Genomic DNA, 143,981 nt, shown 5'->3' on the forward strand with positions numbered 1-143,981 from the left:
CACTGGGCAAATAATCAGGCTTCCCTTTACTGTTTATTTATTGGAAACAATTGCATCATTGTTTGCCAAACTATTGGCTATGCTGCATTATATCCTTGTTACTCGATGCTATTTACCTAGAGGATACAGAATTCTTATGTTAGAATGTTCTAATTTTCCTTTTAGTGATGGAACTTACTGTAAATGATAGCTTTTGATCAACCTCAATTTTTTATTACTAGAAGTGTGTTCCAAGGATATATGATCCAGTAGAAACTTGTCTAGCAAACAGATGAAGGGACTGTGAAGAACATGAACAGTAGGAACACAAAACTTTACATGAACAATCATAATTCAGCTACATTTAATAATGTTCCATTTGTATCACACAAAATAATAATTCAGCAGCAGCTTTCAGAGGGCTATTAGGGTTGCATACATAGTTTAAGGAGGGCACATATGGCACTGGAGTTTTTATTTCTATGTCCCAGTATACATGATAGGCCTTTGCTTTGATCCAACAGGGTCAGGATATTATTAACATCAAAAACAGTGAACAAAAGAAGATTGTTCTATCCATCTATCTCATATCAAAAGGCCAAGCTCCCCCTTAAAAATGAAAACAATAATAAAGAAAAATTACAGTGATAAAAATAAAATGTATACAACATGACCAAAGGTAGTTAAACATTCTGCAGTGCATTTTGATGCCCCATGCACATTAAAAAAACTAATCAGATCATTTTTATTGTTAATATTACACAAATCAAGGGGGATAAAGGAAAGAAATTCTATTTGTTTATTTTATTATACTAAATTAATTAACGAATACAAAAGAATAGATACATAGTGCAGAATTAACAATGTAGTGCAAATCACTGAAGGTACACACCTTAAATGAACTTTAAGGGGAAGAATAAAAAGGAAATGCAAGGGAGGGGGAGCAAGAGAAAAAACAAAAACAAAATGCAGCTGTGAAAGAAAATTCAATTCATAATCTTTCTCTTTAGCCAAGGACATACAGATATAACAAGCACATGCATAATCAAGAGCTAGAGATAAAAAGTTTAACAGCCTGGATACAAGTAAGCCTAATAGCAGAACATCATTTAAAAAAAAAAAATCCTTTGCAAAAGGATGTCAGTAAGAGCTTAAAGAGGTAAAACAGTTTTCAGCATTCTCATCATTATGAAATGATTTCTGAGTGCTGCTGATAGAACAAAAACAAAACAAAGACAGCTGGAAGGAGACCTAATGAATACTGTTTTTTTTCTTTCTTTCAAGCAATCTTTCTCATAACATTGAACATCTTTCTGTGTTACTGAACTTTTGGGGTGCAAGCTGGGGAAAGCATAATACAAGACTTTTTATCACCCCATTCGATTTCATTCAGTGAGAAGGAACTAACCAGTTCATTCCCTTGCTCAGTGCAAGATCCACTAGAGCATCCCTGATACATGACCATGTAGCCTCTGTGTGAACCAGGCCAGTATCTTGCCTTGCTGAAGAATCTCCTGCTATACACCCACCTTAATGTTGTTGGATGCTACAGAATATGTGGAAGCTGTGTATGGAAGACCACTCTAGTCTCAAAGTTCTGTGTTGTCCTTGGTAATCTGGGGGGGAAAAGCCCTTTAAGAAAGCACAGAACTAGCAATCTGGTTTGCTTCATCAACTCTGAACCCAAAGCAGATAATACAATATTGTTATAAAGTAAACATTATTTATTAATCGTAGAATCATAGAATTGAAGTTTAGTCTTCTGCTCAGTGCAGGATCCACTAGAGCATTTCTGACAAATGGCCATCTAGCCTACTGTTTCTCAACCTTAGCAACTTTAAGCTGTCTGGACTTCATGCTGGCTGGGGAATTCTGGGAGATGAAGTCCAGACAGCTTAAAGTTGTTTGAACATTTTAGCCTGTTTGAACATTTCCTGTGAAGGAGAACTCTTCACTTGGCAGCTTGTTCTACTGGCTGATAATTCATAGTCAGGAAATTCCACCTGATGTCTAGCCTGAAAATGATTCCTCGTAATGTATTGGTCTTGCCCTCTGGAGCCGTAGAGAATAAGTCCACTCTACAAATGTTGCTTGATAATCTTTTCAAACACCTAGCCCAGGACAGACTTCAAGCTGATAGGTCTGTAGTTTCCTGGGTCCTCCTCCTTCCCCTTTTTGAAGATGGGGATGACATTTGCTCACCTTTTGAGACCTCAGCAGTCCTCCAGGACTTCTCAAAGATTACTGAGAAAGGTTCCTTCAGTACTGTGAAATGTAATCCACCTGGTCCTGGAGATTTGAATTCATTTAAATTAGCTAACTACTGTCTTACCCCAGCCTGTCTTCTACCTTCTCCTTACCCCTACTGCAGTTTTCTGCTTCCCCCAATGGCATAACCATGATCAGCTACGGCTCAATTTCTGTTCTGAGAGAAGACAGATGCAAAATAGATGTTAAAAAATCCTGCCTTCTCACCTTCACCTACTATTGCTTCTTCACTGTTTCCTCACAATAGACCTATACTCTCTTTGGCTTTCCTTTTACTTCTAATGTACCCAAATATACTTAGGTTATTATGATTTATGTACACAAGAGTATGTATAAACGGGTTGGCTACTACAATAATTTCTGGTAACATGCCTACAGGTAAAGTAACAGAGATCACAAATAGCTAAAACAGACTTCATTAATCCATTTTAATTGGCTTTCCGAATTAGCTACTTGTAGACAGATGGACAGATCAGGCTTACAGAGTTATCAGACTATTAACACAAATTCCTAGACTGGTACTGGTATCACTGATTCAGTTAATGTGGCACAGAACTCCATATACATATATAGTTTCCTTGTTTTCAGTGATACCATGGAAGGTTCTGCATTTTATACACATGACAAAGTGTATTTCCAGTCTAGGAAAATAAAACTCTTTTTTTTTTAATTAACTAGCTTACTTGTGAAGGCTACTATTATATTTGTGCCCCTTCTACTGCCTAATAAATATATACGTATAAGGGCTGTTCAATGCCTTTGAGTCAATTCCCAAAAAAATGTTTTAGAACGCACAGGAGAGCAAATGTAGCACCTGCTTGCAACTCTTTAAAGCAGCCACATTTTCCCTTCTGTTATACAAGGTATCCATCTAATATTGGGAAAAGACATGAAGATTTTAAAGAGTTGCAGGCAGGTGCTATGTTCACACACCTGTGCATGCCAAAATGCTTTGTTGAAATTGAATCAAAAGGGCTGCACAGTCCTAATGGATATATTCAGGAGGTTGACTTATAAAACATGAATTTTTGGAGAGGGGTGCTCAATCTAGGATTTAAATAAAGAACAAAGGAGGAGGATTCGGGAAAAGTATTTTTGTGTCTAGTGTTGTCACTCAGAACTTGTACTAATTCACAAAGCGCTTTCAAAATGCCATCTGGATATGTGATCCAGCAATGCATTCAGTCAATAGGCACTAAAATGTAGAGAGGTAAAGTTGAGGGCCCATGAGTAATGGCAACATTCTCTAGTACATACCTGATTTCATTTGAGAGAGAGAGAGAGAGAGAGAGAGATATGAAAAAGAATTTTACACAGAATTAACAACTACAGAAACTTAAGGAAAAAAGTAGAAAAAAGATAGAAAAAGATAGAAAAGTGAGAAACAAAGAAAAAAAAGATATCTAAGGAAGCGACTTCCAATCTTCTTTGCAACAGTTACTAGCATGAGTATTCACCATTTCTACCCTCCCAAATTACATATCTTGGTTCCCTTCTTCCCATAAACAACCCTTTTTAATCAGTAAATCCTGAAATCACCAATTCATTTTGTCCATTTTCAGCAAAAAAACTATGACAGGTTTCCAGTCTTTTATAAAAGTAATTATTGTTCCTTCCTTAATCAGGCAAGTCAATTTAGCCATTTCAGTTAATTCTACCATCTTCAGAGTCCACTCCTCCATTGTGGGTATTTTTTTTTAATTAACTCACTGGAATGTACAGTAAATAAATCCAAAAAAATACCACTGGTCCCTTTATCCATTTAAAACTTTTTTTCCCTCTTCTATTGGTAAAACTTTTGTAGTCCAAGCTCTTAATGTGCTTTTTGCTGCAAGTTAATTCCTGTAGCTTTTTCTGTTCTTTTTCTGTTAAACATGTCACAGGCCATAGGAACACTCACCAGATGGTCCAGTTAAACTGCTGCTCTGAAGATTTCTTTAGCTTTTAAACCATTATAATCCAAAGTGGTTAAGAAAGTGGGGTTGGATGGACCCAGTGTCCATTAAAGGCTCCATTAAGGCTGCAAGCCTGGTCTTCCTTCCTCAGCTCCCGGCACTCTTACTCACAAGATGCCTGCAGAATCCCTTTGGGTATCGCAGGCTTCCTCAAAAAGGACTGCCATCTGGAGCACACGTGGGTCATTTCTTCAGCTTCTCCTTGTCCAGAGAAGTTCTGCAGGACTGGGCTTGCTGCCTGGTCACATTTCCAACCTCAGCATCTTCTCTGCGCTTTGAGAGATGCATCAATCCACCATTTTCCCCACTCAGAAGTCTCCATACCTGATTGCATTTGTGTTGATGAAACATTATAGACCAGTTAGAAATCTCCAATACTGAGAATAATGCTCCAATACATTTTCTTCCATAAAAACTGTACAGGTATTGCTCACTTAATGACCACAATTGGGGCCAGCAACTCCATTGCTAAGTTGTTAAGCAAGACCTCATGTGACCATGACTTGTAATTTTACTGTTGGCTTCTCCATTGACTCTGCTTGTCAGAAGCCAGCTGTGAAGAGCACAAATGGTGATCACATGACCGCAGGACGCTGTGACAGTCTTAAGTACGAGGACTGGTCATAAAGTTACTTTTACAGCACCATTGTAACTTTGAAGGGTCACTAAACAGGGCAGTCATTAAGCAAGGATTACCTGTAGTAATCATGTGTTTGATATCAATAAATAGGTAAAGCACATATTGCTTCATTTCATCACACCTAAATATTTTCATGCTTTGCCCCCTCAAACAAAAGCAAAAAATATCCCCCCCCCTTCTTTTAAATACGAACCCAGCAAAATGACTATAATGTCAAAATATAATATGGATAATCTTGCCAAAGCTAGACATGACTGAATTGCTTTGACATTAATGACACTGAATTAAGTGCATTTATTAACCAAGAACCAACCCCAGAGTGAACTTTAAATTGTGCTGATGGTTCTACAGTGATATGTCTAGGCTTGGTAAACAGCAAAATGCTAAGGAGTGTCCAGCTCCACATCCAACTAAAAGCAGCTCTGCAGAACTAAGAGCCCCAACATGCTGAGGAAGACAAACATTTTCTTCTGTTTCATTGCCACACATGCCATGTTCATTCCATCCCCAGGAAAAACACTGATTACCTAAGTGAAAAGAAGAAAAATTAATCAGGATATTAAAGCAGCCAGTGAAAAACCACGACATCCAAAATCCTAGTGAATCATACTTAGCAAGGCTCACTAACTTTGCTGAGTGCTGTTCTAAAAAAAATTGAAGAAAAAGAAGCTATACTAATTCACTGGCCTGTGAATTAGCTATACTAATTCACCAGACCAGGGATTAAAAATTATGATGCAAAGACTGCAATTGAATTGATTGTTATATTGTGAATCATTCATAATAGTACAGTTAAAAAAGAATAACATGTATGGTGAGAACTTTTTAGTTGCAATCCAATTTTGTTCACACAGCATTCCAGTATTTTCCATGGTATCTTCTCTATCCATTGTCAGATCAAAAACCAAGAACCAATTGTTTATTAGTGGTATTTAGAGTTATAAATTCAGTATGAAATTCTCAGACACTTAAAATAATCTGATGCCAAAGGAAACTCTGTCTGAAGTGAAGCAGTTTGCTTGTGGGAGAATTATTTCAGCTATTCTAATGCTCTTTTTGGCATTTACAATCCAAGAAAAATGCTTATAAATGAAATTATTCTTTAAAAAAAAACTTTCATTAAAGTATCTACATGACATTTAGTATTGAGTAGATTTCTCCAGGAAAGAAAATTCATCTCAACAACAAAAAACAAACAAGCGTCTAGCAGCATTTTGGGGAACACTTCAATCATTGGAGAGGCAACATGTTTTATTATTGTAAGCAGCAGCTTTGTTTATTTCAGCTATCTTTATGAAAAAGGAGGAGATTCTTTATAGCAGTGTTTCTTAACTCGTCAACTTTAAGAAACGAGGACTTCAACTCCCAGAATTCCCTAGGCAACATGCTGTCTGAGGAATTCTGGGAGTTGAAGTCCACACATCTTAAAGTTGATGAGGTTGAGAAACACTGCTTTATAAAATTCATGAAGATCCCCATTCTGGAAAAAATATAGAGCAAATTGTGATTTCCCAGTATCTTATAAGAGATTTGTTGAATTTTGCTCTTGAAAATCTCTTCTCAAGTCACATGGGGCAAGGAAAAAAAAAAACTCTAATGAGGCTTAGGGACAGATACTTTTGGCCAGGAATGACCAGAGAGAGGGAAATTCATTGTCAATCCTGCCAAAAATGTCACTATATAAAACCTAAGGGGAAAAAAAGATAAGGCACTTGTGGAAAGAATTCCCTTGGTTCTTACTCCATTTTCTAGAATGGAGGAAATCAGGATATGCTTGTGATTTCTGATTGTAATACTAAATACCCAGAGGCAAACTCCTTGTGCATAATCAGAACAGTTACTGTTGATGAACTGCTTAAATGTACAATAGTGAGGAGATCCCTGATGAGATTCTCATGGATCAAACCCCAAACTTTGAATCCACTTTGTTAAAGCATTTGTACACTGACTTGGGTTTATCCAGGGTATGAATTTTCTTTTCTTCCTCAAACAAATGGATTATGTGAAAGATTAAATCCGATTTTGAAAAACATGTTAATGGAATATACCCAGGATGACCCAAAGTATTGGAACATGTGGATTTCCTCTGTGCTCTTTGTATATAGTGAGGTGCCACCACTTTCACAGGATTCAGCTCTTTGAAGTTGCTGCATGGGACAAAACCAAAAGCATTCTTGGTTGTGGTGAAGGATGGACCAGTGAAATTCCAGATCCAAAAACCTAGGTGCATACTGTATATTGTGACACAAAGGAGAAAATTGCAAAATCTCAGTGACATGGCATAGGAACATTTAAAACTTGTGCAAGACACTAAAGAATGCTATTGTATGAAAGCTGCAGATAAATCTCTAGAAATGTTGCTTTTGTTGCTATTCAGAAATGTAAACTACAAGCTAAGTGGTAAGGGCCATTTACTCTGATGCAGAGAATGGGACCTTTTAATTACAAAACAGGGATGAAAGAATCAAGTCTATCTTACAAACTACCTGAGCAAATGGGTTGAGAGAAAAGAACTAAGTGTTTCACAAGTAGCTCACAAATCAGAAGATTTAGCAGAGCAGCTATATAACTCCTTGTCAGAGACATACAGAATTCATAGAAATGAACTTATCTTTAGAGAAGAAGGTCTAGAAATATTTTTAGAAGAATTCAAAGAAGAATTTACAAGTAAACCAGGCACTACAAAATTAGTACATGCTTGACACCATAGGCACAAAACCAGTAAAGCAAAAGCCTTATCGCATTCCAGAAAGAGCCAGAGACACACTGCAGAAAGAAATACAAAACATGCTACAGCAAGTAGACTTCACGTATATTATTAGTTCCAAAGCCAAATGATGAAGTTAGATTCTGTGCAGAGCTAAATGAGCTCAACCAAGTTTGATAGTTATCCTATGCCAAGAGTAGATAGCCTACTAGGTCAGCTACATGGGGCAAATTACTTATTTACTATAAACTTATGAAAGGACTAGTAGCAAGTTCCTCTCAAGGAAATCTCCAAAGAGAAAATATCCTGTGTTGTGCCTGAAGGACTATAACAGTTTATAAAAATTCCTTTTAGCTATAATGGAGCTCCTGCAACCTTCCAGAGACTTATGGACAACATACTTCCAGGCCAGGGAAAATACTGAGAAGCACACCTGGATGATATTTATTTACAGCTCTATCTGGGAAGGACATGTGCAATAGTTAAAGGAAGTTATTTCCAGTTTTAATGCAGCAGGCGTAACCACCAATTCAGCCAAATGTCACCTAGAGTTTTCTAAACTGCATTGCTTAACTTACATAGTTGACCAGCAAGACTTTAAGCCACAAGAAAATAATTTGCAAGCTATTCAGCAGTTGCATTCTCCAAAAACAAAGCAAGTTCATTCCTGGGAACTTTGGGATATTATGGATATCTCATTTTTCCACCAAGACAAAAGCCTCACAGACTTAACCAAGAAAGAAGGAACCTAATAAAGTTTGCTGATCTCCTGAGTGTGAGCAAACTTTTCAAGAGTTAAAAACTGCTTGATATAGTCATCCTGTCTTCCATTTGTTTTACATGCTGATACTTCTGATATGGTGAGAGGAGCAGTGTTAATGCAAAAGGCTGATGATGGTAGGCATCCAATCTTATATGTTTCAAAAAAGTTCTTACCAAGGGAAAGGGTATTGTCAGCCCTATAGGGTAGATCAGACTAAGAAACCAATCCCATATAGGTCTAAAGCTACTTTTATTAGAACAACAATAGTGACAGAATCCTGCAAGTCTCCTCCCTCACTTCATCTTCATGTGAATTCAGGAGGGGCCTGTCTGAGGCATTTTCTCAAATTACAGAGAAAGCAGCCTGTGCTCTGAAGTGAGCAGTGGAAGCTCTGTAGTATCTGTGGGGTTGTGAATTCAATACAGTCACAGACCACCAACCACTAGTTTGGTTAGAAAAAATGAAACTTCCTAACAGAAGATTTGCACTTTGGTATTTGATCCTTCAACCACACAAATTTGTTGGGCAGCAACAGGCAGAAAAGCAGCACCAAGCTGCTCACTTTCTGTCTTCATATGAAACTGATCCAGAGATGGGTATCCGTAAACTGGGTATAATTGACACCTCTGAAAGTCCCAGGCATTTTCATAAAGGGGAAGGGTAGGTGATGGCCCTGTGTGCCACCATAGCATCTTTTTGGCTCTTCACCTATCCTTATCCAAACAAAACAGTGTGTTTTCACTTTGCTGATAAGAAGCTGAGCGTAGGAGTTAGTTTTGACTCTCATGGAAAAGCTCTCATAGGAGATGAAGAGACAGCAGGTGGGCTCATACTAGTATCAGATGCCATGCTGGCATTAGAGGTGGAATGAAATCCAATCAAGGAAGAAAAGCTTGGAGAGAAGAAGGTTGGAATTGGAGATAACGGCTGGTAGCTCAAATCACTGAAATGAAATTAGCAAGTTCACTGAAATAAACTTAGACAGCAAGTTGATGTTGGGTTGTTGATTTTAGTAAAACCCAATATGGCCTGGTAAACCTGAGCTGGACTAGTTCATGGGCAACTGGAAAGAATGCCGAAAAGAATTGTTTGGGCATGACCCAAAGAAGCATGCTGCACAGGTGGAGATGCTGTGGGACCTTTCTACTCCATGCAGGAAGTTCCTGGTGGAGCTAAAGATGGCAGAAGAGATGATCAAAGGTTTACCTGCCAGAAAAGAAAAGAAAAAAAAGCCAGGAGACAAGAAGTTGTTAGTCTGATTGATGGAGGATGCTGCCAATATAACTTTAAGCCCTTTTCTAACTCTAGTTAGAAACTCTTTAGTATTTAGATATATAGAAGGCTGTTTATGTGTTAGGTGCATACATATCTTAAGTTCATATTATAACTTTATACGTGATTCATGTTTAAAATGGCTTTGAGCTAGAAGTTAGAATTCAGAGGAAAAAATGTTCATTTAATACATCTGCAACAGATTGTCAGTTGAGAGGGGAAAACTATTCACAAAGTATGCAAAGCAATTAGTGAAACTGCTTGACTGTTCTAATAAAGTTTGGCTGAAATTGCTTTCTACTGTCTTTTAAGTGAATAATAAAGGGGGGGAAACTGGAAATCTGTGTGGCTCTACCTCTTTCAATCAGATCACTTGAACCCATGTACACAGCCCATGACATATTGCCTGCAGAAAGAGCAGTCACACAAATGTGACCCAGTGTCAATTAAACCACTGTGTCCCATGTTCTTCAACTCTGTGTCCCCCAATTTCCTGTCTTGATCAGTTATATAATTATGTTTGGTGAATTTTGTTAGCTGAGCAAACTGATCTGTTGATTTATTGATTTATTATTACTATTATTAGAATATTTTATTAAAGACTAAAAACACCACTTCCTTATACTTTATCCTCAGCCCTCAACGATTAACTTCAACACATTCAGGAAGGAGAATCTTCATTCCTTAGGAACACCTGTTTTCTTAGCACAACTCCCATCCTGCATGCAACTGCCTGAAATTTAAACAGCCTATTTCTTGCTATTCCCTCTGAAAATGTTATCGCATTCTGTCCTGAAGCAAATTATACACTAATGCACTTATATGGCAAGCATTAAAGGGAATGTAGCTTGAGAACTCTGCATTGACTTCTATGCTATATGATGGGAGAAATAAGTTCTGCTTTTCTGCATCTCATTCTGGAAGTGGCCATCTGAGTCAGATAAAAGCAGAGTGAACTGTTTGTAGAGCTCCAGCTTGTGGTGTGCCTGTATTCCTCTTCTAGCAGACCCTCTCTGGAGCAGACCCTCAATTGTGAAATATCCAGTCCACAATGGTATGCTTCCAATCATATCCCAATCTTTTCAGTGTGAAGTCTAAACCTTTTTCTTTGCCTATGCATTTCAAATGGGGAAACAGTCATCCTTTATTTGCATGTTTTAATATTAAGCCAAAGGAAAGTTGGAATGAGATTCTATAAGCTTTCATAGGAGAAGGATAGATAAGTAGGAACCCAGGACTGGACATTCTTCAAAGACAGCAGATGTCCTGTCTGGTAGAGCAATACTTCAAAGTGAGCTAGTCCCACATACGGTCATTTTGTGATTGATCTGGAAGCCCCCTGTAACCATTTTGTGAGAATGCCCACAACGTGCTTCCAAAATACCCAATATACTCTCCAGCCTCTGTGGCAAGATGAAGAGGTTTTGGAAAAATATTGTGAATCATAAATAAAAATATCATCCATCAAGTTTTGTGGTTGAGTACAGATTTGGATCCTCATTTCTTTGGAGCAGAAAACAATCTATTACATATCCCCAAAAAATGAATGTTGGGGAAATTTCCTCTAACTAAGGTGTGGCTTAATATCACAATTGGTAGAAAGTCTGTTAGAAGAGACATAAGACTTTAATGTCTTACAGGGCACTAAATTTCAAAGTACCTTTTTGAACTTGTTTACTATTTAGCTGGTATTTGGCAAATAAGAGTAGCCACATGAAAGCTGACTTCAGATATAAAAAGGACCACCTGTGATGTAATTTAGTGTATCCTGTACTTGGTATGAGACACTTTTTCTTTTCTTCCTCCTTTCTGTGTGTGTCTCTCCTTCTCATATCAAATGATTCAGCAGTTTATTTTCTTTCAGCTGTACATCTGAAACCATAAGTGGGAATATCAATATAAAAAAATAAGAGCTATTCTTATATTCTATTCTACCAGGGCTTGTGCTTGTGCATGTCAGAAATCCAATGAGAAAACATGTTCTCTTTTCCTAAGCTTATTCTGCTGATTTGAACAAGCAGAAGATATGCATTAGGATCTCAGAACTTGGCTGCTTAAATAATTGTTAAACCAACCAGGCTGAAGTTTCCCCAGTTATAAACTGGGACAATAATACAACTCTACCTTTAGACAGATTGATTTCCTAAAAGCTTCTCAATTTTAATCCAAGTAATTATAGCTGCAACCCCTTCCTGCCTGCCTAAATTGGCTTATATTTTTCCCAGTGTTTAAAGAACATAACATTTAAGTATAACATAAAAATCTATCAGTTTTTCATTACCACCAGTACCCTGATTCAGTTGGAACGTGAGCCATTTGAAGGGTTGAAAAAAACTTTCTTTTCAAAATAAAAATCAAGGGAAAGGATTAATTCACACAATTCAGATTTCCCTGTCATATGATATGATAATGAAACAAGGATCCTAACCAAGATTGGCAGAAGGAGGAGCAGTGATGAGTTGCATGATCAGCATTCCTTACAGAGCTGCACTTTGGCTAACCTGAAGATCAGAATAATTTGAACACAGCAGAAGATCATAGAGATAAAAAGACAGAAGGTTTTGTCTCTTAAAATAATTATGTTTGTGAATGTAGGTACATGTAAGATGCAAGAAATTTGCTCTGCCACTGTATCCTGTAACTGAGGTTCTGAACATAATGTTAATGACACTTTTTAATACAGAGCAATTCAGTGAAGATAACAATGGACAGCAAGCATTGATTCTGTCAGTTTGTTGGAAAACCACAGCTATTCTCATGTTTTTTAAGAGCACATCTGAAAAGGCAAATTACTTCCCCTTACAAAAAATCCAAGTCTAAAAAATAAACAGCCTTTTTGTCTAAAAAATTAGAGTTTTCCAGGAGGAAAGACATTTCTCCCTCTCTTTTCTTTCTTAAATGCCAGTGCAGCCCATTTTCATGCACAAACACTTAGGAAATGGAAAGACGCTCAATTGTTAACATAATTCTGCTGAATCTAATACCCCTGCAGCATACTTGCTATTTTGAAAGGACAGAGATGCTGGGTTGCTATAGAAACAAGGCGGCAAGTCTTTAGATTGCTCATCCCTGAAGAGCTACCCTGTCAATATATTTAAAGACTGCAAATAAAAATTTAAGCAGCAATGAAAAATAAAAGAAACTTTCAACAATTGTTTAATATTAGTCCGCCAGTTTAGACACTGTCATGCTCTTTTTTATGGGCCACCCAAAACAATGTATTTCAACAATCTAAAGTATGAATGAAAATCATCAACCTGCAGTAATATCCAGCTTAGCTACTTAAAGAGATGCATGCTCACAGCATAAGATACCCATTCTTACACACATACACACCTACAAGCTATTCCTTTTCATGATAACCAACATTATGCTGAGTGGAAAAAGTGAGTAAGAAACAGTAAGCCAAAGAAATTAAATAAATAAGAAACACAGCAAAAACTAGTTTACACCAACACCATTTGCTATACTTCTGTATACTTTTCTATCCTTGCAAACTGTATTTCTCCCACATGTATACAACACTTTGTACATTGCCTTTTGTGCCTTTAAAGTTTTCACACATCTTTTTTTTCAGAATGTCATCAACTCAGTTCAATGACAACTGTATTCGTCTTCCCTTTCCTCTTGATCCATTCATTCTTCTTTCATATATTTGCTTTGCAGTTTGTACCTCATCCATTATCTTTAGATAATCAAACTTCAAATACTTCTTTCATACTAGTCATTCACTTTTGTATTCAGTTCACATGTATTCAGCATCCATTCATTCTTGGTCCTACCTCTACTTATCGCACTTTTTAAAGTACCCCATTCCCACTGCATTCAATTTATTATGTTCATCTTTATATACCCAACTGTCATTTTCATATAACAAAGCTGGCAGACACACGCTCTTATACTGTACTTTTGCTTCTTTTGGCAAACACGCAATCCTCACAATAGACTGGATACTACCTGTTACCCTTCTACCTGCATTTGCTTTTCTCAATTTTTTTCCATCCATTTTCCTATATTTAATTCACATTCTACCAAGGTATACAAATTCACCTATTTGCTCTATTTTTTTGACATTTACAATTTGCAATCATTCGCTTTTGTCAAATGCAGCTATCTTGGCTCTCAATACATTAATTCTCAGATCCATATTTGCCAAAATTCACTTGGGTTCTCAGCCAACAATATGTTGTCATCTGCATACAAAAGTGCATGTAATTCCACATCTTCAACTAACGCACCTGTACTGTCATCACCAGAATTCCATGTACATTTATCCAGAAATGCATTAAGCAACCGAAGTGGCATCACACATCCTTGATATTCAGTATTGAACCATTCACAAAGCATTCCTTTTATTCTCATGCCCACTTTATTATTTAACTTATTATCAGGAAAGCCGGCTGGGTGACTTTGGGCCAGTCACTCTCTCTCAGCCCAACCCACCTCATAGGATTGTTGTTGTGGGGAAAATAGGAGGCGGAGTATTAGATATGTTCACTGCCTTGAGTTATATATATGAAAAAAGCAGAATAAAAATCTAAATGTTGTAATAATAATAATAATAATAATAATACCACCACCACCACCACCACCACCTGGAGACAGCAGAATAGAAAAGAAAGAATTGGAGAAAATCACAAAATATAAAGACCTGCAAATAGAAGTAGAACGACTATGGCAAAAGAAAGCAAAGATAGTACCAATAGTAATAGGCACCTTGGGTGCAATCCCAAAACTTCTAGTGCACCACTTGAAGACCATCGGCATTGACAAAATCACCATCAGTCAATTGCAAAAGGCAGTTTTACTTGGATCAGCTTATATCCTGCGACAATACCTTTAACACCATCAAACAACATCTGCCTATTCCAGGTCCTTGGGAAGGACTCGATAGGTGGATAAAAATGCCAAATCCAGTCTAAACATCTGGTTGACTGTGCAGCCAACCACCACCACCACCATCATCATCATCATCTTATTTTACAATGCTCATAACCCACCCCAAAACCAAAGGGTAGCATACGGCAAAAACAAAATGAAAATACATAGTCATATATAATCATAAATACAGAAATTAAATATCAAAGATGAATGCCCCAGTAAAGGGTACTAGGGACCAATAGATCACTGAAACAATGTAGCCTTCCATATTTATGGAATATTAACAAGTTAGGGGCTATATGTATTTCCAGGGAAAGAAAATTACATCAAGTACAAGGCTGACACAGAGAAAGCCTGTTATCTAGTTCATACCCCACAAACCTCACAAACTGCAGGGATTTTCAAGAGGCCATCTCTAGATGGCTGGACTGCATAAGCAGATTCTGTGCTGGCAAGGCATTGCCTGACATATCCTGCTCCTGTACCATATAGAATTTTAAAGATGTCAACCAGCACTTTCAATTGGCCCCTACTGACAACCAATGCAGCAACTTTAAAATCAGGATTATACCTGCCAACAGCTTCACCACCATAGAACATAACTAACATTCAGTGTTCTAATCTACAGTACCTCATTAGATAAACCTATTTTTTGCTCTTACCATACATTATTTTTAAATACTCATTTCTTATTTTTTTCTAAGAGGAGAGCAGCCACAAGACATCAGAGAAATACATGGTTTTATATGAACTACAGTTTTAAACAGATCTTGAAAACTGGATCAGGCTTGAACAATCCGAAAATGTTATGAGTCTTAAAGTCAAACTTAGCCAAAGCAAGTGAAAATTTTTGGGAAATTCTTAATTAAGGTTCCAGAACATGAAAGTATTGAACAGTAGTTCAAACGACTCAGTTCCACATTCCACATCAAATCTGTGCAATAGCCACAAGGGAAGATGGTGGTATCAACTCTAAAGTTACAAATATATAAGTAGCAGCTTATGGATCTTCTGTATCTGTCATGGCCAGCTCAGACTCAGAAGATGAAGAGGAGTTACAGGAGGATCATCAGTCTGAGGGGATTCAGCTGGAAGAGTTGCAGGCAGGGAAAGCAGCGTTGCCTAGCAACCAGGAGACGCAACTATCGCTGGCCTCTGAGAAGGAAGAGGCGGAGCTAACACTTCCCCCCAATGCAAGGACCCACTGCAGAGAAAAGAGGGCTGAACAAAGGCACTCAGCAAGACTATTGGCCAGAAAGAACCCCACCTTGAAAAAGGAACAAGTCACGCTGCCCCTATATAAGGAGAGCTGAGCACCTCACAGATCTATTGGCAACAATTTTCTATTTATCTCACCATTGTGTTCCTCCACTCCCTCGCTTGCCTTCCCAAGTAATGACCCTAAAATGTCATATCATGTTTGTTTGACCCATTAGTAGCTTATTAACAATTTGAATTCTCTCTTGCCTCTAATTTAAGCTGGTTGAGTTTTCTTTTTGTGGTCTGGGTATTTTGGGCGTGAGGGACTACAATTGAATGTTCAAACCATTTTCCCATTAGAGTTCTGTTAGAAAACCTTTTTAGTAAAGATATAAGACTTATCTGTGTGTCTGTGAATTCTGTGGGCAGGACAGGAGAGTATCTGAGAAAAAAAATTCACACTGAAAGGGCTTCCTGAAAAGTGCTACTAGATCCCTACGTTCCAAAGTATAATAAAACCACTCTATAAACTGAAGATACATGATTGTCAACATGCAGTTGCTACCAGAATACAGGTAGTCCTCAACTTACAACCATTTGTTTGGCAACCGTTCAAAGTTATGACAGTGCTAAACAAAGGGACTTACAACACGTGCTCAAAGTTGCAGCACCCCCACAGTCACCTGATCAAAATTCAGGCACTTGGCAGCCTGCCCACACTTATGATCACAGGGGCACTTCAACTCTACCCACCTGCCTATCTCTCCCCCATCTATACCCTTTTGGCCACCCTGCACCCTGCCTTACAGGGTGGCAAGCAGCCCCAGAACTGTGCAGTTCTGGGGCTGCAAGAAGTTCCTGAGCCACAGCACAGCATGAAGCTGCAGCTGCCCCAGCCCAGCCATGCAAAGCCTCCCTAAGCCACGCAAAGCCACCCTAGGAAGCATTTGTTTGCCCTGCTGCCTTCTCTCCCAGTTCCCTGCACTGACCTTTCACCTTTTGTGCCCAGCCCCTGCAGCCAAAGCAGAAGCCCTCACTGTCTTTGCTGTCTCCTTTTCAGACCCAGCTTCTCTGGCAAATGTACCCTCCATGTGGCTCCCTGAGCTTTCAGAATGCTGTCTTCAGAAACTTGCGCTGTGTTCGCAGAGCTTTCAGAAAGACAGGGCAGGTTTCCAAAGTCAGCGCAGCTTTCCAAAGGTTCAGGGAGCCGTGTGTAGGAAAAGTTCACCAGGGAAGCTGGGTCTGAAAAGGAGACAGCAAAGGAAGCAAGGTGCTTCTGCTTCTGCTTCAGCTGCGGGAGCTGGGCGCAAAAGCCAAAAGGTCAGTGTGGGGACCTGGGAGAGAAGGCAGCTGGGTGAATGAATGCTTCCTGGGGCGGCTTCGCCAGCTGGGCTGGGGCAGCTGCAGCTTCATGCTGTGCTGCAGCTCAGAGGCTTCTTGCAGCCCCAGAGCCATGTGGTGCAAAGCAGCTAATATGCAAAGCAGGGTGCAGTGCAGCCAAAAGGGCAGAGATTGGGGGGGGGAGAGGCGGGGGGGGGAGTTGGAGGCAGTCCCTTACCTTACTGAGGCTCAAGGCTGGGAGGGACCAAGCCTGAAATGGCTTGGATTGGAGTGGGTCCTCAACTAATGATCAGTGAAATTTGCTTAACGATGGCAAGGGGAATTGCTGGGATTGTGGTTGCTAAGCAATGCGGTCACATAATGTCTTGTTTTACAACTACATTGCTTCTGGTCCCAGTTCTGGTCATAAGTTGAGGACTACCTGTAATATCCATTCATCTACACTCTTCCCATCTTATCATGCAGTCTTATGGAACTTCCTATTGAGATATCACAGTTTTCCTACCATTTTCACGTTGTTGCCTGCCACCAATGCAGAGGAGAGAAAACACAGAATGTTATGAAGTCCCAACAGGAAGACTTCAGGTGGGAACAATGGCGGCTTAGTCATCTCCATGAGATGGGAGATGGCACTGTAGCTGGATTGGTGGCTGGCCACCCAACTTGCTCCAAATTAAGGAGGAAGCGAGAAATCAACCCATTTGATCTCCGGACAGCTGTTCCTTGTAAGCTAATCGCAGAAACAGAAGTTTCTATGAATGGCTTGCAAGCGAGCGGCTGGAAGGTGGGGGATCCATCTTCATTGACAGCTGTGGTGCAACCTAGAGCTGGCCAAACCCCATTTCTAAATCACTTTGGAATATAACTATTTTTCAGTGTAAGAGAGACCTTCCTTTGCAACAGATAAGTAATTCTCTTGGTATTTTTTTCATTATTACTGGGACTATAACTTTAAAAGAAGAATTAGAGTTTTAATAAAGCTGGAAGATGAGAATACAAAAAAGATATAAAAGTTACTTATGATGAAAGGGGAAGATTTATTTGTTAAAAGTTTAATTTTACAAAACTCCATCTGTATTAATTGGAACTGATTTTTCTATGGGAATTTTTTTTGTTTTTCTGTGATGTATTTGTTGATTGGCTGGATTTTCAAAATAATAGAAGATAGTAATTTGAGCCCTCTGTGTATTTTTTGCTGGTGTGTGTCTGAAATTACAGTGTGAAAGGCAACAGAAGGTGTGAACTATCTCCTTACTTTCACTTATATAATACCTATGGTTGCTTGCTTTGCGGGAAAGAAAAAACATGGCTAGAAGAGGCCCTTTGGAGCAGCCTTCAGAAGATAAAATGACTTCTTTAAGTTTACCCCAATCAATGTTTGATGAATTAGGAGCTAAATTCAAGTCCCTTAAAAAAAAAGATAGAGGAAAGATTGGATAAGATGATTAATTTTGAAATGGAGGTGGAGACTGATTTGAATGTGGATTTGGAGTTTTAAAAAATGCTGGATTATGATGGTGATATGAACAAAGATGCTGTGGATTTGAAAATGGATTTAAAAATGCCAAAGGATAAGAGTGATATGGAAAAGAATGCCAGAATGGATTTACAAAAGAAACCAACTGATGTCACAGTGATCAAAGGGGACATACAAATAATGGAAAAGAAGAGTGACTTGCAAAGACCTTTTATCTTGAATTGGCTGTTTCTGGGAAGAGACAGAGAGAAATTACTGGGCCCGTTTCTGGGAGAAGGCAAGGAGAGAATGCTGGGGAATCAACTTGTGGGACATTATTTGAAAGGAATAAAATATCTGTTTGCTTCTTAAAAGTAAACAGGTTTACAAAGTGAACTTATTTGATTATTGTTAATATATATGGTGAGGTTTTTGGTAGTTACTAATGGGATTTTTTTTGTGACCAGGACTGAATGACGAGGTTTTAAGGATCTGTGTATAAAGGGAGAGAGATTTCATTTGCTTTTTTTTTTTTTTTTTTTTTGAGAAAATGATACATTGGATTATAAAATAGATGTATTTTTGATTAAGGTTAAAATACATTTGTTATGAAATTTATGGAATTTTATTCGTATATATGATAACAGCAGTAAGGTTTTTGTATGTACAAAGATGGAAGGATATGATATTACCTACAATGGAAGAATGGATGGCGAAGCTGATGGAGTTGGCCTGAGATGGTGAAATTGATGTTTGATTTGAGAAAAGATACTGTGTAATTTTAATGTTAATTGGAAACTTTTTTTGGACTTTCTGCGGGAAATAGAAAAAATGAAATTATGTATGGATTTGATTATTAGAAATAATATGGGTTTGTAGTAAAAATTAAACTTATGGTGTAAATTTAGAGCAAGAGATTGATGTATACTGTTACTTATATCTGTTGTGAGGAGGATCGGAAGTCAATTCTTTTTCTTTGTTTATCTTTCTTTTTCTTTGTTTTTTTGCACTTTTGACCTTGGTCATTCTTTTTTTCTAATTTTTTTTCTTTTTCTTATTTTCTTCCTTTAATATTGGTTTTTGTTAGTTTTTACTGTTTCTATTTTAAAATTTAATAAATTTATGAAGTCCCAACAGATGTTATTTTAATAGGTGTTATAGAAAGTATGGGTGCAGTTAATTATGCAATTGGTGCACATGTCCCACACATCTATATTTAGCCATTGGCTAATATCTTAAATGATTTATAAAAGGGCTTACATAAATTCAGGACTGGGATTCATGGTTACTAGCCTCAATAACTAAATAGTAACTACATGTCCAGAGTCAATTAGCCTCAATAAATATCAACTAATGAGAATAAATAGGAAAAGGATAATGACTATAGCCTTCAAAAAGACTACAGTCGTACCTCTACTTACGAACTTAATCCGTTCCGTGACTGGTCGCAAGTCGAAGTAAATTTTCCCATAAGGTTCAATGTAATTACTGTTAATCCATTCCGACATCCGGAGACCACGCATCAGGGGCGGAAAAACGGGCGCTGACCACGTGTCAGGGGAAGAAAAATGGCCGCGGACCACGTGGAACGGGGGGGAAAATGGCCGTGGACCACGTGGAACGGGTGGAAAATGGCCGCGGACCATGTGGAACGGGCGGAAAAATGGCCACGGACCATGTGGAACGGGCAGAAAATGGCCGCGGACCACGTGGAACGGGCGGAAAATGGCCGCGGACCACATGGAACGGGCGGAAAATGGCTGCGGATCTGGTTCGTAAGTCGAGGCAAGTTCATAAGTAGAGGTAATTTTTTGGGGCCAGAGCTGGTCGTATCTCAAAAAATTCGTAAGTAGGGGCGTTCGTAAGTAGAGGTACCACTGTATTTGGAATTTGGTATTGGAAACAGGACCTGGCCCAGTACAATTGGTTTTTCCCAAAGGAAGACAAAATAACTCAAGTGAAATGAGTTAAGATCATATTGCCTACGAACAATAATTAACTGAGCAGGTCTTGCTTTCTAAATGCATTACTTCACACACTCTACCACAAGAATAATGGTCCCTGTAGATGCCATCCATTTCTGCTCTTAAGCCACATTCATACAACTGCATTACCGTGCTCCTCACCCATCCTGGAGCTGGCATAAAATCATGCGCCTTAACTCTTGCTGCCCTCACAGCATGCCTGTAACTGTACACCTGGAACAGGTCTGTGCTCCACTGCTGCCATACTGTGATGGAATGGACTTATGAAGGCCAGGCTCCGGGAGATAAGCGTGTTCTTAGCCCCCAACAGGAGCGTGGGAAGTTCAAGAAGATGAGGCTGGCACCTCCCTAAGGAATTCACAGTGTTGTGGCTGGCTGGCTTGGGAACTAGGATTCAGTCTGGGGAGATTTTCTGTCTGGAGGTTGTAGCTAATAAACGCAACAGAACTGTATTTGCATTGTCTCTTGGAGTTCTTTGGGCTGAACCTGACATCAATCTCCCCAGACATACAGCTTTAACTCACAATATTAGAAGGGCTGTGATAGTGGTTCCCTTAGCTAAAATTCTAGTTGTGCCCAATATCATCCAGCATGTAAAAAGCCCCCTCCAATCTGCATGAGCAACACACTAGTTCTTCATGCACTGCATTTTTTTTCTTTCCTGTTGTACCAATTATCCCATTATTAAACAATTGAATGCATTGTTCCTTGAAAGTAAGGGTCAGCTATTTGACTTAGGTACTATTAGCTGATAGCAATGAGGTAGGATTTTTGGTATCTCTAAGGTGCCATCTAGTGGTTGTCCAGATTTATCAAGCTGAGATGCAGCCAGTAGATAAGTGCTGCTGAAGAGTTGGAGTTTGAGGATGATGCAGGGAACAGTGTGGGAACTGTAAAGTACCCTAAGAACATAATGTGAGAAGAGAAAGTTAGGAACCAGGGCTTCCCTGGGAGCAGCAGCCTTTGGGAAGGGAATAGTCCCACCTTAGGCCTGAAGCCAGCTGGGTGTCTTTGGGCCAGTCACTTCCTCTCAGCCCTAGGAAGCAGGCAGTGGGAAACCCCTTCTGAAATCTTGCCAAGAAAACCGCAAGGACTAACCCAACAATGATTTGAAGGCACACACACACAAAAACCCTCTCTAGACAGAGGAGATGATCAACCATTCAAAAAAAAATGTGGCTCTGGAAGCTGGAGTTCCAGTCTTCTTTGTGGCCAAAAAAGAACTACCTGGTGGGCAAAGAGGTCAGAGACCAAAGTAAAGCAGTTGGCTCCATAGGAAATTGGTGAACTAATCTAAACTGGAGCCACAAGATTGCCAGCACACAGCATTTCAGGCTGCTTCCCCAAGCACATCAACATGCCTGGACTTCCAGATGAGGCAATGGTGAGCTAATTTCATACCCGCCTTAGGCATGAAAGCCAGCTGGGTGACTTTGGGCCAGTCACTCTCTCTCAGCCCAACTCACCTTTAGTTTGCTTGCATCTAGAGAAACATGATATATGAAGGGATAGCTACAAAACTAGGGCTTCATTTCACAACTCCGTATGTCATTTTAATAGTTACAAACACCTACTGTGCAAGAATCAAGACAGGGGACAGCTGTACAGGGGAGATGTTGGTAACAGGATAGTAACTCATAACACTGTTATGTATTTGGCATACCTCCACTCCACAGAAAAAGCAAAATTGTTCACTGGAGAGGAGGAATACAAGAAACCTGATAAGATCTTCAATTCTACCCATGTGGACATTTTCTGCAGTGGAAATGTGGATATGCCAATGGTTAAAACTTTCCCCAATTATAGCAAGAACTCTCTGGAGGGTGGTACCTTAATTGCTTCATATTATCTCCCAATTTTTTAAAAGAAATCATTAATGATATGTATTATTAGGCTTAATCTTCATTTTCTAAAAAGGAAATAGAGTAGCAGTTTAATGCATTAATACTTCTTAGCAGTCTGCTGTTCTATGCAGGCTACAGAGATTAAAAGACAGTTTGCCACAGATGAGAAACTTCCTTATAAAAAATATCATAAAAAATAGAAGGTGTCATTGGAGAAAGCAAAGAAAGTAATGAAGTGAAACAAAATATAACATACAATCACAGGAAGAACTTGCTTATAAATAAAAATAAATATGTAAAAAAAAAAATGACAGAAAACAGGCTGACAAAGCCAAAAGTTAGAGTGGCAAAAGAAGCAATTAAGAGACATTCCTTTACGTATCTACAGGATAAATCTGAAGGTATACCTTCTCCATGGCAACGTAATTGTCTCAAGAATAAGACACTACTTCTAAAAAAAAAAAAGTTAAATAAGCTTCAGCTCTGGTGTTATTATATTAATAACAGCATTTTAAAATAGAAAATAGTAGCTGAAGAGAAGTTAGATATCCTTCTTTTTAAAAGATGCATATTCCTTATTCTTACCTAAGGTGAAACATTTGAAATGTTATCAGCAAACATGTCTTTTAGCAGCATAAGCAGACTTCAGCAGAATCCAAGGAATGTCAATTGTTTTATTATTTATTTACTTCAATGTGGATGCCACCTGACTCCAACTCAACAATAAAATAATATTAAAAACCACAAAATACAGAAAATGAACAAAAACAAGAACAAAAACAGCTACAAAATAATCGCAAGATGGCAATCCAACAACAAAGCAAACATAAAACATCACAAACAGGGGAGTCCTATCCACCAGACCCCAAGGTCTGCATAAATAGCCAGATCTTTAAGGATTTTGGGAACATCATTAGGGTAGGAGCCAGATGGATCTCAGGGAGGACCTCATTGCAGAGGGTAGTTTATAGGATTCAGTTTATAGAATGTAGCTCTTTCCAGATCTCTCAACCAGGTTGCCCCCAATTCATTCCCCCCTGCCCTCAAATCACTCCCACTTCAGAATGATTTCCTGGATGTGTAAGAAAACAAGACCAGGGCAGTCCCTTTCTGAAGTTACCATCACAACTCAAGACAGTGTACATAGTGCTCCTTCTTCCTCTTCTTTCCCACAACAACCCTGTGAGATAAGCTGGGTTCAGAGAAAGTGACTGGCCCAAAGTCACCCAGTGTGCTTCCATGATTTAGGGTGGTCTACAACTTGGGTCTCCTCGCTCCTAGTCCAACACCTTAACCAGTACCCCACACCGGCTCTCAGTCATAGCCTCCTTTTCCATCCTGATGCTTTCCAGCTATAGGAGACTTCAGCTCTCCCAGCCTTGATCCAGTGCAGCCAATTGAAAGCAACAACAATACAGAGCAAGAGCCTGACATCACAAAAGCGACATCAGAAGGTGGCCTTTTGTTAAAGAGGACAGTAACATAAGATCTGATTTTTCAGTGTTAATTAGCAAAAAATCAAGAATGAAAGAACATTACAAGGGAGCTTGATCTTTGCCAAACAACTGAATGGAAATAAGCCAAGTGCTTATTTTTGCAGATTGCCTTTTTCAGTATTGAGAATAAAAGGGGGAACAAACAGTGACTTCATTGACAGAGTTTCACTTTTCTGGAGAACACTAGTCTTATTAAACAGTCCTAACAAGAGCAGTTCTAATTACAGTACCTTTCTCCCAGCCCCACAACAGTGCACTTTTACCTTGGAGCATTCTGACATTTCCAGTGCCCTGCTTAGACACAGGCAGTCTGACTAAAATATAGGAAAGAACAACAATTGTTTCTCTCCTCTTGCTGTTTCTATTTATTCCCACTGTATGGAAAGGAATAGATTGACACTAGGCCTACAGCATATTGAATATTTAACCCACGCACAGCCGGTGGGGGAAGATTGGGAGGACTTTGGATGCTGCCAGACCTACCTCCCCGCATGTCTCCATTAGGGTCTTTATCTGGTCAAGATTTCCTAATTTCCAAAACAGCCTGCTTCAAAGACTAAGAGAGGTAAAAGGTGGATCTGATATCACACATCTATTGGTGGTGGTGGTGTTACTGTTATTTCTAGTACAAGATTACAAGTCCTGACTCTAATCCTGGATGGGAGGAATCAGATGAATTATACAGCCTGAGGTTCAACCAAAAGATATTTTATTTGAAATTCCTATTTTGTTTTCTCTTCACTGCAATCACAAGAGAGGGAAAAAAAGAAAGCCTTCTTTTTAGAAGAGATACTATAAGAAATACCTAGCAAACAAAACTACATTACACAAATGTATGCTATTATGGCCCTGTAACTCAGACAATTCTATATTTAGACTTGCCAAGATGAGTCAGTCTCATTCCCAAGGGGAAATACTGCCTGCAATGGAAGTAAAATGGAACATGAGAAATAAAAATGACAGAAAGAATCTGGCAAGTGAGATGCTAGTAGAAGTTCCCTAAAGCCTTACCTTGCAAATAAATATACCAATCTGAGTTAAGGGAAACCAGGGCTGTGTTTGCCAAGAGCAGCTAAAACAACCGATTGCTATTAGCCCTTTATTTCAGAGAGTACACTAACTAGCTCCGAACATTCAAATTATTAAAAAAAAAAATCTCCCAAATTAGATCACCAAAATATTCATCTGAGACAAAATATACAGTGCATTCAGAAAGTATTCAGACCCCCTTCACTTTTTTTCAATTTTGTTATACTGCAGCCTGATACTACAATTGTTCAAATTCATTTTTTTCCTCATTAATCTACACTCAGTACCCCATAATGACAAAGTCTCATCTCATGTCAGAAATGCAGGAACTGGAAGGGAGATAATTATTCATCTAAATTTTTAAAAATTAAAGACTTTAATAAAAATATAGATTTATATAATTCTTGCCCAATGCCGGGCCATGTTGATAGCAAAGGTATTTCTGACCAACAAGTCATTCTGTGTGCATGTCGGTCCCAAGGGGCACTGCAAAAGATGGATAATTGTTTGAATAGCACCACATTCACAATAAATATCCTTGTCCTCAGAAAGAAACCCCCATTTTTCCATTTGATCTTTAGTTCTACCCAAACCAGTGCAGAGTCTATTTAAACATCTCCAAACCATCCACTCCTCCTCTGAATTTCCAGGCAACTCCCCAAGCAGTTCTATCCAATCGTAAAGATGTTTTGAATGCAGGAAACGACAAAGTGAAAACAGAATTTTAGAAATGTCTGTAAATGTATGAAAAAGGAAAAACTGAAATATCATATTGGCATAAGTATTCAGACCCTTTGCAACTACACTTGAAATTTAGCTCAGGTGCCTCTCATTTCTCTTGATCGTTGCTGAGTTGTTTCTACACCTTGATTGGAGTCCACCTGTGGTAAATTAAATTGATTGGACATGATTAGGAAAGGTACATACCTCTCTATAGAAGGCCTCACAGCTGACAATGCATACTGTATCAGAGTGAAAGCCATGAGGTCAAAGGAACTGCCTGCAGAGCTCAGAGACAGGATTATTGCAAGGCACAGATCTGGGGAAGGCTACAAAAAATTTTCTGCTGCACTGAAGGTTCCCAAGAGTACAGTGGCTTCCATAATTCTCAAATGGAAGAAGTTTGGCACAACCAGGACTCTTCCAAGAGCTGGTCACCTGGCCAAACTGAGCAATTGGGGGAGAAGAGCCATAGTAAGAGAGGTGACCAAGAACCCAATGGTCACTCTGACTGAGCTCCAGAGATCCTGTGTGGAGATGGGACAAAGTTCCAGAAGGGCAACCATCACTGCAGCCCTCCACCGATCTGGGCTTTATGGCAGAGTGGCTAGACAGAAGCCTCTCCTCAGTGCAAAACACATGAAAGCCTGCTTGGAGTTTGCAAAAAAGCACCTGAAGGACTCTCAGACTATGAGGAACAAAATTCTCTGGTCTGATGAAACCAATATTGAACCGTTTGGCCTCAATTCTAAATGCTATGTCTGGAGGAAAACAGGCACCGCTCATCATCTGCCCAATACCATCCCAACAGTGAAGCATGGTGGTGCAGCATCATGCTGTGGGGGTGTTTTTCAGCAGCAGGGACTGGGAGACTGGTCAGGGTTGAGGGAAAACTGAATGGAGCAAAGTACAGAGATATCCTCAATGAAAACCTGTCCCACAGCACTCAGGACCTCAGACTGGGCTGAAGGTTCACCTTCCAACATGACAACGATCCTAAGCACACAGCCAAGACAACACAGGATTGGCTTAGGGACAACTCTGTGAATGTCCTAAAGTGGCCCAGCCAGAGCCCTGACTTGAACCCTATTGAACATCTCTGGAGAGACCTGAAAATGGCTATCCACCGACAGTCCCCATCCAACCTGACTGAGCTTGAGAGGATTTGCAAAGAAGAATGGCAGAAAATCCCAAATCCAGGTGTGCAAAGCTTGTCGCATCATACCGAAAAAGACTCGAGGCTGTAATTGCTGCCAAAGGTGCTTCAACAAAGTACTGAGTAAAGGGTCTGAATACTTAAGTACATGTGATATTTCAGCTTTTTCTTTTTAATAAATTTACAGACATTACTAAAATTCTGTTTTCACTTCGTCATTATGGGGTACTGAGTGTAGATTAATGAGAAAAAAATGAATTTGAACAATTGTAGTATTAGGCTGCAACGTAACAAAATTGAAAAAAGTGAAGGGGGTCTGAATACTTTCCAAATGCACTGTACAATTGTTTGTGCAATGGCCTTTTAATTTAGCCAATGAAGTCATAGCTCAGAGATAAATTTGTCTGTCTGGAACACAGATACATGCTTTGGATCCCTTTTATTGAGCTACTCGCTTTTTTTTTTAATTACAATATGAAGCAAAACTCTTCTTGCATTGCCATTTGTATATAAAAGGGGGTTTTCTCTCCCTCCCTCCTTCTCTCTGTACCTGTACAAACATGACATTTTCTGGATATAGAGAAGCCCACTGACCAAAATCCAGCCTGAGCAAAAAAAATTGTAAAAAATGTAGTCCTGATCACAAAATTATATTAATAAAAATCTAGGTACTTCATAGAATTGCCTTATAAAATATGAAAACAGGTACAATTCTTATGAAATTATTTTAAGAAGTGTTGGGAAAGAAAAGAAGTGTGGTCAAGGGTAGGCAAGTTAAAACTTACAAGCTTTGAGACAATGTTAAAACATATAGAACAGAAGATAAAAAATCTCTTGGATGCAGGGATTAATCATGTTTTCTTGCTTAGGAAATAAAATACTTGTCAGCATTATTTCTGGATGGCAGCCAGTTTAATCAGTTCCAGAAAAAAAAACAATGAAGCCCATATTGTATCTTAACAACTAACAAATAAATTCCTTTCTGTATCTTACATAATTTAAGAAAGCTTATCTTGTAATTTATATTTATTTTTGTCCTAACAAAGGACAATAAAAAATTATCACCTCCCCTCACTAGGAAAATTGTATTTCTATTATTATAAATCAAAAGAATGGAAATCTTATTCAGGGATCATTTAAAATATGAGCAGCTGAAACTTGGGATCAAGTAACTATCTGAAATTCTTCCAGTTGCAGCTTTGTAACAACCAAAGAGCAGTTTTGGGTGCCAATAGCCACCCTGTATTTAAGCTATGCAATGATCAGTCACAAGAAAATGTAGCTCTGAGCCTGAAACAAGATGCTTTGGCACCTTGGAATCTTGTACTAACATGCTCCTGAACAGATGCATGCTTTGGAAGAGATTGCCCCCTATGGTCAAGCAGATGTTGGCTTGTTGCAAGCAAAATAATTAGTTGTTTTGCAGATATACAGAAAGATATAGAGGTATAGCCTTCAAATCAGTGCTGACTCCTGGAGACTGCCTGGACTAGTTCTTGCAGTTTTCTTGGCATGATTTCAGAACTGCTTTGCCATTGCCTCCTCCCTAGGGCTGAAAGAGAGTGACTGGCCCAAGGTCACCCAGCTGGCTTCATGCCTAAGGTGGGACTAGAACTCATAGTCTCCCGGTTTCTAACCTGATGCCTTAGCCATTACACCAAGCTGGCTCTTTGCAGAATGCAGAATGGAGTGTATTCTTCTTGACAATAATATCTACTGGTTACTGTCCAGAAATAAAATATATTATGCACATCCACAGTCACAGACCAATCAGAACACTAGTGGCTGTAAATGTTGCAGGAGCACCATATCCCAATCCTCTCATCTGAATTTCCATATTCATATCAGAGAGAGCATTAGTACATGTCCTTTTTATTTAACTGAATCCATTTTTCTGGGAAATTTCTATATATAACATCCCTTTGAATCCATATCAACTCTTGGTGGCATTATGCGCACATCAGTATGGTTTGCTTGGCAATAATAGCAAAGTACTTTGTGATTAGCCCATTCTAGATTTTTTTTAAAAGAACACTATCAGGGTGAGAGTCAACTGGATCTCGGGGCAACCTCATTCCAGACATCAGGTACTGCAATAGAGGCGGCTTGCTTCCTGGGTCCCAAAAGATTACATTGTTTAATCCGGGGATCCAGAGCATGCCCATTGCTAGCTCTTATCTGCTGACAGACACCACAGAGACAGGTAGTCCTTCAGATAACTGGGCTCCATGCCATGGAGGGCTTTATAGGTGGTGGTAACCAGCACCTTGAATAGCATCCAGAAGCATACTGGTAACCAGTAGAGCTTGTGAAGCAGGGGTGTCATTGGGCTCGCCTAGGCAGGCCCACCACTCCTCAGGCCAGATGTATTCAAGTATATTTGGATCTAAATCCATTAAATGAAGAAAAATACTGATCTTAAACCTTGATTTAGAGAAACTTAGAGATTTTTCAAGTGTATGGCAGATGTATAAAAAGGAGTTAAAATAATAGAAACAAAGTCGTTCACAATGATGCTAATAATGATGATTTATATTCTCAGAAATAGGTATATAAATTACATGTGAAAGTTGCTTCATTTCCATGCTATCATTTCTTTAAATATGATTGGAAAATATTAAATAACAAAAACCAGGTAAGAAATTGTTTATTGTTGCAGCATGACCAGTCTTGCCTCTTTTTCTCTGGAAGGAACACTGATGCTTTGTGGAGCACCACTGACAAATAAAGGCCTGAACAAATTATCTAAGTTATCTGAAAAAAAAAGAAAAGACAATGACAACCTCCAGTACAAATTAATAACAAGGGGTCACATTCAAGCCTTCCTCCAGATTTTCACTTTGCAAAGACAGCTAGAGATGAGAGTCCCTGCAGAGATCTATAAACTTGTCTCCAGTTATGTATACAGCAACTGTGATTCCCAAATTCATATCTTAATCAAAATACTGTTCCACTGCACAATAGGTTCTATAGATTGATCTGGACAATGTTGACAATGCTCAAATTCAGCCCTACTTTTCCTTAGACAAAGGTATCAAAATCAGTGTAAGATTTTCAGTGAGCTAAGCTTTTTGATATATTAAAAGAAAAGCCCATTAGTAGTATGAACAGTCTCAGGACAAGCTTTTTCCAAAACTCGAATTTTGTTCTCCACATTTTTAGTAGGCCCATAATGTCATTCTGGGAAAGAATAACTCTATACAGAGTTATGCAGAAAGTTGGTGATCCCATGCTTGGTCTTTACATCGATAAGTCACCAAAGCAGAAAGATTGTAGTATATTTGTTAAGGTTACTGAATATTTTTTGAAAAAATATATACAAAATCAATCTGGCACACCTTGAGCCTACAGTTTAGTAGGGCCATTCAGTGATTTGGACTCAATTCCAAAAAAGATGCTTTGGAGCATGTGGGAACACAGAGGCACTCTGCAGCTCTTTAAAGTAGCCACATCACTTCCTGATGTGTGACAACTGTGAAGAACATCCACACAATCCCAGGAAAAAATATGTCTGGTTAATGAGTTACAGACAGATGCTATATTTGTGTTCTTATGTTCTGAAGCACCTTTTTGGAATCAAATCCAAAGCACCATGTTGCACTACTGTTGAATACTTAGGTTTACTCTATCTCAAATATGCATAGATTATCTGAGACTTGAAATCAGACATATATAAATCAGTATCAAGATGATAAACATGGTGCTACATGTTAAATGAAGCATGTCGTTACCCCCCCCACCCCCACCCCCGGTATTATTTCCATGTAGAATTCAAAAGTTTTTACATTTCAAGTCACAAAAATATAGTTCTTACTGACCTCCGCAGCAGACTTTAGAAGAGTAAGAACTATAGTCAGGAAAAAGCCATGACTTCAGCTAGCAGAAAGGGAAGATGCCCAGAGCCAGCTGACACCTCAGTGCTTTATTCTGAGGACACAGAGTAAACCTTTAGGGTATGCATGGAGCTTGCTAGGATCCCAATCTTTTCCCAAGTCTGACCCTGAGGGGGTCCTCAGAAGAAGACATTGCAGATGAGACAATAGCTTAAGGACCACCTCAAAATGAGGGCATTTATTAGATATGCAAGGTGGAACAAAGTTGATTGGCTGGCAATGGGCACACAGCACATATCTCAGGTAGTGACCCTCTTAGCCCAACTTAGTATGTGGTGGATAAAAATGAAAACAAGTGAGCAGGGTTCCAAATTCCTATCCTCCATCAAGACTTGTGGAGGAGATAAGCTGAACATTCCTACCTTATCTCAAAGGGCTTATATGGGGGGAGAGAAAAATCATCCTAAATCTCATGTATGTTTTAGTAAAGTACTATTTTTGTTTTTTATTCAAAGCATCAACTATCCCGCTCATCAGTCTAAAAGGACTCCAATTCTACCACCTCAAACCAGTCGCTGGAGGCGGTTTTGAGCTTGATGAAGGTGAATCAGCTGAAGCTTAATCCAGACAAGACAGAAATGCTGTGAGTAGGAAAGCCAATACACCTGGACAGAGGCATGCAACAAGGTCTGGACAGAGTACACTCCTCCTCTTGAAGGACCAATTGAGCAGTATGGCAGATTGCAGGACTAAAGTCTGTGGAAGCATAAGTGGTTACAGCAGACAGAAGCACATATTAACAGTTTTGGACAACAGATCAGAAAATGTGGGTCTTGACTTAAATCATGCATGCATTAATTATATCCAGATTAGGCTTCTGCACTTTTCACTCCATGAGACTGCACTGGAAAACAATTTAGAAACTGTTCAGCTAATTTTGGAGTTAAATAGTTGGAACATATAGCATCAATACTATACTTTTTGCATCCATTTCTGATTCAGTTCAAAGAGTTGGTACTGACCACTAAAATCCTAAACCCTTTAATGTCACTACAGCCATATGAACCTGCACTAATCTTAAAATCAGCATCAGAGGCCTTGCTTGCTAATCAACTGCTGAGAAAAAATTGACAGAGATAACAGACTGTGGATATCACAGATAGGACATTGTCAGTCATGGCCCCTTCCCTTCCAAGAGAATAACTTTTTGTTTCAAATTATTTTTAACTGAGATAATTCTATTATGGCTGCTGCTGATTTCAGATTCAAGATTAATAGATTTCTATTGTTGGTTTTGCATTATTGTGCACTGTTCACATTTGCTAGACTGAACAGTGCTAAATGTTTGTAAACTGTAGCTATTGTTCAATTGTTTTTGGAATGTTTGATGTATAAGCTTTGCATTTTAAATTGTGCTATAGCCTGGAATTGCAATTTTACTGTATTATCTTTTGTAAGGCAGCTTGGGAGGACAATGTCCTTTCAGGCAATCTAAAAACCCTAGTAAAATATAAATAAATATTAGTTTATATGATGTCATTGGTGTTCATGGAGTTATATAAAACAAAAGCAGACCAGAGTCTTATGTTCCAAATACTGAGTGTGGGAAACCAACAAAAAGAAAAGAAAAGAAAAGCGGGAGAGGCAAGATTAACAAGGGATGTACAGGTAGTCCTTGTTTAGCAACCACAATTGGGACCAGCAACATTGTTGTTAAGCAACGCGGTCACTAATTGAAATTGTGACAGTGCTTATGATCTTACTTCAGCTTTCTTGTGCTTTACAGATCTGTGATGGTTGTAAATGTAAGGATTGGTCATAAAGTTACTTTTTCATCTCCGTTATAATTGTGAATAGTCGCTAAACGAGGCAGCTGCTAAACGAGGACTACCTGTATATGAACATTTAGGATTCAAGTACTTATGTCAGAGGCTTTTTCTATGAGGTCTGAGCAAAAATATGAAAGCAAATATTCTGGAGCCAAGCAATGGGGAAAACTAAAGAACAGGAACAAACTAGTTTTGAAGCAGCTTTTATTATATCCTTTACTGGATGTCTCCTCTGAAACAGAGGCAGTGGTGATTTTTTTTTAAGGCTCCATCAAAGGCACCACTGCTCTCATTTCATTTTAAATGCTGGATTCGGTCACAGCAGTTTGGTAAAGGCAAAGTGACCTGCAGCATCCTTTCACTAGCAGTGTTTATAGGAAGTAGAGTTAATTGCTAGGATGGATTCTTTGCCTTCCCCCCTGCACCAAACCAAGTATTACAATATCAGGTGCTTTTTTTTCCCTCTACCCTCTTCCCTTTGTAAACAGTTCAGGAATCAAGAGAAGAGAGGAACAGAGAAACCCAGAAAGCTGCCTTACCCTGAACTGGACTAGTGGACAGCATAGCCCAGTATTACTGACCCTGAGTAGCAGCAATTCTTCAGGGTTTCATGCAGGAATTTTTCCAGACTGATCAGGAGATGTCAGGGTCTGGGTCTGGGATCTTTTGCATGCCAAGAAGGGCTTTCCCAGTGAGCTACTTATCAAATTTCATTCTCAAAGGGCATGATGCACACAACAAATAAAATACTAAACCAAAAAAGAAATTAAACCAAAGGATTTGCTTAGCACTACAGCCAAATAAAGCTAGCTGTCGTATTCCACATAGGCACACAGGAGATAACCATAGGAAATAAGCACTAGGGAAGTTAAGAATATCTGCCTATGGTTGGTGTTGACTACTTATATCCCCAGATCATGTGGGACACTTGGGAAGCATCTTTATACTCAGAGAAACACCTCAAGGCAATGAACTAGTAGGGACATTAATCAAAACAGACACTAATTTGTTGGTACTGATCTACTCAGAGATGCATCAGAACCTACCAGATGAACCAAAGGCAATGTCAATTTTACATGCTTTGTCACCCAAGCCAGTGAATACTCTAAAGCTATTGTTTGTGACAGGAATGCTCTCATCCCTTCCCCTGACATACAATATCACCCTGAACTTCGAGGCTTCACTTGACAGAAATGGCCATCTCATCATGTAGTCAAACAAATACAGCAGTGAGAACATCAGCATGCCTGCAATGAATAAAAGACTTCACAAGACAAGGCAAAAGCACATCTGCCCTGTTGCAAATGGGGAGGAAAGGCATAAACATATTAGATGGAATGCATGTCATAAAGCTTTCACAGACCTGTTAAAACCTACCAAAATTCAGACCATTAGTGCTAACCTGACACTGTCAGCGTTAGATGATCAATCATTGGAGAGGAGGGGTACAATTCCCTTATCCACAAACTACAAATTTGATTAACCTTATATGCTGTAAACAGTACTTTTTATCAGCCTTTTGATCAGATCTGACTAGGAATGTCAAGAAGCAAAACACAATTCAATAATCAAAAACTTTTAGGGTTAAAAAGACAAAATAAACTAGTGTTAAAATCTAAAAAGAGAGAAACACAGCAGTTAAGCTGGCACCATTGGGGTGCAGTCCAAAGAAGCTATATTTAGGCAACTGGTAGCTGAGTGCTTGGGAGCATCCTTTTGTAGTGTGTTGAACCACCACTTTAGGGCCATTTATAGTAATAATTAACAACATAAAGAAGCTGCCCAATATTGCCCAATCTTATTTTTTTTAAGATGAAAAAGTTAATAGAACAGCTAAAGACTGAGAAGACACCAGGAAGTAATCATACGGTCCCAGAGTTAATTAAGACAAATGTGGAATGGTGAGCTCCAATTGTGGCTTCTTTCTTCATATACATTGATAAGACAGCAGTGATACCCAGTAATTGAGGGTTGGCTATTATAATTCCCATTTTTAAAAAAAGGTACAGGTAGTCCTCATTTTGCAACTGCCTTGGACAGCAACTGTTGACAGTTATGATGATAATGAAAAAGTAACTTTGCAACCAATTCTCACATTTACGATCTTTGCAGGTCTATAAAGCAAAGGAAAGCTGAAGTAAGATTGTGAGCACAGTCATGGCTTCACTTAGCAATCACTTCACTTAATGACCAAGTTGCGGGTCCGAGCTGTGGTCACTAAACAAGGACTACCTGTACTAGAAATGAGCCTGGCAATTATAGACCAATCAGTTTGCTAAATATTATAGATAAACTTTATGACAGGTACCTATCATAGAAATTGATTTGATCTAGATAAAAAATGAATCTATTTTATGTGAGGAACAAGCAAAATTTAGGGCAGGATGCTGCCCAAAAGATCATAGCATTTTACTCCAATACCTAACTGACACCAATATCCACCAAACTCTGGGACAAACTCAGGTACACTGATACTGACAAATAGCTATTTTACTTCTCAGCAGATTACACACTTACACCTATGTAAGAGTTAGAAGTAATCTGAATGGGATACTCTCTATCGCAATTCCTGTGCAAAAAGGTGTTAAGACAAGGCTGTATTTTGGGGTTTCTGCTTTTCAATCTCTATCTCAACACTTTAGCCAAAAATAGACCGCAGCACCATGCACCTAAGTCGGCTGACTTAAACATTCCAGTACTACTCTGTGTTGATAGTGCAGTGCTGCTATCAACAATTTTAGTCGGCCACAGGAAGTCTTCCGTTATTGCCTGTGAAAAACATTTACACATTAATTTACAAAAGAGCAAAATAATAGTATTTGCCAATGGACTAAAGTTTCATAAGTGGGTCATTAATGGTCAACAGCTTGAGCTGATTAAATGCTTCAAATATAAAGTCACAAATGGAGCATGTAACTCACATGGTTCTCCAACGGTAGGACAAAACAGTGTACAGCCATTTTGAAATGTTTCCATTCTGGTCCTAGCAGCTATCAAATTCTTACAGGCAAAAGTACTATCCCAGTTTATATAATTTTGAGCAATCTGTAATTGGAATAGGGCTTCTATTGCACCTTATTCCAATTACAGATTGCTCAAAACAGTACAATCTAGTTTCTCAAAACAATTTTTACAGTTTCTAAGGTGTGCAGCAAACTTAGCTTTGTGACTGGAAGCTGGGAGGTTGAGGGTTGAAACTATAGCCTGGTTTGCAATGACTAATTATAGGCTTTTCAGAGCTGTATCTCAACTCAATCTGCAGCAAGATCTATTCCAGATTTCTACCCTATAACCCTGGGTGTCTAACAACAATCAAACGCATATACTGTATTTCTTATAGCCAGCTTGGATTCTGACAAGGAGAACGTCAACAAGCAGCCAGTTCTAGAGTTGCTGGCAAACTGCTGCCTGAACAGCTGCAGGTAAAGGAGGCTGCGCAGCCTGGAACCAGGAGACACACCTGCCAAAGGTCTCTGAAGATGAGGAGTCTGAGCTGCCAGCCCCTCCCAGTGCAAGGGCTCGCCATGTGGAGAGGTGAGCAGAACAAATGCACTCTGCAAGGCTCCTTGCAAGAAAGGAACCTCGCCCTTCCAAATACTGCTTCTATTTAAGAAGAGCAGTGAGCTCAAGCCTCTCCCTTGGAAACAACCGTTCATTTACCCAGACTCCATGTACCTTGAAATCTTGTGACTTTGACTCTGGACCTGGACTGGCTGACAACCCTTCTATGAAGTTTGGACCCTCGGACTTCCTTTGACCTCTCTTGTGCGTCCTGTTTTGGATTTGGAACTCTCTCAAGGCAAGCTTACTGGACTTTTGGGGATGTGTTTCCTCTAGCGTGTGGGCGTTTGCACTCACATTTCCTTTGCTGCTTGTTTATTTGCTTCACAAACTTTTCAGTAAAGTTTGCAAACTTCTCTATGTGTTTGCAGGTGTGTGGCCTGAGACAGAACAGTATTAAGAAATACACATGTCCTCCACTAAAAACCATCATCTTCTAACCAAGCACCATAAAAAGCCCACACCAACTGCATATGCAATAGGCTCAGTTCACATCCTGGCCCATCACCTGGGGAAAGAACCAGGTCTTCACAGTCTTCGTGGAGTTCCAGAAAGCCAAGGGGGTAGGGGCCCTCCAGATCTCAGCAGGAGGTTGTTCCATAAGGCAAGCACTACTACAGAGAAGGCATGCATTCTAAGTCACACCCAATGACATTGTTTGATAGAGAGGACCTGGAGTGTACCTACCATGTCAGATCTGTTGGCCACCACATTCTGGATCAGCTGAACCTTCCAGGTGGTCTTCAAGGGCAGTCCCCATGTACAGCACATTGCAATAGTCCAATCAGAAAGTGATTAAGGCATAAGTAACTATGAGCAGTTACTTACAACTGAGTAACATTAGCATACTGATGGTATTATACTCCATGCCGATAAATTACCTCACCCAATGTCTTCATGTGGATGTTAAATAGAAGTGGCAAGAGAATCAAGTCCTGAGGTACCCCACATAAAAGTGGCCTTCATCTAGATCTCTCCCCCCGCCTGCCACCAACACTGCTGGGAATAGGACGGTGTACAAATTAAGTAAATAAATAAGCCTTGACTGGAACCAGTCACAGAGGAAGGAGGAGAACCACTGCAGACAGTCCATTTCCAGCCCCTTAGGCCAGTCCAGAAGGATATCATGGTCAATGGTATCAAAAGCTGCTGCTCTAGGAGGGACAGAATAGTTGCACCTCCCTCATCCTGAGCCCTGCAGAAGTCATCTAAAAGCATGACTAGTGCCATTTCACAATTATAACTTGGGTTGAATCCCAACTGAAATGGATCCAGATAATCTGCTTCCTCCAGGGCTCTTTGAAGCTGAGCCCATACCACCCACTCAACAACCTTCCCTAAAAAGAAAGAACGTGGTCCAAAACTGTCAGATACAACCTCCACCTCCTTTGAGACAAGTGGAACAACCCTCTCCTGCATAGCAGTATTCACCACCACTTGGACCCAAACACAGGAGGCCTTAATCAGCCAGGAAGAGCATGGATCCAAGGCATAGGTGGCAGAACTCACAGCACCAAGGACCCTGTCCATTTCCTTAGGATTAATTAGCTAAAACTCTTCCGAAAAACCAAGCAAGATCATGTCTTGATCACTTTCATAGGACCTGCCCAGCGAGGGTCCAACACAGAGTGAATCTGAATCACATTATCTGACAGATGCCTAGAATAGTCCTCACATTGGCTCTGCAGGAACTTCTCAAGCTCCTCATTGCCAAGAAGGGATCTAGTCAATTGAAACAGAGTAGATATTGGCAGGCACAGTAAGAGTGGAGAAGTAAGCCCGCTTTGCCACTCTTATTGCCACAATGTAAGTCCTAAGAAAGGCTGTCACCTGTGCCAAATTGGATTCACTCTTTGTCTTCAATGTTCTAGGCATTTCTTGCATCATTTCATCTCCCAGAGCTTCTCTATAAACCAGGGCTATCTATCGGATCCACAATCACAAAAAGTCCACACATGCACGAACCAATCCATGGCCCTCATTGCACACTCATTCTGAGCTGTGACTAAGGTCCTGGCTGAACAGTGCACTAGAGCTTTGAGAATAATCCCAAATATCCTCTGAAACCCTACTGAGTCTATCAGCTGCCTGCAGCAGGCCAATTGAATAGGCCCTTTTTCCTTGCAGCAGGGGGTGGCTACAGAGAACTGCAGAGCCAAGGGAGAGTGATCTATCCATGACTGGGGTTAACACCCCACAACCCTAGATCATGTCACCACTGCCCCAAGACAAAAATCTAGTGTGGGACCTCTGCTTTCAGTTGGGCCCTCAATAAGTAGGATCAAGTCCATGGTGGCCATGAACTCCTAGCTGCCTCTGTGGGCCCAGAGAAGGTAGATCCCTCAGAGACATAAGTCTGGGGAACTCCACCACCAACTGAGCCACAGAGTCAAAGAGCTCAGGCAGGGACACCACTATGCCTCAGATAGTCCCAGATAGTCCTCAGTCCCAGATTATCCTTAAGGCCCAATTTCACAAATAAGGTCTTACATCTGGCTGTATCTGAGGCCACACCCCTGAAAGCCACTAGGGATTCCTGGATGACAATAGCCACACACACCCCTACCCTGGAGTTTCAGCTGGTGTCACACTTGAAACCCAGAAGGGCACGTTTCTGACAGGGAACCCCCCCACACCATGCCCAACCAAATTTCAGTAATGTATACCAGGTCAGCCCTCTCATCCAGTATTAAATCAGGCCAACCTTGCATTAAATAGCAGCAACCAGATGCTGGAGCCTCCAGAGTTCCAGAGACCAGTTCTTGGGGCTAAACATAGGGGGCTGGAGTGTGATATCAATATTAGGCAACAAGGCCAACTTCCCCAAGAGCAGCTGACCCCTCCTTCCATCATACCTTCCCCATACCCACCTCAATGTTCCTGCCTGCCCTCTCCTTCCTTGCATCATCCAGCCCCCTCCCCCATTCCTTGGCATCCTATCCCCAAGCCAAAGTGTTCCATCCCAAATTCTCCAACCATCCCATCAAAGGTGGGGCAGATAAACAAAATCCCAGCACTAATGCTAAAATCCCAGCTAATGCTAATTCAGTGCCTACAGCTTGGGCAGCTCTTCCTAACCCTTCTCCACACTATCCCTCTAGCCACCCCTCTCATATCCAGGCCAACACAACTCACATTCAACAGGCTAGGCTAGGATCCACCCCCTCCCCCATCTCACACCTAAGAGAGGTGATGTCAAGCCCCACTAACCAAACCAAGAAATGAACTCTACAAGAAGGCTAAAACTACCTTTATTAATATTGGCTATAATTACAGAAACTGGTAAGTCTGACTGTAAGAACTCCCCCCTGCTTTATACTCATGTGGATTAAGGAGGTGTCTGCCTGAGTCGCTTTCCTGAAGTTCTATAGAAAACACGGGTAACAGCACTTTTACACTAAATCTATCACTGCTATGATGTTCCACAGTTGTCTACAACAAGCAGATCACTGAAAACATTGCTAGCTATATTTTGTCTAAATTAGAATTGGCTCCTTTTTCACATTGAAAAAAAAGTAGGAATGTTATATGATCTAATCTAATGTTTTCTTTTCAATTACATAGTATCTAGGAATAATTTGTACTTCTCCACATTCTTTCCTTTTCTTACTTTATACCTTGGAGCAGTATCGCATTGTACATTGTAGTGTAATAATCATAATGTATTGAAGTTAATATCTGTATTTTGTACTTATTAAAAAATTAAATATAGGAAAGGCTGGTCTGGTAACAACACAAGTTGTTATACTGGTTTTCAACAAAAGTGTGAAAATTTACAGAATTTTCTATGTATTTCATAATGCTGATCTATCTTTATATGCTAAGCCATGATTTTTATACCATCTGCTTATAATACTGGCCAAAATATGTAAGATATGTGAATACAGATTTTTTTTTAAAAGACTTATGTATAAATGAAAATGAAATGAAAATCTGAAAATGTCAAACCAGCAACAAACCTCTATTTTATTTTTTTCACATGCAATAAATGGAAATCTGGCCTTCATGATCCAAAAAAAATAAAAGGAACTAAAAAGAAAGGGGGGGGGGAAACAATCCCAGCAATGAAAACTGAGCTCTGCCAACTTGTGCTTAGTACATCTAAACTGATATTTTAAACAAGCTTTACAAATGCAAAAGTATTATTTAGAATTCCATTGTTTTAACACTGTGAAATTCCAGAGCAACTACTTCCCAAGTATCTGTTTTGTTCTACATTTGAGAATGAGAATACACTGCTTTTTTTCAACAATGATTTCACAATGGAAGATTCAAGGACTGATCATGCAATAATACATAATTTGGTTTCTCCACCTTGGAGCTGTCTTGTTATACAAGTAAACAAGTCCCTGGGAGGCAGGGGGAGGCTTTTCATTTATCAGTTTGTATGACTATATATCCCCTGACCTATTTCTTTTTACTAAAAATAGCCCTTCTTAGGTCACTATTGCAAATTGAATTCTGCTGCTTCATTGCCCAGTGCATCTTACTGAGGTGCCTACACACAGAGCTTTAATAAAGTTAACACATTCTCTGCCAGACAGATGTGACTGATGTTCAGCAATAAGCAGGCATTCAAAGCATAGGACTAGCAAGCGTAGTTTCAGCAACACCCTTTCAGAGTATTTCATATAGATATTTATTTAGAATCTAAATTTGATCTCACCATATTAAAATCTTGCACAGAATCACAGGATGTAAGTATTGGAAGGGACTTTGGAAATAGGTAGTCTAATTCCCTGCCAAGTGCAGGAAATCAATATTTCAACATTTCCAACAGGCGACTATTGGCCTCGGTTTAAACACCTTCAGTGAAGAAGAGTCCTCCACCTTCTGAAACAATTTTATTGATGTATGACTCTTATCGTTATGAAAATATTCCTGATGTCTAACCAAAATCTACTTTCCTGTAATTTAAACCCTTTGTTCCCTCTCTTATCTTCTTGAACAGCTATGAACAATTCTGCATCATCTTCTACATGACAGCCTTTCAGACACTTCAGGACAGTAATCATGTCTCCCTGCCCCCTTTTTTTTCCAGACTAAACATATGGCAAACCTCCAACTATTCAACTAAGTTTTTCCTTCCAGGCCTTTTATCATCTGGATTGCTCTTCGCTGGTCAATCTCCTTCCTAAAATGCAGTATCCAAAACTGGATGCAATATGCTAAGTGCAGTCTGATCAACATAGAATAAAGAAGAACAAGGACTTATCCTGATCTTGACACTATACTTGCAGACTATCCTGATCTTGACACTATACTTGCAGACTAGAATTTAGTTTTATTTTTTGCAACTGAATCATTTTATTTATATTTTATTTATATTTCAAATTTAGACACCACCCATCTCATGAGGAAATGACCCATATCCACCCACCGCCCATCCTACTGTGACTCATGTCCAGCTTATGTTCCAGAAGCATCTAGATCCTTTTCATATGTGCTGCTGTCCAGTATGTACTCCCCATTCTTGTTCTTTCCTATCCAAATGTAGGACTTTGCATTTGCCCCTGTTGAAATTCATCTTGCTGGCTTTTACCTACTGCTTCAGCTTGTCAGCAACCTCCTACATCTAGATACTGTCTTCTAAGCTATCCCATCTATCTTTGTGAAAATTTCAGAATCATATTTTCAAACCCCTCATCCAACTCACTTATAAATATGTTGAACGGCATACAGCTCTGAACAGAGCCCTATGCACATCATTCCACACTTTCCTCCAGCCCAAATAAGAGCCACTGACATACACTTGTTGGGTATGATTGTTCAACCAAGTCTGTAGCTATGTAATGATAGCACACAGTCTGATCCACTTTTTGACATCTTCTCTGTATAATTTCATGTGAGACTTTGTTGACATCAAGGTGCACTGTGTCCCTCACAATCTTATGGTTAACTAAACCTGTCCCTGTATCAAAAAATACCAGTTTTGTTTAGCATGATTTACTGTTAATAAATCCATGCTGGCTTTTATCAAGCAATGCATTATTTTCCAATAATCACTGTTTAATAATCTGTTCCAGAGCTTTGTCTGGTATCAGCATCAAGCTAATTAGCCTTTAATTAACCATGTCCTTTTTTGGCCCTTTTTGAAGATAAGAACAACTTGTGCCCTTATCTAATCTTCTGCCACTACATCCGTCCTCCATGATTTCTCAAAATTCATAGAAAGAGGCTCAAGATGACATCTGCAAGCTCCTTCAAGACAATGCAACTGATCTGCATTGAGACATAAGCTCATTCATGGTTAGTGAGGTGCTCCCTTTCTATCTCCTTACTTATCTTGAGTTGCTACTCCCTCCTTTTATAAATTCTCTTTAGATCCATTTGAACACCTTGAGTTCAAGTCATGAACACATAACATCTATTGCATTAAAAAAAACACTCAAACACTACAACCCTATACATGTTAATTGTGTAGATGCAAATAAAATTGATAGTGATTATTTGATTTCAGTACAAAACTTATTTATCAACAATGAATGGATCTCTTATACAACTTGGTATCCTGCAAACATGTTGGGTTACAACTCCAATGGTCATACTGGGTAGAGATAATATGATTTGGCCAGCATATCTGGAGAGCACCAGTTTTATACTGTCTTCCCAATAAAGGAGATAAGAATATTTCAGCTTATGACTATGTCTAATTTGGCTAGTGAGTAATATCTGGATTCAACCATGTATTTTATAGGTTGCAAGTCAAATTATGGAGGATTGGGTTAAGGGTAAGAAATATTACTTACTGTTCAAATTAGGCCATGTAGATTTCAGCAGTTTTGTTTATTGTGCACAAATCATGGTTGCCCTAAGGGAAAACAAACAATCTGCTCTTCTTGAGTTTGGGCCAGTAGAGTTCAGGGCCATGCCATGTTGAACACAGCTGAGGTTACCATGTGCCAGCTCTGATTTTCACAATTTATACCTGAAGTTTTTTAGTCTATGAAGACAGAAGTTAAACTGTGAGGAGACCCAATCAGGAAATTATTATAAACGAGAAAATTTTAAGGACAGCTTCCACCAGAAGACTGGATTCTCCCTTTCTTCCAATATATTTGAGAGGGTCAGGAACCCCTTTTTGGCAGTTTTGGGAAATTCGCAAAGAGCTATGATCCAGAGACCAGGAAAGCTCCACTGCATAAGTGAAATCATGTAACAATAGATGTAGCTCTGAGGCAGCCCAATAACATTTATAGAAATATACATTCTAACACAACCTTTTCCAACCTGGCATCTCTCAGGTTGTCAGCCCAACAAGGTAGACCAGACTAAGAAACCAATGTCATATAGGTCATAACTACTTTTATTGTAACAGCTATAGTAACAGAATCTTGCAAGTCTGAATGTGCTTCCCTCTCCCTCACTTTATCTTTGTGTGAACTAAGGAAGGGCTTGTCTGAAATGTTTTCTCAAGCTATTTTTTTGGCCTGGGCTCAAGCTCCTCTTATCTGACTGTTGCCTTGGTACTGGCTTTTCCTCCTGTCCATCTTGGCTGGAAATTAGGGATATTACAGTCCAAACATATTTGGAGGGCACTAATTTGCGAAAAACTCAACTCTTGGATGCGGCTTCTCAGATACTGCTGCTCATATCAGATCTCTGCAGTTCTAAACCTACTCAGGGTTTTTGGTTTCATAGTGGAATGGATGCTATAACACTTCCATAGAGCTCTACTATTTCAATGATTATCTATAGATCAGCAACTTCATATTTACATTTTCCTGGGTACCAGTAATAATTCCACTATGTCATAAAGTTGTTTAAAATATTATTGAAAACTGCCCTTGTGTAGACAATAAACATGTAATAACTGTGCAGCCATCTGGGTTATGTAACTGTCCAGTCTCCCATACCCTAACTAAATTGCCTTTTAAAATCAATTAAGATAAAAGCTTTGTCACTGGCTGTGATTTTCTTTCAGTCAAAAATAACCTTCAAAAGATGTACTTAAAAAAGATAAAAGAGATGTATATATTGCATTTTGGAAATTAATTTATCAGAGGTCAAGAAAAATCTTGAAACTCTTATAGGTATAAATGAGGACAAGCAAGGATGAACAATCTCAGCTGAGGAAGATGATTTAACACAGAGCCGAGAATAGAGGACCAGATGATCAGAAAAAGGGAAGATGTTACATCTATACTCAAAGAAATAAAAATGACTGAAGACTTGTCCAATGGGATTCAGTGGCAGATAAGGCACATCAGAACAAACTTTAAAGGAAAATAAAATAGCGTATGGGACACAAGCCAGGATAGAGATGTTACATAGCCATAAAAATAAGAGACCATACCACATTATTAATATTTAATAATATTTATTATCATTGTTATTGTCATCGTCATTTTTATTACAATTTATAGGCCACCCAACTCCCAATGGCTCTGGACAGCATGAAATTAAAAAGTAAAAAAACTACAAAAAACAAAAATAAATCATGAGCAGCCCCAAAAATAAGATAAAACCATAAAACTCATTTAGCAGGGGGAAATTTCACTCAGCTGCAAAGCTTAGGACCTTTAATAGCTTCTATATCCTACAAAGGATCCAGGTCTTTAATAGCTTCCTGAATATAATCAAGATTCTCAAAGGGTTGGGGGGGGGTAGACATCATTCCAGAGGGCAGGTGCTGCCACAGAGAAGGCACGTTTCCTGTGTCCCACTGCTTGATTGATGGGACTCTGCCTGATCTCATTGTATGGACAGAAACAACTGGAGACAGGTGGTCCTTCAAATAAGCAGAGCCTATGCCATGAAGGGCTTTATAGGTGATAACCAGCACCTTGAATTGTACCCAAAAGCCAACTGAAACCAACCATAAAAAAAGGGGAACTACCATAAAATGGTGCCCCCACTCCTAGACCTTGCAGCTGATCCAGAAGGATACTGTGACTGATTGTATTGAAAGCCACTGAGAAATCAACGAGCACAAGGATGAATGCACAACCTCCATTGCAGATCCACCACAAGTCATTGACAAGTGTGACCAATGTTGCCTCTCTACTGTGACCCAGCTTGAAACCGACTGAAATGGGTCCAGATAATCTGTCCCCTTCAGGATCCTCTGGAGCTGAAGCCAACCACCTTCTCAACAAAATTCTCTGAAAAGGGAAGGTAGGAGCCTAGATGGAAATTATCCAGAATCATTGAGTCCAGCGATGGTCTTTTGGGGAGGGAGACCATCAGCCTCCTTCAACCCCCTCCCTCAAAAAAGCAGATATCACTGTATGATCACCTCCCAGACAGCCTTGACCAGCCAAGAGGGACCTGGATCTAACAAAGAGGTGGCTGACAATACAGTCTGGAGGACCCTCTCAAATTCCTCAGAAGTAACAACTACAAAGTAATAATGTCTGGCTCACTCACATGGCATACATGATACATTCCTGAAGTGTTCCTCCCCCCACCCACCCACCCTGCTAAATTCCATTCCTCCCCACCAGCTCACCCTGTTTCCCTACTGTGGTTTCTGACCTGTGCACATACTTTAAACAGATTTTCTTTTCTTCTCCCCAAGCATTGATGTGTGGAGCATAGATCTAGATCTTTAATATTTATCCCAGCTGAATGTATGGCAATTTTCTAAAATACATGTCAATTAATTATCTAAATTACTTTCTGAAATTTTTATTATGGCCCATTGGGTTCAAGAACATTTCTCACTGTCTGTGTCATTATAGATTGTCTAGGTTACTCATTCTCCCTTTCCCACTTCTTCCAATTCATCAAACTAGATGTCCAGATATTTAGTAGATGAATTACCATCATGAATTTGAGAGATTACCTGACTTGAAATCCAGAAGAAGTAATATGAGGTAATATTAACAATAGTTACTGTTATTTTCTACTGCAGCATGAATTGTGAAAACCATTTCAAGATACATCAATTGTTAGATTGCATTCTAATAACTTTTCAGAGAAATAGAATTACAGTCCAGGCTTATAATCATTTTCTCATTCATTCCTTCTAATTTTAACTTATTTTTGTTCAAGATAAATTCAGTATTTGTAATGGTGAATTAGAGCATGCTGTAGGTTCAAATGTTTCATTTTTCCACAGGCCGCTATTTCTTTTATACACCATCAGCCCTACAGTATCCCAGCTACATTTGGACTTTATAAAAGTCAATTTATTTCCATTTTCAAAGAAATACTTTCTAAGAAAAACCTGGTACAGTCTGCAAACAGATTATATTTTTTGTACAGTATAAATCCATCTGACTTTTCTGTCTCATATGGTTAGTAGAGAAGCAAAAAACCAAAACAGGGCTCATCAGACCTAATTCTCTAACGGAAAAATCAAACTGGTATTAATAAACATTAGATGTACCTTCGGGGGGGGAATAATGTGGGCACAGAAAGGAACAGTGAAGGGATAATCTAAAGTGAAAGTTCAATTGCAGTAAATGTTAGTCCAATTCAGTTTTCCATGGGGATAACTGTATGTTCAGTGGTTCCAGTAAAATCAACCAGAAGGCTGACCATATTTATCTGGACTAGAAACTGCCCTTTTAATCAAATGTGTGAAGTATTAATCTCAAATGGTAAATAACCATATATAAGTTTAGAGAGAGAAAAAAGTTAAGCAGCCTAGTTAGATGAATATAAAATGCAAATAATATTGTCTGTGAGTACTATGTTAAAGCATAAATGTATACAAAAGATATTATAAGTGATCTCCTCATGCTGGCAGTGTTTAATAAGGTAACATTTTAACATTGCCCAGTTATTTAACACCTCCATAAAATCATTAGTTCTGTTCAAGCTGAGAGGGATAGAATTTAACTTCTAGATCATTTGTGATCCCAACTGGTTAACATCAAAACAGCTGTAGTTTTACTGAAAACCAGGTTACATCTGATTTCTTCAGTGTAAATATATTCTTAAAAGTTCTGTCTATATGCATATATGGATACAGAGGCAGACTTGGGATACAGTATTTGTTGCTAATCTGAGTTACTGCTGGCAAGTAGCTATTTTAGACGAAGGGTTCTATTGATGTGAGAATCAATGGAAATAAATTATTATCCTGAATAGACTATAAATTGTTGATTATATGCTGGAAGCATATTAACCTGAGAGGTACTGTTGAATTCCTTTCTCTTCTAGACCTATCCTGCAGTATATGGGTTGTAGATACAAAGCTTTCAATCTCCAGAATTTTTTATCCTTTCTAGCAAAGCAGTAACAGAATATTTAAGTCCAGAATCTCTTGGAACTATAAACTCTATCAAGTGCCAAGAAACACACAGATCAAGTTGAATATAGGGATTTTCTCACACCACACATTTTGAGATGCAAGGATGAGAAACTTAACTAAACAATGGCTATTTTCCATGTTGACACATATACAGATCCCAGCAAAAGGATACAGAAATACCTAGAGTTTGCATATAGCTACTAATGATTGCATTATCACTTATGTGTCTTTATATGTTTCTTTCTTTTTGACACTGGCATGCCTTTTACATGTGTATTCAAAACAGTATTTGTCTTGCCAGAAATATGTAGATCAAAAATTATTTTAGTGATCTAGCCTATTTTGTTGTCTTTACCTTTTAATACATAATAGTCTATTATTAATCATTTAAGAAATATGGAACCTAAACTTGCATTACAATGTCAATTATTATGACATTTATTATTAAATAGAAGGGAGTAAAAATATATTTTGTATTTATTCTAATTTTAAAAAAACATTTTCCACAGCTTCCATCAAATATATTTCCAATATATTTCTGTTTTACTTACATTTCTATTTTAGGAGGCCTGAGTTACATTCTTGCCTTTTATTTAATCTTCATATTTTTAATAAGTTTTGCATTTGTTACAGGGTGTTTGTTAGGCAAGTTGTGAATTGTAGTAATTTATTAGCCTAATCGTACCCTAGAATCACATAAGAAATGTATTAGAACAGATCAACAATCAATCTAGTCCATTATCCTGCGCCTCACAGCTGCCAGACAGGTTTTTTTAAAGGTCATTTTTAAAAAATGAAATATCCAGAAAAAGAATGGCTAAAAATCTTAAGTGTGCTGATATGATTATTTATAGGATAGGAAGCCTCTGCAGAAGAGCCAGAAGCAAAACACCCACAAAGCAGGATTCGTGACAAAATTTGTTTATGCTTCTATCCCAGGAAAAATTGCCACTGATGTTCCGCTAGCCACCAAGAGGGATAAATAACATGATGCTTGCTATATATTTAAAAGAGGTGCTTTAACCAGGTAGGGTCCAATTCTGATCTATATATAAAATGCATAAGCAGTTTATACCTTCATCCCAGCCACTTTCTGCAAAATCTCTCCCCAAGGGTTTAAACACATAAAGTCTGAAAAAGAAAAACCTCAGCTGGTGACAACAGAGAGTTGTCTTTTAAAACCTTGTGTAGAAAATTTGGCAAAGCAAGTGGGAAGAGAAGCAGCCTTCTATCTGTTCATGGTGGTCTCGGTCAAGGTTGGGATGTCATCTGTTTATATTACCATAAACAAAAATCAGAGGAGTAACTATGCACTTACACTTTACATCTCACATTAAGTCATAATGTAGGTTGTTTTGTGTTTAGTGTGATTTGCACATGATCCATGAATAAACTATAGTTAGTTTGGGGCAGAACCATTTGTACTCATGTTGTTTTCTTACTGTACATGATAAGCAACACATGAAGGCATTGTTTGTAATTTCCTGGATTAAAAAAAAATGTTTTGCCACACCCAAGCCTCATTCTAACCTATCTATAAACTGCAGTTAAAAAGATTTTCTTTAACAGCAGTCCAGATTACTGGAGGAACCTGCACTCAAGGGTAGAACTATACAATTTAGATCAGAGTTTCCCAACGCTGGCAACTTCTAGATGCGTGGACTTCAATGGCCACGCTAGCTGTGGAATTCTGGGATCTGAAGTCTACACATCTCAAAATTGTTAGGGTTGGGAAACAGTTATTTAGACCATATAATATTTGACTGTAACTACTGGTCATCAGGACAGTGAATTCTGTAAGTTGATTATGCATTTAATCACTGAACTGTATTCACACTATGCCAAGCCATTATTTTCTTACTGATGCTACACTGCCTATACTACAATGGCTAGATTCATACAAGACATGAAGTCACCATTGAATAAATTTAAGGATGATCTCAGAATCCAGTAGTCCATTGGGTTCAGACAAGTCTAAAATGCATTTGATGGTAGCTTTGTGATCTCAATTCTAGCAAATCAAACTTTCTCAGATGGCCTTGAGAAGTAGTGTTATCAGAGGGTAGACCAGCTTTTCTCCATCCCATTTTTTATGTTATACATATTTTTAAATAAGCCTCCATATGAGGATCTCATCATTTCAGGGTAGGTGAATGCAGGGAAGCACTGTATAACAGGCCAAAGCACACAATTTAATCTATCATGATCAAACTCCTCAGCAATTTCCATCAACATCAGAAAATGTGGATTCAACTATGTGACAGTAAGATCATCCCACTCACAAATGATGGACAGCACAAAATGTTTGCTACAGAGGGAAAACCAGCAATTGGCCTATCTCTTATAACTAGCTGACAGTGATATATTCTCATTGCTCCGCCACTGAAAAATTGGGAGATGATAATGATTGAAAGCCAGAGGTCGATGGGCAAACAGCCCAAACCCACCAAACCCAGTTTACAGTATTTTTGCAAACTGAGCCCACGCAATATCAGAAGAAATTGACAAAGGCACTAAAGAACCTTTCTAACCACTCTTCAGCCACTAGGTAACTAATCGCTCTCTCTCATTAAAACCTACTCCCCAGGATTGAAGTATGGTAAAACAAGGTAGGGGAGATCTATGTACATTGCCTCAGGTTCCTGGAGAAAATACAAGCAAACAAGCAAGTAGGCAATAAATACATAGGTATCATTCTTAAGCTAAAAAGTATTAAAGTATCTCTATGCCACACTTGGCATGCTGACAGCTACAGCAAGTGAATGATGCTGGGGCAAGTACTAAATATACAACATTTCTTTTTAATGTACATTAATTACACTTAACATTACTATGTTCCACGTATTTCAGGTTTCAGGGATTTGTTCTGTGTTCAAAAAGAATGCAATAGTGTTTTTTTTTTTTAGTTTGTACTGTAGTTTTAACGTTTAGTTTTCATTTTAACCTTTTGTAGTTTTTAACCTATATACTTTTTCTAAGATTTTATAGTTTTTTACTTGTAATGCCGCCTAGAGTTACTTGTACAGAGAGACGGACAGCATATATTAATTTGAAAAATAAATAAACAGGCATTTTACCCCAAAGCAAAAGATAATCTACTCAACCATAAAATGCTAAGTTATAATAAAACTCTTACATTCTTAAAGGGAAAATTATTGTGTGACTAGTAAAGCCTCACTCTGTGAGAGAATCTCACTGAGTATGGAAGCAGAGTAAGTATGAAGATAGTTTATTGTTAGATCCTGCATCTACATAAAATACATTAAATTTAAAATGTGCATTTTTCATTGTAAATTGTGGCTTGGCAAAAATTCCAAAGACTTTGTTGACTTGGCATTCACTACAAAACAATGACATTGTGCAAAAATCCATTTTTTTTTCTCTAGAGAATTTATTTTCTTTTACTCATTGGAGTTAGCAAACATACATATTAATGCTGCACATTTATATTTGTTTAACTCTGCTTATCAGCTAAAATCCCCTGTATCTATATTGATTCTTCCTGACATAACTGCCTTCTAGTTATGTTTTATTTTGTGCTGATATTTCTCACCTATTTGTTATTACTGTGTTTTGCTCAGTTTTCATTTGTACAATCAAATTTAGCTGTTGCCTAAATCAGAATGTGTTATTGTAATACAACTGAACAAGGACTTTGACAACAAGCTAATTGAATAGTTATATCTCTTACTCAAGCAAATAAATCTCAGTGGCATAGTGATATAAATGCTAGACTTAATATGTGGTTGTTAGGAAGAATTCCTGCTAAGTACCCTTTAAGCAAACTATGGATATGATTAGGACAGCAAGGAGAAAGAAGAAGGGGTTGTTAACATGCTACCATGCTGATCTTTCAGGAAGCTCATACAATGTAGTCTTAGTCAAGGCAGAATTTATCATGTATAATTGATAAAAGTAATACAAGGGCATGCTGTGCTTCCTTGCTGTACACAAATGCTCTGTGCTGGGTGAAAAGATCTCCCCACTATTAGAGCATTAAGTGGGGAATCACTGTAATTGCATGTATTGGAAACAACAGATTTGTGTGTGTGTGTGAGAAGTTATTAATGGTATTATTTGAGATTTGCAACCCAAGTTTTGTTAGAGTTAGAATTTCACCAACAATTCCAATGTTCATGCTTAAGATGATATACATAAAGAACAATATTCATTTTGTGACTGCAATTTTTATCTTGGTTGTAGAATACATACCTTGGCATACATTCTAAATCTCGGCATACAGTTGGCATACAACCAAAAGTGGACTTAAGAGCATTTAACAAAAAATAATGCTACTTACCAACTATTGCTAGATTGTGCTCTGAACCACATGCAACCTGCAAAACAAGTGGTAATATAATAGTAAACAAAAATACCAAACAGGATAATGCACTTGGAATACACAATTTTGGAAGATAATACATTATATTTATGATAAAAATAAGCTTGGTATTGAAAGGCATACTGCCTCTCATATTGGAGATGATCTACAGCAATTATATCTCTGGTAATCTAATCCTTTTTGCAAAGAAATCCAATCTCAGGGGCAATACCACACAATGTATAAAGGAATATTTTCTTTTATCTGTTTACAAATTCTTTTCATTAAGTCCCAAGGGTGTCAGACTGGAGGAGAATGGAGGCAGTCCTTAACAATTTTGAGTGCTATAGTCAAAGGTATTGATAAGCACGCAGTAATTGCCCAGCAGTAAAGCATAACTACTGTAATCAAAACTACTGATAAATATACATATCAAATTATGGTAAATCTGCTTTATAATACAGTGTTGGCACTGCAAACAGCAGTGTCCTTAATTCAGCTCTTAGCAATCCACCCCTCCACTTCCAATAATTCCTAGTGGTTATTTCTCAGTGCCAATTAAACAAGAAAAGTTTACAATGACATAAATTATAACTATATACCCCCTTCACAGTTTAACAGGACTACAGGGAAGGAAGAAAATTGCTTGGAAGTTGCATCACAATTTGACTTTCTGATGGTTGGGCAACAAATCTCATAATCTTCAGTGAACAGTGGCTAAACTTCCATTGAAGCATGTTGCCAAGATGCAATGGCAGAAGAGCAGGGTTAAGAAGGAAAAAAGGTTGAGAGAATAGTGGAAAAGAATAGAAAGAGGAATCAAGACTTAAGGATTGAGTAACCAGCAGATGGAAGAAAGCACCATAGAAAAGTTAAACTGGATAAACTGAAAGGTAGCTGGAAAAACTATGAAATTAATGCTCAGCCATCTCTTCCTCCTGCTATGCTGATTTCTTTCTCCCTCATTCACTTGCGCACATAGATGTGCACACAAACAAAATGAGAACCAAATCCTAAACTGCAGAATTTGGTTACTCTTCAGTAAACAACTAAGCACCATTCTAACAACTAGAATGGTGCTCAGACTGAGACTGCTGGGTACTTGAATTGGCAAAGTATCCCCACAGGACAGAAAGAGACAAAGGCATGAGGTTTTAACATTCCCTTTCAACTTCTACATACCCTGTAAAAAGATATTTTTAAAGCCACCTCCTGGATTTGAGTGCCACTGGGGAAATGTTAAACTAATCAATACAAAATTCAATTGTTGGAATGGATAATTGAGTTATTACATCTCTCAGGGGATTAGTCATCAGTAGAATGGTTTCAGTTGTCTTATGAATCTCCAAGGTGTTTCCCTGGTGCTGCAGACCAAGGGCTTTCATGAATGAAGAGCATTACCTAAAAATATTAGATTTGAAGAGTGGGATTATGAACATTTCTCACTGTCAGTGTTATAACATTGTGTCACTCTTTTTTGTATCATGTATGCTAAAAGATTATAAATCAAAGTGGAAGGTGAAGTGGAGGATGAGTGAATCTTCAGGGTGACTTATACAGACTGTCAACCCCACACAACAGTTTTTTTGGGTGGGGAAGGAACTCCTCAAATAAAGTCTCTATCACTGAAGCACAAGAAACAAAGAGCAAAGAGATACCTGGAGGCAAAGGAAGAAAGCTACAAAGGATACGGACTGTGGGAGTAAAAATTGTCCTCCTCCTCACTGTCTCTTCTCTCTTCACTATCACTCACTCCAGGCCTGAGACTTTACAGTATTGGTTCACTTCCAACTAGTACAGCTGAGAATAATCCATGTCATGTGGGAGCTGGTGTAGAGTTGCTCTTTCTTATTAAGTTATAAATGGACCATTTCCCAAACACACTGGGCTTTATATAATTTCATATAAGTGCCAAAAAGTACTAAATTTCTGTTCTTTGAATTACCGCCCACCCCATCCCAAAATAGCTAATGTTTGTGGAGTCTAGATCTTTTTCCTGGTTGGTTTTCTTTTATTGATTGCCACAATATGATTCCAACTGTACTTTCAAAAGTCAGATATATGTACAGTAACAATCACCAGTGCAGATGGATACCCAAACATGCACCCCTGAAAGGAAGGCAATGGAATAAATCAGAAACTTGCTCCAATATGTGATTTATGCTTTATGTCTGCAACTTCTGACCCAGAAAGAAATATACAAATGGAAGAGGACTTATTTGCAGAGTACTCTTAAGCTGCAATGCAGAATGCTGCCAAGAAAAGGCTAAAGCCAAAAGTGACAATTCATTAATATAGCCACTTAGAAGTGAGAGTTGAGGAATTCAAATGTACCAATAGAGGTGAATTCAAATGTGTCCACACTGTCCTTGTGAAGAGCACTGCAGAGTATTTACATAATAATGCATCTGTGGGGGGGGGGGGTATATAAATGACCAATTTACCAGTACATTATTGCTCACTTAATTTGGGTTCAAAAAGTCTCCATAGTTCATAAATCACCCAAAATATTTAGAGAAGCAAAACTCTTCCTCCTTAAAATTAAAATTTATTTTGCTTTGAAGAATGTTTAATATATCCTAGTAACCAAAGATCACATACTGAATACACAATTAAAGATTTACAATTTCCAACTTCACTGCTGGTCTCTTGCCACTGTCTCACCAAAGCACTTATAAAATGTGGTTAATAAAATCCCTTGTCTTGATCAGTCTAGAAGTTTATCTTCTAATATACCCCACTCATCACCCTGCTGCCCCGGTTGTAACTTTATATTACCTAGTAGTCTGGTTTCTGGTTCTAAAAAAGAAACTCAAAGAAATAAGGACATAGTGTTTATATTTAACAATAAAGGTTAGTAGTGATTTTCCAAAGAAGTGGGTCTAACAATCATTCACTTATTTCTTTCCAGAAAGCTTTGAGAGAGTTCCTGGTACAACATAATAGCATCACTCTTCCTGCTAACATAGTATCCATATCTAGAGACATCCTCTCATTCCACCTAAGAATCTAAATAAAATTAATACTTTGCACATTTTAGCATAGCTTTGTCAGAGACCCACACTATCCAGTTCAGAGATCTGACTGGGACCATCCTACAATCTTATTACCACTTTCTACAATTTAGACAATTTCCAATTTAAACGGAAGATCTTACTGTGTAGATCTCCAATAATAGGAACAGTAGTCCTTCAGAACTTAATGTATCATCTGGCATTGCCAATACCTAAACAGTTGTGAATAAGTGTAGTTTAAAAACAAAAACAACTTTTGTTTCTCCTTGTGAAAATATATCTACTCAATCTGCTTGTGACCCTCTTCCAGATCAGATTTACATAGCTCTGTGGTTTTGTGCGGTATATGGTTCCTTTGGTCCCAGTTAATGCCTAATATTTATTCTACGTGCCTTGATTCTTCTTTTAATCAATCCCATGTTCTCTACCTCTTACTGTAAATGCTGCGGGACAATCCGAAAACTAGCACTAAGCAGGGTAAAGTTAGGCTTTCTTGAGATTGTACATTAATTTAGTGTGATGCTTTGGTTTAGGATAAGGTTTTATACAGTCTTAGAATTAGATTGCACACTTTTTTATTTTACACCTAACACTTAAGTCTTAAAATTCCTATTGGCATTAGAGTAAATATAGGATTAGAGTTAGGCTTCCCTGTGATTTTAGGCTAATTTTATTGTGATGCCTTGGTTTAGGGTGAAGATTTATGGTTAGTGCTAGTGACATTTTGTTTATGTATACTGTAAAAGTTTGGGTTAAAAATTCCTAGTGGCTTTAGTGTAAACTAAGGGATAGGGTTCCTTGAGATCTTATGTTAATTTTAGTGTAATGCTTTTATTTATAACAAGCTTTAATGCTTGGTGCTAGCCTTATAAATAGAGTGCAATGGCTTTTTCTTTTATGTGTAACCTACAGGGTTAAAAATTCCTAACTGTTTAGCTTGAGATTTTAGTGTCATCATTTGGTTTAGGATGAGGTTTTATGCTTAGTGCTAGAGTTAAAAGGGCATGGCATACTAATGCTACATGTATCACTTAGGGTTAAAAATTATTTTGGCATTAGGATGCGCTTAATGTTAGAGTTAGTCTTTCTTCAGATAGTAAGTTAATTTTACTATGATTATTTGATTTAGAGTGAGATTTTTGCTCAGTGCTAGTCTTAGAATTATCTTGGGTCATGGTTTTTATTTACCTGTTGCTGTTGGGATTACAAATTCCCATTGGCATTATGGTGAATTTAGGGTTAGACTTCCTTGATCAATTAGGTCAATTTTAGTGTGGTGGTTTGGTTGAGGCATCATGCTTAGTGCTAGTGTTATAAATATTTTGCAATGCAGATTTTGTTTATGCATAACTCTTAGGATTAAACTTTTTTATTAGTATTACAATGATTTTGTTGTTTGTGATTTTACTTATAATCATTTTCCCTGTTCCTCTTGGATTATTTAGATTAGATTTAGGGAAGATTTAAATTTAGTTTTCTTTTCCTTTGACCCTTTATGATTGGCAACCCACACTTTGTACTTTGGTAGTACCAAGGTGGAAAGCAGAACCTTCCAGTATCCTACATGGTCAACCAGGTTATATTCATCAGAAAGAAAAATCCATTGTCTTGGGTATGGTTAATACTACTTATAAGAATTATTCTTTTTAAGCAACCATAAGTGTTGCTATAGCATGATCCAGTGGGGGAGAGGAATGGAGTTGAGATTTAGATATGCCTTTATCAGAACATGCTCTACAGACATATTCTGTTGAGGCAATATATTTGGGTATATTTCATGCATAACCACCCTCAGATTTGGTCAGGATTTGATTTTTCCATTCCTGGAATCTTGGGGCCCAAACAACTTACTGGGACCATATTACCCAATGCATCTTTGTCATATGAGAGCAAGCATGATATAGTTATGCAACAGTGAGTTTAGTGTTATAGATCAAAATAAGAATACACTTTCAGGTAAAAAATCATGTTTATAATTGTAACTTTGTAATCATTTAAGCCAAAACACATTGCTGTAACATGTTATGTAGCAAACATATACAGCACTTGCACTTACTGTATTCCCTGTGTTGGGATCTAAGGCCAAGACCATAGCTGATGGGCAGTTAGTAAGTAAGAAAAATGCTTATTTTAATTTCTGTAGCAATGCTGCCATTTTTGTGGTTAAAATCCATAGGACTGTTATCATGATTTCAGACTGATCATGACATGTTAAAAATGTACATTCTCCTCTTTGTTAGATCCTCAATCTTTGAATTCTATCAAGATAGCAAGAAACATGGACATTTAGTTCTTAGGGGAGGCCAAAAAATATTAAGCAATAATGGAAGCATAAATCTACATGTCATTTACAGCACTGGGTTTCTGATATTTGCTGCCTGTCAGTATTTTATTTATTGCCCAGCCCAGCCCAAATAAGAAGGCAAGGAAGGGTCCTTTGAACAATTTGGTCAATTTTTTGAAGTGTCTTGCTTATAATATCATGTTTCATTTTCTTTTCTTTTTCAAATCTTAACATTACATCATATTAATGTTACCTCATATGATTAAGACAGTCACAGTTATTATTAGCTGTTAAATACAGTATATACAATGACACCTTTAAAACCTTTTTTTTTTAACTTTCACTTTTGACAGTATCCTCTTGACATCTTTCTTGCGTTGTCCTATTTCTTTAGGCCAAGGCAGATCTTCTAATAGGTGGAAGTAATTATTCTGGCTGTGGTTTGGTTTACTGGACCCACAAACAAAGATTCCCCATAGAAAACCGCATGACATAAAGCAGCCTATTCATTATGAAGGGTGATTGATATACAGTATTATAGCTGAACTGGCACAGAGCTGGGCAACAGCCAAGAGATTTTCCTGTATTTGGGCAAAAAACAATGTCTCCCTAGCCACACACAACATTCTGGCATTTTGAGAACTAAAAATACGGTCAATGTATTTTTATTTTTTAATCTATGTTCTTAAGTAATATTCTTTCTTTTCCTTCTTGTTTTCCTGTTCGTATACTTCCAACTGTACTTCCATCATGCAGGGATAGTTAAGCCTTTCTGGGGTGCTTATATATTATTTATATATAAAATAATGATTTTAAACACAACATAAGAATGGAAAAGGAATCTATTTAGGTGTAACAATTGAAGGGAACTGCCTCAGCGGCCAGTGCCCGGTTGTCCTTGCCTGCACTAGAGGTTAAGCAGAAGCAGGTCTGATTATTACTTGCTTGGGAATACCAGGGCTGCAGACTAAGCTAGGAAGTTTGAAAACTCTTGTGGAAGAAGAGATGGCAAACGTCTTGTATGCTGTTGTCTAGAAAATTATATTGATAAACTCATGGACTAAAAAGGAATCATGTTTACTTGAAGCAAACTATACTTTCTGGAACAGAATTACAGTGACTACAATTCTCACAGTTACATTTTTTGTTTGCAGGGAATATGAGCGATGCAGTGGCATTTAGATTTTGGTTAGTGCCTTTACATCTGGGTAGCCATGTAAACATAGTTATCTTCTTTCTGACAATAACACAAATCACCTTCTAGATTAAAACATATTTTATATGAAACTTTTAACCCATTATTCATTAAAAGTTATGCATGAAGGAGGATGTAACTTTGTTGTTGTTGTTGTTGTTTAGTCGTTAAGTCGTGTCCGACTCTTCGTGACCCCATGAACCATATTGCGCCAGGCCTTCCTGTCCTGATGTAACTTTACTAGTTCTCAAAAGTTGGTTCTATCATTCAGAGACTGATATATATTTTATGTCAGAATTGCTGGAGCCACGAACAAAAATTCCATATAGAAGGCTGCATGACATAAAACGGCTGCTCAAACAAGCCTATTCAGTATAAAGTGTGATTGATGTATTACAGTATAGCCAGACTTGAACACAGCTGGGCAACAGCCAAGAGATTTCCTGTATTTCGGCAAAAAACAATGTCTCCCTAGCCAAAAACATTAAAGAAATCACAGCTACTTTTAGATAAATTAGGACTCCTAATAGTTGTAGGCACAGACAAGCAAGTGAGTTAATCCTGAGTATATGTGGAAATACTCACCCCACTGAGAAATTCCCTTGACTGCAAAAGGTTAAAAGATGAGCAAGTTTTTTAAAAACTCAAATAACACATTTCCTCTCATGAATACATGCCAGTCTGTTTACAGATAATTCCTAACACAAGGCTTAAAGATAAATACGTGTTATGGTGAGATTTTAGCAGAATTTTTATGCTTCAAAGCCCACTGCAGATTTATACTTTTGAGCAGCCTTTCCAGTCCTGTTTTCCAGATCTGTTCCATAACAACCCCCATTATTCCTAGACTGGGAGAGACCTGAGGATGATAGGTGTGTAGTCCAAGAGGTCTAGAGGTCTCTGGGCTAGGACAAGCTGACCTCACAATGCTTCTTCAAATTCTTTTAACTGTTTTCACAGCAGAAGCACTTCTACCAACTTTCACAGATTCTACAAAGAAAACGGCAATATACATTCTTTTCTGTTCAACTTCAGGGGCCTGCCTTCTGGTGCCCATAAAATCTGGCTTGCCAGCAGATACACTGAGCCAACATCCTACAGAAATTGGAGGGAGGGGGTCATGGAGGAGGGTTGTTTGGTTTTGTTTTTAACTATCAGAAGTATGACAAAGGAAAAGAAAATAGAGTCTTCATAATCCAAGCAACACCATTAAGAGCTATATTGTGGCAACATGTTTCCATAATCTGCAGTGTCTGTGAAGCAGAACCCATATGGTGGAGGGGTTGCACACACAATACACGTACAAAAGCAGCAGTTTCCATAGCAACCAAGCCACAGCAAAATGTATCAGGACAGCTCTTCACCCTCTACCAATTATTGGCGAGCACTGTATGAATCAGCTGACACCTAGTGTCTGTTCTAAACACTCCTGCGGGGAACTCTTTCCAAGCACATTCCCACAGGCTGTTAAAATCTTCTCCTACTCAAAGACAAGAGAGCACTTGGTTTTTCAAGCCCCCCTCCCCAAACGATCAAGCAGCCAGGAGATCAAGCAAGCTGATAATCATTTATGCATATCAGCCTTCCCCCAGCAGCTTGGTTCTTTTAAAACTACAGGAATGCCAAAAATTACATAATTTATTCCACAGATATACAAAGCCACAACCAGCTTCTACCTGGAAGGTAACTAGTATGAAATTGCGCAAAAGCTGGTAAGCCAAAATGCATCCAGACAATATGATCATAAACTTTAAATTACAGAGTGAGCACGGGATTTACTTCTGAGCAAACACAGAAAAAATTGCATTCTAAGGGTGAAGCAGCATGGATGAAATTGCATTTATTGGCAAAGCCAGCTCTCCCTCCACCCTCATCCGTTTTGAAGAGTTGAAAAATTATCCTCTCCCAAAGGAGAATAGAACAGAAAAAGAAATAAAAATCTTCATTTTCCCTTGTACTGAGATAAATGGGCTTTTCAACAAATGAAAAACCAAGTGGAAATGAAAAAAGGTATCAAAACTGTTTCCCTTGCAAACTCAACAGAAGAAACATGTTTCAGTCAGCACAGATTACACAATCAGGTTGATTTTTCTTTTTCTTTTTTTTAAAGACAGTATTATATTAAAATTGGAGAAGACTCCTGAGAATACCATGGACAGCCAAGAAAACAAACTGATGGATCATTGAACAAATCAACCCAGAGTTCTCACTTGAGGCACAAATGACCAGGCTCAAATTATCCTACTTTGGACACATTATGCAAAGACCCAGCTCTCTAGAAAAGGCTCTAGGGCTCGGAAAGGTGGAAGGAAAGAGAAGAAAAGGATGACCAGCAATAAGATGGATGGTCTCAGTTACAGTGGCAATGAGTGCACCATTGGGAGACTTGAAAGAACAGGTTAGGGATAGATCATCATGGAGAAAAATCTATCTATGTGGTCGCTAGGAGTGGGAAACAACTTGATGGCACATAAACAGTCAATTAATTATATTAAAATGTTAGTAGCTTATTAGGATTGTGGAGAACTAGCCCTCTGGTAGTAATCTGTTGCATTTATATGCTTGGATGCAAAGGAATTTCTTCCTCAAGCAATCCACCTATTTAATTCAAATCTCTCCCAAAATAACATCAGCCTGGTAAGGTTGGGCTTTTCAGAACATCCAAGGGAAGACAGGATTATTTGTCAAAGAAATTGTCTGATTTCTATTTAACTTTTTATCAATAAATATAATACAACAGATGGCTACACACACACACAAATACATACAGTCTTTTGGCTTAGGCAAAATTCTAACTCAGATGTATACTGGTCATTTAATTCTGCTGCCAGCCAAACAGGCTTGCAAAGAATGGTGAGCAGCTTTTTTTGCAATAAAGAACGCTGAGACGGGAAGGAAAAAACTTGGGGAAGTCCAAATAGACAAAAGTGCAAGGCAATTCTTCCAATTATCTGAGGACATATTTCAATGAAAAACACGGTTAGAAAACCCATTCTGAAACAAATGCAAACAGTATTGAGAATGGTCCAACACTTTTTCTAATATATATTTCAAAAGGGAAACAATGGAAACGGTTTTGAAAAATATTTGCAGCAAATGAAATTGCTCACATTAGCAGCTACAATTTGAGATCTAGTGCAGTGGTTCTTAAACTGGGGGTAGCTGCCCCAAGGGAGTGGTTTGGCATATCCTGGCAATAATGGAGGGATTTGTAATTGTTTGTGAGTAAAGCATCTAATTTGGGGACTGCTGCCATCAAGGCACTTGTGCAAAGCAACAGAGTCTGTGCTCTTTTGGGTTTTTTTTGTTTGTTTTTGTGGGGTAATGACATTATTTGAGACCAGGAAAGGGGGTAATTGGATCAAACAGTTTAAAAACCACTGATCTAGGGTAATAACATCAAAATCTCATTGGAAATATCCTTTAAAAAATAAATAATGCCTGCCCATGCCAGTGACCATGCTAAAACAGAGACAGACCTACTCTCAATTGTACAAAGAATAAAAGTATGCTTTAGTACTAGTGCAATCTAAATAAAATGATTGATTCAAGACTCACAATAAAAGTTGGTTATATTTCATTGTGTGAGTTGTTTTTGTACATCAACTAGAACCTGTTGATGTGGGCATGATAAAAACACTGTTACTAAATAACATAAATAAATTATACATTTATGGGTCATTACATGATACTTACAGAGCAAAATTTGTATTCGTCAATATGTCTTGGTCTACTGAGTTAATAAATAATGTAGTAGCATACTTAATGTTAGCTAAGTATAAATGCATATCTTATCAAACAGCATTATGTGAAAGATCAAAGAAAAAATGAACTTCAGTGTTTTGATAGGCCAAGACAATTATCAAGTCTCACTAAGCTAAATCAAAAGCTTTTGCTTTTGGAAAGCTCAGTTACTCGTATTTTAAAGCTTTGTTTCAAACAGATTTACCGTTTCAATGGCCTATGGCATTTTTTGTATTCATAACAGCTTTAAAAAATAAATCAATAAAAGTTAGTAGCCTGCAAAACATTTTAGCTTCCTGGAGGCTTGTAAACAAGCAACAAAGCATTCTTTAATATTTCCCCTGTCATTTAGATGTCCTCACAAACCAAAACTATCCTGTCTTAATTCAGAGGAGAGGAAGACTGCATTTCCATTTCAGTTTCGCTAGGAACAGTTTCTTATCCCAGGAGTTCTAGCATTCTTTCCATCTTCCTTCCCCATCATCTCAACTTACCCTTTCCATACCATGAGTGAGCTCATATGGGGAATTTGTAGTGTTAGCAGCCTCATATAGAAAGGCTCCAAGACAATACAGGTAGTCCTTGTTTAGCGACCACAATTGGACTAGCAACTCAGTCATTAAGTGAAGCATCACTAAATGAAACTGCAACTGTGCTTCTGATCTTACTTCAGCTTTCCTTTGCTTTACAGACCGGTGAAGGTCATAAATGCAAGGATTGTTCATAAAGTTACTTTTTAATCACCATTGTATCTGTGGAGAGTCACTTAAATGAGCCAGTTGCTAAACGAGGACTACCCATACTGCCTAGAAGCCACATGGCATGATTGAAGAAAAAAAATGCTCATCACAAACTTCCCAATTTGGGAAGACCACAAATTAATTTCAAGGTTTTTATGGAATAGTACAGAGAATAGTTCTTGCTATTACTTTGTCAAAGATCTAGAAGTAGAGATCAAGGTTAGATACAATTCCACAAGTATCTGTATATTTCCAGTGAACTTTTATTGGTCATGTTTCAATTGCTGAAACAAAATTGAGGTGCAACGAAGTGCTAAGAAATATACAGATCTTGAAAGTGTTGCAATCGTGATAGAAAGATCTGACAGAAACATTTGATGGACTCATTTTGCTGTCCATGATGCTACAAGCCAGTTAGAATTTATTACAATAAACTTATCCAGTGCTGGAAATAACTGAGAAATGCAAAGAGTGTTAGATGTCAGTGGCCAGCTCTTTAAGAAATCTTTGTGCATGCATGTGTGTTTGCTTGCTTGCTTGCTTGAAGTGGGATCTCTCTTCTCCCTCATTCTTCCTGTAAATATCATCACCTAGTTACACAATGCTGTATTATAATTTGACAAATGTGTGGACATTTGATCGTTCTTTCAAGAAAAAGGAAGGCAGAGTGATAAATATCATCACAAGTGAGCAAACATAAGGTTTGGGTTTTTTAAGAAAAAAAAGTACATTGGCAGAGAGAAGTTGAGACATCCTTCCCCACTTCATGAATCTTTTACTCAAGGCCCAAAAACCGGAAAACAGACCCCTTTTGCAGGAATTAAAGAATCTCATGAGCAGAAGAGGAAAAATTTGGCTCATTCTTAATATGACTTTAGTTAAGATAGAAATAAGAACAAAAACTGCTAATTAATACTCTATTCTCAAAACAAACTATATTATAAGACATGACAAGTTGAAAACAGTGGGGAAAATGTTTACTTAGTAGGGCACTGCAAAGCTTCAGAAGGGCGCCCCATTTTAATTAGCATTTATGCAAAGCATTCCTTCTAAGATGTTTTATGAAACAGTGTATCTCTCCCTCACCCTTCTTTTTTTTAAAAAAAGGCAAGGTTAGGCAGTCTCACTGTTTCAGTTTGTTTCTACCAAGGTTTTATCTGAGTATACATAGAATGTTCCTGTTCTTTTTTCCTTATACTCTATATACTGTTGCTTTGCATATATTGGAACAACTGTTGCTTTAGTCATATATTTCATTTCTATCTCCATCACATGTACTGAACTATTGCTTACTCAATCCAAATAAAAATACAAGTTAATTATCCACATAGTTCAAATGTTCCTAGATCAGGCTTCCCCAAACTGGTATCCTGCATATGTGCTAGATTACAACCCACCTAATTCTAGTTAAGCATGGTCAACATCAACAATGACTGGGAATTACGTGAGTTCAAATCTAACATTTCTAGAAAGCACAGGATTGAGGAAAATTGTCCTAGGTTAAATATCTAGATTAAAACCCACCTCATATATTATTGCAACAATTGGAGACTTAACCAGGTTCATCTTTGTGTTATATACATTGTGATGCTCAATACAAATACTCTTCCTGCCTAAGTATTTATGTATGAAGTTGTATTGGCTTCATACAGAGAGGAAAGAGACACTATTCTTCAAAGCACTATAGACAAAAGTCTTATAGGGCATTAAATTGAATCTATGCAAAGCCATCATTGCTACATTCACTTGGCAATCACCAGCTGAAAGACATATTATGGCAAACTCTTAGCAGTTTTTCCCATTATACTTAGTAAGACAGTGCCATGCTGTGGACAGTCCTCTTTCCATGCTGTTACACTCCGCAGTCTCTTGCAGGTACAGTAAGCATGTTTTCTGACCCAGTTTCCTCGCCAATCTCTACTTAGCAGTATGCTAGAGATGCTTCTAGCATGCCAATCGGGGGCTGCAGCCTGCAGTGCAGTTCGTTGTAGCACATTCACAGTTCTGACTTCTTTTTAAAAAATCAGTGGAAAAGTACTGGATCTGCTAAGCCTAGCTGAGCTAAAGCCACTTTTATACATTCGTTTCATATATCTTTTCTTGTTACTGCTCTCAGCAAACAGAAAGAAATTTTTAAAGCTATGTTTGTAACAGAGGGGCTATTGGGAAGGAATTCAGACTTCCCTCTTCTGCTCATGGATGGTAAAAAAAAAAAATCCTCATAAATCTATAAGCCTGAACATATCTGTTTGGACTGGCTACTGTGGTATAACATCCACTATAAGGGAGACATTTCTTTTATGCTTGCTTACTCGATACTGTGTGTGTGTGTGTGTGTGTGTGTGTGTGTGTGAGCGCGCGCGTGCGTGCGTGCGCGCTTCCGAGTCAGTGTTGACTCCTGGCGACTGCATGGACAAGTCCCTGCAGTTTTCTTGGCAAGGTTTTTCAGAAGTGGCTTGCCATTGCCTCCTTGCTAGGGCTGATAGAGAGTGACTGGCCCAAGGTCACCCAGCTGGCTTTGTGCTTAAGGTGGGATTAGAACTCACAGTCTCCTGTTTTCTAGCCTGGTGCCTTAACCACTATACCAAACTGCTTTGATATTATACCAGGTAAAAAAATAAAACCCTATCCCACCGCAGCTACCAAAAGGGCTATCAAGAGCTATGAGGCAGTGGAATGAAAAAATATATCCAAGAGAAACTCCTGCACATACAACTGAGATCAACATTTTGCTCCAGAGAGGGGTTAATGTTTAACTAAGGTTGCTATTATATTATCCTCTCTTCATCATGGTATGCTAAAATTCAGCCACTACTCGAAATTATCAACAAAGACTTTGTTGAGGATAAAATAATTTGTACTGGGACCAGATAAACACAATCTTTGGGATGATCAAGGCCCAGTGAATATTTAAAACCTGATAAAAAATGAGAGATTCATACAAGCAGGTGCGATAATCTAAAATTTAAAGGGATACTCAGGAGAAACATTAAAATATAGGGACAATGACAACCAAAGTAATATTATGAAGGAACGATAAGGTACAGCTTTGAGTGTCTGTGTTCTATAAAACATAAAACATTTGAATTATCAAAAAACAAAGATGAGGCATAACAATCTCTCCTCTAAAACTGCACTGTCACTATTTCAGGTAAACATGAGAGGCTTCCAAGTGAGATTCTATGGTGGGCTAGATGTCTCCAAAGGAGCGGAGGTGGTGCTGCAACAGTGAATGGTGGCCAATGGAGATTTCTGGCCAGCGAAATCTTTGCAGATAAAGGAGAGATTGAGAGATCACCCACCTCCACACCAGACTGCTGCTCCTCTTAAGGAGACTGCAGGATAGAAATCTTGTGGTTTTCTTGTGAGCAGAGAGGCAGGGAATCAAGGGAGAAGCAGCTTGCTCACACACACAAGCACAGCTTTTTAAGGACACTAAGCTTGACCAAACCCTCACTTTCTTAATCATTTTTGGATACAATCAATTTACACTTGAAAAGAGATCTTTGAAAACAGCCAACGAAGAAAGCGAGTCTCATTGTGTCAGCTTTCCTTCCAAATTACAGAAACTGAAACAAGGAGGACAATAATATTTTTAAAAGACTTTAAAATAATAGCAAAGAGCTTAACAAAATTTTGACTAAGAAAGTTACAAATGGATAAAGGGGACTGTATAAATTTGGAAGATTAATATTTTGGTGAAAGTGCTTTTGGTGCTATTTGGAATTAATTAAATAAATAGATCAGACCTTCGTGGGAATGTTGATTGTCTGACGTCAAAAGGAAAAGGCAATTGGCGGAATTTACAAAATAAGGAGATAAGTATAACATGAGATTGACGATGTGATTAAAACTACAGAAAGGACTAAAGCCTTAAGGGAACAAAAAAGGTGAAAGAGGGACAAAAATGGAGAAGCCTGCCTTTTACTTTCATCTTTATAATTGATTTACTTTTATTTTGGATTATAAATAAAAGAATGGCAATTACCAGAAAATCTACAAGGCTTGGTGAGGGAAGGAGAGATTCATTGGAGCAACTGACAGAAAAAGGGATTACTCCAGAAATATTACAAAAAATGTTTGAAGAGATGGGGAAGCAGATATTTGAATCTGTCAAATCTTTTAAAAGTGAGCTGATGGCTTTTGAAGTGAGAATGGAAGAAAGATTTGTAAAAATGTAAGGGGAGATGAAAGAAGTTACCAAAAAAACTGAAGCATCTATCAGACAACTTACAGGAGACGTTAAACAAATTAATGACAAAGTAGAAATTTTAGAAAGTAAAACAGAAATAATAAACAGGGAGATGGAAAAGGACTTAAACAAAAATTTTGCTTGAGATTTGGAGAAGCTCCAGAGGATCCTGGAAAACACACCAGAGAAAAAGTTATTCAATCTTTAACAAACTTTTTGGAATGGAATGATGATATGGAGGCAGAAATTGACAACGTTTATAGAATTAACATGCGATTTGCAAAATTAAGAAATGCACCAAGTGATATTCTTGTGCACTTTATCAGGAAGAAGACTACTGGGTTTTCTATTCACAGCAGAATGTTACTACCACACTGAAAATTAATAACGCAGATGTGATTATACTTAAAGAAATTCTGATCAGAATGTTTAGCAAATGAAAAGAGGTGGAGGTTTTTTTTGACTGACAAGCTCAAGCAGAAAAAGATACCATTTCGATGAGATAGCAAGACTACTATATGCATGAAAATGGAAAGACTGTGATATATCCACAATGGAGGAATGGTTGGTGAAGATGATGGAACTAGCAGAGATGGCAAAATTAACTTGTTTGCTTAGAGAAAGATCAACTGTTACATTTATTAGTGACTGGAAACCCCTTATGGACTTTTTGCTCAAAAAAGAAAAAAATGAACTTGTGATTTATGGGTTTGACAATTAGTAAGGGTAGCTTATGGAAGAAGGAAATTATGATGTAACCTTAGAGATGGTAAAATATAAATGCATTTATAACCGCCATCAAAAGACTGGAAGGCACTTCTTTATAATCTTTTCTTTCTCTTTTCTTTCTTACTTATTCACTATTCTTCCTTATTTTCTTTGTTTCTTTTCTAATATTTGTATTGCTTTTATCTTGTTAAAAATTTCTTCAATAAAATTATAGTAAACATGAGTGACAACTTGGACTTATCTTTTACTTGGAAGAATAATTAATTTATTCTTTTAATCAACAAAAGCTTTAATAATCATATTGTCATTCTACCAATTTCAATTAAATAACTAACAATGTACAATTCTTCTATAAAACAAATAAGATTTCAATTTCCTCCATGCAGTCACCAGGAGTCAATCCTCACTCCTAATTAAACTCTTTAGTGCTACTGCAACAAAAGATTGTTAGCAGATTCCTAATAAGGGGAATTGACAAGCAATTACATGTACTAGAAAAGAATAGGCTAATTCCTGGATGTTGGAAACCACTCAGATCTCAAGATAATGTGCCATCAGCTTCTAAAATAATATTACCTTCTCCGATCAACAAGTGATTCCTAGGCCAAAACAACTGAACTTAGAATGACATGCAGTTAATCAAATGGGACAGGGTCAAGGAATAACTCCAGGTTTCAAGAATGTCCTAAATAGCAAACAGATAGTGGATAACATGGAACACAATATTTTTAAATATGCAAGTAGACTGATGTCTATTCTTTCTTCACTAGAAAAACTGAATAGTTTTGACATACCTTGATTATAAATTAAAAGAGCCATCAGAGGCCAAATATGCTAATGGAATTGGAGCTGGTCCACAGATTATCAATTCACAGTGCCTAATTAAAAGGCCATGAACTAATTTGGTTGGGCTGAGGAAAAGATCACTGTCGTTTGGAAATGAAACACCAATAATACCCCAAAATTATCATAGCTGCTTTGCTGCAGCAACCATAATTCAATGAGACAACTAAATTTTCACTGAATTACAAGCTTCCCTGAACTACATTTTGCTTTTGTTTATACATTAATAAATTATTATTCAGAAAAAAATATTACACAGTAAAACAGGAATAAAATTCCTTGTATTACGTTCTAACATTTTGAAGAATAATTACAATGTATTATGGATGCCTTTAGAGTTAAGTCTCTTTATCTAAAGAAACAACTCTAAGACATTCTAAGCATGAAATCAATATAATTAAAGACTGCCCATTGCTAGCCTGTCTTCACAATTACAGGTACCCAACCAAGAGTTACCTCTGGGTCTCTCTATTGAGGAAAAAAATGGGAATGAGATATGTGGAAAACAATAGTTTATGACAGTTTCTACAAAACTGAAGGAGGTAGCAATAAAAGCAGTCAACAAGATGGTATTATTCACAGTGAGGTTCAACTAAAGTTATTTTGTTGTGTTATGAGTATGTGCTTCCACGTACCAAATAATCTCAGACACTGTAACTTGCATAACTGGATGGAAATCTTAGAAATTTAAAAACATTTAGACCATATTGAAATCAACACTTTTTAAGCCTGAAACACTCTCTTTCATGCCAGACCTGCAACTGGTACAGTTATTTACCCTTTCAGTTGGAAATTACACAATTTGACACAAATTTCCCCCTACATTTTCAAAAATAAACTTGCAATTCGTGCTTTAAATTAGGGAATCATCAAGGAAAATAAGGAAAGTGTGGAGAGTGGGAGCTGGGATTAGGTGAAGGTTAGGGTTAAGGTACTGGAGGGAGATTATCTTCTATTTATCCATGTATCCAACAGTAAAGAGCCAATCTGCAAGTAGATTTGGTACAGGTAGTCCTCGACTTACAACTATTCGCTTAGTGACCATTTGAAATTACGACAGTGCTGAAAAAACTGACTTACAACTGGTCCTCACATGTATGATTATTGCAGCATCCCCGCGGTCACGATTGTGATTCTGGCGCTTGGCAATCATCACACATTTATGATGGTTGCAGTGTCCTGCGGTTACATGATTGCCATTTGTGACCTTCTCAGCTGGCTTTCAACAAGCAAAGTAAATGGGGAAGGTCACAAGTCATGGTCACATGATGCCTCACTTAACAACCACACCACTTAATGATGAATTCTCCCATCCCTATTGTGGTTGTAAGTCGAGGACTACCTGTATCTAGAATGCTTACCTTAGAATACAATACAATACAATACAATACAATACAATACAATACAATACAATACAATACAATACAATACAATACAATACAATACAATACAAAATACTTTAATGACCAAGTATAAAATATATACAAGGAATTTGTCTTCGGTGACAAACAGCAAGATCAACAGTGCGTTTGGATAGCAACAGAAAAATAATAAACAATAACACTACACAGTAAAATAACTTTTTCAAAGGGAGAAGCCACTGTCCAGCACATATCGAGTCAAGTAGTGTTTAACAGAGCAATGACACAAGGGAAAAAACTATTCCGATATCTAGATGTTTTAACATATGGTGCTCTGTAGCGCTGTCCTGAAGGAAGAAGTTGGAATAGTTTATATCCAGGATGGGAAGAGTCTGCAGATATCCTCTCTGCCCTCCTTTTGACCCTCACAGTATACAGTTCTTCTATAGAAGGCAGGCGGGTTGCAATTATCCTTTCTGCAGACTTAACTATCCGTTGGAGTCTGAGTCTGTCCTGTTTGGTTGCAGAATCAAACCAGATAGTTATAGAGGAACAGATAACAGGCTCAATGATTCCCCTGTAAAACTATACCAAGAGTTCCTGGGATAATTTAAACTTCCTAAGTTGCCGCAGGAAGAACTTCCTTTGCTGTGCCTTTTTAATGATGGCTGTAATGTTAAGCGTCCATTTCAGGTCTTGGGAAAGTATAGAACCCAGGAACTTGAAGGACTCTACCACTGATACTGGGTTGTCAAGTATGGTAAGGGGAGGAGTCTTAGAAGGATTCTTCCTAAACTCCACAATCATCTCCACGGTTTTAAGTGTATTCAATTCCAAGTTGTTATGACCGCACCACAAGACCAGTTGTTGAACCTCCCGTCTATATGCTGACTCATTTCCATTTCGAATTAGACCAATGATAGTTGTTTCATCCGCATATTTCAAGATTTTAACAGAAGAGTCTTTTGAAATGCAGTCATTGGTATACAGGGAGAAAAGCAGTGGGGAAAGCACACATCCCTGAGGGGCACCTGTACTGATTAACCGGATACTGGATGTAGTTTTGCCTAACCTCATGTGTTGTTTCCTACCTGTTAGAAAACTTACCTTAGAGCTGTATATAAATGGAGGAATGGAAGTCTATACTCCCTTAATATAATTCAAGTTGTATGGGACCCCTAATCTAGTGCTTCCCTAATATGCTGGGACTGCAGCTTCCACAATTCTTTGACCTTGTCAGCTACCAATTCTCAAGTTGCAGTCCCAGAGAGATGGTCATGGAGAAAGGCTGGCCTAGGCTTTTTTCTTATATTCTTAGAAGGGTGAGGATTTGGGGCGGCTATTATGGTAAAAGAATCAGCACCATTTACATTGTTCATACCTGATTATACAACGGGGGACCCAAAAAAACCCACAATTTATTTATAAAAAATTGTGTATTTATTTTTACACGTTCAAACTTCAGTTACCTTCAAAGTACTCTCCATTTGATGCAATACACCTATCGATACTTTTTTCCACTGCTCAAAACAAGTTTTGAACTCATCGATTTTGATGCCTTTTAGTGCTTCTGCCGTTTTTTGTTTCACCTCCTCCACATCGGCAAAATGTTTCCCTTTGAGGACTTTTTTCATCCGGGGAAACAAGAAAAAGTTGCACGGGGCAAGATCGGGTGAATAGGGAGGGTAGGGCACAAGGGTCATGCCGTTTTTGGTCAAAAACTGCTGAACACTCAGCGCAGTGTGTGCAGGTGTCAGGGTCAGTCTCCAACTGTTCCTTCAAAGCACGACACACAGTCAAGAGATTGTCTCTTTGTTCAGGTGTGAGGAAGTGAGGCACGAATCACCATCACAAAATAGGCAAATGCATTGAAAAATTCTGTAAAAAAAAACTCACTGAAGCCCAACGCAACCTCTCACAACAACCCAGCTGGTACACTGATGCAAATGGGTTCCTAGAACACTCACCTAGCGGGGGAAGCCTGTACTACAAAGCGCCCGCCCTCCATAAGATAATTTTGGGTTTTTTGGGGTCCCCCCTCGTATTTGGCCTCTCTAAATCATTAGCTATCTATTCAGAACTGTATGCTCAAAACATGACAACTCAATCTGTCAAAACTGTATTGGTTGTAATTAACAATACATGTCAGGTTCAGCCCAAGAAACTCAGCAGGACAATTCAGGAAAAATTCAGTTACTTTATTAGCTTACACCTACTAGGTAGAATCTCACCAGACTAACTCTAAACCCCAATGACAGCAACTAAACATTCTGCATTCCTTAAGGTAGTGCTTGTCTCCTTCTCTTTATTTTCACACACCGTGGTTGAGGGCTGAGGAGATGCTTGGGATTCCTCTCCCCCTCCCTATGACCTTGGACCTCCGTGCCACGATCCTCCTCTCTCATGTCTTCCATCACAATACACTAAAATAACATACAAGTGACTCCAAACAAAGTTCAACACTTTTAAAACACGAGCACATGCAAATTTTCTGCTGAAAATTTGTCTGTTGTGTTTCTGTGACCTAGAAAAGAGCCTTTCCTTTTCCTGGTTGTTTCTCAGAGATTACTTCTACAATTACTATAACAGGAGTGGAAGATAGCAATCTGCCACTGTTTTTATCAGAGTATGCCACTTCTTTCTGATATATATAGCCTAAGAGATACATATGACTCTTGCATTCTATCATAGATAGAAAACAAATCTCTATGAATTTATTTTAGAAAGAAATGGAATAACTTGCTAGTATGAAGTCCATAATGTTAGGGTAGTAATAATGAATGGAGATCACTAAAGCCAGTCTTTCAGAATTCAAATATTTTGTCCAAAACAACTTATATTTTAGAAAGAATTATCTACAAAAAAGTGTGCATTAGAGACTGTTGTGTTGTAAATGAGCAAATATCAGGGAAAGTTATAATTAAACTATTTACTTGAAAGAGTAGCATATTGCACCACATTTGGATTTACTTCCAGTTTTCACAAACCAAATAATTGGCAGAATAATGGATAGAACATAATAAGTAAATGCATGCAATATTGATTCAATGGATTGAGACAGTACTGTATTCCTTGTGTCAGAGGTACCATTCATATTAGGAAGAGAAGGCTAGAAACCAGGAGTTGGTGAGTTCTAATCCTGCCTTAGGCACAAAAGCCTGCTGGGTGACTTTGAGCCAGTCACCCTCTCTCAGCCCAACTTACCTCACAGGGTTGTTGTTGTTGTGGGGGAAAATAGGAGGACGGAGTATTAGGTATATTCACTGCCTTGAGCTATTTATAAAAATAAGAAAGGCGGGATAAAAAATCTAAAAAAAAAAAATCTAAGCTGACAACATGCATAGTTTTTCCTTACCTCAGATGCACCAGAGAGTCTCGGTACTGTAGCAGGAGCATAAGCTGGCTCTTTCAAATGATGCTCTGTTGATCTCTTTCTGCCCTGGCTCTGTCCTTCATGTGGCATCCCACTTCTTCCAAGCTGACCATAGTCTCCTCTACCCCATGTAAAGACTTTCCCTGTCTCTAAATATCAATAACATAATTGCACATTGTTAGTTCTTGAACTTAGATAAAACCATAATAAAAATTATTAAGCTGAGCAAAATTGTAATATAGCACATTAAGCTTCCCTTTTTATTAAATATTTCCTTCTCTTCAGTTTACATATTTTCCACGCAATGGATTCAGGGACTGAATTCATAAAACATACTAACCATTTATGGGGTTGCCTGGTTTTGGCTTAGTATATTCTATGAATTCAGCCATGGTGATTTGTTGAGTATGGTTCCTTTTGTTCATTTATTATATTTATATTCCACATTTCTTCCAGGAGCTCAAGGCAGGATATATTGTATACACTCTTCAAATTTTATTCTCACAACTTTAATGGGTATGTTATGCTGAGAAATAATGACTGCCCCCAAAGCATCCAGGGACCTCCCTGTTCCTAGTCTAGCAATATAACTATTCAAACATTCTGGTTTGTGACTTAACATAGGAGTGACAAGTTATATGCTGCACCTCATATCCATTTTGAGTTTTCAGGATGGTCACCTCATGTTCCTGCAGCCTCCAAAAAAGAAAAAGGAAAAGGAACTACCCTCCTAGCAGAACAAAATCTATTCACTTTTGCCTTAGTGCAATCTGTGAATTTAGCTTATTAGAGTTTAGTCTGACAACTACTGTATAGTTTAGCATGATTTATGAAATCAGCCATAAACTGAAATCTAAAAATATCTGTATGGTCAAATAACATGTACACATCACTTTCAAGATGAAGAGATGCTCAGACCCAAAGCTACCATCAAAATTCATGACACTAATATAGAGACTTGCTTCCCAGTTTTCGTGGCCTCTTGACAATCTGTCATTTCAGCCCTTAGGAATCATCAGGAACAGATCTCAAGTTTGTGAATATTTTAACTTACTTCTCACCAGTTCTCTCCTGATCTCCTCACTGTGAGAGGAAATGAGTCAAGAAACCTCCCTACATATGGATAAAATACTCAATTAACATTTTTCCAATTCTACCAGGAAGTCACAAGTCTACTACATTAGCCATAGCTTTGTCCTATTTAAAATTCATAACACACCTTTTCCTTTGAAGCTTTTAATAGTAATAACTGCAATCTAATTTTAGTGGTTTAATTATAAACAAATCTAATATCATTACCATTACAAACTTAATTGCAGCTCTCAAGATACAAGTCAAGTCTTGATTTCCAGCTTAACAGAGCTTTAAAAAACCAAGGGACCTGAGACATACTTTATATTTGACCAAAGATATATGAACTGTGGAAATCACCTCTAGGATACCCCAACTTCCATGTTTTCAATACTAACCTAGTTTTAGATTTTTGGATCAATTTTTACAACCACTAGCAAAAATGACTATTAGGGAGATTTTATCTGAAGAAAGAAAAGTTCTATTTACAAAGAAAGTTGGTTCTATCTATATTTTTATTTTGTACTGTGAACTATGCCTTAGTTACACATGATTGTTCCTTGTTATTATTATTTAGTTTACATTAGCATTTGTCCATTCCATGAGCAAGAGAGATGCCATCTGAGCAATACACAGAAACACCACTTATGTTTAGAATGCGAGTACTCATTCTTAATTTACACTTTGGAAAGTACTCATTATTAACTTGCACTTGCATATGACAATTGTTTCTATTACCACTTCCACTGCTACTTCATCTTGTTTTACCTTGTAATTTGATCGTCCTTTTATTACAGTTGACATTAGGAATTGAATTGTATATTTTCCCCCTTGGGCTTTGCTCCCTTTTATGATTCAATATCCTCCTTTTTCTTAATATGCATACAGCTAAGAAGAGGACTGTGTCCAGTTGCAGCCACAAACTCTGCCCCCATATGATCTACAAGAGTTTATACACCTTACCCACAACATCAGGGACTCTGCTAACTCAACTGTATACTGAATATATTTGAGCCTGTTTTGAGCTTTCATTCTGAACAGATAATTTCTTCAAGAGAAAAAGAGTTATGCAGGCTGGCTGCATCCCGTCAATCCTCAGCCTTCCTATGTTAACTAGCATGGCTTGAAGCTGGGTTCTGCATGTATTCACAGGAACTTTCTGCATAATCAAGGATCTTGTTTAATTATGCTCTCATATATTTCAATTTTTATATAAAATAGCTGCCGTAACTCAGAGGTAAAGGGATATCAATTTCTGGAGACTCCATGCACATGTAGAAATATTTAAAGGTAGATATTAATGTGGCCTGTAAGAGGATAGTTATCACTATCACATATCAGAATCTTTGTTCCAAACTTAACTAAACTCCAACAGGCAACCAGACAAGTAAGTTAATATTATGTTAATTCAAACTTTTACAAAATGATTTTTCAATTCATATTTCACTGCATATTCAAGACTCAAAAGTTCAGAGAAACCCAAACTTTATTCCTGAGCATGGGTAAAGAACTAATATCCTTTCAGAGGTTGTTGGACTTCAACTTCCACTTTGCCCTTAGTTGATTTTCCGTCTACCACCTAATTAGTACATATCAGCTTGCTACTCACTGTGTGAAAACTCTAAATTAGTATGGATACATATTTTACAATAAATACATTAGCTTTTTGCCTTTATGCTTGCAGTATCTGCTGAGGTTTCCCACCACTACAACTTCAGCTTGTCGTCTCAAAATACTTTAAGATTTATATGATGACATAAGACATAACATTTGCAGTATAATTTGCACATGTTATCCTGAAGGTATCAAAAACAATCAAAACTATTTTTTATTCAGCTTAATATTCAACAAAGCTCTTTGCGTCTGCAACAATTGTCATAAACAAAAAACTTCAATACATATACAAATAAGTGTAATTCTTTGGACAACATATTTACTGCTATAAAATACATACATATGAACACCCAAATTTCCTGCAAAAGTTCTTAATATAACTACTGCCTGTGCTCAGTCACTCATTAGACGGACTTGCAATAGGGTGAGACATAGTAAATCCTATACACTTGCTACCAGGTTTAGTTCTAGTCTTGACTACCTGTTCTGGTTCAACTATTTGAGAAAACATTATACAAAGATAATAATTTGTAAAGATCCTAAGTTAAGCTTAACAACCTAAAGCTCTCCAATGTTTTGGATTCCAGCCACTATAGCTGCTTTTTATTAGCCATGTTGTGTGGAGGGAGACAGCAGTTCAAATCCAAACATCTCTGTGACAGAATTGAGAAGGTAAACACTGACTGCCATCCTGTTGTTTTACTGCCTAGACATTCAAACTGTACTTGTGGTTGATAGCCTGAATCTGGAAAAAAGAAGAAATAAAGGGCTTCATACACAGAAAGTCTTTTACCGGGGGCAGGGGGGGAGCTGAAATGACTTAAGAAGCTGGAAAGGAGGACTTGAGGGAAAGAAGATAAAAATGGCTAGGAAGCAAAGATGGCATTACACTATCTCAAGCTGCTGAAGAGATACATGTCCCAGAACGATTCAAGATGAGGGATCCTATAGGATCGCTATGCAAGGAGGACAATGCAGTGTGAGATCTATCTACCCTGCACAGATATCCAGAAGAGGAAGAACCACAAACACCAGAAAGAAGATCCAAGTTTTGCTAACCATAAGAGGTTGCCAGTTAACTGAAGCACTCAATTAGCTCTTTGGGAAATTTAGTAGCAGTTACATTTTTGGATAAACATACTGTTGTTTTAGCAGAAACAGTAATACCGCAAACAGAGACAGACAACTAATCTCTGAATTGTGGAGTAGTTAGGTCATAAAATAATTTGCACTCTCCCCTGTCTTTTTGTTATTGTAGTTTTTAACTGTTTTAATTGGTTTTAAGGGTTAAATGCTGTCATTGTTAGTTGTGTAGTCACATGCAAGTGAGATGGGCAGAAGAAAGAAAGAAAGAGAGAGAGAGAGAGAGAGAACATGGTAAATTTTTTAAATATTAAAACTACTGTGAGAACTCTCACCTTCTTTCTGCCACTGACATAAAATGCATATTCACATGTATTTGGCAAAAGCTGTAAAGAGGGAACTATTTACACTTACACCTTTTGTGGCCTACATTTAAAATAGAAACACCATCCTGTTTCTAAAAGTCCTGACAAAAAAAATTAATTAATTGATTAAAAGCTATTCCATAAAACTGACCTGAATTACATGGTATCTGCCTTTAGCAATTACAGCTGAAAGGTCAGTATACAGAAAGCTTCAACATGCTTGATGAAAGCCTTTGAAAGGAACTGAGGATACCTATGAAAGTCCACACCCTCCATTTTACGTGGCCTAAGAAGTTTGCAGCAGTTCTGAGATTTAGACTAAAGTAACAGAAGAGCCCCAAGAACACAGAAGATGAATTGCTACTTGAAATATAATGAACTTCCTAAGTAAACAGCATTTCTGTAATAAGGCACAGCATGTAAACCATCAACAGACCTAAATCTTAAGAGTTCGTGTGGGTCTACACTGTTGTGTCTTTCTGTTTCTCTCTCTTTTCAGCCATTCTTTAAGAATGCTTCTGGGTCCATATGAGAATAGGGCCTAGAGGCTTTTTGGAAATAGAGGTTATGCCTGAGGCTGGTGTGTTGCTTTGTGGTATGCTAATTTTCTTTTCTTTTCTTAATTAAATGACTTAAAAATATACAAAAATAGGTAAGGCAAAGAATTTGGAAGTACCAAGGAATGAATACTATTATCCCTATAAGCCACACTGTGAATCCTGGATTTGACCCTTTCATATCATCCTATACCAGTGATGGCAAACCTATGACACGCATGTCAAAGGTGACATGCCACGACGTTTTGGGTAACACACCAGCATTCACCAACACCCGACAACAACTATTCTCCCTATCTGAGTTACCAAAGAAACTGAGTTTGTTTTACTCGTATTTCATTTTTGTAATTATCTGACATTTCTTTATATAATACATATCACCACACATGATTAGACTTTATTTTTTTAAAATAAATGAATATGTAAAGAATTCTCTTTTGTTCGGGGGGTGGGAGGGTGTGACATGCCAGCAGAATCAAGTTAGGCATTTTCTGAATTTTTGGCACACCAAGCCCGAAAGGTTCACCATTGCTGTCCTATACAATGGATTGCATGAACCACAGCCATCAAGTGAAGGATGCTTAACCCCAGCAGCACCTTCTAACAGAGTAGGGAAACATGAAATTCCAGGGCCAGATTACTTGCAGGACTGCCTGTCCCTGAGGGTTCCTGCCCATCCTATTAAGTTAGATAGGGTTGGAGAGCTCCAAGTCCACACCCTTAAATATTGCCACTTGATGGGACCTCGAAGGCACACCTTCTTGATGGCCGCCCCAGCCCTTTGGAACAGCCTCCCACCTGAGATCATAGGGAGCCCTACCCTTTTAGCCTTCCAAAGGGCTGCAAAGACCTGGCTCTACCCCCAAGCACTGGGCTAGGATGGGGATTGAGCTGTAAGGATGTTTGATCTGGCACTTTGGAACAAGCATACTTTTGTTTTTAACCATGTTTTTATGGCTTGTTGTGAGCCGCCTAAAGTCACTGTATGAGATAGATAGCCATATAAGTCCTATGAGTGAGTGAGTGAGTGAGTGAGTGAGTGAGTGAGTGAGTAAATAAATAAGTAAGTAAGTAAGTAAGTAAGTAAGTAAGTAAGTAAGTAAGTAAGATGCATTGGGTCCCAGTAAGTTGTCTGGGCACCAAGGTTCCAGGAATGGAAGAATCAAATCCTGACCCAATCTCAGAAGGTGCTATACATAAAATATACCCAAATACATTGCCTCAACAGAATATGTCTGTAGAGCATGTTTTGATAAAGGCATATGAGTCTATCCACCTTCTGCCTCTTCATCTTCTTCTTCTCTTTCTTTCAACCTCTTCTTTTCTTTCTACCTTTCCCAGCATTAGAGCTTTCTCCAGAGAGCCAGGTCTTCACACAGTTTGTCTAAAGTAGAATAATTTGAGTCTGGTCATTTGTGCCTTGAGTGAGAACTCTGGGTTGATTTGTTCAATGATCCATTGGTTTTCTTGGCTGTCCATGGCATTCTCATGAGTCTTCTCCAACACCAAATTCAAAAGCATCCATACTCTTGTTATCTTGTTTCTTCAGTCAAACCTCTGCTTCCATAGAGTGTCACATGGAATACCATGGCTTGCACAATTCTGATCCTTGTAGGTATAGACATATCACAGCATTTGACTATCTTTTCCAAGGCCTAATGGTTGCCCTACTGCCCTACCAATACTAGTCTGTGACATATTTCTTAACTGCTTGTTCCTTTACTGTTGATGGTTGACCCTAGAAGGCAGAAGCTATTCTCACCACTTCAATGGCTTCATTACCAATTCTAAGGCTGGTTGTTCTACCTGTTGTTATTAGTTTCTTCTTTATATTTAATTTCAGTCCCATTTTTTCACTGTGCTACTTGACTTTTATTACTAAGGCTTGCAGATCCTTTGCATTTTTGGCTATCAGGGTAGTGTCATCAGCATAGCACAGGTTACTGATGTTTCTTCCTCCAATTTTAAAACCACATTCATCTTCTTCCAATCCAGCTTCCCTTAATATACAATATATTCATCATACAGGTTGAATAAATAAGGGGAGAGTATACAGCCTTGACATACCCCTTTGCCAACCTGGAGCCACTCTGTTTCATCATGTTCTCTCCATCCTGTGGCTTCCTGATGCTTATAAGTCCCTAATTTTCACTAAACTGTTTACCTTGTTTGTAAATATGTGTATCATTTTCAACTTCATAGAAGGACTAGTTATTTAAAAATACTTGAAAATGCTTATTACTTTTTTATCTCATCAGAGTTCACCTATATTTTAGGCCTTATAAAAATCTTAGATTAGATAGATTAAGAATTTGGCTCCGAGTCTTCCTAGTTTGAAACATTAACCACAAGACAACACTAATTTTCAAGGTTTTTCAACAGAAAAAACAAATAGCACAAAATTGTGCTCATTAACCATCTTCCTGGTATTTTCTGGCATTCTATTGCCAGTTATGGGAGGGAAGACATAAAACAAATGATGAAGCCTCCCAAGAGTTCACATGTTATTTTGACAGCACTAATTTATCTATCATTTCTTTCAGAAGACCTTGGGTCACTAATTCTTCATATTTTACCTAGGAGTTCAAACAGAATTAAACTGCTCAAGAAGACCAACAAAGGTCTTGTAGAATATATTCATGAAGCAAAATAAATCCTATTTAGTACTTCTCTAGAACATCACTACATGCCTTTATAACAGAACTGTTTTCCAGAAGCTTTTAGTACAGGGCCCCAATCCACAACAGGAGCCTACTGGGTGGGACAACATTTTTCCTTTCCACCACAGAATTTATCTAGAAGAAGCTACCCAACTCAGCCTATAATTTTATGGTGTATTCCTTCTTTGGGTCTTTGGTATAGCTGCATTTGGACATAAACATTTTTTTCCATTTTTTCAATCCATTTTCACAAGAAAGAATGTGTAACCTTTAATGTACTGAGAATTATTTATCCATTTTTATGATGCATAACAAACAGATCTGTGTATTTATTCAGAAGAACACACAGATAAATAAACTTCCTTAATTAAGGCAGTCTTTTTTATTGGCCCTAGCAATATAAGGAGGAAGGCAGTTATTCTGAACTAAGGATGAGTCACCTTTTATAAGGCTTAAGACTTTGTTCTCTCCTTTCTCTTCAACACCCTTCTGCTATATTTAGAACTCCCTTCGGTCAAACCATTTAAATGAGATCCTTACATAATCTAATTTACATCTGCAATATTATGGGACTTTTAGTCCCATTCTCACAAAAATATCAATTATAGAGAGTGACTTTCAGTTGCGGCTTTACATTCTGCAATTTGTTTTAATGAAGCATGCTGCAAGGATAAGCTTTACACACTACTACTGTTTTCATTCCCAAATACTCAGAAGCAAAAGGGCAAGCAAGCAAGCAAGCAAGGGGAAAAAAAGGGACCCATAACACCCTGCTTATGGGCTAGATCAGGGTTCCTCAACCTCATCAACTTTAAGATGGGTAGACTTCAACTCCTAGAACTCTCCAGCCAGCCACAGCTACAGGGGACAGTATTTCTGTCCAATATTGATGGCATATTGGAAACTGAATCCTAGACCTACTATCAGAGTAGTGCAGAATCCTGAGGAGAAAGTACCCAATATTGCTTAGAGAAATTACATATTCAAATACAGTGGGCAGGACATGCTTTTTTTCAGGGAGGGCTCTCGTGGAGCATTGTGATACTTGGAAGATTAACCAATCCCTTCATTCATTTTAAATACATGGAACTTAGGCAGAAAACAAGATACCTCCTTCTTCAACCCTCTGGGGAAAAAAAAACTTTTATCTGATTCCAGCATAGATATGCAATGTTCATTTTCTTTGAGTTTTATACAAGAGAAGCCAAAGCAAAAATTATGAAGTTGATTTATTTCAATAAACCATAGTTAAGGCTAATACAGGTTATTGCGTAGAAATAATGATGAACTGGAGCTATTTGAAAATGGAAATGTCAGTTAATTATTTGTTTCTTTCTATCAATCAAAGATTACTACAGAAAGTGAAAAAGAAGGGTTGCAGTAGGTTATAAAAGAGACAAAATTATTATGTGAAAGTATTCTTAAGAAGTCCTGGTTTGTTAACCTGCTGGGGAGATAAAAAAATTAGCTTGGGCTTTAGAAGCTAATAGAGCTATTAGAGTATGCTATGAAGGAAAGTAATAAAAAAATTAATATTTTGTGTATCACTCCAATTAGTTTCCCCCCAAACCTAGATCAAATATCAGAAAAACAGGACAATAAAAACAGACATTATGGCTATTCCCCTATCAAACCACTGCCTGATGACCACAGTCCAAGATAGTATGATACTGAAAAAAAGCCTTCTATAACACATCTTGGCATCTGTTGCATTCTGAGTTAAGAACTTCTAACAGTAGGACTGGGAATATATTTCAGGGAGTGTTCATATTTGACATACAGTGTATTTGATTATTGCATAGCAAGGCAAAGTTGCTGATTGCTTCCTCAACACTGCTTCAGAGTAGAAAGGGGGAGAAAGGGAATGAAAAACACTAAATTACAGCTTAGCATGAGGACCAATCAGCATATTATGTTAAAAATCAAACTCTACATTTTCTTGACACAGGATTTTGCCATGCCTTCCACACATTACAAGCCCTTTTAGGAGCCATCCAAATATTATTTTCAGTCAAATGGATATTGTTGTATTTTAGATACAACTTTTTAGGTTATACCTGATTGCACCACCATGTGTGTCCATCCACTCCAGATTCTTCTGATTTTTTCACCCTCAAAATAGTGAGCTTCAATCTTCTGAGGTTCCAGAACAACAACATCTTTGCTTAGTAGTTGCTTGTGTTTATTGTTTCCCCAAACATATAAATCTCCTTCATCTTAAAAAGAGAGGAAGAATAGAACAGCAATTAAGACATTTTCTATATTTTTTCTTAAGGTCACAGATATTGGGATTAAATGTCATTGTTCTATGCACAGACAGTAAAGATCTTAAATTTTAAAAAGAAACTACAATTCAGAAATGTTAAAGCACAAATGAAGCATAAGTCACAATGTATGCAATTAGCCATAATTGCACATTAAGTTTCCACAAAAAACCAAACTTGTAGTATATTAACCAAAACAGCCCCATGCAAACAAATGCATCAAGAACATACAAACGCACAGCCTTGACTTCATCAAGATACAATACATACACACAAAGCAAGCATAATAAATGTTCCCTTGACAACTCCTCCTAATAAAAAACCATACTGACAAAAGTTCTCATACTGTCACTAAGAATAATAAAAACAAATCTTGACAAAGGACAGATGGAAATAACCTAGGGTACTCAAAAGAGGGAGCCAAGGAGTCTATTTAGGTACAGTGAGAGGAAAAACTAAACACAAGGTTTGCATTTTGTCTTTAGTGACAGAGCTTGTGTGTTGTGTGTGTGTGTGTGCGCGCGCGCCTTCAAGTCAGTCTTGACTCCCAGAGACAGCCTGGATAAGTCCCTGCAGTTTTCTTGGCAAGATTTTTTCAGAAATGGTTTGCCATTGCCTTTTTTCCAAGGCTGTGAGAAAGTGACTGGACCAAAGTCACCCAGCTGGCTTTGTGCCTAAACAGGACTAGAAACTCAGGGTCTCCCAGTTTCTAGCCTGGTGCTTTTAACCACTACACCAAACTGGCTCTCCTCAATATGGCTAGCAGTTGCCAAAATTCTTTTGGCTTTAGTTTCCTGACTTTTTTTCAATACATTTCATTTATTCTCAGTTCTTGGATTTTCTTGCAAGCTTATCTAAGTGGTTCAGCTCTGCTTATGAGGATAAAGCCTGAAAACAGCTAAGAAAAATACAGACCAAAAAAACACAAGTCAAAGTCACATAAAGCATATAAATAAGATTTGAGTTAGGACTTCAAAGTAATAATAAGCCAACCTCCATATTTAATATAGTTTATATAATATTCTGCTGTCTTTCGGAAGGGTTACAGATTTGTTAAAATGGGAGAAGGTAATAGGTGTTGGAATTCTGTTTGGAGACCGAAACACCTAATGCATACACACAGACACAGACACTTCCAAGGAAACGTGAGCTAATATCAGAAACAGAATGTTTTGTATGGTTCAGCCAAGCCATAGGAGTAGCTACAGACAAGGAAACATACCTGTGAATGACATGACATGATGTGAGCCTGAAGCCACACTCCTCACTTTGATATTTTCAAAACCTAGGACAGTAATCCATTTATGTCATAAACTGAAGAGAGAGAATTCCTTTCACAGAGGTTTTCTGTGTTACATAATGTCATAAACACAACTGTAAATGAAGAGAGCTAAAAAATGTAAAATATGTAGAAAAGATTGCTGTATAGGTCATGTTGGGTTACTATACCACAAGCAAATTTTAATAGATCAAAGGTCACTTTGATATGGCCAAGTGATTTTAAAAAATACAAGCATATACATTTACAAATGGAATTAATTTTCAAGAACCATGACTTGGCTTAGGCAACCGAAGTTAGTCATTGCTACATGGAAAGACCTGAAACAGGGGCCTGAACTAAAGAAATGTTGCTACTATGAAAACCACTGAAAATAAAATGAATAGCAATAGTGAGGTTTGAGGATGTCCTCCCTTGAACTATAATGCCTGGATTCCCAGGCTTCCTGGAGGAAAAAAAGCTGTAGATTATGTGGAACACAATATGAGACAAAATATGAGTTTCTAAAGGGGTTTTTAGAAACGTTTTTTCTGCTTTTCAGTGTTTTCACTCAATGAATAAAGACTGACAACCCTACTATCTGTTGAAAGTGAAAGTGCAGTACTTCCTGGTTCTTTTTTTAATAGGATGGGGGCAGGATGTGATCATTCCTTCACACAAATCCAGGGATTATGTAAATATTATTAGGTAACAGCAATCGCAAATAAAAGCAGCAAAGTCAGGAGCTCATGATCTTTCTAACCCCTATTTTAAAATATTATTTCTCTCTCCTATTGATAGCCTTAACAAATTACCTATCCAATGTATGCATTTGAAGCCCGTTATTTTTCCCATATGAAGAAATGGAATCTTATGTAACAGCATAAGCATTATAGCAGTCTTGCAAATTAACTGAGGGCTAGAGTGGGAAAGGAAAGCCAGGGAAAAAACTGAAAAAATGAGTTGCAAAATGAAAAACTGTCTGGACACCACCTTTAAAGATAAAGCTTTCTTCAACTGGGACTTTACTCCTGGTGTAGTTTTCTTGTTAGCAATACAGAAGTGGTTTCCTCCAGGCTATTTTTTTAACTTTAATTTATATCCCTGAAATTCAGAAGGGTAGGCCTGATATTTGAATTTCCCAATGGCCAGCAATAATTGCCTTCATAAACTTGGGTTGATATACAATTATCACAAATGCCTTCTGACACTAGTTAAATGGCTCTTCATTCCATTAACCAATCCCTGTGAAGCATCAGAATCAAGCTATAGAGTACTGCAGCTTCCCCAGGATTAGGTGTTCAAGTGTTTTGGCCAGGCTGGCAGCAAACTGCACCCCCAACACATCTGGACTCTCCTAGACTCTCCTTGCTGTCATCCAGTGGTCATCCGGATCTTCTGCAGCTCAAATATACTAGCTCTAGAGTTTCCATTCTGTAAGGCACTCAAAAGACTTTATTCACACAGCATACTGCACAGGATCAGACTGATGATGCTTCAACCTAGTGATCTGAGCTACATACAGACGTACAGGGGAAAATATCCTCCTGCCCAGAACAAAGATCTCTTCACTGGAGTTCTCCATAACAGCAGAAAATTGAGGAGAAAGAGCAAATCTAGTATAAAGGATCAACAAATGTTGCTCCCCTCTTTAATAGGGAAAATTGAACCCTAAATATCCTTGTCAACTATAAGTTAAATGTGAGCCAGTATCATGATGCAGCTGTTAAAAAGACAAATGCTATCTTGGGATATATTAATAGGATCACAGAATCCGGACCATTGGAAGTACTTGTTGATCTCTATTGTGTCCTGGTCAGATCCCACTCGGGGTGGCGGGGGTGTACCACAATTCAAAAAGAGCAGTAACAAACTGAAGCAAGTTCAGAGGGCTACTAAGATAGTGAGGGGCCTGGAAATCACATCCTATGAGAAGGTTTAAAAATCTGGGTATGTTTAGCTACAGAAAAGACAACTGAGGGAAGATTTCATAGCAATCTTCAAATATCTGAAGGGCTGTCAAACAGGGAGTAGACTTATTCTCTATTTGTTTCAGAAGGGAAGACTAGAACCAACGGTATAGAACTACAAGAAAACAGGTTCAGCCTAGATATCAGGAAAAACTTCCTGACTATATGAACTGCCAATTAGTGCTAGAGTCTTCAAAATCAAGCTGGATGGTCTTCTGTCAGAGATGCTGTAGTGGATTCTGCACTGGGCAGAGGGTTAGACTAGATGACCTCCAACTCTATGATACTATGATTCCACTCAAGCCAAAGTGCCCTCCATATGTCAAAGCCACAATGGCTGGAAGCATGGGAGTTTAAATCCAATATTTCTGGAGGGTATCAGATTGGCAAAAACTGCAATACATGTTTAGGATTAGACAGATTTTGAAATGTTCCATGTGATCAGCATTAAGTTTTGAGGATGCTTGAGATGCAAGAACCTGAACATGTCACTCTGAAGGAGCTTTGGAATCAATCTAATTTATGTGTGTTTACCCATAAATTAAAGCAGTATTTCAACTTAAAAAGAACAAGATTAGTAACCAAAAGCTCTTCTGAAGATTTAAGTTTGGAAGTAGGCTCCATCTAAAGGAAGGATGGGCAATCTGTAACCCCAGGGCCAGATGCAGTCTCTGGAATAATTTCACAATGCCCCCCACCCCCAAGAATATAGCTTGAAAGCCATACCCAGTCAGTCAAGAGCTGCAGTTCAAAACCAGGCCCAGGAAGCAGGTGTCAGAAGGGGGATCCAAGAGTTCCAAATGGTGAAATGGATGCTATAAGCATTTGTAAGGCTTAATGCACCTATTATGCCCTATAGTTCTACCCCAAATTCTGCAAAAAGGGCTCTGGCAGGCAGAAAGGGGAATCTGGCAGGCTAGATGCAGCTTCCATGCCATATTTTTGCATTTCTGCATTAGAGGTCAGGTAAAATCTACCTTCAATGTCAACCTGCTGCTTGGGGGAGAGAGCGATCAAGGGGAAAATAGGTGTCAGCAACAGAAAGAAAGTGAATGGATGGTGTGCCCAGTTTTTAATTCTAATCCAGTGTTTCTCAACCTTATCAACTTTAAGATGTGTGGACTTCAACTCCTGCTCGCTAGGGAATTCTGGAAGTTGAAGTCCACACATCTTAAACTTGATAAGGTTGAGAAACACTGCTCTAATTCCATCCATTATGCTATGCAGTCCTCAGCAAATTAACTAGGAGAGAACAGGGGAAAGGATATAACTACAGTAATGCAACAAGGAAGGTACTAATCACTTGCCTCCCCTCTAAAGGTGGAAACAGGACTTTGTGTTTGACCCAAACATTACATTGAGATGAGGTAGTTTTCTGATATCCTATCTGACTAATGGCTATTTAGGAGCCAAGAGATGTAGAAGCAGACATAGTATGGCAAGGGACATGCTGTTCCACACCTTCCTTACCATCTCTGTCTCTCGACTGTTAAGAATGGAGGATGACAGTGATGACTTTTGCAAAAAATGGGGTACTGAGATGTCCCTTTGTTAAGGGTCAGATGGCTTAATTGAGTGAGAAAACACCTTCTTAAAGTAAGATACAGCCCAACAGCAAAAGGCTGAGTGGTAGAGAGGTCAGTAGCATTGTTAGTTCACCACACAAATAGCTGCATGCCAAGTGTGGTAGACATCTGCCTGTGAACAAGACATAGTTCCTTCCCTTCAGAGTTTTTGTGTCCAATATATGCACAACAGCCCAAAACTTGCAGAAATATCATGTATATCTTTTAAAAAACAAACCTGGTACTTTGCAAGGTTCATTTGCCCTCAGGAAAGAAGGAATACTTTTTCCTTGGCACATTCGCTTTGCTTGAGACTCCATACCAATTCCCCACTGAAACACTGAACCATTTTCTGCTCACACAGAAGGAAAATAAATTGTCAAGATTAAAAACTATTCCCCTGACAAGAAACTGAAGAAATACATTAATGTGTCTTATTGATATCAGCTTAACAGTTAATGTTTAGCACATAAAATGTAACAGTTCCCCAGCTGGCTTCTGACAAGCAAAACCACTGGGGAAGCCAGCAGGAGGTCACAAGTTGCGGTCACATGAGGTCTTCGCCTAATGATTGCATGGTCCTTGCCTAACTACTGCAACCAGGGCTGCCGGAATTGCTGTTGTTCATGCGATGTTTCACTTAACAACCGCTTTGCTTAGCGACAGAAATTCCAGTCCCAATTAGGGTCATAACCCAAGGACTACCTGTAACCTTTTAAAGACCCCTAATACATTACATCTTCAACTAGTGAGGGCCACTTCATGCACCCCATTTTTAGAATGAGTTCCATACCATCCGAGTTAATGCCAGAAGAGACAATTTAATATCAATTTCCAGGGCTTTATTTAATGAAAGTTATTAAGCAATTTATATGGTTTAAACGTCTGAAGGTAAAGGACCAAAATTAGCTTAATTATAAATTCCTTTTAAAAGTCTTCCAAACCACTTTTTATTAAGAGATACATGAAAGGTAAATGATCATCAAACAATACATTCCATAAAGTACCTGATTTATATTAGTCTGTCATTGAATACTGAATCAGTGAATTACTTCTTAAATACTTCATGCTTTCTCTAGACCACACACCAATTTCAGCTACAATATTAAACTCATCTGGTCTGGCACAATATTATTTATGTATTATTGTTAATTTCACTATAAAGGTGTAACTCACCAACCACAGCAACTGCATGCCTGAGTCCAGCAGCAATATTTACTACTTTATCCTGTAAAGACTATGGGACGGGGGGGGGGGAGAGGAGACTTTTAAGAAAATGTGTATCATAAAAAATAATGTCTGTTGAACTGAATACTTGATTTTTCAAGGTAGCTTAATAAACAGGAAGCATGAACATATTACAAAACTGCTGTTATTTCCCTGACAAGGTGATTAAAAAGCTTCAGTTGCCAAAGCACCAACTTTTCAAGGCCCCTTACCTTAATCAGTACTGGAATAGTACATCTGCCTGAAATATCAGGAACTCCCAGTTGCCCAAAGGAATTAGAACCACAAGAGTATACTTGGCCACTTCCTGAAAGATAGAGCAGTGCATTTCAACACCTTTAGTGTCTACTTCAAGTCAAAACTATGTGAATTTTCAGTACCATATGCCATACAATACTTATTATTTGCATAGCGCTATGGTTGATTCTAATTCATGTAATCATAGTTATTCCTTGAGTCATCTATAGTCATTCATTATTTCTAGTGTGACTTAAATGCAATGTAAGAATTTTAGAACATCAAAGGGAAAACTTGAGGAGGCAGAAGAAAGGGAGAGAATGAGGTAAAACAATTGCAAATAAAGGAACTGTATACAAAAACAGGGCCAGCAAAACAACTGAAATCCAGAACTGAAAGGAATTCTCCTAGCTGCAAAGTAGCTTCAGAGGACTTACAAGTTTATAAGGGAATGATTGTTTTACTTGTTTTAACCTTCCATAAGTCACCCAGTCATTGGCAAGTGGGCACAGAAATTGAATGAATGAATGGTCTATTATCTTTGAGCTAAAAATATTGCTAAAACTTACAAAAGGCCTATGATAGAAAGCCCATCTGAACAAGTCTCCATGAGAAATATGCCAACCAATTCCAGGAAAGCTTTTTGAGGCTGCAGATGACCTTTGAAGAAATCCATCATCATTCCCTGAGGGAAGACCTCCTTTACTGTATGAGTCATCATGTGGGCATACCTAGAGAGAACATTACTAATAAATAGTAATTTAAACTGTACTAAATTGAGGTGTTGATCTCATGCTTGGATGTTCAATACCCTCCCTAATGAACGTGCACTGCAGGATTTATACTCTGGCTTTGATGGAGTGGAGGGTAAAGTTACTTAAACAGAATTGTGCTTTAACTTTGTACATAACTACTCTGAGCACAGCACACCATATCCTGTCTAATCTAATTCTTGTTATTTTAAAAAGCCAATAAAATCCTGGGGGTCTTTGGGAACCGGACATTCTTAGATGGCTCCACTATGATTGATATTCGGCTCTCTCCATGGGGTTTGTATATTTTAAAATTTAACATTTTAAACTTTTTGATGATGTTGTATTTTAATAATCACTTTTTTATCTTTTATAATTATTGTTTTTATCTATTGTTATTTAATTGTTGTACGCTGCCCAGAGTCACTTTGTATGAGATGGGCAGCTATATAAATGTGATATATAAATAAATAAAATAATCCAATGAATATTAGCCACATCTGCATCCCACTGGAAGCAACTGAATGGGACTTTTAATACTAATTTAGCTTTATTTTAGGGCTTTATTGTTAAGTTGTGCAGCACTACAAGCACTGGCCACACAGAGAGTACAAAAGTCTTTGTTTGTAGCTCTTTTTTAAAGATTTTTTTTATCCCACCTCTATTATTTTTATAAATATCTCAAGGCAGCAAACATACCTAATAATCCTTCCTCCTTTTTTCCCCACAACAACCACCCTGTGAGATGAGTTGGGCTGAGAGAGAGTGGCCCCAAAACAGCATTTTCTTAATTATTGTGCTTAATTCAGCTGAAAATGGTCCCATTTCAAAACACTCAATAATAGGATATTTTGTAATTTGTATATACAATGCAATACCCTCTGAAGATCTTGGACACCCTTGGAGGCAGGCATAGGGTCCAAGGCTTTCACTGCATGCAATGATTTGCTTCAATGTTCACCCAGGTCTTTGGCAAGGAAGACAGACCCCTCTCTTCATCATGCTTGCCATCTTTATATTTTATGTTTTGTTGAATTTATTGCAATTTCTTTGTTTGATTGTTGTGAGCCGCCCAGAGTTGTTGAGAGTCAGGTGGCGTATAAGTTTAATAAATTATTATGACAGATTTACCAGCAAGTACAACTGTAAAATCCCAGCCACAGGCAACTTGTATGACAGGACAGCCACAGAGAGAAGAACATAAGGTAAAATGTGTCACATCCTCAGTATGACCAAGTCCCAACTGTCCATCTTTATTCTGGCCACAGAAAAAGATCTCTCCAGTGTCTGTGAAATAAACAAATAGCATCAGAATTATCTATAGCAAACGGACCATGTAACTCAATAGATTTAACCATCAGGGGCCTATTATGACAGCAACTGCTATTTAGGAAATGTTTTCATGTTAACAATGCCCAGTGCTGTTTTTCCTCTGTTACAGAATGCTAAATCTGTGGCTTTCGGGTATTGTTGGATTCTCAGTCCCAACCAGAACAGCCAACTAGGATAGCCAATAGCCAGGGATGAAGAGAGATGGAGTCCAGAATCATCTATAAGGCTAGTTCCTCATTCCAGCTCTTTTAATACTTAAATAAATATACCCAGAAACTACTCAAGGTAATGAAGGATGTGGGAGTCTACAGCCCCTTGACACCTATACATGGACTCTACTTGTGCCCTCAAGATAGCTGTCTGAACTCCCAACTTGGATGTTTTGCCCTACAAATGAAAACATGCAAGTTCTGTGGTAAAAATACAGGGGACCTTCACAGGTCTTGTCCTACCTGTACAGGTAAACCATGAGGGATTAAATGAACACATCTGACTATGGGTGTTTGCAGAGGAATGGCAAGTGGGAGGGCATGTGACATCACATGCATCATGATGGAAATGACATAATGAGGGACATGACATAATTTGACATCATCCTGGCTTTTAACAGATGTCTAGGCAACTGATCCTCAAATAACTCCTATACAGATTTGACCCAATTTGTTTATTACTGAACTCACTGGATTAGTTTATGATTTAAATCACTGAATCAGTCATAATTTGCATCACCGTCTTCTAAAGGACTGGTACATTAATTCTTACAGAACAATTGTGTGAGCATTGTGATACTTATTAAATGGGTTCTTTAAGGGTATAATTACTGTAATAAGGAGTGATATAATTATTTCTTAACTAACTGTATTTTGTTGGTTTGTTTTTAAAATATTCTTCAGCCCTGCATAACTCTGGCATAAAACTGCCCATCCAACAAAACTAAAGCAATGATATCCACCATAATCCAATTCTGAATGGATGTTTATCTTCTAAATTCCATAAACTCTATTTCCACATAGCTAAAATACTTAGCTCATCAAAAATATTTAAAATCTAATTCATGTCAGACTAGCTTCATATTTAGATATTGCCCTGAAACACCCTTCAATAAACCCTGCTTGATGACCTTAGAGACATAGTAGAGACATAAGGGAGAGCTACCATGTGGATTTTTCTGGATCTCTCAATGATCTTTAATAGCATTAATCACAGAATATTGCTGGAGTGCTTCAGTGGGTCAGGAATTGGAGGTTTTGTATTACGCAGTGGCTCCATTTCTATTTGCAGACTGTCATTGGCTAGTAGCAATGGGAGATTTTAGTACACCCCATGGCACTTGCATTGTGGAGCCCCACAGGGTTCTATTCTTTTTAAAAATAGTTATCCAAAGATCTGGCATTCTGTGTAAACAATAATGTAGATGACAGTTCTCTCTCTCCTTTCCACCTCAAACAAGAGAAGGTGTGGAAGTGTTTGATAGTTGCCTGGGGACTGTGATGGATTGGATAATGGCCAACATACTGAAGTGGAATCCAGATAAAATGGAGGTATTGTGGAAAAGGCATTCTCAAGCCTGGGACCTGGAAAGGTGTCCTGTTCTGGACAAAGGGAGCACACGCTCCAGAAGAGGTATACAATCTGGGGGCTCTCTTGGTTTCCAGGCTGATTCTTGAAGAACAGAAGCCTCCATGGCAAGGAAGCCTTATATCCTGCTACAAATCTACATGGACTCAAACAGTCTAGTCTCAAATAGCATAGCCTCAGTAACCCTAACCTCAATAATCTACAACTGAATTACAGCAATATGTCAATGTGACGCTCTCTGATATAGAAGTTGCAGCTGGTACAGAATGAAGTTGCCCGATTACTAAGTGAAGCAGGAAAATGAAAACAAATCATACCAGCTGGCTGCTGTGAGCTACCAAGCCCAATTTAATAAGCTTGCAATAGTCCATAGTGCTAAATGGTTTAGGATCAAGTGCTTAAAACACCAATATCACTCAACCTATAAGAGTAGCTGGGGAGCTGGCTTCTTAGTGGCAGCACATCTCCTGAAGGAAATATAGTGGCCCACATCCTGTCTTTTTTTAGACAACAATTAAACTCATGCCTGTTCACCCAGAACAGAATAACATCTGCTCGGGGACAAAACTGCTTTTGGACTGCCTCTTTGAAATGAATTGCTTTCAGTTTTGGATACTGTTTTTATTGTTTTATTTTAGTAGTTTAGTAGTTTTATCATTGATTGTTTTATTTAATTGCTGTGTTCAAGTTTTTATTATCTTGTACAGCATGCTATGGCTCTTTGGGGAAGAAGAATGGCATAAAAATATAATGATGATGACAATTGTGACAAAATATCTAACAGAGCCTAGGAACATGGAGGACGGAGCATGACCCTTACAGGGAGAAGCAGGCCTGTTACCGAAAATATTCCAGAGTCCATTGGGGGTGGGGGGAATGTCAGAAAGAGACTCAGACTAATTCCACCTTAATTATGCTAGGTATAAGTTGAGCTGGCGAATTGATTTGACAAGTTGTCAAGATTTGGCCACATTACTACTAGCAATAAAGATCTTTCCAAAAATCCAAGTGGTTCTTGTTTGATGAGTTTGATTTGCCTTAAAGGGTTTGATAAAAATGATGATGATAGTAATAATAATAAGTAGCAGCAGCATAGCTTCAACTTCCTTTTCTCCAAACAATTACACATATATTTCAAATTGTTCTATTATTATCTACAGGGAGCAGAGGGGACTTGGATACCATAAGCATCATACAAAGAAAGAACCATGGATGGGGAATATTCTGACTGATCGTGCAGGAAGGATCTACAATCTGCCAGAGCTGAACTTCACAGTATGCAAGGAAATATTATAGTTGGATTCTCACCAGTAAGAACAGCAGAATGACCTCCTCCTCCAGTAATGCTTTTGATACAAGTCTGATTAAAGAGAAATGCCTTCACAGCCTTGGGCAGGAAGACATCATTTTTATGACCAAGACCAAGTTGTCCATAGCTGTTTGCTCCCTGTAAAAAAGTGGGGAAGGTGAGGGAAATAGGCTTGTTTATTTAAACCCTGATTAATTCAGAGATGCCCAAGATGCTATCTATTTGTATCTTACAGCCAAATAAACTATACACTGAAATATAGTTCTATTTTGTTATATGGTATTTATAAGATTTACTTAATATTAATACTTGTAATAGCCCTGTCAGGACAATCTAAGACAGACCAATTCATGGTCATTCAGATATCATCTTTGCCAGTCAAGAGTTCAAAGTCTTTAGACATTTAACCCAACATTCTACCCATCACACACACAGCTCTTTACTGAAGTTCACATTTGCTAGTTTGTTATTGAAAAGATAATCTTTTACAAACATATATATTAGAAATTGGCAAAGCTTACAATGAGTCAGGCCACTGAGTCCAGTTTTGTCAACACTGACTGGCAGCAGAGAGGGATATTATACTTGGGCTGCAAAACTCCAGATGGCACCAAGGTGATTCAGAAAATGCTAACTATTTAGTTGTCAGGATTCTTACAACAAAACTCTGGAATTTCAGAAGGGAATTTGTCAGCCATACCTAGAGATATTAAGGGTTGAAATGTGCCATTCTCCAAGGTAGGTATTATAATAACTGTAAATTTATGAAAAGTACCTAATGTTGCTTTTTCTCTTTCTCCTTTCCAATCATATTTTCTATGTGAATTGTGTCTTTTACATTATAATTCTGGGATTTCATATTAACACTCTCCTTTCAAAGCAATTTTAGATTTAAAAAATCCAATAAGAATATTTTATATATCATAAATAAATAAAATATCTACTAGGCAACTCCATCTTATATCTCAGCCACAGTATCAAAGATTTTCACATGTTCCTCTTCCAATGTCATTAGTTTATGTATTTATTTATTTATTTGAGCTTACCTGACACTCCACAAAGATTCTGAGCAACTTAAAAGTCCCTCTCCAGTAAGAGGTAAAAGGATAGTTATAATAAATTTGATGCCAGAGGAATAAATATCAAACACATATCATAGCAGCAGGTATTTTATTCATAACTAATTCTCAGTCAAGGTCTTTTTGAATAACTGAATCATAGAATTATAGAGCTGAAAGGGAGCACAAGGATTGTCTACATCTAGTCCTCTGCAATGTGCAGAAAAATCAATGAAATCATCCATAAGACGTGGCTGTTCAGGCTCTTCTTAAAAATCTCCAGAGATGGAGAACCTACAGCCTCCATTGTAGGTATAAACAAGACCAGTATTTCTCAACCCTAGCAACTTTAAGATGAGTGGACTTCAATTCTCAGAATTGCTGGCTGGAGAATTCTGGGAGTTGACGTCCACACATCTTAAAGTTGCCAAGGTTGAGAAACACTGAACAAGACTATACCACTTCCTCTCTTGCACCGTGTGTTCTTCTGAAATAAGGTTGTTCCAACTGGTGGATTTGGTCTTTCCAAAAAATTGACAGACTAGCCAGCCTAATGGGGGGGGGGGGGGCAGTGGGGGGGGGGGGAAATACTTTTCCAAAAAACAAGATCTGTGGACTGAGAAGCCTCGTTCCTGTGGCACCTCTTTAAGGGAACCTAAAGAGATCCCACTGGTCCAAAAAATATCCTAGTCCCAAACCATAATATAAGCTGTTATCATCCACAAATTCCTTTCTTCATGCAACAGAGGAGGAATAAGGTTGTCACTGCACAAAAGAATATATGGATACAAGTCTGCCCATATTTCACATTCCTAGGATATTCCTAATATGATGGCTAATCTTCGATGCAGCAAATTCCAACAGACAATTTCCAGCATGAAACTAGTGAATTAATATTAATCACGAATTAAGTTTATCGAGTTTGTGTATTTTGACTTACAGGTTTTTATCCTATTGGGTGTTCATTAATTTGCCAGACCAGAGATTTAATGCTATTTTGTGAATTGTGGAGTCCTTAGGGTTCAGAGAACCCCAAGGACTCCACAGTTCAATCCTGAGCTACATATATTCTCTTTTATTGGTATTTTGTGAATGTTCACTACAAAGAAGCTACGGTGGAAGTGCTAATAAGACAGAAACCATTGGCCAGCAGAGAGCAGCAAAGCCTAACGCTCCTCTCACGGCTGGCTTGCAGGACAGGAAGACCCAGCCCTTTGGACAAGCCTTAAAAGAGATCTTTAACTTCTGCCTTAGAGTATGAAGTCTTCAAGAATTTGAAGGGGTAAATCTTCAGCGACGCTCTGTACTTGCAGTCGCTGCAACTACACGAACAGTTCGTTCTTCCGAGCAGCGCTGCCGAGTATGTTGTGAACGGAGCTCTGCCCCTTTCGAAACCGCACGACAGCGAAGACTTTAAAGGGGTTGTTAATTTGGATTGCGATATGATGCGTGTCTGGATCTACACAGGTATTACGTGTGACAAGAGGAGCTTCTCTCTTGCTGGCCTGCTTGTCATGTAATTATTACAGCCGCAGGTGTTCCCCTTTTGGATTTCAACCCAAGCAAAGCAAATCGACGACGCATTCCTCCGATGATAGGATTTGCCAATATCCTGTTTGTTTCAGTCATGGATGGAGGTGCTGGTAGGAATACTAATCTCCACCACAGGCTTGCTGCGCGATGAAAAAAAAAACATTTCAAAGGCTTAATTTAGAAACAAAACAATGGTCTGGAAAACGCGGGAAAAACGTATTTGCGACGAGAAAGTCCGCCCCTTTCCTCCTCAGCCATAGCCTGACCCAGCATAGGCCCTTTTCCTTCCTCCCTTCCGCCCTCTTAGCACCGCTACGGGGACCTACCCAAGCGAGCAACGCTCGTGAGGCGTCCTGGCGGGCGACGGCCATAATCGCCGAAGAAGGCGGAACCCGTTGCGGAAGCGCTCGTGGCAGGGAAAAGGTCCGCCTTTTTCTCGTTCTCGGTGCGGCTGCAGGAGCGGGCGAGGTGTATTCAAGCTACCAGCCACCCAGCCAGCCGGCCGAGCAGGTAGAGGGAGGACTGAGGCAATGCAGCCCCCTTTGCCCGTTCGGTGCTTGCAGCTGTGGCTTGGAGTTGCGGAAGATGTGGCGATGCGAACGCGTGCGAGGAGTGCTGGGCGTGAACCCAGGAATATGCGGACAGGACGTGTCAAAGGAGTTGCTATGTTTGTCTGGTGTGAAAGGCAAAGCCTCCTTCGAGTGGAACTCGACTCCTGGGGACTTGGTGGACATGTCCATGTGGTTTCTTGGCAACAGTATGGAAGTGGTTTACCATAGCTTTTTGACTTCCCAGCCCTGGGATTTGGCGTGGTTTCTCACAATACATGTTAATGAATTGATTTAGGTGAAAGAAAATCTTCACACTGGGATATACAGATTGTCCTCACTTAATGACCACAATTGGGATTGGCAACTCTGTTGCTAAGCTACGTGGTTGCTAAGCAAAACGTGACTGCACCAGACTTATGACATCAGTTCAGCTGTAGTTGTTAAGCGAATCACCTGCAGTCATTAAGCATGACATCATGTGACCACAACTTACGACTTGCTACCAGTTTCTCCATTGACTTTGCTTGTCACAAGCCAGCTGTGAAGCTCACAAATGGCAATCACGTGATCATGGAGAATGCTGCAAGGGTGTAAATTCAAGGACTAGTCATAGAGCTACTGTTTCAGCACTGTCATAAATTTGAATGGTCGCTAAACAGGGCAGTCAAGGACCACCTGTATTTTCCTCTGTGCCCAATGGTGGTCTTAAAAAAGCTCTGAATAAAAATGACCTGTGGCATTTGAATTCACAGGTAGTTTCATGGTTGTAGCATGTGAGTCATCACCTTAGAAAGGTTCTGTTCATTTGATTTATTCACTACAGTACTAGGAATCTCTGTTGAATATACAATTTTGGTTGAAGACCTCAGAAGTCAGTTAATATGGGTCTAAATAAATCTCTGCTTTGGTCAGACAGGCTGAATTTGTGACACGCACTAGGCTACAAAGGCTGGCTGGTTTATGGTTTATTTTGAGAATCTAGATAATTGGATTAATTCACTAAATTATTGTGTGAACATAGCCATGTTTTGGAGCAGAAAGGTCAGGAAGCTACATACAGTAATCACAATTATCTTCATCATATTTTGAATAATAAATAGCTCTAGAATAGCCTTTCCCATCTGCTTCCCTCCAGTTGTGTGGGATTACAATTTCTAACTTCCCTGGTCAACATGTCCAGAGTTCAGACAAATAAGAACCACTTCTGGTGAAAGATACAGTCTTGCCCTGGATGATCTGCCTGTTTGAATGGTTGCAGGAAACTGTCAAGAAATATCTAAAGCAGTATCTGTCTGAATATTGTTGATACATATTAAGGCTTTTTCTTCATTTTTGCATTTCTTATTGTGATTGTTATGAAAAAAAATCAAAATCCTCTATTAACAGCATAACAGAAGTAATAAAATAGGAGAATCAGATATAAAATATAATGCATTGACAAATAGCTTCCTGAAGTCTTGTATATTTTTTAATGTTTCCGTAGCTCTGTTCTTTTTATTTCTTCCCTCTTTCCTTGTTTTCTTATCCAGAGATCAGCATTTCTCTTTTAGTAAGTGTTATAATTAAACTATTATTTGAATAGAACAGTTAAATAATTCAGTTATCATAACAACATGGTCTTGGTTTGCCTTTCCGCTATAAAAAGGAAAGGAGCTAAAGGAAATACATGTGTTGGCATAATCTCTAGTTCATTTCACTTTCACTTGTCCTAACTTCCACCTGATGCAACAGCCATCATTAGTTGGATTTTATGGCATCCATGATACATTTGTTGTCCAACATATCCATGATGAGCAAGGCTACCTAAAAACCTCAGCAGGAAGATTCTCATGAAATCAACTTTCTGAGAATAAAACACTTAAAATTTCCTGAAGGTCCATCACTGACACTTTATGCTCAATCATTTCAGAAGCTGCAAATTTATGAAATATGTTAATGTAGAAAGAGAGCTGTGTTAGTCTATGGTAATAGAAAATCAGAAAGTCTGGTAGCATCTTTTCTAACTAATAAATTTTATTAAAAGGCATAAGCTTTCATGAGCTTTGATGAAGTAAAGAACTGAGCTAATGAAGTGAAATATGTAATACTAAATTTTAGAATTTGGTAACCTTTGTTGACCTCTAAGCAAAAACACTGCTGGCTGCCATTGTAAGGGCATTTTACAAATAGTATTTCATAGGAGTGATCTCACAAGTTATTATTGCTTACTGAAGCAGGAGAAAAAGCTTACATTACAGCTGTAAGAGTGTTAATCAAGACGAGAGACTGGGGTTCAAATGTGAACTTGGACAACTTGTTTGTTATAACCTCCTTTACAGAAAAGAAGTGAGAACTAATATGTATACTACATTAACTTGGATTGATCATATAAAAATTGAATAAAATGCCTGTGAAACAAGTGTAAAGATTCAATATAATCTCTAAAAACTATTTCAAGTAATACTTGTTCTACTGTAAAAAAGATTATCTCAATTTCATCTAAGAAATAAAAATGCAAAAATCCATCTGTAGTTTACTTTGTTTCTATAATATTATTTTTGTTGGAGATCAGTGGCTTAAAATTTAATTCAAATTCTAAATTAAGACAAAAGCATGTGATTTCTAGCATTTAGAGAGGATGGCTTAGCTTATATCTGCATGGGGTAAGGAAAAACTGAAGTTGGAGCGTATCTCTAACAGGGCTGCCTATTAAAGAAAGTAACTTGAAGTTAATCCTCTGTTTGGGTTCTAATGATATAGAAATCACTAGATTCTCTGGGGTTAGTTTGCCTTGCTCCTAATCTGCCCAGACTATCAGGTTCAGATGATACATTAGGTTAACTGGTAATATGTTACATGAATACAGGTAGTCCCCAGGTTAAGAACACCCAGTTTAAGGACGACCTATAGTTAAAAACAGAGTTCATTGTAGCAAAATTTGAGTTAAATACACAATGATTCGAGTTAAATACACAATGGTTCGAGTTAATTACACAATACTACTTATACAGTATTATACAATACAGTAATACTGTTCTGGCTGACATACAAATTCGACTTAAGGACAGACCTTGGGAACAGAACTTGTTCTTAAACTGGGGACTCCCGTACATCTTATAAATTCAGCTGATAATCTAACGCAGCCTTCCCCAAGCTGGTGGCTCCAGATAAGTGTAATGTTTAGAAAAGATGGGCATTAGATTACAGACTTTTCGATCACAGCCAGTATGACATACTGGCAGTTGGGTAATTAGTCCACTGTATCAAGAGGCAATGAGGTTGGGAAAGCTGATCTAGTGTATAATATCAGGTTTTACATTTGTAGCTGGTAGGAACATTTTATAACATGCTGAATTTTTCCCCTATGTGTGATCAAATCAATACATGGATTCAGATGATTTTCTAAATAAAAAATAACTGTTTGTTCTAGTATTGATAGCTTGTTGTTGTTTAGTCGTTAAGTCGTGTCCGACTCTTCATGACCCCATGAACCATATTGCGCCAGGCCTTCCTGTCCTTCACTGCCTCCCTGAGTTTGCTCAGTTTCATGCTCATTGCTTCAGTGATGCTATCTAACCATCTCATCCTCTGCCGTCCTCTTCTCCTTTTGCCTTCAATCTTTCCCAGCATCAGGGTCTTTTCCAAAGAGTCCTCTCTTCGCATTAGGTGACCAAAGTATCTGAGCTTGAGCTTCATTATCGATCCTTCCAATGAGCAATCAGGGTTGATTTCCTTTAAGATTGACTGGTTTGACCTCCTAGCAGTCCAGGGGACTCTCAAGAGTCTTCTCCAGCACCACGGTTCAAAGGCATCAATTCTTCGGCGCTCAGCCTTCTTTATGGTCCAGCTCTCACAGCCATACATTACTACTGGAAAAACCATAGCTTTGACTATGCGGATCTTTGTCGGCAAGGTGATGTCTCTGCTTTTTAATATGCTATCTAGGCTTGCCATAGCTTTCCTCCCAAGGAGCAAGCGTCTTTTAATTTCATGGCTGCAGTCTCCGTCTGCAGTGATCTTGGAGCCCAAATAAATGAAGTCTGTTACTGCTTCCATTTCTACCCCTTCTATTTGCCAGGAATTGATGGGTACAGATGCCATGATCTTAGTTTTTTTAATGTTGAGTTTCAAGCTAGCTTTTGCACTCTCCTCTTTCACCCTCATCAAGAGGCCCTTTAGTTCTTCTTCACTTTCTGCCATTAGGGTGGTATCGTCCGCATATCTGAGCTTGTTGATGATTCTCCCTGCAATCTTAATTCTGGCTTGTGATTCTTCCAGGCTGGCATTTCTCATGATGTACTCTACATATAGGTTAAATAAGCAGGGTGACAGTATACAGCCTTGTCGTACACCTTTCCCTATTTTGAACCAATCGGTTGTTCCATGACCGGTTCTAACTGTTGCTTCTTGGCCCGCATACAGATTTCTCAGGAGACAGGTAAGGTGGTCTGGTACTCCCATCTCTTTAAGAATTTGCCACAGTTTGTTGTGATCCACACAATCAAAGGCTTTTGCATAGTCAATGAAGCAGAAGTAGATATTTTTCTGGAACTCTCGTGCTTTCTCCATGATCCAGCGAATGTTGGCGATTTAATCTCTAGTTCCTCTGCCTCTTCGAAACCCAGCTTGTACATCCGGTAGTTCTCGGTTCATGTATTGCTGAAGCCTAGCTTGTAGGATTTTGAGCATAACCTTGCTAGCATGTGAAATGAGTGCAATTGTGCGATAGTTTGAGCATTCTTTGGCGTTGCCCTTCTTTGGAATTGGAACATAAACTGACCTTTTCCAATCCCATGGCCACTGTTGCGTTTTCCAAACTTGCTGGCATATTGAGTGCAGCACTTTAACACCATCATCTTTTAGTATTTTAAATAACTCAGCTGGAATACTGTCATCTCCACTAGCTTTGTTGTTAGCAATGCTTCCTAAGGCCCACTTGACTTCACTCTCTAGGATGTCTGGCTCAAGGTCAGTGATCACACCAGCGTGGACATCAGGGACATTAAGATCTTTCTTGTATAGTTCTTCTGTGTATTCTTGCCACCTCTTCTTAATCTCTTCTGCTTCTGTTAGGTCCCTGCCTTTTTTGTCCTTTATCATGCCCATCTTTGCACTAAACGTTCCTTTCATATCTCCAATTTTCTTGTAGAGATCTCTAGTCTTCCCCATTCTATGGTTTTCCTCAATTTCTTTGCATTGTTCATTTAAGAAGGCCTTCTTATCTCTCCTTGCTATTCTCTGGAAATCTGCATTCAGTTGCTTATATCTTTCCCTTTCACCCTTGCTTTTCGCATTCCTTCTTTCCACAGCTATTTGTAAAGCCTCATCAGACAGCCATTTTGCTTTCTTGCATTTCTTTTTCTTTGGGATGGTTTTAGTTGCTGCCTCCTGTACAATGTTACGGACCTCCGTCCATAGTTCTTCAGGCACTCTGTCTACCAAATCTAATCCTCTAAATCTATTCATCACCTTCACTGTGTACTCACAAGGAATATGATCTAAGTCATACCTGAGTGGTCTAGTGGTTTTCCCTACATTCTTCAATTTAAGCCTAAATTTTGCAGTAAGAAGCTCATGATCTGAGCCACAGTCAGCTCCTGGTCTTGTTTTTGCTGTCTGTATAGAGCTTCTCCATCTTTGGCTGCAAAGTATATAATCAATCTGGTTTCGGTATTGACCATCTGGTGATGTCCATGTGTAGAGTTGTCTCTTGTGTTGTTGGAAAAGAGTGTTTGCTATGACTAGCTTGTTCTCTTGACAGAACTCTATTAGCCTTTGCCCTGCTTCATTTTGTACTCCAAGGCCAAACTTGCCTGTTATTCCGATTACTCCTTGACTTCCTACTTTAGCATTCCAATCCCCTATGATGAAAAGGACATCATTTTTGGTGCTAGTTCTAGAAGGTGTTGTAGGTCTTCATAGAAGCGGTCAACTTCAGCTTCTTCAGCATCAGTGGTTGGGGCATAGACTTGGATGACTGTGATATTGAATGGTTTGCCTTGGATACGCACTGAGATCATTCTGTCGTTTTTGAGGTTGTACCCCATTACTGCCTTTCCCACTCTCTTATTCACTATGAGTGCAACTCCATTTCTTTTAAGGGTTTCTTGCCCACAGTAGTAGATATAATGGTCACCTGAATTAAATTCACCCATTCCTGTCCATTTCAGTTCGCTGATTCCCAAGATGTCGATGTTCAATCTTGTCATCTCATGTTTGACCACATCCAGCTTGCCTTGGTTCATAGATCTTACATTCCAGGTACCTATACAATATTGTTCTTTACAGCATCGGACCTTCTTTTCGCTTCCAGATACATCCACAGCTGAACGTCCTTTCGGCTTTGGCCCAGCCGCTTCACTCTTTCTGGAGCTACTTGGAATTGCCCTCCGCTCTTCCCCAGTAGCATATTGGACACCTTCCGACCTGAGGGGCTTATCTTCCGGCGTCATATCTTTTAGCCTTTTAACATTGTCCATGGGGTTTTCTTGGCAAGGATACTGGAGTGGGTTGCCATTTCCTTCTCCAGTGGACCACATTTTGTCAGAACTCTCTGTCATGACCTGTCCGTCTTGGGTGGCCCTGCACGGTATAGCTCATGGCTTCACTGAGTTACACAAGCCCCTTTGCCACGACAAGGCAGTGATCCATGAAGGGGGTATTGATAGCTAAAGCTATAATAATACAAGATGTTAATGCCATGATTCTCAGGCCAAGCAGATTCTAGAGAAACTGCAGAATGTTTTGTCGAAACATAAAACACTTGCATGCATTTGACACTGCTAAATACTAAACCAGACCTGATTTGTTTGTTTGTTTTTGGCCTTGCCTACAGATGATTTGTGGTGATTTACCTCACCTTCATCTGGCCTTACCTCAAGATACCAAGGACAGAAACTGGGACTTACTGCACGCAAACTCCATTTTCTGCAACGTATTTCCATTCCTGCTGAACTGATATCACTGGGTGTTATCCCAAGCTTTGCACTCCCAGGGAGTTAATGTCTAATTATCCGTATGTATGACCTTGCCTGCCTCTGCCCAGTTAAGTCTAGTTCCAGCACCTGCCATTTTAAGGCATCTCAGAAAACATGGCTTTGCCATCTGGCCTGGGGATCTGGTAGTGGTGGCGTAGAGCCTGCAAAATGGCTGTACTGTTAGTGAGACTGATTGCACTCTCCCGCAGGTTATGTTTTTTTTTTAATGGTTTGAATACTTTTTATTATTTTAATGTTTTTTAATGATTTTTGTGGTTATTTTTTGGTTATTTTGTTTTATTGTTTTGTGTTGTAACTTCGAATGCTGCTCAGAGTCACATATGTGAGATGGGCAGCTATGTAAATTTACTAAATAAATAAATCTGCTGGAGCAGGCTTCTTATCTGTTTGGTCAGCTGATCCATCAGGTTATTGGATGGTAGTGGCTGGGAAGTTTTAAGTTTCTCACAGTTCCTCAGAAAGTCCCACAAAGTTCTGCTCAGGTGTATTACAGGAAAATTTATTTTTTGCCCTTTTCTGCTTTGTAAACTCTAGCTTAGGAAGATAACATTCAGCACATTGCTACTGACTCCCTGGAACCTGATATAAAGCAGAAGCCTAAGCAACAAGGAAGATAGCCAATCCTTTGTCAACTTCTGAGAACTGAACAAGTTTCACAATGGGAAGAAATGAATTTAGATAGAGTTTTAATCTGAAAGGACTGGATGTCATATTTCTGAACTTCAGATTTGGTTGCATGAGGTCCTCAAGCCTGTTACTGATCATGAGCATCAATTTTCAGGAATTAAGAACCCTCAGATAACATTGCCCCTAAAGGTGGCTTCTGCTGCTGCTGCTGCTGCTGCTGCTGCTGCTGCTGCTGCTGCTGCTGCTCCTCCTCCTTCTCATCTGTCCTGAATAATTCCAGGATCTGCTTGTTTTTCCACTGCACTCACCTAATTCTTGCTGCAAACCTATTAGTGCATAATGCAACAAAGGGTTTTTGTTTAGCAGATGGGCTGTCACAGAGCTTGATATTTATTAAGGATGATAGAGAGTGACTGGCCCAAGGTCACCCAGCTAGCTTCCATGCCTAAGAGGATACTAGAATCTGGATCTCGTCACTTCTGTTCCAACACCTTAACTACTATACTATGGTGGCTCTCAATGCCCCTAAAGGCTGACTCATAGCGATATATAGTTAATACTAGACAATCCTGAGACCCGTCAGGTCATCCTTTAAGAGAAAGGTAATGCAGTTTGATGTGACCAGAATGAACATTAAATGTCATATATTAAATTTATATGACCATATTGCTGGATGGTTCCATGATCATCTAAGAAAAGTATATATCATAAATAGAAGAAGAATTGTAGTGGCAAATGAACTTCAATAATAAATCAATATTTACTTACCTAAACAGATAAACAGAATGACCACAGGCGGGCAAAAAAGCAGTGGGAACAGGAGCAACTTCCAACTTCCTACTGGCTTCCCCACTGACTTTGCTTGTGGGAAGCTGACAGGGAGCATCAGAAATCATGATCACATGACCGCGGGGATGCTACAATGGCCACAACTTTGCAAATAAAACTGGTCTGAACATTGTGGAAATTTCAATTCCACAGGAGTAATGTGTCCTAGACATTTTATGCATTCTTTAAGTTAGCAGATTTTAGGTACCTTGATTCAAACATTGTTGCAGGATAATGCACCATTTGGGCTAACTTGAGGATACAAACAGACAAATAGATAAACACAATGAGAGTTTTAGAAGTATATAGATTATGCAAAATCTGGTAGCAGCCAACAAATGTGTGAATTGTTTCCATGACCAAATATGAGATGTATTTGCTAAAAACACTATGCCAAAAAAGTGCTATTTTATATGCACACACTCTCTGTTGCTTGGCTCTTTCATCAGAATTTGCCATGTCTTCTGCACTAGTAATATGGGTTTATGAAAGTGTAATATCACTTACAAAAAACTTTTATTACAAATTCTAGTTTCTGTCAAGCCAAAATGGACCATTCCAGGTTTGGATGACACAGTAAACTTGATCTGATTTAAAAATTGCAACTTGCACTGATCAATTAGGCTTTTTGGCATGGCATGTTATAGAGGTGTAACCAAATGGTATCAGAAGATATTGCAGTTCTGCATGGCTAATTTATCTATAAGTGATGAAAATAAATATGTGTATGAAGCCCCCCCCACCAAAGATTACATTTGCCAGATAAGAAACATCTATACTATCACATTTTTGCCCAGTAGCATAAATATATCCAGTAGGCATCAGCTTTCATCCCTTATATCTGCAACTAAATTTGATAACCAAATAAAGATATAATGGGATGAGTCAACACATATCCCTACTGATTTCATAGCTTTCACTAAATCATTGTGTGATTTCTTTGATTTTTGTTTCAGGTATTGTGTGAACCAAGTTACTGTGGTTTGTAAACTGTGCAGTAATCCCAATTTTTTGACTTGCAGGCACATTTAACATTTGGGAGCATGCTGTGGGCACCAGAGCTGCAATGGGGAAGCAGGGCTTGTCCATTCACAAAATAGTTGGCATAATGGCTTGTTGAATCATAAAACAAAAAGTCAGGTCAAGCATGGACCCTGGCGTGCCCAATGGAAGTGGTTCTTTGGCACCCTGGCACCCCTGGTACCATGATGGGAGAGCCAGATTTATGGATTAGCATGATATGTAAATTCAGCCAATTGTGGCTGGTTCAGCAAATCATGTTTAAGTAAACCATGGCTTAGTATGATGTACAAATTCAGTCACAATTTCCCAAATTATAAGTTCTGTATTCTATTTCATATTATTCATATAGAAGAGAAATGTAATAGGTGAAATGGAACATGCTATGCTTCTTCAGAAACAAGTCCAATTGTATTCAGTTGATTTTCCTGCTAGGTAAGTATGTATATGATTATAGCTGTGGTTCTGTAACTAAAAAAAAACGTGTTGGGAGATAAACCAAAATACAGCCTTCTTGAAATAGCTTTAAGATTTTATTGCTCCTTCCATAGCAGCTAATACTAGCCAACATTGGTTACATAGAACAGTGGACTATATGGACCATTAGCCTTTAAATGTAGCTTTCCCTAATATCTTCTATCAATTTTTCTAGATAAATTATTTCTACTTTCTTTTCAAATCATTGAGGAAGGACCTGAAAAGAGGAGGGGAGGATGGTATGTAAACATTGATATGAAGGCTTTCAGGAAACTATATTAAAACAAAAATATTTCCCTTTCATTGATCATTTTGGGAAGAAGCATTCTGCATAAAGCACATAAGCAGTAATATGTTGGGGGGGGGGGAATCCACAGCTACTGAATGCAGAAAGGCTGTTAGACAGATTAGACTCCCAGCTGCTTGTCCATCTTGCCAAGGGCCTCACTGACAACGTCCAGTTCATGGCGTAGCTCATTCACCACATGAGCAATACTTCGTGGATCTTTCAGGATCTGAACACTTTGGGTATATGGACTGTAACTCACTCCAAATGGGCGTTTGATTGTCTTTGCAAACTCTCTGTTCAAACAAGAAAAAAGGGGAATTAATTGCCTACATAGTGGCAGTTTCAGTCAGTTATAACCATTTATATAGCTCAATAACTGTCCTAGCACTCTTTCTAATCTATTGGATGAGAGAAGAGGAAGATCATCAAAGAGAAAAAAACTATGGTAGATGTGATACTGTGGACCAGGAATAGACAAACTGGTGCCCTCCAAATGTTTTCAACCCCAATCAGTAGGTCCAGTGGCAAGGGTTTGTGGGAGCTGTAGTCAACATTTTCCTACTGTATTGTGGACAGTGCAGAAATAATGTACCAGGAAAGAGACAAGGAAGGAGAGAAATATCCCATAAATTTGTCTTAACTTGGGCAAAGATAAACCCAGAGAAATTACTAAAGAATGAAGACCGCTTGTGGGACTCCGGCAGAGAGAGGCACGAAGGTTAATTAACCCAGAAAAAGACAAAGATAAGAATGAGAAATAAAGTTAAAAGGAAGCAGAAGATAACCTGAGATCACACAGCATAAAAAGCCATAATTTTGTTTGCTTGCTTGACTTGTAGTTTAGCCCTTTTGGTGAACCCAGCTATCATAGTTTATTCCATAAACCATGGTAAAACCGCAAATTACCCTCATCTACGAGCAGACACTGGAAAAAAGCAAAGTAACAGTATCTAAAATATAATATTTGGCATTATTTTCTGAGTGTGACTTTGTCACTGGGATAGATAATAGCAATATATAGAAAGGTGCCTCTGGCAAATTTCAAGACAGCACTGGCAATGTACTTATTAAAAATAGCATTTATATTGTGCTTTTGAGTATTGGCCCTTATGGTCATCTAACACCAACCTTGTGAGATAGGTATTTTTTTTCCCCAAGGTCAAGGAGTGGGACTAGAGCTATATTTAGACGTCTTTCACTCTGCTACCTTTCAGCCTTCCAGTGGCAATCAGTAAATTACCTCATTTTTTCTTTCGCATCTTCAAAGCTTTCAGAAATGAAGTAAACTTCCTGGAAAGTAGTAATCATGCATTCTTGCTTGCAGGTGACACTAGGTTCAAAAGGCTTGACTCTGGCACTTCCAGAGAGTGCATGCTGGTTATGAGAAACACCAAAATAGAAAAGACTGAAATGTGCATATTTTAGAGACATCAGTACTGAAGAATCTACAGAGATAGCTAGTGACTGAAAATCACAGCATTACATTCCAGTGGACTCTAACTTTTAATGATTTTTTGTTTGCTTTTATTTTTAGCTAATTACTGTAACTCTTAACAATACATCTTGGTATATAAAGTGCGCAACTTTCAAACCAAGAGTCACCCTTGACTTTGAGTAACTCAGAAGTAGGGAATGGGGCTAAGATGAAAACTAAAATTCATTTCATTTACATGTAATTACAATTAAATAGAGTTAATCCTACAGATATTCAGTCATAATTCCTCCCCTTCTGTCACATTCGAGTTTGTATTTTGGCAACGCATTTTGGAAATTTCCATGGGCACAATGAAAACTTTTGAGGGCTTTATGTTGCTCTGGGGCTTTAGGTTGTATATTTCTGGACTAGTAGCTGCCATTCTATCAGTTGAATGACACTGTTGTATACACTAGACTCTTGTCAATGTCAAGCTTCCTTCTGCCAATCTTATTCTAACTAAGCAACATTTTACTGGATAAAACATTATGCTAGAACACATACAGTAACATTGGAACCAGTGAATATTGCATTCAGTGATCCTTAGCTATATTTCATGAGATTTGTGGTCACTAAGAGTTGACAGTGACTTGATGGCACATAATCAATCAATCACCATAACATGTCCCTCCCTGAGAAGATAAGCAATGACAGATTTCTCTGAAGACACACCTATTCTTCCCTGGCCATCAGTAACCGTTCAGGTGAAAGTCTAATGTATTTGAAGCTACATTATCATTTCAAGCAGTAGAACAATGAAGTCAAACAGAACAAAGAAAATTCTACAGTGTAAAGCTATTACACTAAATTACAGACAGTATTTTGAAGGTGATTTGGGGCCTTACCTTCAGTTCACTAATAGAAGAGAGCAAACCAGCTCCATAGACTCTCAGCTGCCCTTCTTGTTTGCATAAGCCAAACTCCACTGTGAAAAAGTAGCACTGAGAAGGAAGAACGTTAACATGAGAAGAAACAGCAGCTCTCTAATAGAGATGCACGCAGTGAATAAAGCATAAACACTGAGTGTTCCCTGTTGTCTTTCCTTGGTGAAAAGTAAAGGCCATTTCCCCAATTTTTCCAGATATCTCAGCTGCATGCACATCTCATGGTTAACTGAACAATGGTTAACCCAGATTGGTTGGATTTGCATAACTAACTAGGCCGCACTCTAGCCAATAATATTTTAGCCTCGCGTGCACTGTGGGCCCAGCCTTCAATGACAGTAATACCTCAGCCACCATGGCCAGATGACCTCAGAGCTGCATGAATCCCAGAGACAAACAAAAGTGAGAAGACCATTCCCTTTCCAATTGGGATGGATCACTTCAACTTTCATTTCTTACTGATATCATCATCCACTAATTGTAATTTTAAGATCCATCTGAGAGTTACAAAAATCTCAAAATCTTGAAAACCACTCTGTGTAATAGTAGCACCGTACCTGCTGCTATTGTACCTGTGACACTGCAAGGTTCCCTTGCATGAATGAGAAATAGAAGATGTCTTCAGAATTTTTCATATGGCAGACATCTTATCTACCTCAGCCATACAGGAAAGGGAAGCCACTCATCATTGTTTTTCAAAGAGAATAGGGTTTCTAGATTGCAATCACCTTTGAAAATGTAGTGTTCAATTTGGGGGGAAATAGTAGTGGAATTTCTGTCACCCAAGAATGCAGCTACAGCTGCCACATTTCCCAGTTCATGTGATGGTATTAAAGCCATGGTAGTATAGTAATTAAGGTGTTGGACTAGGATCAAGATGACCCAGGTTCAGGACCATCCTCTGCCACACAAACTCACCAAGTGACTTGGGGTCAGTCACTTTCTTGCAGTCCCACTTATTTCACAGTTCCAACTTTTGTGGGGCATAAAATTGAAGGAGGGAGCATTATGTATGCCCTGCTGAGCTCCTGAAGGAATGTCAGAGTACCATTTCAGTACTATTTATATTAAATAGTTAATTTAAAAGGCAGATTTACTTATATTTTCCAGCTTGCAACATGGACTGCAGCCATCTTCCATTCTGGCAAATTTGTAATGAATAATCAGAAACAAACTTAGCAGAACTTTCTACTTACAGTGGCCAGTTTTTGAACAGCTTCATCTGAGGCTCCAAGTGATACCAATCCAATTTCCTGTGAGAACTGAGCAAAACTGGGTTCAGCCAGAAGAGGAACATGGCCCAAAAGCTCATGACAAGTATCCCTGGAAAACAGGGGAAACAAGGTGATACTGAAACCTGAAGGTTAGTATTTTGCAATTGCTAGATAGAAACCATCTCATATTAATAAAGTTAGCATAATAATATTTTTTTTAAAAAAACTAACTTCCCAGTTTTGCTGTCTTCTCTCTCCCAAGACAACTCTAAAGGAAGAAATCTGTCCCAGTAGTAGATGTCTTAGTGGAGGGACATAGCTAGATACAATCCAGTACATGGATTTGCAATATAATAAAATAATAATAATTTGCAACCCTCAGGTTCCAAACTGGATACACTTGAAGAAGCTTATTATAATGTAGAGTGATAGCCTTGAAGAAAATAAGGGACAACCATTAGTAAAGAGCTTAGTCTGGGATAAAAGGACAGCATGAGAAAGAAACTCAAGATTGTCCCACCTTGATTCTCTTTGGTATAAGAGGAAGGAAGAGAGAAATTCTGTCAGGGTTTCAAGATGCTAGTACTTTTTGTGGTGTCTATTTCCTGACCTGGTCTCCCCTTAGGGGCTGACATATAATCAGAGTCCATGGGTTACTATCACTACTTACGGTTCTGGTGTGTAAAGAGGATCTGAACTGTGCCGAACATACTGAGTGCAGTGAAATACTCTGAATGCTAAGCCTGCCAAGAAATCCCTGGGCGATAGGTATCCAGCAACAGGGCGGATGGTAAATCCAGTGCGCTCTGCAAAACCAAGGAATAGTTCATAATTTGTTTTTATACATCTTTTAATGCAATGTTGAAAATTAATTTGGCATCAAAATATCAGAACAGAGGAGAAAGTGGTGATAGCAATCTAATGTAACAGATTTGGTAAAAAGGCCCAACTGGGTTGAAGGAATTTATGTCTGAGCAAGAAGCTGGAGAAATTGAGGTGTGCCAAAAGCAAAAGCACAATTAATAATATGACAAAACATCAAAGCAGTGATATACCACCTTGAATCATTTTGACCTTGGGCTGTACAGAAATGTTGCTCTAAATAAATAATTATCCAAAAATACCCACATTTTGATAAAAATGTTAAAATTCTCCATAAAGGAAGTTAAAAGCTCAGTTAAAAACACCTTTTCCAAAACAGAGGGGGTCAGTCACACAGTACAGCAGAAAGTGGATTTCCCAGGTTAGGACTGATACAGAAAACAGCCCTTCCAACTGTACACATCAAATGGTGTTGTCTATGGGATAGAATCCTCAAATGGACTTCTGCTGCAGTTATTTATCACCAGACAGGTTCATAACAAGACAGGAGGGTCCTAACTGTTTAGAGTTATAACAATTAACCCTGGAAAGCAACTGACAAGCAATGCCATTTGATACTGGAGTGACATCGCATAGCAGTTATCATCCTAATTATTGTCTTTTGATTAATGAATTCTAGACTCTTTTCAGCATTCCTCTTACCCAGTGCATGTTGCGATCCTCTGCAGAACTTTTAACCACCACTATTGTATGTCTTACAGTATGCTGGATTGCAAGGGTGCTGAGCTCAAGAGAAACATCCCCTTGATGCAGCTTCCAAAGCAGTGGGTGATCCTCCCACATCTGTGTTCTTCAACACCGTCTATCCAGCACTTACAGATGCAATGCCTCAGGCTGCCCAGAAGACTCTTCCTTTTTTTTTTTTTTTTTTTTTGTGGGTACTGAAGGAGACTCCCAAGGCAAAGGGCATCACCTCTTTGTGTCAACAAGGAGCATCTCATTGCCTTTGCAGCTTGAACTTCTTTGTCAAAGTAAATATAAACCGTCAAACACAAGCCACAAACACAAGTAGTCTAAACATAATATAATCAGGGCATGAAGAACTGTTGCTGAAGCAGACCAACATATTACTCTCCAAATAAAATTGATCCTTAGTGGAGAAAGAGCTTGCTGCTCCCCTTGTATAATAGAAGTTCTGTTCAGCAGGACCTCATCCCTGGACAGACATCTGCCCTTACCTTTGAGAAAACGGGACACATCCTCTAGCTGGGGTATGTTGTCTTCTCGATACCCACAGTACTTTGAAAGCAAAGGCAGATTTTTCAGATACTCTCTGCATGCATGGGTTGGATACAGTTGATTGAGCTCCCGAAATACTGTACCCCAAGTCTTGATTTCCTCCTCAGTGAATTTGACTTTGGGAATTGGATCACCACTATAGAAAGAATTAAAAAGTTAATTTTCAGTTAGTTAACATTTGTCCAATATGAAAAATAATGGCTTTTTGCATAATGAATATCTTTTCTATTACTCTGCATACTGCCCATTGGTTGTAAATTGGGATGAGCCAATGGAAAATGGAAGTTGAGCTTTTACAGATCTGGTGTAAATTACTACAGCTAGACATTGAGTTATATCCAAAGAGGAAAGGGGGATCAGAATGTGCACAGGAACAGGTGTAGCACCTGTCAGAGCCTCTTTCAGTCAAATGTGTCCTTAAGAAGCTGCTATAAATGCCCCATGCCCAATCTTATCAATTAGCAAAGGCAGGAAATGAATCAAGACTTATCTAGAAGCATTATAACCTTTGGCAGAGGCTGACAAGAGGTTTAAGAGAAAACTCTGAAGCTGAATTTATACAATGCACTAAGTCAAAATGTGCTTATGATGTATTACGAACATAACCACTATCATTTTTTGTGATTAGAACAGTCTGTCAGCCTTGTGAGATAAGACAAGAAGCACACCTGGAAGTACTAGGTCTAACTTTATTGTAAGGTTACATTAACAGAATCTTGCAAGTCTGAAAGATTTGCCTCCCTCGCCTTTACAGTCCAAGAAACTAAGGACAGTTCCTTCTGAGATGTTTCCCATGCCTCCATTGCTTCTAAGCTGTCTCTTATTTGACTGTTGTCTAGTCTGGGGCTCTTCCTTCTGTCTCCCAAGGTCATTCCCACATACCATTACAGTTTGTCAGGCCCAGCCCAAGAACAACAGGGACAGTCCAGCCAAGTTCAGTTCCTTTATTGCTGACACCATATAGACAGAATCTTGCTAGACTAAATCTGTACTACTCTAACCTAATGGATATTCCCTGGGAGAGTCTAGGAAGTGGCTATTCTAAATCTCTTCCTTTTCCCACGCTCCTGCTCTGGACTGTGCTGTCTCTTGTCTCACTCCCTTCTTGGAATGTGCTCCCTCCTTTCTGGGAAGCTGCTGCACTATTGCAGTCCCTCACATCATGTCCCTCTTCATAGACACATTTCATCACACAGTTTGATGAGATAGCACAAAGTTACTCAATTTTCACAAGGTAAGTGCATCAAAACAGCATAGAGCGTCCAGAGGCTTCAAAAGCAACTGTTCTAAAAGACAGTTGTGCGTAATTAATAAAGCAAATCTTGCTTGCCTTCCTCCTTTGTGCCCTTTGTTTTACTTCTCCCCAACAATGTTTCTATATGCTTCCTCCTCCCTATGCTCTGCCACAGAAAAGGAGGAGAAATTATTAGTCACAACAAGGCTAATGTGCAAGACCACGTAGGCCCACCATACTGGGTTCACCAGGGTGGAACCTACCCAGTGCTCTGGGCATTGCTCTGGGGTGCGTCACTTCAATCACACTATTGTGGTTGCCATCTTGATTTTTTAAACCATGCCCTGCAGACGACCCTGTGTTGCTATCATTTGCTGCAGTTGGCAGTCTCAGGGTAGGAAGCAGGGGGCATGACAGGATGTCAGCCTCCCCAACCAGAAAACAAAGCAGGGCAAGTAGACATGAATATGTATTCCTCTTATAGCAGTGGCCCAGGAACAAAAAGATAATAATTTGCAAAGGCATGGAAGAAATGGCACATTTAAGAATTTACTACCTATCATTGTTGCTTTGCTGTCAGTGACATGCAGTTCAGGTGTGGGGGGTAGGGGGGAGTTCTTGTGGGAGTATTGTCCACATGAGGTGGATCTCAACTGTAAAAGCTTGGCCTTGTTCAGGCATTTTATGTACACAGCAAAGTTGAGCACAGGTAGTCCTCGCTTACCAACTGCTTGTTCAGCAACCGTTTGAAGTTACAACAGTGCTGAAAAAGGAGACTTATGACCAGTCCTCAAATTTGCAGCCATCACAGCATCCCCACAGTCGTGTGATTGCCATTTGTGACCTTCACAGCCAGCGTCCAACAAGCAAGTCAATGGGGAAGCTGGCAAGAAGTTGTAAGTCATGGTCACACAACATTGCACTTAATAGCCCAACGTTGATTCACTTACTGCAGCCAGAACTGACATCATAAGTCAGTGTGGTCATGTGATGAATCACTTTACGACTGCATTGCTTAGCAATGGAGTTGCCAGTCACAATTGCAGTCAGTAAGTGAGAGCTACCTGTAACTGCAATTCCCAACCCCAAATTATTCATAGAATGCCTGGGGAGAGTTCTTTCCCACTTCCCATAGTGAATACTACTCCTCCCTCCACATCAAAGCAGTCTACTAGTTAAGGGGAAGAATTAAAACTGATCAATGGACAGTCAGTTTTGGAGGATTACCTCCTTTCCATGAATGGTGACCCACACCAAAGTGAGGAGTCACAGCCACCTGCCAAGTATGAGAAATAAATACATTGACCATACATCCTTTATTATAAAGGACAGTCCTTTGTTTCAGAAAACTGTTCTTTAGATTTATTTATTTTTCAGAAACTCACTTTTGTCCTTTATTTTGGTTATTTACCATACAAATGGAACCACTTAATGCAGTCTTTCACATTCATGTGAAAACTATGGAAATTGAACTGTTTTTTAAAAATAAATTTACATATTCTAATAAAAATATCTAAAATCAAACAGTATGTGTGTTTTTGTGAAATTTTTCTTGGTTTTGCTCTTGAATTTTCCTTTGTAAAGCAAAGTCATAAACATAAACAATTAACATTTTTTATCCTTATGAACTTCTTTCAGATTTGCCCCTTTTTCAGGTTGGTCCTTTATTTGTTTCAAGAAAATATAGTCACCATAGGAATAAAAGCACTTCTGTCATGTCTAGAAGTCCAATTAATTTATTTCACAGGTTCCCTTAATTTTGGTTTGCTCAAATCTAGTGAGGATTTTGGAACACCAAGGAAACTTGTCTGTACTTTCTGTGTTGTAGAATGTCCTTTCACTAGGTATTTCTAAATGTCTTCAGTGCTCTATCTTCTTTCAGTTTTTTTTAATAGTCTTCATTATTTCCCTCCAAATTTCTCAGACCTTACTATCAGGTCATTATCAACAGTAGCATTTAGTAAGCACTGATACATACTGTTTGTAATTCATAGCCAGGTCCGCAAAATACTTCCGTCTCTTGCGATAAACGTTGTCTTTGAAACCCTAGTGCCAAAGCAAACAATAATTTCCCAGTTATTAAGATTAAAATGGCTTAGTTCTATTAAGCAGCTGGACAGGAGACAGGGAAAGAACTTTTGGGAACATTTTATGAGGTAAATATATGAAAACCAGAAATCTATAATCTATTCTCTCTCTCTCTCTCTCTCTCTCTCTCTCTCTCTTTTTTTTTTTTTACTGTTATTTATCTCAGTCTTCAACCTGGTGCCCTCTAGATATATAAGACTACAACTCCACCTCCCCATAGCTACTCATCCTTTGATCATGCTGCCTGGATATGATGAGAGATGTAGTCCTATACATCTGGAGAGCATCAGAGTGGGGAAGACTGATTTACATACACTCCTGCAATTAAAGGAGTGACAAACTGTCCAATATTATATAGACTCCAAATCCCAACACACTGCATATATGCCACTCAAAATAAATGAATGGTATCTGCCAAGAGGAAGCAACTGGACCATTTGCATGGTCCATGCTCCATCGTCCAACAGAGCCACCAACTTTCGGCCACATGAGTGGTGTGACTTTCTCAGAGTATGACTGGAATCATATGCATTTATAGCATTTATCTCTCAATTCAGCATTTTTCTCCTTCCTCTTTTGAGACATTTCAACCTGCGCCAAGCAAGCACTTTTTAGAACTTGCATGAGCACAAGGAAATGGAAGCACATGAAACCTTATGCACGGTATCAAAAAGATAAACATGTTTGACTCTTTAGGGCCTAAAAGGGTATTTTCCACCAAGTCTTCCCTGAATCTCACACATCTTCAGCGTTTCAGCTTTACAGAAATTCTACATATTTTAGTATATTTAATATGTAGCACAACTCTGATAATGGAGTGGAAATTAGGAAAAAAATATTCAAGCTTGGAAGTTAGATTTCCAATGATTCAAGCACCTTTTTTTTAGAAAAGAATCAAAATATGGGGAGTCAAAGGGCATTACAAATCTACTCACTGGATGGTCTGCATCCAGGTCTGATCCATACATCAGAACGCGGTTTGCACATTTATCCAAATCTGAGATCTTCTTAGGAAACCAGGGTATATTTTCCATATCTAGGGAATGGAAAAAATACAGTTATTAATAAAAATTAGGCTGTTCGAGGAAAGGAAACTAGGCTCATGACAGTCCAAAATGAAATCTAGCTGTTAAGAAGTAAATGACAGAAAGGGAAGTCAACTTCTTCTTATCATATATATGCACAGCACTAAGCATTTCCTGCTGTGGTACTTAAAATGAAACAGAATAACAATATTAAAAGTGAGGGGAGATGCATTAAATTAGCATCATAACTGCAATTCTCACAGAAGTTAAACATGGGCCTAAGCAAAGAGACACCAATATTAAAATGCTCTGGAAATCTTTTGGAATGAAATGCAGGGCAGAAATGCTTTAAATAAAAATATATCACCCCAAATTTAACAAAACAATCATTTACTAACCAAATTGTTAGTAAAAGAATTGTTCTTCATTGTCCCAGAATGCAGAACACTGACAAGTGGCTTCAAGTTGCAGAAAAGCTGTTTTTTGTTGAATGCTCATTTAGCAGAGAAAACTTAAAACTAAGAGACAAAATCAACTGTATTTTTACATTCAGTTCAATAAGCTTTGGAATAGCATGGCATCTTTATAACAAGCATGCAATTTGAATAAATCACTTTCTTCTTTTCCTTCTTCTTACCATCTTCCTGTACGGTAAAATTGTTGATTGGGTTCACAGTCACAAAGTTCACATGGGATTTCAAGAGATGGAAGACTTCATCTAGCTGTTCCCTGTTGCTATCACAGTCAATAAAGATCTCAAATTCTGAATTTCGTCTTCTGGATTTTCGAGATTCAATGTGCACCAAATTCACATGTTTTTCCTGAACAATAAGACCATTTTGGTTGGATCATGAATAGCATCTGAGAACAAAAATCTGGGGAATTCAACTCCTTCTTTAACATGTATTTAGTCAAGCTTTACACAAATGAATTTATGCTTTGAATTAATGCATAATGAATTTAAACTTATAGTAAATACTATTCATATTAAACATATCCATGTTCAATTTTCTATTCCTCCCAGTTCATATGCAATTTTAAAAAAAAAATAATTTCCCACTATGTGACTGAGTCATTGCAAATGCACCCTTGCACCCTTTCCATCTCCTCCCTCCCCTCTTCAGCATGATCAGACCTGGAGAAGGGAAACACCCACTTTCATTTCTGGACAAGCTATGATCCAAAATAGATTTAATCTGCTTGAACTTACTAACTGTATATCTTTAAAAAGTCATAGTTTTAAGTTTGGACTATGCAACAAGGGACTTTTTATTTCCAATTAAAAGAATGAACTTCCAGTCTGTTCCTTGTGGAAGTGAAGTCGGGGGAGAGGTAGTAACCCATGTAAAAGAAAACAATTTTACAACTGATTTGCATAAAAGAGAACTGTTTTATAGCCAGCAGCAGCGATGGGGTAGGGGTGGGAGATGTCAAACCAGTCTGTCCATTGAAAGGAGCATTGCACTATCCTGATGCAAGCTGTGCCTCTGTGGGACCCATGTCATGACATCACAGAAGAGTAGACTTTATGGCACTGTGCTGCTTTCATTATTTTAACAAAAACAGCAGAAGCCTATGGACATCCATGTTTACAGCTGATCAGGACCTGTCATCAACAGTGTTTACCAGCTCAAACAGGTCCACTGGAGAAATTATGTCCAGCAGCTCAAGTGATTCATCCCAGAGTTTTCCATTTAAATAGGCCAATTCTGCTCCCATCGAACATTATAGTAGAAAATGCAGGAAACTGAACTGTGACAAAAAATAATCCCCTAGGACCATTTCTGCAAAAGCGAATTCCTTGATTTACATCCTTGAGTCAGATTGGATTCCTGGCACAATAGTCTTTGTTGTGCTCTACAGCAGAGGCTTTCAGAATTTTTTGTGTGATCAGCTGGTGGTCTGAAACATCATATGGGGAGTCCATGGAACTCTTTGGTAGAGTTGTTCTGCCTTACCATTTTTCCAAGAGGATTGAAACAAAAGCAATTTTTATTCTGATCTCCATTGCTCGAATTTTCAGGAAATTCTTGTGGACTAGCCCTACAGATCAGACTCTGGTATCTCATTCTTCATTAAACAGGCTGTTTACAATATAGAATGATACATAACCAGCTAGAATATTTAAGGAACAAAGCAAGATGAAAAGCGCATTATGGCATTCTCAAGGTTGCTCCTATCTATTGGCAATGCCCACACAATATATTTATTTTTTTCAACTGTAGGTAAGAGAAACAGCTTACCTGAAAGAGTTTTAGGGCTTTGACAAGTCCTCCAACTTCATTCTTTAAGGAGAAAATAATAGCAGCTCTACTCCTTTCAGATGAATTGTCCTTGTTCTCTTTATTATCTTCATTTGCAGTATAGTTTGGTTTGAAGATCTAAAATGAAATTTTGTGGCCATCAGTGTTAAATAAGTCAGGTCTATTTTTATTAATTAGAAAAACATCCAACTTGCACAGTGCTCTATTATTTCAAGGAAAATTATTTCCTTTTGGTGGTTGAATCCAGTGATATCTGTCAATGATTTTTTTAGATGGGAAATAGTCCAATGGCCAGAATTCTTCTAGCCCTGTCTCTTTCTTTTCAATAAATCTTGCTAAGGAGACTTTCTGAGAATTTTTCTTAGAAAATAATTACTTTTGGGTTAGGCACATCTCAAAGAGCCTGACAACTCACAAATGGTCTCCTTTGACTTCCTTGGAGCATACCTTATTTAATTAAGGACAGTTATAATCATGGCTTTGTGATTGCTTTTAAGCCAACAGCATTTTGAAGAAATCCCACAGATACAATAGATGTGCAGGTGGCATTTCAATGTTCAAGTGCATTTCACACTTGCTCAAGTTTCTTTGTTTCAAGGAGTATCATAGCTGCATCTAGCAAAACATGCATATATGTTTCAAATTTTGCACTTTTTTATCAATCAATCTTTAAAACCAATTATACAGAATTCTGTTCTTGGAAATAAGGTTTTTTTTAACTGAGTATCCAAAACATAACACAGAGTTTGATGCACTTAATCTCCTAGATTTCAGTGAGCGTAAATTCACATAAGGCTGCGCAGGATTAAAATGTCCTAAAGTGACTTTGGCTGATCTCAGAAAAGCTAAGCAGGATTGGACCTGATTAGTTCTTGGAGGGGAGACCCCCCAGGAAATCTCAGGGCCATAGTTTAGACTGAGAAGTCAAAAGAATAAATCCCAGAAGGCAGCAACAGCAAACCACTTCCATAATATTGCTGAGGAAATTCCATGGATGTGTCCACATGGACACCAGGAACCTAGCTCAATTCAAGGAGACTTTACTTTTTATGTCAACAATTCTGAAAGATAAACTAGAAAACAAGACCCAGGATAATAATATGAAAATATAGCTGAAAGTAATAAGGATGAGTAGATGCAATCCAATTGTGCTCAGCCACTGATGAAACACCATCTACCAGCCCTCTATTCTACAATTTGTGATGTGCTCTGGTAGCTACAGGAAGAGATGAAAAGGTCCACTCTATGAGCCGAAATCTATTAACCTTTCTTCGGGTTTAGCTTTGCTTTCTTGTGCAATACAAGGTCCCTTTGGTGGTGGTGTGCCTTCTCACTCTAGGAACTTGTACAATCATTTGAATCTATTTTCCATATATTTAGACTGCTTTCCAACACAAAAAACAATTTACGAGGCAATTGTGATGGAAAGCTAAATGTAAATATTGTTAATTTGTGGGATAAGATAATGGTAATTGTTGTCTAAACTGATTCCCTAATTTTGTCTTCAAGCCAAATATTTCTGTTTGTTTAAAGCCAGCTGTCCATATATAACTTTTAATTCCCCAAACACAAAAAAATTCACAATCTCTTGCCAAACTAACCTAAGCCATACAGTAACTTGGATAACAAGTTAATTTTGGTACAGTCCTTGACAAAGAAACATGTGCAGTATGAACTTTGACTGAAGAAAGGGTAGACCATTCCTAGGATTAAGAAAATGAAATCTATCCAGGGAATCACCTCTGGTCTCATTAGCTATTAAGGTTTTGTTTATCAAAATGACTTGAAATTATACCCTTAAAAGATTTATTTCAATTTTCAGCTGCTGTGACTATCAGAGATGCTTTGGGTTGTTTTATTTTGTATCATGTTGAATGGGTTGCTGATTTATGATTTTTCACTTCATGGATGGCACTTTTTAAGGTTATTCTATTTTACACTCTTCTGGATGCTATACATGGAGTGGGGGAGGGGGGAGAATATAACTAGAAAATTTTTTTTAACTAGCAATCTAAGCCATCTTAAAAATCAACAAGACTTTTGACTTTGTAAATTAAGTCCAGTTCTTTAACATTTTTCCTCCAATGTTGGTATTGATTTTCTATCCACCTGTTTTATACACAAACCTTTTAACTGCCTTTCTGTAAAAGCAGCCAATCTGATGCAAAACGGTTTATAAAATCCAATACCTAAAAACCCCTAATCTAGGTTCTTATAAGAAAATCTTCAATCATCATCATCAATTCCTAACAATATATTTGCTCAAAAAAGAAGTTGGAATCCTTTAAAATAGTTCATCCCAACTTGAGGTCTGTGCTTCCATTAGAGCAGTGTTGTCCAAACTTGGCCACTTTAAGATGAGTGGACTTCAGCTCCCAGAATTCCCCAGCCAGATGACAATGACAGAGGCCTGGATGCGGAAAGCAAGGAAGCAGAGGCAGAGGTGGAAGTGCCTTATTGCTAGAGGGCTGATAACAGAGAATAATTAGAGCAGTGTTGTCCAAACTTGGCCACTTTAAGATGAGTGGACTTCAACTCCCAGAATTCCCCAGCCAGCATGGCTGGCTGGGGAATTCTGGGAGTTGAAGTCCACTCATCTTAAAGTGGCCAAGTTTGGACAACACTGCATTAGAACTAGAACATCCATTATACTTCAGTCACCATGGCCAATTACCACAACAGCCGAGGAAAGGTCCAGGTTATAATCAGGTTCATTTGGATGGCACATCTGGCTGGGGGGACATTCAAGGCCAGAGGGAAGCCCAGAAGAGCTGTCCTTATATACAAGCCAAAGCTTCCTGTCTGGTGATATTATGGCTGGCTGGGGAATTCTGGGAGTTGAAGTCCACTCATCTTAAAGTGGCCAAGTTTGGACAACACTGCTCTAATTATTCTCTGTTATCAGCCCTCTAGCAATAAGGCACTTCCACCTCTGCCTCTGCTTCCTTGCTTTCCGCATCCAGGCCTCTGTCATTGTCATCTGTTTCCTAATTCTTTTGCAATCCCACTAAAAAGAAAGATAAACTTCCAAAGTTGCTACAAGCATTTCATAACTTGACCATGAGTGCAGAAAAAGCATCCTGGATATAAAATTTGAATTTATTTGTTTGAAGAATTGTCGTCTCATTTGTCAACCACAAAGCCCCCAATGCAAATTACAAGACAGTGCAATCTGTCAAATTTACAATCCAAACAGTTCAACACACAGGAAGAGGAATGGGAGGAGGAGGAGGGCAAGTGTAGGAACTAGATTTTAGTTGCTGAATGTTTAGGCATGGCAAACTGAAGATCTCCATTTTTTCAACTGACTTAAATTTTAGAGTTTTTCCACACCACTGAAAAAATTTATTTTTAGGTGACTTGTGGCTGGCCATTCGATTATATGAATCTCTGTGTTATGCTGAGCTTTTCAGCTTCTCACTAAAATAAGGCACTGTATTCACAACATTTTTCAAATACACATGCCTATAAAGTATTACCAGCTAGATGCATTTATTGTGAGAAAATTATACTCTCTGGAAGCTTCTGTCCAATTCTACCAGTGTTACACTGTAATTCTGCAACTTTATAACTCAAAAATTCAGATCATAGAGCAAGGATGTTCCATCTCTCTAATCTGAAGACTGATCTTATCTTTTACATGGGATGCTGGGGAGTGGGGTGGGGGCGTAGGATGACAGAGGTGCGGCCAAGGTCAGGATTGGAAAAAGAATATGTATTCCATTTCCTTTTAATTAAAATAAATGTAATTCAGTAAAAATGCTTACTCCCACTGTTTAATAATTTGTCATACTTAGTCACATTAAATATTATAACATTAATACAGAGTTAATGTTGAGTATATTTATTTAATACAGCCTAGCTGATATGGAAATCAGTAGTAAAACTTAGTGTTTATTAATTTATAGATCCATCCCATTTAGACTGCTTGAAATCTTCAAATTGATGAGATGTTCAACAAAGGTAAACCATCTTCTTATCTCCTAAACCAGCCTCCCCAATATTGCCTCCTGCAAGTCCCTAAGCAGCTGCTCAACATAGGAACTGCAGGACCATTTCACTGATTGACAGATGATAGTGACCAATACTGCCATTATAACTTCTACGTGTGATTTTTAAAGGACGCTTAGAATAAGTGTTAATTGCAGCTGAGAATTTTTTCTGTGCCTTTTTATGGCGAACATCTTTAAATCACCAAAGTAGAAAAATATGATGAATATGATAAATCAGGAATTGAAGTCCCATGGGCCAAAGCTAGTCCCCAGGAAAATGCTGTAGTAGCTAACCTTGATGCAAATCCTATTGTAGAAAAAGGCACTATTCTAGGAGTTGATATACTTGTCTGCCAAAAATGCAGCCTTCATTTTCCAAGCTGAACCTTCTTACCACCACTTGTGGACAGTTAATGTCAAGAGATAAAGTCCATACACATTAATGCTCATGAGTACGCCCCATATTTGACAGGCAGAAAAGAGTTAGGTGAACCAGTCTAGAAGGTCTTAGGAATATGTGTGGAATTTAACATTTAGTACTGATAAAATATGAACAAGATTAGCAGAAATGAGTACTGCCAGAAGGAGAGAGAGCAAAAATCCAGCCAAGAGGTGGATGGAATCTAGATTAAAGACTACAATCAGCAGTCTCTTTTTAAAAAGTCTACAACATTAACATGTCCCTGTGTCACTATGCAAAGAAGCCTCTCTGATGTACTAGACTGCTATAAATGAACAATACAAGAGGACAAATACACATGTACTTTTTGACCCAGTCTACTTAATGCAGTGTTGTCCAAACTTGGCCACTTTAAGATGAGTGGACTTCAACTCCCAGAATTCCCCAGCCAGCATGGCCAAGTTTGGACAACACTGACTTAATGTATAGAATGGTTACTACAAGATGTAGCAAAGACCACCAAGCAGACAGCCTACTTTTCTGGTTGGCGGATGGCTTCTGGGTGGCCACTTCAGGAACAGTGCTGGGCTAAACAGGCTGTTGGCAGTATCCAAGGTCCTTCTTCCTATAGTTTATGATCAGTCAGTCTCATTCCAAAGGGCATTTGGGCAGGAAATCTCAACTTACTCTAGTCCCTGGAGTTCATGTAGAAATTACAGGAATGGATCCATCTGCCCTGCTGATTTCCCATTCAAGGATCCAAGAAAAAAAAATGCATGCAACTTTTCCCAAGGCATGCTAAAAGAGCCAGGCTAGGAAGCAGGCAATTGGAGACAACCTTAATTAAAGAAGCACTTGCCAATTCTCCAGTTATTTTATGCTAGTTCAGCTAGATTATGCATTTTTGAACAACAGAGGTATAAAACAGAAATATCAGTATCCATACCCAATATGGATCTTCAGATAAGTAATTTTGAACTTTCCTCGCCACATTTTTTTTAACCATCACAAAAGTTGCCACTTCCCAGTGGAAGCTCTCCCCTTTTCCTCTTCTTCCCCAAATCTCCTGTTTGATTAGACCAGTCAACCGCCTTTAACAGGAGCTCCTGCAAAGAACCCACTCTGATGTGGAGGCACCCCTGCTCTTCTGTAATATGGATGGATACAGAATTTGAAGGGCCCCAACATCTCATCTAATCCAAATGCATTTCTCATCTGAAGCACAGATGGAGAAAAAGCACCAAGTAACAGCACTGTCAGGTAAAACATTCATATCAACAGCAGGAAACAAAAAGTTTTCACTTGCAAAGGAAGGGAGAGAGTGGGATTCTTTAAAGTACTTTCCAAAGCACTTCTAAGTCTTTTTGGTTCTAGCAACCAAATTCGTAAGAAGGGGAAAACTGTTTTCCAGAAGGAGAAGAAGGAGAAGGAGAAGGAGAAGGAGAAGGAGAAGGAGAAGGAGAAGGAGTCCAGCCCAGTACCTACCCCATTCAGGATCGGGGGAGATGAGAGATTGCTGAGCTGATTCTCATCCAAGTTGGAGCTCACGGAGTCGAAGGATCGACCTCTTCGGGGCAGCTCGAGTCTATTGGAGTACATGATGAAGCCGAGCAACCCCCACTCGACGTAAAGCAACCAGTGTCCGCACCGTCCACCTCCTCACTTCTGCTGCTTCTGTCGCTGCTACTGGGCTATTTATGGGCAGGGGAAAGGCGGAGGGGCCCAGGGCAAGGCTCCAATCTCTCGCCCAGGCTAACCGGGGCAGGGAGGAGGCGGGGCGAAAGCGACGCCCCTCTCCAGCCTTCACGTGAATGTAAAGGAGACATTCGCAAGAGAGAAGCGGCCATCCAGTCTGCAGTCTCCTAAAGGAGGTCTGCCTGCCCAGGAATAAGGCCATGGTTGTCCCCTCGATCCGTCTCTCCTGTCCAAGGCAGCGTGATGAATTCCCTTCTCGAACTTTTTGAACTTCTTGAACTGCCAACTTTTTCTTTCTGCCTCGGTGGGGCTCAGGCGTCCAGCAAGTATGTGTCAGGCAGACATTCAATTGGTATGACTTCCCAGTTGCTGCGGGAACTCTGCCATGAAAAACGGGAAACATACACACACCCCAGTTTGTTCTGTCAGGAATGGGTGACACGTTTGGCGTGGTGGTTATAGTGTTGGATTAGAAGCAGGGAGGGCCATGTTCTAGTCCACCCTCGGCACAAAAGCCCACTGGGTGATTTTGTACCAGCCCCTCTCTTTCAACTCAATCTACCTCACAGGGCTGTTGTTGTGGGAAAAGGGCGGAAGAGCGAAGATTTTGTATGCATGACATCTTGAGCTGCTGAATGAATGTTGGATATAAATCTAACCAATAAATAAATGCACACACAGAAAGTGTTGGAATGAAATAAAAGCCCTCTCTTCCTGCCTTCCACTGGCTGAGCCAATCCAATTCCATTAGGCTTGTTCTGCTTCCTGTCTGGTGCTTAGAGAGTCATGTGGTGCAGTGGCTAAGGCGTCGGACTAGGAGAGGGATCTGGTTTAAAATCCATTTCACCTCTGGAGGTTTAGAGGGTGGTTTAGTGCCATCTGCTTTATCCCAAAGCTATCTACTTCACAGGGTTGTTGTGGGGCGAGAGTAGATATTGGAAGATGGAGAGCTCAGTATGTTAACCTGAGTTCTTGGAGGAAAGGCAGACTATAAACCTAACAATTAATAACACACAGTGCTGATAAATCAGTATTTACTATTAATCTCACAGGAGCACATCTGGATGGATTTGGGTTTAAATCCGTGGCACCACTCAGCCAAATAGCTGAGAAATGATGACTTATCCAAGCTATCCACTGAATACCAGACATGACAAAGAAACCTTTCTTATATCTCCATCCCATAACAATAATTGATTCCATCTTCTTTCCCTCACTTCCATCCCCTGAACTGTTATAATATTGTGATCATATAAGATGAATCAGAACCTAAAAGCCAAAATATAATTTCAGTTCACTATTTGGAGAAAAGGACGTTCTCCACATCTTGCATTAGAAAATGCACTCACAGAAATGGAACTCAGCTGATCCTTGAACCAAATCTGAACTCTCTGACAGACAGGATGCAGAGATGCAGAAGCGCCTATGTGCACTGAGATCACCTGGAATACACTGTGGAATACATGTGTATTGTTCCCTGGGCATGAAGAAATTGCTTTATGAAATCCCTTTGTATTCTTTTCTCTAGAAAATCTAATGATTTCCCCCCATAGATGGCGAAAGAAAGAAAGAAAGAAAGAAAGAAAGAAAGAAAGAAAGAAAGAAAGAAAGAAAGAAAGAAAGAAAGAGAGAGAGGGAGGGAGGGAGGGAGGGAGGGAGGGAGATCTCATATCAGTTTTTGTTGTAGGATAGATACACTCAGATATTGTTGTTTTACTATAAGTCTGCCTGCCTGCCTGCCTGCCTGCCTGCCTGCCTGCCTGCCTCCCTCCCTCCCTCCCTCCCTCCCTCCCTCCTTCCTTCCTTCCTTCCTTCCTTCCTTCCTTCCTTCCTTCCTTCCTTCCTTCCTTCCTTCCTTCCTTCCTTCCTTCCTTCCTTCCTTCCTAAATGTGTACACCACTAATTTCAGCACATTGACTCATGGTGGTTTGGTTGGATCACAATCATGCTATTTTCAATCATCCCACTAGTGGCTGGACAATTCTGCCTCCTCAAGAGACAGAGCAAAATTAGAAGGTGCAGAGAAGAGCCTTTACTGCCTCTATGTGCCCATGTTCCCTCATTGCCAAGGCCCTGCTTCACAGTGGCCCCAATTTCATGTATTCCTCTCACAAAAACATGTGTCCCCTGCTTGTCACAGCATGGTCAGGTGGGCAAGTTGGGGATTCCTCTAAGGAAAAAATGGGGCAAGAACAAGGCAAAACCTTAAAACAGCCGTTTTAAGGTTTTCTCCATCTTTCTCTTCTGCAGTTGTCCTTTCTTTTGAAGCAAAATAGCATGAAAATCCATCCCCCACCATAACTACGAATTGTTATTTTAAGATACTGAAAGGAGAAACTAGATACAGGAATTATCATCTGCCTCATTGCCCTCCTCCCAGATTAGAGCTGAGATGTGCCTCGCTTGTACCTGTATTCTTCCTGTTCAGAATCCAGGTGTCGTCGGGTACCCATTGAAGGCTATACTGCTTTGGGGGAGTCATGTTTTCCTAAAAGTTTTGACACTTTTTTCTTTTTTTCCCCTCTCTTCCTCCTTAATGCCACTGTCAGTTTACTTGAGTTTTCCCATCATACCAGCAGTTAACGTGAGTTATTTGCTTTTCAGTCTTCATTTAGGCACTTGAACAGATCAGAATCAGATACAAAGAGGAAATCAATAGGTACAAAGAAGAAAGCAAGTAGGGGGACATTCCATAGGTATTATCCTGCCCAACCCAGGATACATCCAAAAATTGGATCCTCAGATGTTATAGGCTCTGCCCAAGGCAATACTAGCTTAGAATAGCATAACAAACAGAACTGCTTGCATATATCAAGCCAAGCGCCTCACTGAATAATCACTTCTGGGAGAAGTGAAAGCAGCACATGTGATCTAGAATAAAGCGTTGTGTTAACAGTTATTTTAGTGGTTTGTATGGATGTAGAATAGGAACCCCTTTCTCAGGACCACTTGAGCTATCTGGTTATTAACTAGTAAATAGATCACCTACAAGCCTGGCCCAGGAACATTTTTTTGATGAACATGTCATATTCAGAAAGCATTTTAAAATCTGTAAGAAGACTATGCAACTCACAGATAAAATATTTTAATAATCTAAAAGATGTTCTCATTAGAAAGTGGGGGGTGATGGAGAGAGAGAGAGATTTCTGTAGTAGATGCATGGAAGCTATTCCTGTGGAAATAGAAAGAATACCAACTCATTATACGGAGTATAAGAAGGAGCTGTTCTTTTTTCTGGGTTCTGAAATTGGTTCTCAGTCATCACTGATTGCAATCAACCTAATCAGTGTTCTGAGCAAATTTCAATTTATATATTGAGATCACAGTACTAATAATATAAGGTAATCAACCTGTGGAAAGTGATTTATGCTATCAGTAAATGTCTCGTGTGTATAAAAGTCATTACTGCGGATTCCAGCTCTACTCTCCCTTTGCGTGATTTGCTTGCTTTTTCTTTAAATATTAATTCTGCTTCCCTTTCCTTTAAATATGGTCATGTCAACAGTGAGAAAATAAGGCTCAGTGAGATGCAATGTTTGCTCATTGATATGAAAATGAAGAGCAAACTAGTTACCTATTACAGCAAATAACTGTAATCCTTAAGGGCATATCCTGCTATACAGAATTTTCCGCCACTCTCTTTGAAGGTAATGGGGTTGGCTGATTGGATGGACAAAACAGTAGACTTCTCCAACCTCTTGTTTTCCAGATGTTTAAGGCTTCACTTCCCATATTCCCCAGCCAGAAGCCATCTGTCTTAGAATTGAAATCCAGCACACCTGAATGGTACCAGGTTGAGAAAGGCTGGTAAAGAAAGTGAGACGAGATATGTCCTTTTCTTCCTTAAATCAAGCTAATACAGCTAAAAGGTAGTCCATGTAGGCATGTTGGATCCCTAAATAAATATTAGCCATGGACTGGGGGAAGATTCTTAAGAGAAGAGAATTTCAGTCCCTTAATATAATGCTGAAAGCTTATATTGCACAGAAGCATGAACATGTAAAGTGTATGTGTTGTTGTTGTTGTTATTATTGTTATTATTAAGATTTATATGGTGCCTGACTCAAAATGACTCTGGGGAGGTTCACAAGTAAAAACATTAAAAACAAGAGAAAAATACAATAATAGACAAATTGAAGAACAGATGACAAAAAAACAGACAGTAACGAAAAAGAAAGAAGCCCACACAATCCAAAAGGGGCTTCACTCTCCCTTGCCAAAGGCCTGAGTGAAGAGCCAGGTCTTTCAAGGTCCTCTGAAACACCAGCAAGATGGAGGCCATCCAGATCTCAGGGAGAACCTCATTCAAGGGGCAGGCCCTGCTACAGAGAAGGCGTGCTTCTGGGGACCTGATAGATGGCATTGTTCAACTTAAGGAACCCAGAGCACACCAACCTTGCCAGATTGAACTGGCTGGGTAGATATTATATGAGCCAGGCATTATGATCATTTTTTTTTAAAAGTCCTCATAATAAGCAAAAGCGTTTAAAGAAAATCCAGGTAAGTGCCTGTCAGGGAGTGCACCCCGGGGATGCCTCTCCATGAACGCAGACCTGCACTCATACGACTTAGCCGACGATTCAGGGATGAAGCACAGATAAATAAGTAACTTTATTGCAGATCCCAAGCAATTCTCATGTCAATGAAGATCAGCTTTTATAGGGTCTAAGAATCTAGCTCTTTTTACAGATATGCCCCAAGGTTCAGATCCAGAGTTTTGTTCTCCTGCGTTTTTGTTGTAATGGGCCGTTTGCTGCCTGTTTCTCACACTGGCCTGTTGATGGCACCCAGCCGTGTTTACAAAATAATTTGGCGCCTCCTTTTGTAACCTACGTCTATAAGACAATCCTTGTTTTTTGCCTTGCCAATTATGCCACATTTTCTTTCGAATTAAACTAATTTGGCATACTTACTTAATTCATAGATTCATTTATGAATAATTATTTGTTATGAAAAATATGGAGCAGAGGAAATACTTCCTAAATGGTACCTTTGATAGAGGTTCTCGCATTGCTAAGCCATGGTTTGTTTTCACTGTGCTTTGTTGAACAAATCAAAGAGCTCTGACTCACACATAATACTAAGCCATAAACCATGGCTTACAAACCATAATAGCTGGTTCACACATTGTGCTAACTCAAGACAAAACAAGCTATGTTACAATTTGTGTAATTAATCAATCTAACCATTGCTTGGGCAGAAAAAAAGCTGTTGGCATATATGCTATATATATTCAGTCAGAATAGGGAGGGGAGTGCCTCTTTGCTAGACAGAAACATTCTTCAGCACAAATCCAACACATTCAGTTAAAAACAATCCCAGAGTTCAATGAGATTTATTTAAAAGTAAATAGCTATCAAACTGCATCCCCAAGATATCTTGAAACACAACCTGGTCTCTCAGCTAGTAGAGACCATCCCACAAACACTGAAAACTGCTTTTGAAATTGAGTTTTGAAAGCAGTGAGAGATAATGCAAAGCCTTATCAGACTTATATTTTTGAAAATCCGTAATAATATTCATCCAAATTACAATTGATAAAACAAAGATAATTTTAAATGAAAGCTCCTGACACAAACAACAGAAAGCAGGAAAAAATTATGAAATACAGAATAAAAAGCCCAATGGGAAAGTTTCATCTTGCCATCCATCAAAAAGAAAGGAAAGAGGAAACTGGTTGCTGCCTCTTGAGCGATGTACTTCTCTACCTAATCGATCTCCCAACGTTAGAGCTTTCCCCTCAGCTAGTAATTTCTATTCCCTATATAAATCCATTTCATTCCCTGCATTTTAAAAAAGCCACTTCATGCTACTGTTATAGATGATCAGCCTTGGGAATCCTCACCCTAATCCAGCCTTTCTGGAATCTGGGTCAGCAACTTGATCCCAGTTGAGGGAAAACAAATGTTTTTTCCACATGTGCCAGTTGGGAAATGGAGCATTTGGTCATAACCCACAACTAACACCCTCCTGAGTAGCTTCAGTAGCTTTGCTTCTAATTTCATTATCCCTGATACTCTCATGTGAGAAGCCTCCTTTCTTCACATCCTTATCCCAAATGTCATGATTTAGTTGCAGAGAGACAGGAGGAATGCTATTGCTGACTCTTGATCCACAGAAACACCTTGGTAGGCTAGAGTTTATTAAGCAAAGCTCATTATAGAGCAGATCACTTGTTAGCCATATGTGCATTCAAAGACTTCTACACTCAGTATCAGTAACTCAATAGCAATTCTTTAGTAAGTTGGAAAATAATCTACAATTAGAATTTAGGAAACTGCCTTTGCCTATTTTGTCCAGTGTTGCTTACTATGACAGCCACCGTCTCAGTTCTCAGATAGCGTTTTCCTCCTGTAATGTAATCTTTGATCCATTCAACTTGAAATGCCAGAGATTGACTCTGAGACCTCCTGCATATAAAGCATGTGCTCTAACCCACTGAGCTCATGACTCCTTCCAAACTTTCTCTGAGATTTATTGAAAATTGGTATGGTTTAGGAACTTTGTATAGCAACCAAGTTCCAATTTCCACTTTTCATATCATTTTCTTGAATTTCACTCAACTGTAGAATAGGGGTATATGTTGGCACTGCCTTCATGCCTCTATGTCACATCAATACTCAATTACAAAATCAATTTACAATAAATACAGATTTGTGTAGACATTCCTGAGGAGGTTGTCCATAACTCCACTTTTGCCCTGGTCCTTATCTAGCTGGGACCTCTTCCAAGTAATCCATTCATACATTCATATTCATACATTCATTTATAAAATTGCAAGTGCAAACTACACATTTAACATAGCGGATAGCCTGGCCCAGAGATGATCCCTGTTGCACCCATCCAGTTAGTCACAGTGTCAACCTTGCAGAGTCAGTTGAGGATTGAAGGAGCTTATAAGTCTTGTAAAAGCAATTAATTAATTAAACATTGTTGCAATCACTGGTAAAGTGTATGCTGTCATACAGGAAGAGTAGAACTCTATGTCAGCTTATTGGTTGTAGCTTTTTCCAAAAGACTTCCAGGGTTCACAACTTTTCCTAACCTAAGAGCCTCATTTGGCATTCGGGATGCCACATTCCATGATGTCATGGAAGGTTGGACAAAGAATACATTTCATTTCATTCCATTCCATTCCATTTAAATGCAGTTTCTATCAGTTAATACTCTCCAGTCATGTATTCAACACATTTCTTCCTCTGTCTTATTAGGAATTCAAATTTGGTGGTAATCTATACTATATTATATATATATACTGTGTAAACTGTCACTGGGCTGAACCTAAGGCCAGATATTTCTTCAGAAACTGAATTTTGAAAGCAGTGAGCAGTAATGTAGGACCCTGTAAGAAACTTAAAAAAAAAAACTATAAATGTTAATTCCTTGCTTGTTCATTATTCAAAATGCCAAAGGAAAATTAGCTCTGAGAAGACCAGTTTCAAATACTTCCTCAGGGGCCTCAAATGTTAGCTCATCACCAAGTCTAAAACAAGGCAGTTAATGTACCTGAAATCAAAATGTAACACAGACTGTTGAAAAAGTAATGTTACAAATACCTCGAGTAACCACCATATTTCCAGTTCATACATGCAGAACTTTCAGTAATGTAAATGCAAATGTATCAAATGAGAGAAGGAAAATGAATATAAAGCAGATAACAAACTATCAGCTGAACTAAATTATCAGAGTGAATACTGCTCCACACCCCAATGCCCTACTTTTCATCTCCTTCACCCCTCAGAAACAGGACCAAACTTTTACCAGAGGACGGTATGTCAGTCATGGACTGCCACAAACAATTTAGGTTTCAGGAATTTGGGGACTATGTTTCATTTAGACATTTTATGTATGTATACCTTTCACGATAGCATTTACTTCTGAGTAATTGTTTTACAGTAAATAATTTGTATTATGTTCCCAACTGCAGCTAATAAGGAGCACCTAATTTGTGCTTTGTCTGTACAATATTTACCAGGTTTTAGTAACCTCGTTTTTGTTTTGTTTGTCAAGAATTTAAGAATCTGCTGTAAATACTGGATTATAACAATCCAGTTGATTCTGAATCTTGTTAAGTTACTTCCAGGTAAGTGAGTCTAGGATTAGAGACTAAAGGTGTCCATCTTTGGCTGGACTGCACGCACTGTATTTTGAGGCTGGGCTCCTTGGTTTTGCTAATCTGTTTTTTTCAATTTTCAATTAAGGAACCTTAATGGAACCTTCCCTCTCAAGCTACATTGAAGCTGGTGAAGCTTTTCCCTTGATACAAATAACTTGAGGTTCCATCAAGGCTAACGTGGAGATGGAGTTTAGCACTGAATGTGCTGCCTTCCCCTCCTCCTCCCCTTGCCCCGATTAATCTTCTATTCAGTGGAAGGTAAGATTAATCACCTGACAGCTATAATAAAGAAGGAAGATAATCAGATAGCTGTAAAATCTTCCCGACCCTCTCAAGGTTATTTGTGTTGAACAAGCTTTATTTCACTTTCAAAAGAAGCCACTTTGTGGCATCCTTAATTTTATTATTAAAGTGTTTTATGGTTGAAAATGTATTGTTGTTTATAAACTTCCAAGCTGCCTATGGAAAACTTTATTCCAAATGTTTTTTCATCAATAAATATATTCTGTCAGAAGAGAGCAGGCTTTGGGAGTTGTCTTGATCCCTCACTTTGCACATGCTCAACTTTTTCAGCCTAGAGGAGTGGCACATGGGTAATTGAAGAAGAAATCAGGTGAGAAAAGGTACAAAAGGCTTTGAAAAGGCTTTGAAGAAGCACAAAAGGCATTTTCTCTTGCACAACAGGCTTTGAATTCATCTTACCCTGAGACCAGATTGCTGGAGATTCACATAATACATTAAAACATAAACATAATGAATGATCCTACAATCCTAAGCATTTTTTCCTCAGATCTAAGTCCCAATGAGTTCAGCTTGGTGTAATCCAAGAGTATTGTAGTCTTAACACTCCTTTAGATTGTGTTACTTCCTAGTTCACAGGTCCCTCTGTGAAAGAATGTGCATTTTGCTCTTTGGTTTGTACATTTCCTTCAGTGTAGTACTTAAAAAGAAGAGGCAAAATGCAACTATTACCTATGTTTGAGCTTAACGTTTCTGAGTAAGGAGATAAACATCTTTTGGAGCTGAAAAGCAAGACATGAAGAGGGAAAGAGTCATACAAGACTTTCCACAGCACAGACCTTAAGAAGAAATAATATTGTCATTCCAGTTAATGCATTTTTTTCCAATTCTACAAAGATGTTGGTATATATGATTAATTTTTATCTTTGGCAAGAAGAATTGTATACTGATCAGTTCTGAATACAATGAATAAGTCAATTAGATTATTCAAAATATTGTAAATGTTTGTGGCGCATAAGGAGCCAGGGTGGAGTTCCTTCTTCAACCAAGGGGAGAGATCAAAAAGAGAATTAAATGTGGAAAATTAAATGAAGCAGTTGGGTGGGGAGACAAACAGAAACTGTTTTAAGCCCTGGCAGCAGAATTGCAATAGAACAGAAACAAAAATAAAATGGTTCTTTGTTTGCTCACAGTATTATAAGCAAAATAGGCATAAAATTGTAATCTGATAAGAAGCATCACTTCATCAGGGTTTATTTCACAGATGAAGCAGAGATGAATGTGGCCAAAATGTAATTAAGCCATGTTTAAACCAGCAATATACCAAGCAATTGCGTGTATAGGAACAGAAATTATTGGTCACCTATATGCATTATTTTCCAGTAATTTCAGTATTTTTTTTTTTTTAAGTAAATTGCAGGCAATAAGAGATTAGAATGTTTAAATTAGATGAATAGATAAATCAGTGCATTCTCAGTGGGATAAAACTTAATTCTGGGAAAACCATGTTAATCAAGACATCTTTGGGCACAAATTTAGTGGGGGGGTTTTACACAGAAATTCATGATTTTGAGGTCCACATAGCAGTTCAATGGTATGGCATAGGCCATGTATTATAATGCTGCAGCTGGATAAATAAACTCAGCAACAGTCATGTTTTGGAATATTGCTCAGAGCAAAAAAAAGTTTCCAAACCTTACCTCTTTAATTATGCACTGGAAGTGAAATATTACATTAGATTATTCATAGTTAATAAGTACAGACTGATAATAACTAGTCACGTCAATCAAAAAAGAAGAGAGATGTAGTATAAACCAAGAAAAGCACATCTACTCACAGCCTAATCACTGTTTGCACATTTGCCTTTGCAACTGTTTGAAAAAGTAATTCTGACCTTTTCATGAGAAATAAAACAATCGTTTATACAGAAATCAAACATCACTTTGGCATTGATGAGTGAAGGAACTACACAGAGCAAACAAGTGGTCTATTTAATCCACTGGCCAAGTTGCATGTTTTCTAAAGTGGAACAAAGGATTGGATGTGATGTTTGTTGTGTTTATGAAAGAATGTGGGAGGGTTCAGTCCAACCCATTACCTCAAGGAGAAAAACACTGGAAGGAGACCTAAGGGAGAAATAGAATATAGGTAGTACCTGAACATACCTTCCATTATTCCTCCCCACCCACTTCCTACAACAATCAGCATGTGTGCATATGTATATATGTATATGTGTGTGTGTATCCATCCATCCATCTGTCTATCACTCCTTTTGTTGAACATTACTCCATTTATCTGTCAAGGCCAATGGTAATTCACAAAAACATATAAGCTACGAAAAGTCTTTCTTAATTTTTATCCCACTGGCTTGCCCATGGACATTGTTTGACTGAAGTAGTTTCCAGACATAAAAAGGAAATTTGTTCACCCCCAATCCCCCTCCCCATTGCCTCCATAGCAGATTTGTATGGTCATTGGGAGTCTGCAAAGGAAGAAGACAGGGAAAAGTCCCTTTGAATGGACCTAGAATCTGGCTGTTTTATTTGCCACATGCCTTCCTCTGTTCTCACTTTGGTTCAGCGTGCCTTGTCAGAACTGTCAGGAAGCAAGAAAAAGAAGATAAATTAAAATCCTTTAGGGTGGCTTATGAGCACCTTCAGAACAAGATAATATTATATCAACATGTAATACAGCTATTGCAGTATAGATAGGCAGGGAAGTAGAAAATGGCCACATTGCATAGCTGCCTTAAACACACACAAACAAGCTGAAGACACGGATCATGGATCTACTGAAAAATCTGACGTTTAAAAGGATGAAACTGTAGCCTGAGAACCATGTCCACGGCAACTTGGAAAGACCTTTTCAGCCCATTCTCAATGCTCCCTTGATTCATGCAGCTCTTTTTCAGGGATGCAAAATAATCAAATTCATAATCACAGTAAATAACAGCTGCTGAGTGTTTTGCCGCAACAGCCAAGTGGAAAACGTAAGCTGCTTATTAACATCAAGAGAAAGATATTACAAGCATTGTGCAATTGGCCAGGCTTTGTAGTTTAAAAGATATGAGTAAGCAGAGTTTGGAGCCATGGAGAGGGCTTTGAACAAAGGATAAGCTTCTTTGTTTTCATGTTCAGCTCCTTGTTTGTGTCAGTTCTTCCATATTTAAACTTAACCACCCCACGGTGGCTTCATTCTGTCTTTGCCCTATCCCACTCTCAAGCAACAGTTCTGTACCATCTATCTGACTAAGTGTCTAGAGAATTTTGCCCTAAAGCACACAGTTCTATGCTGATCTGTGTACTAAAATGACTATCTGTCTTCCTTATCTTGGTCAAACACCCCAAAGAGCTCCTTCTTGTGCTTATTAGCACACTCTGATGCCAAAAACACAGAGAAAAATTTCAAATGAACAGAGCTGGGGGAAAAAATGAACTGCCTACTCTAGAATCACCATCAGAATAACACTAGAAATGTTAATGGTGCATTGTATGATGATGTGCAATAAAATCCTGGGGACTTGGCAAGTTTGTGTCTTTAAAATTGCAGCCTAAAAGACTGTTTGCTTCTGCTTGCATCTCATCTGGATCATATACAGAAGTTAACCCCCCCCCACACACACACACACACAGAGACAGGCATAAGCACCTGTGAAAGCATTCTCAAGGAACCTGGAGGGCATAAGTAAGAACCTGGGAAATGTTCCCATGTGTGAATGAGCTCATGCTTCGCTTGTGATACTGGTGTTTTATCTTGCAATTCTGATTTTATGGATTTTACATTGTGTTTAACACTGTTTAAAAAAGTTTTTTGAGAGCTTTGAGCTGAAAAGCAATATAAACTGTTACGTTTTGTCCATATATTCTATCTTTTTCCTCCCTCTCTTCTAAAATTAGTTCCTGCATTGAAAAAGGCAGCACAGAGGCAATGATTTATGAAGATCTTGGCACTATCACAATTAAATAGATGGTTCAAGCAATCATGTATCCCATCTATTGAAATTCAGTGACATATTATAATGGGATGAAGAAGTAATGAAGACATTTTTTTTTTACAATATGGAGTTTGGAGGTCAGTGTTATAAATTAACACTATGTGCTATGGTATATAGATGAAACATTTATTTGTTTAGAATACAAATAAATAATGGTACAAAGCAAAATCAACAACAACAGATCATAAGCAATAGAGGCATTGATTCTTACCCACCCAAATCCTAGCTTTCAGAAATTTTCTTAATTATTACTAAGGCCAATACTAGATGTAAGTCAATTATATTTATATAATTTTATCTAACTTCTTATCTTACCCAGGATTTTGTAACAGCAAGGAATTGTTCATTTAGTCATTAAAACTGAAATCATTTCTAGGATCAGAAAATTGCCCTATCACTAAAATTAAGGTTTTTAGTAACAGTTATTAAAAAGGAAGATAGCTTCTTGTGATAATTGACAACGTTCAAAGATTTGAAAAGTTCATACTCATTCATTTTGTTCCATTCTTTGTACAGGCATTCTGGCAACAGATGTTAATTTCTTCTTGTTATATTTAAGTTGTCATAAGAATTAGACAAGTTTTTTAATGGGACAAACAATTAACATCAAAGCAAAGCTTTTTCAAACTGCCAAAGAGCTAATTAGAGGGATTTGGCTTTTCCTTTCAGCATAGGCAAAAACTCATCACAGAGAAACTCTACTTCTCAACCCTACTTCTTTTCAAATGACAAAACAGTGGGACCAGCCTAACAATCAATGAAGATGCAACAGCCGTCAGTTCTGAAACCACTTATTGAACCTGGGAACACTTTAAAGAATTGAATTAGCCTTTCAAACCTTCTTAAAGTCCTTTGTTAGTTCTGGCAAGAACAGTGCACATGTGGACTGTTGGACTGGCTGATCCACATAGATGACTCAGCTCCTCCTGGATCTAATTTCTTTGTGAAGCATAAGAACGTCAATTGGGTTGTACTGTCTACACATACTAGAACTACCAGATCTGAGCTAGACAACTACTAGATGATGACAAGGAGATACAAAAAACTCTTTTTTATATAATTGACTGGTCATCTGGATTTTTGCAACCTAGAGCTAGTAGCCCAAATACAAAGAATCTTGACCATGAATACAAGCTCCTGGAGGTAGTTAATACAGGAATCTTGTGCAGATCTGTATCTGTGTTTCCATCAGTTGAAAGTGGCAAACACATATGGAGAAAAGGCAGTGGCAATGCAGTGTTAAATAGCCAATTTGCTCTCTCAAAACGAGACTGCTCCACCACTTCAGATGTGTTTCACATTTTATTTATTTTTAGTTATTTATTTATATTTCAAATTTGTCACCACCCATCTCACTGCACAGTGATATTCCTTAAATGGTGGCATTGCTTCTAAAAAAAAAGATGGGTCTAATGTGACAAAATTAAAGTGTTTACCAAATACAAATAGAAAATACAAAATTGCCATCAAACCTGACTACAAGTGTGCCCAACTCTAGTAATTATATTTTAGATTTTCAAAGTGTGCCACCAAAAACACTGAAGTGTAATTTCATCCCAAATTTTATTAAAGAACTGAACAGACTACAGCTTTTCGATCAGCCAACTACCAGTTTTTCTTCTTTATGATGCCACACCCAAGTCAACTGAGCACATATTTACAAAAGGAACAGCATCTCTCTGATATTTATCACCAGCTGCTATATCACGCATGCTCGGGATTTACGGAGCTCGTTTTAACATGTTCCTGTGCCGTTCCTCTTCATCCCATCCTTTGAGCGTGTTGCACCTGGACGTCATATTTCCTTCATTACTCTTGCCTGACAGGAAAACAAAAAGCAGGGCTCCCATTATTTATAGCTTCTTTGTCATCTCAGAGAAACAAGAAAAGGACTCAACCATGCAAAGACAGGAAGGCTTTGTTTAATTTTAATTAATTCAACTTCTTTCAGATCTGAGTAAACCCCAGAGCCAGAGCAACCAAGCTAATTATATCATGAAAGCTCTCTTTCCCCTGTCTTAGGAAAAGCAACGTGGGGTATACAGCAATTGACATGTTCCTCCAATGGTGAACTTAAACCAGTGTTGTCCAAACTTGGCCACTTTAAGATGAGTGGACTTCAACTCCCAGAATTCCCCAGCCAGCATGGCTGGCTGGGGAATTCTGGGAGTTGAAGTCCACTCATCTTAAAGTGGTCAAGTTTGGACAACACTGACTTAAACTGTCTACATTTTGAGTCTAAACAAATATTCCATCACTTCAGGAGTAATATATCAATATTGCAGGGCCATTTTCCAAAGCAGGAGCTGTTGACCCTAAATCATTCACATTACTGATCCTGTTAAGACCCTCACAGTCACAGCCTGAGTCGTGACTCTTCTGATACTCAGTCCTGCATGATCAATAACCATCTAGCAGTGGAACCTTCAGGAACTCAGCAGTTAGATAAAAAGCTTCATTGCAAAGAAGAAGCTGTCATATCCACACAGATCAACATTACAAATGACCAGAATCCAATCATCTATATATGAATGCATGTGCCAGCCCCCTGATTTTAAATCCTAGTTCTTTCTTTTTGCTGCTTTTTCTAGACTGGAATGTGGAAGGAACCTGCATCACATTGACGTAATAGTTTTGTTTGGACTGAGGGTCTTTGCTTCCCTCCTTGTCAGCTTCAGCCCTAATTCATTCCAAGAAGACTACTGTATTAAAAATTAAAGCTCTGAAGATAAATATTTCATCACCACCACCCTATGTTGCTGCTAGCCTTTGCTTTCTATAATGGAATATCCATGTATTTGTACACTGCAAGTGTGTATGATTATCCTTGTCTCTTATTCCCTTTAGCAGGGCACATCCATGTTAATTGCATGACTTGCTGCTGTATTAAATAAGCACTTAGCATTTATGAATGAACCATAGATCTTTCATACTGGTTCACATCAGCAGGAATGCTGTTTCCAATGGACATAAGTGACATTCATCTGAAAGCCCAAGAACATATAGATGGAATTAATATTCATGGAATTAGGGTTTTATATTCATATTTCATATTCATACTTGTTCACTGTTTGCCGTTTCCAGAATCAACAGCATACCTTAAATGCTAGCTGATAGGAATCAACATTGGAGGAGACCAATCTCTTTCTTACCTGTATTGGTGAACTTCCCCAATCTACCTGACTGGCTACAATGTGGACTAGCAGCGTTCTTTTTATGTAGCTTCATATTAATAACCACCCAAAGTTATAATGTGATAATGGTGCATCTGAATGATGGTGATGAAAGATAGAAAAGCCTGTTCTGGCATTTTTGAGCTGATTATATAGTTCAGCTTACAGCTGTGAAAAACATTCATTCTGTGTCAGGGGACATGTATTTATTTATTTGTTTATTAAATACAAAAGAAGTTAAAAAATAAGGTTCAAATCTACAAACCTATGGTGAAATACTGCACACAGATTTGGTCACACCTCAGATAAGGTATTGTGAAGCTGGAAAAAATGCAGAAAAGGGTGACAAACATGATCAGGGGACTGGAGTAGCTCCCTTCTAAGATCACAACAGTTGGGACTTCTGCATATATAAAAAAGATAAATTGGAGGTATGTTGACAGAGGTTCGTAATAACATTATACATGTATGGAGACTTTCATACGTTCTCATAGCACTAGAAGTCAGAGTTGATGCTTGAGTTTCAAGGACAGACAAAAAGATCTATCTGTGGCAGTGAGGTTTAACTTACCCTTTGACGTCACTAGCTGTTGAAGATTTCACACAAGACTGCATCTACAATGTAGAGCAGCCTGGACTTCCTTGTACAACTCATTACCACCCTATTGACAGTAGTTACGGAAATTGTGCTGGGAAAACAGACCAGGAAATATCAAGTGAAGTAACTGATACAAAACATTTCCCCTTCAAGGAGGAATAGCAGATGGCCCATTAAACATACAACTACTGCCATACTGCCATTAAAAAATACTCTGCATGGTAACAAGAATAATATTGATGCAAACTTGATATTCAATTAAAAGGTTGCCTGTAGTGGGTCAGCTGGGACTCATTTTCACTGCAACAAAAAGTACATTTGATCACTTTTGGGTTTTTAATGAAAGAATTTCAACATGAAAAATAACTCCAGTGCCGAAGAGAACCAGAATGAAAAACACCACCTGAAACAGCCTGATAATGTCTGGATATTCTCTATAACAGTCTTCTCTGTGGTAACTTTAAATAGTCCTTCTCTGCATCAAATGTACCCAATTTTTCAATAATTTTGTACAAGATATTGGTTCAAAAATGCCCTATATTTGCATGAGGATGCCATTATTTCTGCCTTAAGAAAAATGTAAAAAGTAGTCTGGCCTGATCTGACCACTAGGAATAGACTCATATCTAACTGAGAAGATAAACCGCTTGGGCTGAGCAATCCTATAAAGATGGAAGAGATGCTTGTCAACAAGAGACCACTTCCTACATTTTTTTTCCAGATTCAACACCGTGGAAGGGTTTCCTTGATTATTTTCCTTACTTTTGTTTCAATAGAAAGAAAGTGAAATACATTCCAAGTTTAGCATACTTTTCCCCCCTTTCTAGATGCATCTTGGGGAAATGAGGCATCTTTTGGTGTCAAGAGACCGTAACTTCTGATGATCCTCTCCTAACATGCATTCCTTCCTTCCCCAAGTACAGTAACAACAGGAGTTTTTCATCCTGTCTTTCCTTCAGGAATTGAGGATGGTGAACATAGCATTCCCCCCTCCAATTTTTCAACACAACATCAACTTTTTCTTTTTCATTAGTTTGACTCAAAATAGCTTTAAAATCCATTGTATTAGGCATAAAGTACTAAGTTACCTCCTTTTATAAGAAATATTGCTAATCGACTTAGCTTTATATTCAAAGCAACCTTTCTAAAGCACTCATACAAATGGTGAAGTGTTTTAACTTTCCCTGTTTACATTAAAAGCAAAAACAAACTCTGCCAAGATAACTCACTATTAACATTTTATATATGGGAAACACAGGATGCAAGCTGATCATGAAGGCTCCTTGCTAATTTGGTATTTGTGGATTTAAACATGCAATTATTTTATTCAGAAATCAGATTATTGTCATGTAAATTCTAACATGACATCGATACCATAATAACAAAGTAACAATTTCTCTTAGCAGCATTCCACAAATATTATATACAAAATTATATATTGTCAGATTTACTTAACATACACCCTGTTAGCTTAGGATCACTGAAAATTCTATCTGACATGACCAGTATACATAACAGTATTCAAAAATTTGAAGTCTTTTTCTCCCCCTACCTTCCTTTAGCTTCTTTGCGGTACCCCAAAGGTATTTGGGAAATTGTATCATGTTATGGGCAAATGAATCTGGCTGAACTAAAGGAAGCAAATTTCTCTCCCGGCTAAGGTAGGTTTTCATGTAATTGTATGGTTATATTTTAAGTCATCACCAAATAGAATAGATAGGATGGAATTCTTAAGATGTTTGAAGAAGTTATGAATGCTATAATTTTGTATAATTAATATCAAGAGGCGGTTGCCTTTGAATTTAAAAGGCAGTCTACTTCATTGCAATGTCCAAGCATGGGTAGTCTATTTTATTTGCCATTAATTGCAATGAACTGAACATGGAGGTGTGCTACAGGTAGGGATATAGCCCAATACTATGAATGTTTTCATTTTTGACATTTTAGGTTCAGTCTCCACCATCTCAGTTCTCAGGTACTGGGAAAGGTTTAGCATATACTCATTTGAATTCCTTGTTTATTTCAGACTGGAGTACATCTCAATTGTGTGCTGAAGACTACAGTGACTGACCCAGTTCCTGTGCCTTGTCTTCAGTGTATGCATAATAGAATATGCATTTCTCCAAACTTATGAGTGTAGCAAATCCAGTACTAGGTTAGGTGAGACGTCTAGTTTCACTTAAAATAAGGAAACCCCTTATTAAAAGCATGACACTGTTGGACTAAATTTTCTCTGGCAGAAACCATACATTTTAAACTTAAGTTAGGGCAGATTAAAATTGCTTAGTCTTGTCAACAAAATTTCCATACTTCTATGTTACTCGCATATTGTTGTTGTTATTTTTATCCCACC

At 38.4% G+C, this 143,981-nt stretch overlaps 2 protein-coding genes across 4 annotated transcripts; both read right to left on the reverse strand.

The window, feature by feature from the left end:
- Positions 1-415: 415 nt before the first annotated feature.
- SERGEF (secretion regulating guanine nucleotide exchange factor) lies at positions 416-96,941 on the reverse strand. 3 transcript variants are annotated; one of them, XM_025168192.2, is made up of 11 exons: positions 96,674-96,941; positions 93,756-93,894; positions 90,669-90,824; positions 88,761-88,855; positions 88,498-88,558; positions 87,560-87,673; positions 83,751-83,813; positions 82,322-82,480; positions 72,897-73,063; positions 51,419-51,455; positions 416-5,369 (listed from the first exon to the last, which is right to left on the reverse strand). In XM_025168192.2, the coding sequence occupies exons 1-11, from the start codon at positions 96,716-96,718 to the stop codon at positions 5,188-5,190; spliced, it is 1,218 nt and encodes a 405-aa protein (XP_025023960.1). In that variant the 5' UTR covers positions 96,719-96,941; the 3' UTR covers positions 416-5,187. The 3 variants fall into 3 exon arrangements, with proteins under 3 accessions (XP_025023960.1, XP_025023961.1, XP_088002145.1); XM_025168193.2 differs by lacking the exon at positions 416-5,369 and adding an exon at positions 29,203-29,446; XM_088146019.1 differs by lacking the exons at positions 416-5,369; positions 51,419-51,455 and adding an exon at positions 69,689-70,054.
- A 9,940-nt stretch (positions 96,942-106,881) lies between these two features.
- TPH1 (tryptophan hydroxylase 1) lies at positions 106,882-125,461 on the reverse strand. The gene is made up of 11 exons (XM_025174483.2): positions 125,298-125,461; positions 119,400-119,537; positions 117,794-117,977; positions 117,067-117,167; positions 116,022-116,089; positions 112,749-112,945; positions 111,359-111,494; positions 110,671-110,797; positions 109,436-109,531; positions 108,357-108,490; positions 106,882-107,409 (listed from the first exon to the last, which is right to left on the reverse strand). The coding sequence occupies exons 1-11, from the start codon at positions 125,409-125,411 to the stop codon at positions 107,235-107,237; spliced, it is 1,470 nt and encodes a 489-aa protein (XP_025030251.1). The 5' UTR covers positions 125,412-125,461; the 3' UTR covers positions 106,882-107,234.
- Between the last annotated feature and the right edge of the window lie 18,520 nt (positions 125,462-143,981).

This window comes from Python bivittatus, unplaced genomic scaffold (genome assembly GCF_059951505.1).
Source record: "Python bivittatus isolate LINGU-HERP-01145 unplaced genomic scaffold, Pbiv_v1 ctg000480_np1212, whole genome shotgun sequence".
Lineage (NCBI taxonomy): Eukaryota > Metazoa > Chordata > Lepidosauria > Squamata > Pythonidae > Python > Python bivittatus.

What these genes read in the sequence shown, in the direction of transcription:
- SERGEF (XM_088146019.1), bottom strand. Translation starts at nt 96,718, where the DNA reads ATGGCCGTCGCCCGCCAGGACGCCTCACGAGCGTTGCTCGCTTGG. An exon ending in TCATTCTGCTGTTCTTACTG is followed by an intron (nt 90,825 to 93,755) that starts GTGAGAATCCAA and finishes TTTATTTCACAG; the next exon opens with ACACTGGAGAGATCTTTTTC. An exon ending in TGAACCTTGCAAAGTACCAG is followed by an intron (nt 83,814 to 87,559) that starts GTTTGTTTTTTA and finishes TTACTGTCCTAG; the next exon opens with GTTTTGAAAATATCAAAGTG.
- TPH1 (XM_025174483.2), bottom strand. Translation starts at nt 125,411, where the DNA reads ATGTACTCCAATAGACTCGAGCTGCCCCGAAGAGGTCGATCCTTCGAC. An exon ending in CTGGCTATGAATTACAAACA is followed by an intron (nt 112,946 to 116,021) that starts GTATGTATCAGT and finishes TTCTTTCTATAG; the next exon opens with TGGTGATCCAATTCCCAAAG. An exon ending in CCTCTTTACACACCAGAACC is followed by an intron (nt 110,798 to 111,358) that starts GTAAGTAGTGAT and finishes CCTGTTTTCCAG; the next exon opens with GGATACTTGTCATGAGCTTT.